Source organism: Pithys albifrons, chromosome 13, assembly GCF_047495875.1.
Source record: "Pithys albifrons albifrons isolate INPA30051 chromosome 13, PitAlb_v1, whole genome shotgun sequence".
Lineage (NCBI taxonomy): Eukaryota > Metazoa > Chordata > Aves > Passeriformes > Thamnophilidae > Pithys > Pithys albifrons.
The window spans coordinates 1979211-2121005 of record NC_092470.1 but is presented as its reverse complement, the minus strand read 5'-3'; the positions used below and the strand labels follow the sequence as shown (position 1 = coordinate 2121005).

At 50.6% G+C, this 141795-nt stretch overlaps 1 protein-coding gene and 1 long non-coding RNA gene across 3 annotated transcripts in view; one reads left to right on the top strand and one right to left on the bottom strand.

Annotated features, from left to right (window-relative positions):
* The first annotated feature begins 64466 nt into the window (after nucleotides 1–64466).
* Nucleotides 64467–127561, top strand: LINGO1 (leucine rich repeat and Ig domain containing 1). Of its 2 annotated transcripts, XM_071568718.1 has the most exons (3): nucleotides 64467–64577; nucleotides 69168–69253; nucleotides 125284–127561. In XM_071568718.1, exon 3 carries the CDS (start codon nucleotides 125296–125298, stop codon nucleotides 127135–127137), a length of 1842 nt encoding a protein of 613 aa, XP_071424819.1. In that variant the 5' UTR covers nucleotides 64467–64577; nucleotides 69168–69253; nucleotides 125284–125295; the 3' UTR covers nucleotides 127138–127561. The 2 variants fall into 2 exon arrangements, with proteins under 2 accessions (XP_071424819.1, XP_071424818.1); XM_071568717.1 differs by lacking the exons at nucleotides 64467–64577; nucleotides 69168–69253 and adding an exon at nucleotides 110728–111177.
* A 4471-nt stretch (nucleotides 127562–132032) lies between these two features.
* LOC139678138 (uncharacterized) overlaps nucleotides 132033–141795 on the bottom strand; it is a 12711-nt gene continuing 2948 nt past the window's right edge. Inside the window, exons 2-3 of the long non-coding RNA XR_011698967.1 lie at nucleotides 133197–133442; nucleotides 132033–132597 (exon numbers count right to left, since the gene is read on the bottom strand). This is a non-coding gene — a long non-coding RNA (uncharacterized lncRNA). The remainder of the gene's footprint in view (nucleotides 132598–133196; nucleotides 133443–141795) is intronic.

Sequence of the window (141795 nt, the reverse complement as noted above, 5' to 3'; positions counted from 1 at the left end):
AGGCCTGACAACTCCCTGTGCACTCTGCCAGGCTCTACCTAAATCAGGGCTGAGTGGGGAGGGCTGTAGTAACTGCTGCCTGCACAGGTCCCATCAGGGGGCACAGGGTGGGCAGTGGGGAACAGTCTTTTCCCCCTCATCACCCATTAAGTCTGCTCTGTGGTGCTTGGCATGGGGTCTGGCAAAGCTCAGACCTCCAAGGAGGGCTTGCAGGCAGACTTGTGATTTTCCTTAGGAGAATAAAGGGAACGCCATGACACAGGTTGGCAGGAGGACAGCAGTGTGGGAACAGCTTGGGATCAAAGCCCGGTGTAACCCTGCCTCTCTCCATTGGCTGTAGTGAATTTGGGGCTGTGCTGAACTGGGGGAAAGGCTCTTGGCCACATTCATGTGCCTTGTACAGGAATAGACTGACAGAGGCGACAGAATTGTCAGGTGAGTTGACTTGTCGCCATTCCAGTGCACCCAGGATGTCTGTTTCCATGCAGAGCAGGGTCCCAGGCTGGTGCTCCCTGTGGCACCTCCCTGCTGAAGGAACACTGCCACTTGGTACCACAAACCAGTGGGGTGCAGGAGGTGGTGATTCTTCCTTCTTCACCTCCTCAGTCAGGGCTGCAGGTGCTGAACTGCATCTCTCCAGCTGCCCGCCCTGCCCAATCTCAGTCCCCCTTCCTCCACACCCCATCTCCCTTTGGAAAACCAGCAGTAACTCTTAATCAGTGTGGTCTCATGCACCATTACTTTGGAAATTCCAGGGAGAAGGACACTTTCTCACAGTCCTTTGTGGCTGCTACGATCATATGCAGCCCATCGCCACCCCGGCACTGCTCACATAGAGGTCAGGGCCATCCCACCCTCTTCCTTACCACTCTTAAGATGCTCCCAGCATCCTAGTGCTTTTAATAGCCCGACTCCGTGCTTTCCAGCAGGCTCACCACCTGACCTGGATACGGCCATGCCGTGTCTGAGCTGAGCTGCCCTGCTCCCTCCTCATGTTGGGGTGGACTTGTCTGTGCTGAGGAGGGGGCCTGTTGCACCCCAAATTCTTCCTGCAAGGACAGCAGCATCCATCATCCTGCCCACTCTTGCACTGAGCATTTTCACTCCGGACTGGGTAATAGGGATTTCTGTGAGCATGCACCTCTGGATCTGTGCTCTGTGGGTGTGCCTTCTCTTTAGCAGGTCCTTTTCCTCCTAGATACTGTTCTGCAGAGAGGAAACAGGAACAAATTAGCATCCCTGGCATTTCTGGCTTCCCCCTGCTCTCTGCCTGCCTTCCTCCCCTCCTTTCTCTTTTTAAAGAGATTCAGGTCATGCCTGGAATTAGGGCTCCCTGAACTGCAGTGAAACAGCATTTAAACTGCTTACCATCGATTAGATGGAGTGGTTGGGGTTTGGTTTGTCCCCCACCCCTGCCTTCAGCTTCAGATGGGTGTTCACAGCACAGCACATTATTCCTTCTGTCAATGCCTTTGCCGTCATGGACTGCTCTTCCCTGAGCAGGTGGGTCTGGGGGTCCTGGGGGTCTGCTCTCCACTTTTCACCCCATTAGCAACAAGATGCTTTCAACACAGAGAGCTTGCAGGAAAGCATTTTATTTAGCCATCTTCGTTTATCACAGCGCTCTGGCTGAGATTAGACAGAGATAAGACAATCAATAAATCCTCCTCTTGGCTGAGATGTGCCGTGAATTTTTCAGGGAAGGGTAGTGAAAGGAGGGCACCCATTCAAAGGCAGCAAGACTGGCCGGAGGTGAGGAAGAGGACAGCCAGTGCTGTGAGGTGGTGGTACAGAATGGACCCTGCCATGATCCTGCTGCCAGTTTGTAAGAAGACATCTGTATGTGGTAGAGAAGAAACCCTGTGCTGGCGCTGCGGCTGGTGCCGACTGTGCTGTTGGAGAAAGTAGGTCAGGCTGTGCTGCAGAGCCCGGCATGAGCCCCCAGCACAGCAGGGCACCCACCTCTCCCCAAATCCCCCCTCAGCTGCTCTGCTCACAGCCAGGCGCAGCCAGCCCCATGCCAGAGGAAGCCACTGCAGGGCTGGGTTGGCATCAGCCCCCCTCCCTTGTGTCTGGGCTCTTTGCCTCTCTGGGTGAGGGTGGCAGTGTGGGATCCGTGAAGTGAGAGAGGCAGAGCTGGAGGGAGGACAGAGCAGGAGGAGATGCTATGCTGCACCTCCCCTGTCTGCTTCCTGCCTGCATCCCTCCACCGACCTCCTGGCTCAGGTGTGGATTTGGGTGCAGGAGGGATGCTCTAGGATGCAACTCCAGCATCCAGAGGAAGCAGCCATTTCTCCATCTTCCCAGAATTTTGGGGTCTCCCATTAGTCAGGGGTGGGCAAAGCTCAGGGACAGCCCACATGTGCCCCCCTCCTCCTTCTGGGAGTGTTTTCTGCATCACCAGGGTGATTTGGGGAGGAAGAAAAAATGGTTAAAGGCAGAGTTTAACACCTAAATCTACAGGGATTTTGGGTGCCTCACAGGGCTCTCAAAGCCTGCCTTAGAGAGGAAGCAGGGACAGTACAGGATGAATGATGGGAATCCTGTGGGTAGGACTCAGATGGCACTGGAGGAGGCCCCAGCTTGGCTCAGGAGGATGGCTCAGTCCATCGCCACTTCCAGGAAGGTTTCATGGCTGCTAGAAACAGGGGAAAACTAAGATATTCCTTCAAGATAGAGATGTTCTAAATGCAAGTCTGGAGTGTTTCCCCGGCACAGCACTTCGTTGTAACTGTAGGAACCTGTTGTGAGATGGAAGGAAACTTTGCAATGGTCTTTGCCACAGAACATGGCTGGGGTTCTGCTCCCAGCCATCATGTGGGGAAGGATGCCATGGGGCTGGGTCACAGATACAGGAGCATAGCTTGCTACAGCCAGGGCAAGGGACTGACAGCCTCAGGGAGGTGAGAATCCCATGCTAGTGGTGGCATCAGGGCCATAACCCAGAGTGTAGAGGTGGGTAGGGACACTGCGTCCTCCAGCAAGGACCTGGTCTGATCCAAGAGGGCTGGTGGTGAAGACGCAGTGAGCCAAGCAGGGAATAAATTTAGTGTGTACATCACAGGCAGGTCTGGGCTTTATTGATTTTCAATGAAAGGCTGTGTCATGAATTTTTCTCTCCCACTGTATTTGCTGCAAAGTTGCATCTCATCTCCAAGCTAACCACTAACTAGAGAGCTCATTTTTCCCCCTCAGGAGATGCCCTGAGGGGCAGGCAGGTTTGCACATGGTCTTTTTAAGTATGTGATAGATGCAGCAGCTTTACTAATCCAACACCAGAAGAGAAAGCTGGTATTAGCAGCAGAAAATGTTATGTCCAGCACTTCAAGTGACTTATCGGGAAGGGGATGCATGTGTGATGCATCTTATTTGATGGGCTGCTAAAGGATCCATCTGGGAATGGTGTCCTGCTGTCCCTGGTAGGACAGGGCATCAGCTAAGTGTTGTCACTGTATTTCCTGGTTTGCCTTTCCTTCCAACAAGGGGAAGACTCTAAAAGAGAGGGAACATAGTCTCTATAGCAAAACCCTTTTGGAGGCTGCTGAGATCCTGTTGCATCCTGCTATTAAACTGGTGTTCAGAATGTGAAGTGTTTTTTTAATCTTGAAATCATTGTTTTTAAACATTAAAGAACGTTTGGGAATGAGTATAGCACAAAATGTTTTAGGAGACATTTCCCCCCAATCTTCAGAAACTCTTACACATCCTTTTTTGCTTCCTGATGAATGTGTTGAGAATCTAGAGGAAAGCACTGAAAGCAGCTGAGGGTTTTAAAAACAGATAACCAATGGAGAAAGTTGGAAAGGCTTAGGATGGGTTTTTCTGGAAAAGAGGTAATGGAGATGAGATGTTTGGCTAGAAGAGAGGCAATGGAAAGATGTTTTATCCCTTTCTGGGTAACACTGTGCAGAGATGTGCAGCCACAGCAGCTTGTGTCATGAGAGGGAGAGGCTGGGAAGTCTTGCAGGGTTGGGAATTTGGTTGGGAATACCCTGGAAGGGTTAACTCTGGTGCCTGCATGTAGCTGGATGCACAGAAGCTGAAGTGGAGCAGTATGCAAATCTATCCACTTTCATAAACTGCTTAATTAGGCGAATGTTAATGAGACGTTAATTACTGTTGTGCCGGCGAATCCCACGGAACGGAGATTATGTTTCTCTTCAAACATCCAGTCTTAATTATAACTTGCGCTTAATTCCACTGTCTTTCTTGGGATGGAGTTGGGTAGAGAGGATGAGGCGCCAGCTCCCATGGCTGCCCGCTTGCAGTGCATCTCCCATCCTTGCCCACGCTGCAGTGGTGGTTGTGGATGTGGGGGAATGAAGCTGTGCTGGTGGCTTGGGAACAGTGGTGGTGGCTTGGGGACTGTGGCTGAGAATGCCTCCCTTGCAACCATCTCCTTGCACTTGGGTCCAGCCTCAAAGCAAACCCTCCAGGTGCATGTTGAGAGCAGGTCAGGGTGAAAAACGTCGTGGGTGAAAACTCCCATCCTTTTCCTTTGAGGGCTTGAGAAACCTTTGGGAGGTCCCTGTTGGTGCTCTGTGTGTACTCCAGGGATGCCACATTGCTCTGCTCCAGAAGTGCCTGCCCCAGTCTGGCCAGATTGGGGCAGGGGAGCCTTTGGGGATGCAAGCAATCCAGCATGTGCCCAGTCCTCTCTTTCCTTTCTTTCTGTTTCTACCTGCCTTGGCCTTCCCAGTTGGATTGCAAATGCATTCTGTTGCCTGTGATTTCCAGTTCCTGAATGAATTTTTATGGTGAATTGCCAGTGGTCTTTCTTCTACAGTGCTGGGTGCATGTGAATATTTTTAAAGTATGGCTTCAGCTTGGAGATCAGCACGAGATCAGTGCAGCGATGAGCAGAGAAATGGCATCCTGTTTCCCATTTGAACACCTATTATTATTTTTTTTTCCCATGGCTTTTATTAAAGTTCAGGATAATATAACGTTTTCAAATGAGGTAATAGTGAGGCATGTAATGTGCATCCTCAGGGTTTTTGGATGGTTTTCCTCCATGTATAGCTGGTGGCTGCTCGGGAACTGTGCGGTTTCCTGGGTGGTTGCTCATTGCTGCGAGCCAGGTGGCAGAGAAGACAGCATTGTAAGACTGAAACATGAGGTTTGGGCTCCATCGGGGCTTTTTTTGGTACCCATAGGGAAGATTGCTGTCGGTGGTCAGACTTTTTTTCCCCAGGGAGGTTTTTGCTCCACTACTGCTGGTGGCAGCATAGGCTGCCAGCTCCGCTCCTCCTGGCACGAGCTTGATGTCCTTCATGTCCCCAGCAAACAGGATTTTAATCACTCACGCTACATCTGCACGCCTCAGAGCTTGTTGCCAGGATCCTGCAGCTGAGAGCAGTGGCAGTCATCATCTCAGGCCCTCTCCTATGGCTGGCAGTGCCTGGGGAAGCTGCTCCAGGGTTGGAGTCATTTTGGATTTCCACTGCGTGCCTCTCAGCAGTGATTGTCCCCATTGGGGGTTTTCATTTACAAAGGGTGTCAGCTTAGGTTTTGTTTCCTGTGTTTCTTTCTTTTCTTCCCTCTGTTCCGATTCTCCTGTTTGATTTCCAGACAGGTTTGATATGTCCTCTCCCAGCAAGAGTGCAAGCCTTTGGGACCTCTGTGAGTGGCCTTTGATCACAGGCAAGGACCCTTTGCGAGGGGTGGGCTGAACTGGAGGACCAGGAGCAGGCAGGCTGGGGGCTGCACCCATGGCAGCACCCATGGGTGAGGCATCACTTGGGCTCCAGACAGCTCTACATGCCTCCTGCAAAATCGTCTGAACATGAATTTTTTAATCTCGTAAAAAGCTTTTCTAGCAGAAAAAAATGTGATTCTGCATCTCTCAGTGTTGAAGTCTCTGTTAATTAATTAAGAACTAATTCATTGCAATTCCTTTAATTTAAAAAAATGGCAGGATCCAGCCACGTAGCCCCTCACAGAGCTGCCTGCTGCTCCCTCATTCCCTCTTGCAAAACAAATCTCACAGAGCTCTGCTGCACAATCAACAGCTGCGTGGGAGGCAGACCCAGCTCTTTGCATACGATTCCAATCAAATGCAGCGTGTTGGGGAAACATGGGGGACACCAAAGCCAACACAAGGGGAACTGAGAGAGGGTATCTCCTGCTTGGACCCCCTGCTCCTGAGATGCTGTTGGTGGCTCCTGTGCTGCTTTTTGGAGCCCACAAATACTACAACCAGGTGCTGGCAGGACCAGGTGGTCCAGTGCAGCCCTGCTGGGCGCCAGCACCCGCAGCACCCAGGGTGGGCACCCAAGGGGATAAATGAGAAAGTTTCAGTTAACGAAGTGTAGTTGTCTTTCTTTAGGGGGAAATGAGTTCCCTTTACTGCCAGCCATTGGGCTTCTGCAGCTGGGACTGCTCTTGCTCTTCATGTGTTCTTTTTTATTAATGCCTGATAATTTGTTTCTTATTTACCTTGGATTGCCAGGTGAATGACACTGTACCTCTTGCCTGACGTGGATGTGGGGCTTCCTCACCAGTGCTAAGCGTGTACATGGGGATGCTGGTGGGGGACAGAGATGCTCTTGGGGAGGGACACTGTGCAGGGACACTGTGCAGAAGAGGATGCTTGGGGCTGTGGGAGCAAAGCCCTGCTCTGCCAGGAAAGGGAAGGGAAAGTGATTGCTCCCTGGCCATCAGCCAGAATTGAGAAAACAGGTCTTCAGCAGGAATCTGCAATATTAAATAGTCTTTTAATGAAAAATACATCTTCTGTTGAGCTGCTTTGCAGCCCGAGATGTGGGCATGCTTTTTGGTTTTGCAATGGTTGCTGCAGGACCTTTTATTTTACAATATTTGAAACAAAACTGGAATCTATTTTTAATCCTTTCCCCCTTTCAGTCTTCTTGTGTCACTTAGCTGTTGTGCTAATGTTGGAAAAGCTCAGTAATGATTTGGGAGAGGCCAAGGACCAGGCTGAGAGCCCAGCTTAGAGAAAGAGGGCTACCCATCCCTGTATGGTCCCCTTGCCCAGTGACCCTGGCTGAGGCCATCCTGCTCAGGGCTTTGCAAAGACAGACAGAGCTGTGGCTGGCTGCCATTTAGTAGCTTTAGCTTTTCAAGGAGGGAGAATTTTTTTTTCTGCCAGATTTGGGGAAGACCAAGCAGGATCTCCTCAGTCTGTCTTATGGCAATCCTGTCTGGAGGTAAAGGCTGGGTCACAACAGTTTGCTCTTTGCTAGTGCTTTTCACACTGGGATTTCTTAGCAATTTCCAGAGAAACTAGCCACTGAAAAGCCCATCCTGCTAGCAAGGAGGCGAAGGGGCTGGGTTTGTGGCCCCTGAGGTTCTGTGCAGGATATTTGCTGTGAAAATCTGCTGCTTAGTACATTTTAGCATTCCCAGAGGTGGAGTTTGTGTGTTTGGGCACTGCTGGCCCTGCCAGTGCCATGGGCAGCCTCCAGGAGCTGTCTTGCCTTTCCTGCCGACACAGAGGCCCCATTTATCCAAAGCAGTGAATGACCTTACAAAAATAACAATAAAGAAAGAGGTATGTGAGAAACATCTTTGAAATAATAATAAGATCCCAGGAATGGAACAGCTTTCATGTGGAAGCTCTTTGCTATCCGCAGGTTGTTCCTGTCCCTCGTTAGAGAGGGAGATGAGCAGCAATGCCCACTCAGATCTTTCTTTCCTTTCAAGATCCCCCCATAGCATCCCGCAGACCAGTGAGCCTGGCCCCTGCCAGCACATCCCTCCTGCTGCCTGCTACTGAGCTGGTTTTTAATCCCTCTAATCAGTCCCACATTCAAGCCTGGTGGCAGTGGGAGAGCTGGGCTCATCCAGGGCTGTTGTGCTTCACTGCCTCCTTACATCCCAAGTGAGAGATGTGGAAGGGCTGGGAGCTATGGAGTGTGGAAACCCTGTGTCTGGCCTAGCTTTGTAAGACTGAACTGCCAGCTTTGCAGCTGGTCACCTCCCAGCCAGTGTAGATACTGCTTTATGCTTGTGCCAGGTCTGGTCCTGACCCCTGGGGAACACTCAAGCAGTGCAAGTGCTGCCAGGCACTGCGAGCCTTTCTAGTTGGCTGGAAAATGTCCCTCAAAACATCATTTTCTGGGAAAAATCTGGTTTGGCCAAGCTAAACCAGACTCTATATTGGGACTCTATATTGGTGGGACTCTATATTGAAAACTGAGGAGGTTTTTGATCTCTCACATGTGGGCAAAGGAGTGTGAATCTCCAGGCTGGATTAGGGCAGAGTTGACCCTGTGAAGAGCCCCAGGGCAAGATAAAACATGAAGGGACCCCACTGGCATGTGCTGGGGAGCAGGAAGGAGGATGGGGGGCTCTGGACCCTTGGAAAGCCCAGTGCTGGCCATGCCTTGGGCAGGGCTGGTGTCTTTGGTTGAAATCCATGTTGCTCTGCCCTGCTCCGTCACCTGCCTGGCTGTTAACATGGTTATTTGCACATGGCTTGTAAGGGCTTTCTGCATTGTCCCTGGTTGGACTTCTCCTATAATAAAATAATTTTGCTGCTCTGGAAAGAGGCTCTTGTGCAAGCAAGGATTAAGGTGTATTTCAGTGTTTGCCTCTTGGTTCATGGCATGAAGGGAGGTGCTGTTGAAAGGTGCTGCATCTGATTTTGAGGCTGAGTAGTTAAAATGCCTCATGTTGAGCTCAGGAGAGGAGGGATTTATGCAGATTGCTGGAGCTAAAAAGTGGGGTTGTGGAGGTAGAACTGTGTCAGACCCAAGTTACATTGGTGAGGTGGGCCGTGTGTCTTGCAGGCTTGTCACCTTGGAGGTGAAGGAGGTGATGCATCTGAGAACATGATTGTACAAGAGTTAACATCCAGGTATGGATACACATGTTTACACTGCTGTACATGAGAGCAGGATGTGGCCCAGGGCCTCTGGTGGGGATGCAGGAGGCCAGAAGCAAAATGTTTAAAAGCTAATGAGGACCCCCTAGAAAGTGATTAGCTTTACAAGTAGCATTCCTGTGTGCTGGAAACAGGGATACTTTGAAGTTTGCACTAGGCCCTTGGAGATCTCTGGAGGAAGAGTGATCCATATTCCATGCAGTGACATTATTGGAAAGGGTGGTTTCACTGCCTATCATCTGTCTTTGTTGAGTTAGCTCTGTGGACCATCGCCAAACATGGTGCATCTTTTCCTTGGTCTCTGCCAACCCACCTGCTTGGAGTGGGTGATGATTTTTTTTGTCCCTCAGCTCAGCTGGAAAAAATGAGTGTCCTTGTGGGAGGCTGGGAAGAAAGAGCACTGCAGGGTGGTATCTCCTGAGGAAAAGAAGCAGATTGCTGGTCTTGGGTGTTCAGCTGGAGCAATGTTCAGGATCCCAGTGTCATCTCAATGTGGGCCCTCATACTGTTGGGCTTAGAGCATCACTGTCTATTTGGCTTGGTGAACTCCTACCCCCAGGCTCCCGAAGGAGCTGCAGGCAGTGGCAGAGAACCCTGCCTTCACTCTTGGGAGGTGTGGGGATGGTCCTTCTTGGCCTGAGCTCGGCCCAGAGCAGCCAGGCTCTCCTTGATGTGTTGCCACTTCTCTGAGGCTCATCCCAAGCCAGCTTTCCTGGCGCAGGTATGGCACAGAATGAGGTGTAGTTCCCTTCTTGGCTTCTGATGCTGTCAAGGCTAGGATTGCTTGCCATGCTCCTGGTTGGCATGGGAAGCATCCTTTGGACTTGGCACTGTATCTGTGCATCCATGCAGAGCTGTGCTGCTTGGGGAGTGGCTCCCCAGGGCTCTGACAGCAGCCGTGCTGGCAATGCCTGTGGCTGCCAACCTTCCTGCTGCTGCTTCAGCCACAGATTCCCCCTCTGTGCTGCTGCTAACATAAATCCCCAAGTCCCTTCCATGTCAGACATGAAATGGTTGCTTTGCAATGAGTCGTGTTGTTAGGGCTTTTCAAAGAAAAAAGCTGGAAAGCATCTCTTTGGCCCCAGAACTGCTGCCCAAAGAACAGGAGCAGGAAGGAGGGGAAGGTACCATGCAGGGAAAGAGGAAATATCAAACAGACACAAGGGATGGGAGAGGGGGAACATTGTCCTGGATGCCTCCCCTAGCAATGAGCATCTGTCCTCCTGTGCTGGCAGCCCTACCACTGCCAAGGCTAAAGAAGCTTTGCAGGGTGCAATGGTGCTGGGGATGCCCACCCTTGGCTGCCTTTCCCTGGCAGGAAAGCTGTGGAGGAACCAGAATTCTGATTCCTTGGGGACCTCTGTGAGGGCAGCAGCACTCCAGGTCAAGGATTAAATCCATTGCAGAGAAGCACTTGGGGGAAAGTCCTCGATGTGATGCACATGGAGGCTGATACATTAAAACCATTTCCTGTGGAGATCTCCCACTCGGCAGGCAGGGAGAAGGGTCAGGCTCATACCCACCCCTGGAGCTGCTCCAGTGCTAACGCTTGCCTTGCTGTCAAGCCGGGAGCAGCCTGGTCACCACGTGGTGCCAGCTGGAGAAAGAAACCCTTCAGCCCCCATCACCTTCAAGGCCCAAGGCAGCTGAGACTCTTCCCTTTGCCGTGCCATCAGGTTTTGTGGGGCTGAGCCTGGGGTCAAGCTGCTTCTCTGCTGGCAGGTTATCAAACCCGAGGTGATTTTTCCAAGCATTTCAGTTCCAGCTGTAAGTGTTTTGCAAGGCAAAAAACCCGCTTAGAGGGTTCCTGAGCAGCTCTAATAAATGAATGTGGGTCCCTGGAAGGTCACATTTTCCTGCTGCAGTCCAGCACCCAGCTGGGGTGACTGCCTGTACATGAGGTACAGGCAGGTACCAGCAGCCATGCTGTGCCACTTTCTTCCTAGGTGTTGCTAACAAATGACAGTATGCAAATAATGCTAAAAAGCTTGCTGATTAGTAGCCCGTTCCCAGAATGGGTGCTGGAGTTGAAGCAGCCATTCTGATTTGCTTTGAAAAACATGTATTTTTCACTCCTCATGTATTTTTCTCTTCTCTTCCCTTCCATCTTGTATCCCCACACACTTCCTTTCATTCCCCTCCTTCCTCCTCCTTTTCATGAGCTATTTTCAAATGCTAGGAAGGGTGAGATCTGAGGGGAGAAGGAGTAACCGAAAGAAAAAAAAAGTAAGGTGGTAAAATTATTTCACACATTTACGGGAAAAAAAAAAAAGAAAAAAGAACGCGTGGGTGTGGGGAAAGAGAACAGCTCCAATTCCCAGATGACAAAAAGCAACTTCATTCATTTCCTGATGTAATTTTATCAGGTAGGTAGGTTTGGTTACATTTCTGCAGCCTTACAGTTCCCAGTGATGGTCCCAGGGTACCCAAGTTGTCCCTCCTGCTGTGCTGCCCTGACCTGGCACAGGTTTGGTGTTGGGGCTTTGGTACCAGGAAGCTGGGGTAGGAGGATGCCAAGTGGAGGGAACCGTAAGGATGAGCTTCTGGAGAACACAGCTTTGGATTAAGCCAAACTTGGCCCTGGGAAGGGTAGAGAAGGTGTTGCAAATATCACCAGCTTCAGGGGAAGCATTTCTTCACACAAGGACAGTATATTGGATGGCTTCCCGTGTTTAATAAATAGGATTAAACCCAGCAACAACAGCGCTCACTAGGAGCTAGGAGTTTTGGTTGTGAGAAACTTTTTAGATGGTAAAATCTCTTTATGCTTAATTGGGTTTTCATTTCACTGGGAAAACTGGAAATAACTGCTTTGGCTTGTCTGAACCATTCTTTACACATGATTTGTTTGTCTCACTGACCACACTAACTCATAGCCACTGGAAAAGGGACAAAAACCCCAAATCCCCAAGGAAGCTTTCCTGAGTAGCTCACTGCTGTGATGCTGAAGGTAATGCTGGAGGACTGATGCTCTGGCTGTCCCACACTGAAGTCCTGTCCCTTTCATGCTATGGAGCTTTGGAGAAGACCCCCAACGGGAGGAGGTTAGGGACCTGGCAGCAGACATTAGCCTGCCTGTCTCCCTGTGGGTGAGGCCAGGATCTTGCAGCAGGCTGGCATTTCACACTTTGGCGAGGGTGACATTTTCTTTGCAGCTTTTCCATGTTTGAAAGCTGGCATTTCACCCCAAGAGGAAGCTGGTATTTATAAGGCAGGGCACTGGCATTTCATTCATTGTTACCATCCAGTGATTCAGACAAGGTCTCTTAGCCAGAAAGGTCAGCTGGGTCTCTGCTGTTCTTTGCTGCTTTTCTTTCTTTTTCCTTTTTTTTCCCCCCTAAGGGAAAGAGGGAAAAACAAAGCCAAGCCACATGCCAGAACTGCTGATTGCCATTTTTCTTGCCTTGAAAATTAAGGTCTGCTATGCTACATAAAAGCTAGGACTTTCCAAAGTCCATCTTGCAAGGTAAGGTCCTTATTTTGCTTTGAGTTCCCAAGGTACAACCCCGAGCACGGTGCTAGGGCAGTGTGGAGCAGCATTTGCCCCAGTACTGTGCCAGTGCTCACCATTGCTCTAGTAATACCACATCATGTTCTTTCTTGCAGCTGAAGCCCATGTGAGCCTTAATATGTTTCAAAGAGCCTAACACTGCATCTTTTCTGGCAAACACCAGGTTTTGTCCCCAGGGTTGCTCTGGGGCAGATGATGTTGCATTGCCCCTTCCAGGGACGAGGAGCAGGATGGGGAGGTGATGTGCAGGTTCCTCTCTGTGACTATGGGGCTCCTGTTGGACTGGGGCAATCTAGACACTGCCAGGGCCTGGGAAACATAAATAAAATCAATAAGAAGCTGTTAAATTGTGCCTGAATCTTGCAAGGAACAGCGTGGGGAGTGCTGGCTGCAGAGATGTATCTGCTGCCACTCCGCGGGCTGTGGCACATTCATTAAGCATCTTGAAGATAGATACACCCCCCAGTTCACCTCCTGCGAAAGCCTGGGAATTTATTTCCTCCTGAACCATGCCATCAATCACGGGTGGCAGCACCGCCTCGGCACCACGTGGCTCAGTTGCCGAACAGCTGGAGGGGCATGGGGCTGGCTGCCCTGCCACACTGGGAGGGCGCTGCCTCGGACCTCCGTGCCCTTGCTGTGGAGAGGGGGATCCCAGTCCCTTGCTCTTCGCAGAACCACTGAGAGAAAGGCTGTCTCATGCTGCAAATGCCTTCATACATCTTTTTTTGTGCTACTCAGAACCCCACTGCTTTGTGCCTGCCTGCTGCTGGTACCTGCTTCCCTTGGCCATCCAGGATTGCCTGTATCCATCTCTAATCCCCGTAGGGTGACAACGGGAGAAGATGGTTCCTCCTCTACCCTCTGTGCATCGCCCTGCGGTCCTGGCCCCTTCCTCAGCACCCTGGCTCTGCTCCTGGTTTGGGAGTGGATGCTGGGAGCTCCCAGGGTCCCACATTATGTGTGTCAATGTGAGAGCTTGAAGTCTTGGCAGAATTTTGCTGTGCCTGACTTGATGCTTTTAGCTTTTATTGGAGCATCTAGACAGCAGCAGGACAAACCCAGTGATCTGCGGCGGTATGGAGGATGTTGACTGATCTCTGAACTGCTTTGCTTCCCCTCTCTTCTTGGTGCCTCTCTTGATGATGCCCTGGACTGGAAAGATGTGACAGGTCCACTTAGCTAGAGGAAAGACTTGCTGGAGTCTGGAGGAGGCTGAGTGACCCTTCTACCCTGCACCCAGCACCCTTTGCCCAGCCCTGCCCAGACACTGCGGCCACCCCTTTCCCTCCCAGCATTGACATTTCACTCGCCATTGCCTTCCTCTGTCAGCCAAGCTGCACATTACTTCAATTTATGCAGAGACCTGAGTTTTACTTTTTTCTGTAATTTCTTCCAATGCATTTCCCCCCCCCCCCCCCCCATATTTTCTAGGAACCTACAGATTATTCAGTAAGAGCAGAATAAAGACTTGTCAACCTTTCTTACATGCTCCTTGAGATGAAAATAACTTCCTGAACCCCTTATAATGCTTTATTTTCAGCTACTTCTGCTACTCTAAGTATAATTTGACTGACTAAAGGATCTTGAAGCTAAGGAAAAAAAAGTAGACTAATAATAATAATGGTAAAAACTGCTCCCGTGAGGCTGATAAGGGCTTGGAGACTCACACACAGGCACCGCCTGTCAGGGCAGGTGTGAGCCCTGCTTTTGTTCCCCAGCTCCATAAGCCAGTGCAGGGAGTGGGGACAGCTGGTCTCTGCAAAAATGGGATGTTTTTCAAGAGAAGAAAGACATTGTGTCCCCTGTGATATGGAAATAAGCAGAGAGGTAAGGGCAGGGAGAGAGGATTTCTGATGGTAATGAGGCTTTACACCGGCTTTCTTGCCTTGCCTCCATCCCTCCCTTTCAGCTGTAGGATGGTGTTTCAAAGGCTGTTGTATTCTTTTCCTTGGATTATTTGTCATGTTTTTTTTTAACCTTGGCTGTTGTGGTTTTTAAAGATAAAAGGTGGGAGCTGCAACGAAGGGGAATTTTGTGAGGGCTGGGAGATGCTGCAGGGTTTATGGTTACTGATGTGATGATGCTGTGAGCTCTCACAGGCAGGTTAGATGGGTTTAGGAATGCTTTTCCTCCCCCACTTTACAAACCTCAGCACTGCTGGAGCAAAGGCTGGTGGTGGAGGCTGGTGCCATTCCAGAGCATCATGTTGCAGCTCTAGCACTGGTGGAAACCAGCCCCTCCACTTGTACTCCACTTGTAACTCTTGGATGTTGCTTGTGTACATCCTTGTGGCACCTTCTTTGGAGGAACAGCCTCTCTTCCCCTTGAGATAGCTGAAAGTTGAGTATTCCTCTTAACCCAGCAGCTTAAATAGTCCTTGTGACTGTCCAACAATTGGGCCTTATTTTAGTTTCAGTTTATCTAGGTTCAGCCTTCACCCACTAACTCTGGTCTAGCATTTATCTGCTGCCTTGAGGAATGCTCTGTATCCTAGACCCCTGTCTCATGTAGGAAGCTGTGCTTCTTTATGGAAAGGACTGGATGCAAATTCATTGTGCAAAGTTTCTGGTGGAAAAGTAAGGTTTGGGCCAAGCTTAATTTGTCATGTAAAATATGTGGTCTCTGCTGAAGAGGTGAACTTTCTCCTCTGGAAAGCCAGTGCTGTGAACTCACGGATGTAGCTGCCGGGGGGGAGGGAACAGCTTGGGTTGAGGGGACGAGGGGGCATGGAATGATCTGAGGGTGTTTTTGGGTAGTTTTAGGGTTACTGTTGCCTCTGTGTTGCAGATGGGCACTGAATTCCTGCAGGGCTGACAGTGCAGCGAGTGCCTTGGCAAGGAGGGCAGCCCAGGCTGAGCTCCACTGTCAGTGCTTTTCATCTGTTCTTGATCTTAGGAACTTGACTGAATCTCCCAGAGGAGCTGCGTGCCCCTCCTGCCCTGCAGCGAAGGACCACTGAAATGTGGCTGCTTGCACAAAGTGCTGATTCAAACTTAGCTGATGCTCTTCCGGGCTGCAATGGGTCTGGAGGGCTTGCAGGTCAAATCTGCTCTTCATGCAGGAGCTGTAAGCAAAGATGCCTTATGGTGAGCTTTGCTGGTGTTTATTCTGGAGCTCACTTTTTAGCTGAAGCCCTTGAGCCATGCTGGTGTTGCTCCACCTCTGCCCAGCAGACATTGCTGCTCAGCTGTTCGGTTTTATCCTTTCCTAATTTTACAAGAAGTGACAGTAAATCTATCCTGTATGCACAGGACTGTGTGGGGTGTTTAAACAATCATTTGCATCTAGCTGTGTTGGTAGCTTTGGGGTGTCTCTTGGCAGTGTGGGTTGGTACTGGATATATTACACCGTAAAAGTTAATGTTCAGAGACCAATCCAGAAGAGCAGGAGAGCATTTGGCAATGAGCTGTGCTTTGTGGGGCAGTCCCATCTCCCATGAGTGCTGGGAGGGTGCCCAAGGGGTGCTGGGGATGTCTCCTATCAGACCTTCCCAGAGACAGCACCACTGAAGGGATCCCAAGCCCAGCCAAGGGTACCTACGCAGTTTGTCTTCGCATCCAAAAAGACCATTAGCCTGGGATGAGGAGGAGTGGGAGCAAGGGCAGAGGAAAATAAGGCTGTGGAGTGGAGGATTTGTTGGAAGTTAATGGGCAGTAGATTGGCATTATGCCCCAGCAGGTTCTCATTTCCTTGTCTCTGTGCTGGCTCATCCCCACCCTAGTGTGGGGAAGGAGCATCCCCCTTTGCCACTGCTGCTCTGTGCTGTGCTGGGCAGGGTGGGCAGGCACTACCAGCTTCAGGGGTGCCTAGGGTGGGGGATGAACCCACAGATGGGGGCTGCCCCAGCACATCATGACCAAGGAGTGCAGGGAGCCAGAGTTTGTGGCCCTGAGACCTCGGGCACACATTGGTTGGCAAAAGGGATGAAACAGAGGAAAATGAGGTTGCTTCACTGCTGCCCTGCTGGTGATGCTGAGGGAGATGCTCCATTTTGAATCAAACCTGGATCAAAGTGGAGATGGATCCTCTGCTGCTTGGGGATGTATAAGGCTATGTCTGAACTCATAATATAAGGGCTACTTTTAGTACTTAAAGCCATCTCGTTGCTCTGCTTCACTCCTCAATGCTGTCAGAACAACCCAGTATTTGCTCTGCTTTATATTACAGTGGCTTGGAGGAGCTGGAGGGAGATTGCCATGGCTTCCCCTCTGGGCAGAAATGATGGCCAGCATTGGGCTGTGCCTGCTCTGAACTGGGAACGATGCTGACTCCATAGGAAAATTATTTTTGAGGCTTTCTTAGATGTGAGGTCTTCAAAGAAGTTGGCTACCCAGCAAATACCTAGCTCTGGGGCATGGTATTCCCCCCATCAGTTCAGCCTGCACCCTGAGGGCAAGTCCCTGAGGAGGAGTCAGGCTTCAGCAGGGCTGAGGGCTGGAGGCACAGTCCAGCCCAGTGGGAAACATTTTAGCTTTCCTTTCCATGGGGCAGAGAGAGACCATTGCCTCAGCCAAAGCAGAAATTTTCCAGTGTTGTTATTAGCTCTCCAACTCAGAGATAACAGCTCTTCTCCTGTGCCTGGAGAGCACTCGCAGCAGCAGCACCGTGACCGTTTAAGCCCTTCATTGTGCCCACTGTGTCCCTGCCATGCCACACTGGGGAGGGCTCAGTGCGCCAGGAATGTGACAGCAGTGCTTGGTATAGGGTCAGGAGCATCCTGATGGTGGCATGCTGAGTTTGGGTGAGGGATCAGCCCTGGAGATGTGACTGCAGCTGTTTTGGCCCTGGCATCTGCATTCACTGTTCTTCATGCCCCTGCTGTGCAAAGCTGAGACCTGCCTGGGGGTGGTCCCCAGAAGCAAGGGAACGTGGTGGGGTGGTCACCTGCAGGCCAGACCCTGCTTCGTCCAGCGGTTTCTGCAAGACCTTTTCCCTGCTCACGTTCCCTTGCTCAGGCCTGGATGGATGAAAGGGACTTTACAGCCCCAAATCCCTTAATCTCCAGTATCCACAGCAGTATTAGCCAGCCTGCAGGAGTCACACACAGTGAACTTTCACTCAGTGGACGACACGCTCACAATTTAATCCTGGAAGGAAATGTGTTACTCGTTTTCTCCTGTCTCCCACCCATCTCTGCAGAAGTACGTGGAAGCCATGATAGGGATATGTTAAACATGCAGAAAAATGTCATAGCTGAAATACAACATGCTCTCCAGGCAGCCTTGCAGGAGCTACGTGGGGTGAACTCTGATGAAAGTGGGGCCTAAAGCTCCAGCACATCTAGCCACTTTACAGTGCTCCCCTTGTTTTTACTAAGCATCCCTGCTTAATACATTTAGCAAAGCTTACAAAGCCTTTCAAAAAGCATGATCAGCTTCCATAATCGTATATACAAAATGATTACAAGCACCAAACCTAATAGACTTAAAGCTAGTACGATTACCACTGGGTGGAGCAGGTTATAAATTCCCGTGGCTGTAGATGACCACCCTAGGAGAGTTTCCCACCAGTGTTCTCCATCTCTTTCCTCTTTCAAACATGTACCATATTTTGCCACATTATGGCATACAGAGATTAGAATTTTTCCCATCAATTCATATACGTTTTACTAGTTTATGTAAGTCATCATGTTGTGATAATTTCCTTACCAGCATTAATTCCAGTCAAAGTAGGTAACAAGTCTTTAACTAGTGTATAATTAGCCTGTAACAACTGGTGGGATGTAACAGGAGCTGTATAATTAAAATCATACCCTATAATTCTAGTAAAGTTACAAATGCAAATATTTGAATGATTACTCGTATCTACAATAACATGACCTACAAATATAAAACCACAAAGAAAATACATCCTTTTCCAATATAGGTAAGTGCAGTTTTAGGGGTTTCATTGGCATGTGTTTCAAAATGACAAATAGTTCGCTCAGTGTCAAGGTATCTTAGGCTTTAATGGTGTTACTTTTACAAATGAATCCTTGTTGTTCCCATCAACATCAACTGTTGGCCATATGTGTCTGCTTTGTGTTATCCATGTTTTATGTTCTGTTGGAAAGAGTACAGTCCTGTTGTGATTTAGTGCAATGATTGGGTATATGGTGTATACTGAAGTATTGTGTTATTAACACAGAAACTGTGACCTTCTTGTTACAGAGTCACAACTGGCCAAATACCACCAGGACTGAAATTCTCTTTCAGACTGAGCTGTGTTGTCCCAAATTGCTTTTCAAACCTCTGTGGGTAAGGTGCCTTCTTCACCTACCCTCATAATTGCTGCCACTGGAGAGTGCATCCACAGTTGAGTGTGGATGCAGCAAAGAGTGGGTGAAAGATTGCCCTGGACCATTCCAAGTACCTCTACAATCAGCTGGTGGGCTCTCTTATTAGTTTTCTCCCACTGAGACAATGTATTAGATAAGAGCCATTGATTAGTCCGCAGTGCTAAGAGAGAGGATCGCAGTGGGTGTTTTAATTTGCTTAAATCACTTGTTGTTTTACTTAGTTTATTTATGAGTATTTCAACATCTATATCATTTAGGACTCCCAATCCTGTCCCTGTTAACGCCAGTTGCATCCTTTTTTGTTTGCTTTGAAGGGGGCAAAGCAGAAAAAGGGTAGTGAGTCCTGGGTCAACACTTCCACAATTGACATTAACTTGTACACTATTACTTCTTAAACTATTACCTGTCATCAAGCAACAACTGGTATTAACTGTTGAGCAACAACTGGTATTATTGAGGCAATGAGACCTGTCCCTACTGCTTACCTGTGTGAAGTCTAAATATAAATCTTATCTGATTGACAGCAGAAAGCGACAGCCTTCCTGTTGGTTGTTTCAGGAACTGCAAACCCTGTTGCTGTATAATCTAGGAAAACTGTCTTCGTTTTGGATTTTTTTAACTTTCCACTAATCCTGATCTATCCATCATTTTTATCCTTAGCCATGCTGTAGCAATAACAGAGTCAGTAATACCAAGAGTAGTGAAATGTCCCACTTCATTCTTGGTTGATGTGAGAGTTTTTCCAAGAGTCAGTCATTAATCAGCTGGTTGACCAGTTACCACCTGCTTGATGTGAGAACGGTATATCCACCTTTCTTTTCCTAAAATTTTAACAGCAAAACAGGAATGCAGTAACATGGTATTAAGCCCTTCCCACTTAGGTCCTAGTTTGAATTTTCATCAGAACACGTGAATTTAAAATTGCATCTCCAGGTTGCCTATCTGTATTTCCAGAGGTGTGGTCTGATACCATTGAGCATATTTCTCTTATTTTCAACTCCCTTCTGCATATATGAGATGTATTGGGTCAACCAATCATCAGATGAGACCAGCAGGTATCTTAACTGGATATTACCTCCTTAATAAGGCCCTGTGTCAACCTTTCTTGTTGTGGAGGCTTTTAGCCAGACTGATAACTGATGTATTATCACCAGGAAGTGTACTTGTTGCTGCTAAAGTATTTCCTTCTCTAATTTCTGTAGTGGGCTTGGTATGGACTGGACAAAGTATTACAGCAATTTCTTTGGGTAGCTGGGCTGATTCTAGTAGTTGTGTATTTCTTCTCCATTTGATACTTTTCCCCTCAATGACGTGAAAAATTCTTGTTCCTTCCATAGCATTGCCATTGTATGGCATACCCTGAGAGCATGCTGAGAGTTTTTTTGCTTGTGTCCCTTTTCCCAGACCTTCTGTACATGTTAGGGCTACCAGTTCACCCTGTCTTTGCTGGGAGTGTGCTGTGGTTTACGCTAAGTAATTAATATCCTTTATTTCTTTTCAAGATGAGGAGCCAGTCCCTCATCTTTACAGATGGGTGTTTTTATGTCCCATGTCTGGTGCTGCTCCTGTTTGCAGAGCTGATAACTGATGGCAGAGAAGACTTTACTGTCTGAGGAATATTATGCAAACAAGCACAATGGCTTAATAGGGAACACCCGGAGAAATCTCCAAAGAAAGCGCCATAAATTCCCCTTCATGTGGATTTATGGGGAGATTTTTCACAGATGTTTATGGTCTCCCAGGTGCGTTGTTGTGACTCCTTAGCACAGATTTGCATGGTGTGCTCCAGAGGAGAACACTGATGGGGCAGCCCTATGTTCATACCAGGATGGGAGCAGTGAATGGCTCCTTAATCCCGTGGTGAATTCCCACTGTGTGCAGCAGGTTGTGGCCCTACCAGTGCCAGCTGAGCACCTGGAGAGACCAGTGAGCAGAGCTAGGTGAATTTAGGCGACCCTGATCAATTGACATGGTCCTGATGCAATGCAACTGCAGGTCACTTCCTTCCCATTCACAGTGCCACAGCCCTGTCTGAGGGTGCTGCCATGGGGCAACCTGCCCCATCCCACCCCTACAGGGCTGGGCCCCACCAACACTCCCTGGTCACACTCCTAAACCACCCACTGCTGTCCACAACCAACCCTTTGAACCATATCTCTCTTTCTCCTCCTTTTCAGGTTCCTTGCCTTGCCAGCAGGTCCCTGTAAGATTTCAGCCCTGGTAAGTGCAACCACATTTTCTCCTTGCTGAGTGTGTGCCCCTCTGAAAGCCTTGTGTGGTGCTGGTGGAGCAGCCAGGCCAGGCACCATCACTGCTCCCCAGGCAGGTGTCAGAGCCTTGAGTGTGCCTTTCTTAAGGAGCCAGTTCCCAGTGCACTTCACTCCAGCATGAATTATTTTCCCACTTGGTAAAAATAGGCTAAAATACATTTATCACTGCCTTTCCGTAATCCACAAAGAGAAACTGTGTGGGCATCTTTAATCCTTCTTGGGTAAACTTTGTTGGATGGGAATTGAAAACTTCAATTGAGTGATTGGCATGATGATTGCAATGAAAGCTGGGAGGGCTCTGCCACTGGGTGGGACTTGAGGGACCTTTGGAACAATGAGAAGGTGAAGTGATGGGTGGAAGGAGAGCACAGCCTGCCCTGGGACCTTTCAGAGGAGGTAGGTTTAGAGGAGTGTTTAGGGCCTGGAAGAAATGTGAAAGTCAGAGGTTGCAGTCCTGGCTGCAAACTAATGTTGTTACCTGTAGTCTTTCCAGGAATGGGCTCCTCTCAGGCCACCTGCTCTGCCACCAGCAGTACATCCGACTTTCTCCTGGGGGACTCAGTGGGTTGAAAAATAAAATTTTTGGTCTTTCTCAGGCTTCAGTCCCCATGTCATTCAGTGTTTGGTGTTTTCACACTTCTAAGATCCCCATGGGTTTTCTATCCTTACCTTTAACCCTGCAGAAAGGGTCCTGCTTCTGTGCTGGGATAAATTAGTAGGACTGTCTTGCAATCAGCGCAGCTGCCATGTATTGTGTCATCTTCACCTTTGTCCTCTCTACGTGTTCTCTTTATAAAATATGTTTTTATCAAAAAAGCAGCTTTTCTGTTTGACACTACCTGTTGGATTGATAATTCAGTCCCATGAAAGGCATTGACAACTGTCATGTGCTCAAGGACTTGCTGCCACTGTCCCACATTGCATGGCCCTGTTGAACTTGAGGGATTTTCTTTTCTTTAACAGCAAATGGTTCACTAGCTGAGGCCTAAAATTCTCAGTGCGAGGGTTGTTATGGTGATCTCAGGGGTTTGGGTGCTTCTGGCATGACCTTGCTCTGAGACAGAGCTGTTCTGGGATTGGGGACATGACTGTATGGGGCATGTCTAGCCATGGCAAGGGACAAGTGCAGGTTTGTGAATCCTGGTGCCTGGAGAAATGCCCTGATGTCCTCTCCTTGTGCATCCATCTCACTGGAGGGCATCTGATGTGGCATTAGCTCACCACAAAAGCTATTCCTGACTCTAAAACTGTGCATAGATCCATGATGCTTTGCTCATGACCTTGGCAGCCTCAGCTGGAAACAGCTCAGGCCCTCAGGAGAATTGTGCCATGTAGAGCAAGCAGCACTGCTCTGTTGGGCGCTACTCCAGCACATGGAGAACCTTCAGCCAGTAGGTGGATGAACCAACCAAGTTTTTCTGTCAGGACCATGTTCCATTGAGAATTGAACGTACCTGTTTTCTCAGACACTTCCTGCAGGAGCTGTGGCCATGCTCCTGCCAGCAGCAAAGAGCAAGTGTCTGTGGCTGTAGAGTGGGGACAGGCAGAACAAGGCCTATCAGTCCTCAGAAAAGAGGAGAAAGTGGAAGATGACCTGGATGAGGGGGCAGCGGTGGGAGAAGTGGCTGTGGTGGTAGAATTGCCTCTCCTGAAGCACAGTAGTCGGCTCCTGGCTGCTTCTCCCCAATCCTCTTACACCCTTCCCATTGCACATCTCTCCCCAGATGCAGCCATGTGTGTGAGCAGAGATAAAAGCTCTCTTCCCACGCAGGCTCTTCTTCCCCAGCATGCTTAATCATGAGCCAGTGTGGCAAACAGCCTTCCTGAGAGATGCCCCAGGCTTGGCTCCTCACTCTCCCTCCCTGCCTCCTGCTTTTTGCCTCTGCTCCCAGTCTGCCCCATACCCGGGGGCTCCCTGCACAGCCCTGCAGCTTGAGCAGCCACCACGTGCGTCTGATAAATGAGTTTCATCTGCACCCAGAATTAATCACATTGTCATGCTGGCAGAGGATGAGGCAGCTGTGCCGAAATGCCCAAATCCCTGGCTAATTTATCACAGGGGCTGCATGCAGAGCTGCTCCACAGCTCCTGCCACATGGGGACATGCTCTGAAGAGGCAGATGGTAACGAGGAACTGCAAGGCCTGGGAGCAAATGCCTTGGGAGGAGGTATTCTTCTTCCCAAAGCTCAGCCATTGATTTTCAATGAGGAGAACCTGGTGGGAGCCTTGTGTCCATGTGGCTGATGCTGCTGGCGATAGCCTGGCTCCTCCGAGCCACGTTGGACTTGGGAGCTGATGTGTCCTCCTGCACTGGAGCATGCTCAGGAACTTGGAGCAGAAGACTAGCAAGGAAAATGAATATGAGGGAATTATTCCAGGATTTCCAAAATCATGGTGTTCGTGGACAGTGGAAGCAGGAAGCACCCAGCCAAGCTGATGTGTCTTGTTCACCTAATTACTCCATCACTGCTCATCAGAAACAAAATGTTCACTGTCTGTGTGCCCACAGCACATGTGCTTGCCTGCACCGGGCTGGGATCGTTGTGGAAGACCAGCTCCAGGGCCAGGGCCAGGGCCAGCTGTAAGCTGTGCCAGTGCTTGGTAGAGGACATCTGGGATGTGGACCAGTTGTGGTGTTCCCTCCTGGTGTTGTGCATCTTTTTGGGATCCACATCATCCTGGTTGCTTGTTGCCAGCTGCTCCTCTCCATTTCAGTATGGGTTTGCTGGGCACCCCCTCTTCTTCTAGGTCCATCCCTAGGACAGACACAAGTTTCTGCAATATATTCACTCCTGCTTGCCTTGTGGTAATTAATTGCTGATTCCAGACCAGACTGAGCTCATAAACTAATTGGATGCCTTCCAACAAATCCCAGCAGTCCATCCACAGTGGGAAAGCCATGTGTTCGTTCATCTGCTCCCTGGTTGCTTTGTCCCCCTGTAGTCCATGGGAGCACCTTGGTCTGCTGGGGCTGCTCTCATTGAACTTGCAAGGGGCTGCTGACAAAATGGTAGGTGTTTCCTGGGGATGCAAAATAATGGACAGCAAAGCAAAGCACAGCATAGATGCCCCATACAGTGACTGATGGCATCCTTCACTGTGCTCCCAGCTGGTTGGGGAGGCTGGAAACCTGCTCTGCCCGCTGGTCTCTGAGGGTTTCAGACCAACTGTCTTTGCAGATGTTGTCAGATGTGGGTTTTTGTCTTGTGGCTCATCAGAAATGCAGGAAAACTGTTGTCCTTTGCAGTCTGAGGCTCTGTGTTGACCATGTTTTGTGGTCCCATGTTTTTAGAGAGAAAAGTGTATTATCAATAAAAATTGAGTTCTGATGCTCCCAGCAGCTTGCCCAGACAAAAACAGTGAATTGCTTTTTTTAAAACTTAAAATTTTAATTCACAAGGGAATGGGCTCCCTTAGGTCTGCTGTAAGCTGATGTTCAGAAAAACATGGCATTTTGGGGAGGGAGAAAGGGTGTTTTGGTCTCCTTCAACATGTGCCTGTGAGGACACCTTGGGGTCTTTGGCCATCAGGCACCAGCAGTTGTGGGCAGCTGAGCAAGAGAGTATGGAAAGCTCAGTCTGAGCATCTTTGACCCTCCTCCTCAGACCCTGCAGTCTGCTGGACTGACCTGTGGGTTTTGCTCCCTCCTCACCCACATGTGTTAGAATGGATTTTGGGGCTGTGCGTGTGACTCCAAACTCTTGGGAGAGGCAGATTTGTGCATGACTGAGAGCGGGAAACATGCCTGACCTGATGTTCATCCTTATTTCAAGTCCCCCAAGGTCTGTGGGGTGTGATGCACCCTTCAGTCAACAAAAAAAAAAAAAAAGATTTACTGTTCTGTAGTCTGAGTTGCATGTTCAGAGCGAGCCGCTGCTGTGGAGGAAGGTGCTTCCATGGGTGCCACCCCTAACCCTGGTGATGGGTTCCAGTGGTCAGCATTGCTCAGCCTTGTTGAGGCTGCCTACTTCCCCAGCCTGCCTTATTCTTTTCCTATGCTCTTATTTTTTTTTTTTAGTCAGGGCTACAGCTGGGGCTTTGTATGAACCCCTTTGCCAAAACATGACTGGCTTATGCCCTCTGTTGAGTGGAGATGCCAGGGAGAAACTGGGGAGCAACTGAGTTATGATGTGGGAATTCAGAAGCGTGTGGTGATGTCAGTGCAAGAACTAATTCAACAGCCTGGGAAATAACAGCTCAGGTTGCCAAAGTGCCTGTTGAGAGGGCGGTAGGCAGCACTTCTTGGGAGTCTGGCAACAGAGAGCAGCAATGTTGGGTAACTCCAAGTGATGTCTTTGGCTTGGGTTATATGAGAAGGAGGAGGAGGAGGAGGAGTGAGGATCAGTCCTTGGTCTCACAGAGATGTCTGGGCTCCTGCTAGTGCTGGGACAGGGCAGCATTTACTGCCAGAGTCAGGCCTGGGCAGCTGTTGCTGGCTCTGCTCAGTATTTACAGCTGCTTGGCTGGGAGGGAGCCCAAGCACTGCTCCAGGAATGGGAGAGAGGTATCCACAGGAGCACATGGGATGCTCCAGGGATGCTGAGCCACCTCAGCAGAGGGAAATGCTTGTCTGCCCAATCCAAAGGCTATTCCAGTCTCCAGCCTCTGTCAGGAATTTGGGAAAGCCAGTTGTGGCTATTTTGAATCATAGAATCGATTGGGTTGGAAAAGACCTCCGAGATCATCAAGTCCAACCCTTGGTCCAACTCCAGTCCCTTTACCAGATCATGGCACTCAGCGCCACGTCCAATCTGTGTTTAAAAATCTCTAGGGATGGTGAATCCACCACCTCTCTGGGCAGCCCATTCCAATCCCTGAGCACTCTCTCTGTAAAGAATTTTTTTCTGATCTCCAACTTAAATTTCCCCTGGCAGAGCCTGAGCCCATCGTGCCCCCTTGTCCTATTGCTGAGTGCCTGGGAGAAGAGACCAGACCCCACCTGGCTATAACTTCTTTCAGGTAGTTCTAGACAGTGATGAGGTCACCTCTGAGCCTGCTCTTCTCCAGGCTAAACACCCCCAGCTCCCTCAGCCTCTCCCCATAGGGCTTGTGCTCCAGTCCCTTCTCCAGCCTTGTTGCTCTTCTCTGGACTCGCTCCAGCCCCTCAATATCCTTTCTGAACTGAGGGACCCAGAACTGAACACAGTACTCAAGGTGTGGCCTCTCCAAGGCAGAGTCCAGGGGAAGGGTCACTTCCCTGGTCCTGCTGGCCACGCTCTTTTTGATCCAGGCCAGGATCCCATTGGCCTTCTTGGCCACCTGGGCACAGTGTTGGCTCCTGTTGAGCTTCCTGTCAATTAGTACTCCAAGGTCCCTTTCTGCCTGGCTGCTCTCCAGCCACTCTGTGCCCAGCCTGGAGCGCTGCAGGGGGTTGTTGTGGCCAAAGTGCAGGACCCAGCACTTGGCCTTGTTGAACTTCATCCCATTGGAATCAGCCCATCTCTCAAGTCTCTCCAGATCCCTCTGCAGAGCCTTCCTGCCTTCCAGCAGGTCGACACTCCCTCCCAACTTGGTGTCATCAGCAAATTTGCTGATGATGGACTCAATCCCCTCATCTAAATCATCAATAAAGATGTTAAACAGGACTGGACCCAACACTGACCCCTGGGGACACCACTGGTGACCGGCCACCAGCTGGATGCAGCTCCATTCACCAGCACTCTCTGGGCCTGGCCCTCCAGCCACTCCTGACCCAGCAGAGGGTACACTTGTCCAGGCCATGGGCTACCAGCTTTTCCAGGAGTATATTATGGGAGACAGTGTCAAAGGCCTTGCTGAAGTCCAGACAGACACATCCACAGCCTTCCCCTCATCCACCAGGTGGGTCACCTGATCGTAAAAGAGATCAGTTTGGTCAGACAGGACCTGCCCCTCCTAAACCCCTGCTGGCTGGGTCTAATCCCTTGTCCACTCTGAAGGTGCTGTGTGATTGCACTCAGGATGAACTGCTCCATAACCCTGCCAGGCACGGAGGTCAGGCTGACAGGCCTGTAGTTGCCAGGGTCCTGCTTGCAGCCCTTTTTGTGGATTGGGGTGACATTCGCCAACTTCCAATCATCTGGGACCTCCCCAGAGAGCCAGGACTGTTGAAAGATGATGGAGAGTGGCTTGGCAAGCTCTTCCACCAGCTCCCTCATCACCCTGGGATGGATCCCGTCTGGTCCCATAGACTTGTGAGGATTCAGCTGGCTCAGTAAGTCAGTAACTATTTCCTTCTGGAATACAGGAGGGGTATTCAGCTCCCTCTCCCTGTCTACCAGCTCCAGAGGCCAGTTGTCTTGAGGGCCACCTGTCTTACTGGTGAAAACTGAGGCAAAGTAGGTGTTAAGTACCTCAGCCTTCTCCTCATCTTCCTTAACTATATTTCCCTCCAAGTCCAACAGAGAATGGAGGTTTTCCTTGCCCCTCCTTTTGTTATTAATGTATTTATAGAAGGACTTTTTGTTATCCCTAACTGAAATAGCCAAATTTACTTCAAATTCCACTTTTCTTTCCCTAAATTTTTTCCTGCATGACCTAGCTCTATCTGTAAATTCTTCATAAGTAGCCAGCCCTTTTTTTCCATAGTCTGTAAACTTTCTTTTTATCCCTGATTTCTTTCAGAATCTCCCTATTTAACCAAGCTGGCCATTCTTCCCCTCCGGCTGGCCTTTGGGCATACTGGGACAGCCTGTTGCTGTGCACTCAAAATTTCCTTCTTAAAACATGTCCATCCCTCCTGGACCCCCTTGCCTTTAAGGGTTGTTTCCCAGGGTATGCTCTGAATCAGTTTTTTAAATAGGCCAAAATCTGCTCTCTGGAAGTCCAAAGTAGAGGTTTTAATGGTGGCTCTCCTTACATCCCTGAGGACTGAAAATTCTATTATTTCATGGTCACTGTGCCCCATGCGGCCTCCAACCACTACATCTCCCACCAGCCCCTCTCTGTTTGTAAACAGTAGGTCTAGCAGGGCCTTACCCCTGGTAGGCTCATTTACCAGTTGATGAAGGAAATTGTCCTATATGCACTCCAGGAACCTCCTTGACTGCCTCTTCTCTGCAGTATGAAGCTCCCAGCAGATATCTGGTGGGTTAAAGTCACCCACAAGAGCAAGGGCTGGAGATTTTGAGACATCTGCCAGCTGCTTGTAGAACAATTCATCTCCTTCATCATCCTGGTTGGGCAGTCTGTAACAGACTCCCACAAGGGTGTCAGCCTTGTTGACCTTGCTCCTGATTCTGGCTCACAGGCACTCAACCTTGTCACTGCTGACCTCAAGTTCAACAAAGTCAAGAGACTCTCTAACATATAAAGCCACCCCTCCACCTCTCCTTCCCTGCCTGTCCTTTCTGAAGAGCTTGTAGCCACCCATAGCAGCACTCCAGTCATGTGAGTCATCCCAACATGTTTCTGTGAAAGCAACTATGTCATAGTTTTCCTGCTGCACTGTGGCTTCCAGCTCCTCTTGTTTGTTTCCCATACTGCGTGCATTGGTGTACATGCACTTCAGCTGGGCCATTGATTTCATTCTCAACTCGGGCTCTACACCCTTAGGCTTATCTCTGGAGAGCCCAGTTGCCATCCCTTCCCCCTTCAAACCTAGTTTAAAGCCCTCCTAACCAGCCCTGCCAACTTATGGGCTACAGTTCTTTTGCCCTCTTTTGCCCTTTGAAGCACATTGCTGTGAAGGTGCCCAAGTCTTTTGGGACTCAGAGTTCAGTTTCTGACGCCACTTGCTTCCTTCAGATTCAAATGAACTCTCTCTGCAGATCCCTGTGTACCAGAAGCCAGGACTTGTCATGGCAGGGCTGACACCGGTGAATTTGCTGCCTGCTTTTTCCTAGGTACAAATAACTGTGCCACAAATTACACCAGACTTCACCATTCATTAACAGACTCTGTTCTCTTCTCCTTCAATCTTTTATCAGTGCCAAGGAACTGAAAGTGTTTCTTTAGGGCTAGTCAGCCCCAGATTAGTAAATCGGGCATCTCTTGTCCCTCTGTCTCTTGCAGAATCCATATGGATGTAATAGATTTAGTGGCATGTTGCATTTTCCTCTGGCCAGGCACAAATAATAGTATTTCACCCTGGCACCCAGCAGTTCAAAATCCCTGCACCCATGTTTTGGAGAGGACTGTGCTGTGAAGCACCCATCTGTTCTCCTCTGAGGTCAGCCTTTGGGGGATTTGGCATGGTTTGAAAGGGGTTCAGCACGGTTTGTGGGGGGTTTTGGAATGGTTTGTGTTTGCTTGAGCCACTGTGCTTTCTGACAGAGCTGGGAACTTCAACCTCCCCCAGGGGGACTGGTCCTGACATGCTCCGAAGCCAGCTCCAGGGAGCTGAAGCAACCTGGTGTTACTCCATAAAGCCTGATTTTTAGTCCCTGTAAGTAAAACCCAGCTGTTCAGATCTTTCGTATGTATTCAAATTGAGATTTGACAGGCTTGGATAACAGGGAGCTTGCCTTGGTGACCAGGTATAGGGGTAGCCCCTTAGTCCCGGGCAGGGGTGCGCAGTGGGTGGTGGTCAGAAGAGCTCAGGCACAACAGACATCAGAAGGCTTGATCAGAAGGCTTATAAGACTTTATTCAAGATAGTTAACAGGTAGTTCCTCATAGCTCATAATAGTAGTAGAAGTAGTAGAAGAAGTACTTCCTAGAAGTTCCTATTATATCATCTAATCCTCATGTAGTAACATCCACACCTTTTATGCCCTTTCACATCCAACATGCCATGACATAATTGGTTAACCAATTCACCTTACATACACCACAGCCTCTCACTGGCTACAAGCCACCACACACACTCCAGGTAGCTCTGTTCTCTTTAAGGGAGAACTGTAACCTGCTTTCCTTAAGGGATGCACTCACTGTCACCCCCCACAACCAGGAAGATCTATTGTGTTCTTAAAGCCAACTCCATCTTGCCTTGTCCAGGATGGGCAGGGATCTGAGCATGCCAGAGATGCTTTTATGGGCTGAGCTGGTGAGATGGGGTGGGAAACTTTGCTGTGTTACTGCTGATACCCACCCATGGGCAGGGAAGTGGGAGCTTCCTTAGAGATCGGGTCTCCAGACACCAAAGGAGTGCCCATAGCCCCCTAAGGCACATAGGGACTACATTCTCTGCTGAAGTCTTGAAGGGAGAAGAGGGCTCAGCATCTGGAGATTTTCCAGGCAGTGCCTGAGGTGTGCCTAAATACAACCACCTCATCTCACTGGAGCTGGCAGGAGAACATGTTTGCCCTTCTGAACCAAACCCCTGAGTTCCACATTTGTCCATCACTAGTGATAATGTCCCGAAAAATAAATGTCACTTACAAAATTTATGGGAGAGCTGCTTTGCTAGTCTCCTTTTTAAGGTTATACTAAAAATTAAACCACAGTTTGCCCAAGGGGGTGCAGCAGGCTGTCACTGTAAAAAATGTCTCGTTGTGTCACACAGGGATCGAGGGGCAGGGCGGTGCAATCCGCGCTGCTCACGTGGCTGGTTAGCTGAGCAAAATCATTATTTTCATACAAATACTTTATATGGCAATTTCCTGGCTACATAAAAAAAATAAATCAGAGTTACACAAGCTCAGAACTGAGTTCCCAGTATAAAACCTGGTGTGTGACTTACTTATGCGACCAAAGCATAAACTCCTGGAGGATGTGGGCAGGCATGGCATGGCCTCCTGCTCCTTCTCAGGCAGAGCATCCCATCCTGGCAAGACACATGATTCCAGAGCCCCTTGGCATATGCCCCATCACTTGGCAGGAGGTGGTTTTCTGAGGTTAATCAAGGGATCAGATCAGTGAGGCTTTGAGGGATGTTGTCCCTCCCTGCTCCAAGCTGTGTGTCCAGCTCTCTCGACATGTCATGTGCCTGAATGGGGCTTTGTGGCTCAGGATGTTCGATGGCTCTGGCAGTGGAGCTAATACAACTAAGGGCTTTCCTCACCCTCTACTCAGTGCTTATTAACATTTTCCTTCTAAGGAGTTTATGAACATCACTTCATCTTGCTGCAGCTTTGGCTTGTGATGAGAGGAACATGCAGGCAGCAAGGCTCCCTGAGGGCTATGGGTGGTTGCCTGGCTGGCAATGGGGCCACAGAGGGAGGGCTTGCATCTGGAAGAGCTGCTGTGCCATGGCATGCAATGCTGTGCAGTGCCATGCAATTCCACCAGCTCCAACACCACCATCGGGAAGTCCTATTTGTACTGGGCATTGGGACCTGGGGGAGGCAGATGCCCTGGTTGAGGGAGGGTGAGGCTGCCTGTCTAAGTAGTCTGCAAACAGAGACCTACAAACAGCTTCTTTGTGGTGTCACAACCCCATCCTCTGTGTGGGCAGGGAGAGAACCCAATTTTGGAACACTCCTTCCCAGCTCCCACAATTCAGAACCAGGAGAGGTATTTTTATTTGATCTTACAAGTAGGCCTTGAGACATCTCTAAGCAGGTGCTTCATAGCTTGTGATAAAACCCTCCTATGTGCCACACAAAGCCCTTCACAGCAGCAAGCCCAAGGCTTTGCCTGCTGCCTCTTACCCTGTGCTCTTCTTTTGTCCGTGGCCCTGTCTGACTCTCCTGGGGACACCTGGTGCAGGCTGTCATGAATTCTGACCCCAGCCAAGCAAAGTTTGCTTGCTGAAGATGCTTCTAGATTTTCCACGATGGGTCCCAAATGTCTTTTTAGTCACCTGAAATGTGTCAGTCTGTGTTGAACCAAAGGAGAAAATGTCTTTGATGATTTTTTTTTCAGAATATTTTAATTCTTCCACCAAGAAAACCTGAATTTCCTATGGAAATTGTGTTTCCTGTTTGAAAACAGGTTGTTAACATGCCACTCAGCACTACAGAAGGCTGCTTTTCCAGGGGCTAATACCTGAAGATTGACTGATTTCAATATCTAGCACACTAGATCCTCTGATGCAGCCTTTTCCCTGCATCATGGGGGCTTTTGTGCTTTGCTTTTCTCCAGTGTGGGGCCTGTGGCACCTGGGCAGACCCAGGCTCCTGCTGCAGCCTGGCTCAGCCGAGCTGAGGAAGGCCTCTCTGCTCCATCCGCCTGCCTATTTCCATGACACCTCCAGGAATTTAATAACTTTGAGATTTCCAGCTGTCATTCACATGCTATTGAATTTGACTGCTGAGTTGGAGAGTAATTAGGAGAGACAGACAACACTTGGAGCACATGATGGCACAAGACTTGTTTTCTTAAGGAAACCATGGGAAAAAAAGGAAAGGAAAAAAATCTAAAAGTACCTCTTTTCAATTTTTTTGCTTGCTCTTCCTGCAGATAGCAGTTGACTGTTGGTGAGGGAGCAGAGGCTGCCCTTGGATGATGACACCCAGCACTGAATGCCCTATGGGCAGGATGGGTGCTCTTGTCCCTGCAGTCCATGAGGACACAAGGCTTAGAGCTTGGTGCAATGACTTTGGTCCTTTTGAGGTGACACTGGGTGTGAATTAAAGACATGGCATTGAGCATCTCCCAAAGTGTTGTGCGATTTCAGGGGAGACCCATCAACTCAGAGTCATCTTTTACAAATAAAGGAGATTTTATTAAAAATCACTGATCATTAACAGTCTATTATACTGTGCATTCTGCAAAATAGCAGAATATCCTTTAAAATACCTGTTAAAATACTCAGTGGTACTGCCATGAAGGGCCTTTGGCTGATTGCTGAAGGTGCTGCCTTCAGCCCAGGTCTGTGTCCTGCTCCAGGACACCTTGATGGTACAGGAGGTCTCGGCTGAAGCGGTGAATGTCAGGGTTGGAGGTGATGCCTGATAGTTTTGTGTAGCTGATGTGCCCCATCTTGCCCTTTAGAAGGGGAACATCAGTGTCAGTGGCAAAGAGCCGGCCGACACATGCCAAGGGAGCTACTGAGCCTGTTACTGTGTCAGAAGAAAGCATGAAAGACACTGTCTCAGCTATGTGGTGGAACCTCGTGCTTCAGGCAGAAGCAGGGAGGAGGAGGAGGAGGGCTGCTGATGAAGGCTGCAGCTTCGGGCTAACTCGCTGCCCTCCAGGATCCGGCTTGTGTCTGGGATGCTCAGAGAAACCTGTGTGATGCCTTACACAGCTGCCTGCCCATGCCAGCTTTTATTCCCTTTACACACTCCTCTCTCTGTGCTGGCGGGTGGCCCAGTGCCAGGCTTTTTATGCTTTTTCTTTTTGTCTTTTTCAGCAAGAATAAATCTTTTATCTGTTGACTGTGAGACTGTGCTGCAAACAAAGTCATACAGATCTTGTGGGGTTTTTATAGTTACCTCCATCTTCCAGGTTGACTGTTTGCAGCTCAGTCCATGCCCAGAGTTGGGACTGCTGGCTAGGATGGAGCTTAACCCCAACTGGTCCATGCTGGAGGCAGGGATGGGGACCTACCCTGCCACCCCCATGGCATGATGTTGTCTCCACTCGCCTTGTAGGAAAGGAGAAATGTGTGGCTGGGAGGAGGCAGACATGGAGCAAGGAAAACCAGTTCTTTTTGCTTAATTATGACTGACTGTGACAGCCCACATCTTTAGTTTGAAAAGAATCTGTGAGGTACAGGCTGCTTCTCTCAAACGGGTTAATTATGTTAATTAAAATGCTTTCTTTATAGCAGTTCTGATTAATAAAAACAGTTTCAGTGCTCTCTTTAAACACGCTAACCTTCTGTTGTGCAGGAAAACTGGCTTTTCTCAGCAATTTATGACTTTTAGAACAGATTACAGTGGGACAGCCTGCTGCTTTCACACAGTAACGCTTCCTCCCCGGGGGAGAAGAAGGCAGCCCACCACCGCAGTGCCCTGCTCGCGGGGAACAGACGGAGGAGAGCAGTCGGGCAGTGACGCCGGAGCAGGCAGCAACATGTGCCCATGTGGGAGCCATGGATGGGAGGCGTCAGGGAGCTCTGCAAGAGTGCCAGGGAATAAAAATACCACTTATTTCTCTAATTGCTGTTTATTTCCTCTGCAAAGTATTGGGATAATTAACAAGCTCCCAATTAAGAAAAAATTGTGTGTAGAGGAAAAACAGGTATGGATGCCAAGAGAGCTGAGTTTGTGCCAGAGCGTGGTCAGGGGCAGTGGTGGTCCCTCTTGCTGACCACATGTGGGGTGGGGCCCTTCAAGGACTTCAGGGCTCTTAAAGACATGGTGATTTCTTAGCTCCTCACCAGAGACCTTTACCAAGAAGATGGTTGTGCTTCTAGAGGTTTGAAAGGTTAGGAACTCATATGACCACTGGTGTTTGGTTGCCTGTGGTTTGTTTCTTGGCTGATTTGCTGGTTCCTGTAGGGGTTTACTTGCATGTGGAGGTGCAGACCCCCTGAGCACAGTCTGATGTGGGTTTGGAAAGGGCCTGAGCATTTACCACTCTCCTGTGAAGTGGTGGCAAGGGCTTGGTATCTCTGCAGGTAGCACTTGAAGATACAGTCAACAGGCAGCCTGGTGCATCACTTGCTGCTCCTTGAGGAGAATGGGAATGCCACACACTTGTCCCCAAATGCCAGTCCCCCCAGCAAAATGCATGTTCCCACTGTGACAAGGAGGTTTTGTGTCCTCCCCTCCCTCCATTTTCCTTTTTCCATGTTTTTCCCTTGGCTTGCCATCACTGCTGGAAGATGGTGACTTACACTGGGGCAGACGCTGGAGCAGCATGTGAAGTGGTTCTCAGGTCCCACTTAAACCTCCCAGGCCCAACAAGGGGCTCTTGCATAGGGGTAGTGATTTATAGCACGTCCCATCCCTTCCTCTATGCCCACAAAGGGACCAGCATCTCCAGCAGCCCATGCCCATGCTTGTGTATTGCTGCTGAGCTCTCTCCTTTGGCAAGTGCTTTGGGAAGGGTGGCACCATCATGACAGCTGGTCATAGGGGTTCAGAGGACTTTGGGTCTATCCTGTCCTGCTCTTGCAGAAGAGGAGAAAAGTGAGTGCTTGTCCCTGCCTCTGTGAAATAGTTCATGTGACAAACTGCCCTTGCCCAAAGAGGTGACAGCATTAGTTTGCCATCCAGCTGTGACTCCTGACATAGAGCAGGGCGGCTGGGTAACTTCACTGGGTTCGCTTCACCTGGCTGAGCTGCTGGCAAGCAGCCCTGCACCTCCTCTCTTGCCACGTTTGAAGTGTTCTGGGAAGTATTCACAGGGGAGAAGGAGAGTATAAACCCCTTCAGGCCAGTGGAGAGTGGTGAGGGGCCATGGGGGGTGAGGGTCCCACATGCATGCATCATGTCAGCTCTGTTCTCCTGTGTGGTTGCACCCTGCAGAGCTCAGCAAGCAGGGCAGTCACTCAGGGAAGCCATCCAGAGATTCCCCACAGGTTATCCCCCAACCTGGGGGGCCCCAGCCACCCTAGCATGGCTCCAGCCCCCTGGCACAGCCCTTTCCCTGCGCTGCAGGCTCCGCTGGGGCTGGCTCTTCTCCTCGTTGCCCTGTTTACCTCTGCTATATTTACATGTCTATTTTATGATTTCAATTTTTAATGCTTCTGCTCTTTGAAGATGCTTAATGCTTTGGAGTGGAACATTTTCTTCTGAGTCCTGAGTGCCAATTGAGGACAGACCAATAAATCAGCTAATAACTGGAACCTTATTTTCTGCTCCCATGGCTGCAAGTTAACCCTCCCTTGGGCTGCCTGGGTATCCCGGTGCTTCCCATCTCCTCAGGCAGGAGAACTGCCTGTGCCTGCTCTGACCATCCTTTTGCTGAGGAATGTCAGGCTTTGGGGTTCCTTTGCTGGGCTGTATATTCTGGATATATCTTAAGTGATGGTTTCCAGCTGCCACCTTCTTTCGCCTTCTGTCACCACTGGTCCCAGCATCCCGTTGGGTCAGCAGAGCTAGAGATTAGCTAGGCAGCCTGTAGAGAATTGGGGAGCATGGTGGATGGGTCTGGCAAAGCACCCAGTGAGAACCAGCCTCCCCAGGCTGGGACATCCAAGTGCTTTGTGGTTTTGTGATGCCGCAAAATCCAGGACCTCTAGTTGTGCTTTGCAGGAATGACATCTGGACAAAGCCCCTTCCCTGCTGCTTGCACAAGTGCTCTGGAACCTGACAGCTTGGGGAGGAACTGGAGGAACCCCTCAGGAAGGCATCCCATCTCCCTTTCACTGGCAGCTGGAGCTGATGAATTCCCAGCGCAGGAATTCGTGCTCTGCACTACGAGTCTAACAGAGAGTGGCAGATCTTAGGTAAATCTTCTTTCCAGCTATTCAGCCTAGCCCCAAAGGGCTGAGGACTTTCCACATTGCTGCCCTCATGAGTCCAACCGTATTTCTTGTTCTCATTCATCTCAATACCATCTAACCTGTTAAAGAAGCACCTGCTTTTACCCAGTCCTGCAGTGAGTTCTGCAAGGTTGCTTGCAGGGCATTGTGCTTTTCCTCTGCACATACCTACCTGGGAGTTTGAGGTTTCAGGTGCTCCCCTGCTCTAAAGATACCTTTCCTGAGACAGGCTGTTGGGCTTACCTTGCTCTAATACTTTTATTGCTTGTGGAATTATGAAAGTGCTGCTTGCATCATCTGGCAGATGGCCACCGAGCTGCCTCTCAGCTGCTCTTTAACTTCTGACTTGAAGATGTTGCATGCATTAGCCTCATCTGCTCTGCATCTGGAGGCAGGCAGTGTCCATGGGCTGCACTAACATGGGATTCCCAGTGCCCTGGGGAAGGCCTGGCCTTGCAGAAAGCAGCCAGCCCTGGTCTCTGCTCCCTGCGGGCAGCTGTGCTACTCTGCTGCTGTACGGTGGGCTGGGGTGCAGGCAGGCCAGGCAGGGGGATCCCTGGGCCAGCAGCACGTGGAGGCTGAACATGCCAGTGTCACGTGGTGAGCCCTGCAAGGCAGGAGGTCTTGGACCCCCATGCCCTGCTCCTCCACCAGTGGTGGCAGAAACACTCTGCACTCAGGCACCAGCCTGGTGCCCTTGGCACTTCTGCCCCAGAGGGGGAGTGGGGTTTCACAGGACTCCATGGCTGCCTAATGAATTGCTGAACCTTCATTAAATGCTCTGTGAGCCAGGCACATCTCCTGGTGCCCTTTCTCTGCCACAGAAACACAGGGCTGCATAGCAATAAGCCATAACCATGGCCATGCTATTTCCCACCTTTGCTGTTTAAACAGATGTTTTGCTGATGCTGTGGGTTTGATTCTGGGTGCTGGAGCTCCACAAATACATCTGCAGGGGCTGGGGCTGTGCTGCAGGTGCCTGATAAGAACCAGGAGTGGGCTCAGCCAGAGTTTGAATCCCGCTTTTGCTGTCAAAAGTGATTTGTCCCTAGGGAGCCCTCACAGTGCCTGCCTTGGCACAGCCTGGTCCCCAGCTTGGTTTTGGCAATCTAGGACTGCCCAGGGCTGGTTGGCAGAGCTGCTCCAGTGCACAGTTGATGGCTCAGGCTGGCCATTGCCATCTTCATCATTCCCATTGAGTGCTGGGAGAGGATGGAAAAGGGAACAGCAACCTTCTTCCAGCCTCATGCTCTGTTGCGCTACAATGGCCTGCCTTGTTTTCATCCATAATTATGTTATGGTGACATGGTTATGGTTTTCAAACCCATACACAAATTCTTAATGATCCATGGGAGTGCTTTTCCATTCTTTAAGGGACACAGGCTGGATCAAATTTCCCCTGGTCCTGCACAAGTCAAGTGTAGGGCAGCATTTCAAGGCTGGTCCCTCTCTACTGTGAACTTGCCTTGGAGGGACACCATCTCCATCCGCTGCATCATCCATCACATGCTCTGGAAATGGAGGCAGAGGGTATCAGGGATAAAATTTCCCATTGGAAAATACATTTTCTATCAGACTGTGTTATCAGAATCGGCATGTAGCCATGAAACCAACATTCAGGTGGGAGAGTATTGAAGCAAATCATTCTGGCTTCCATCTGTTGACAGTGTCCAGGAAATTCAAATGTGTCTCTTTGATTTGATGTGTTTTGACTTTTATGTTTTAATTTAATATCCAGGTTGTATTTAACATTTTATTATGGTTCGTGCTTCAGAAATTAAATACTTGTTCTCTTACTGCGGCAAAATTCCTGAATATTTCCCAGAAAAATGCAAGGGCTTGGGTTTTTCCTGAGTCCTGTTCTGCAGGTGATTTTGACTCACTGAGTTCAGTGCAAAACAAAATTTTTAATTTAGGAACTTGCACAGCCCAGATATTCCAGTTTCTGAAAATTCATGGCTTTTTGATTACATGTGTCCAGCAAGTGCCCCGCAGCAGGTTTGGCTGTCTGGGCAAGTAGCATGTCCTAGTTTGGTATTTGGAGGTGCTGCTGAGACAATAGAGATAGATTTATTTATGGCTTTGACCTGATCACAGAGGCATGGAGGTGTCTGTGGAGAGCCATGTTCTGTACTGGTGTGGGTCAGTTGCTGGGGACTGTGCTGGAGATGGCAGATCCCTCTGGTAGGATGCCATGTGGTCCATCCCTCTTGTCTGTTGTGGGGCAGTCAGACCGTTCTGCTGCTGCTTCAATCCTAACGGAGGTGGGGGTGCCACAAGTCAGAGTGACTTTTGCACCCCCAGTGAACTCTCACTTGAGCAGACAGAAAGTGGAGCTGCAGGCAGAGGTCAGGGCTGCGGGAACGCTGCTGCCACCAAGGCCTTTTGGGGACTTGCATGCACGTGAGCATGTCTGTGGGTGTTCGTGCATGCATGTAGGGATAAAGCCACTTTCCAGGCAGTTCTTTTAACATTCAAATAACAGCTTGTTTGCTGCTAGGATTGCGAGCCTGCCTGGCTGAGGCTCCACACAAGAACTTTGGAAGCTGCTGCTAGCAAATAGCCAAACACATTTGTACAGGATCAGTCGACAGCATGTTCCAGTCTCCAGCTCTGGCGGGGGTGAAAAAATCATCTCCCTGATATATGTGTTTCAACACCAATTATCCAAGCCTCATTTTCTCAGACTCACAAGACCATGTCCCATGACATCTATTAATTGCATTAAAGATCTCTCATTATCCTAATTCTCCCAGATGCAGAGCTGGAGTGGCTCAGGCCCAGGTTTTCAGGAGGGCACACGTGTATGAGCACGGGGGCCTCACATTCAAGGTGCATCACATTCAAGGCAGGCAGGGCATACACAGCCACCACTGGCAGTTGTGGTTTGTTCCTCCCAAGCCTCTGTCCATGTTTATTCACAGTTGGGTTGTGGCTGATCCCTGGGGCAGGATGTGACAGTTGGCTTGGAGCAGCTCAGTGGTGCCATTCTTGTGGCCCCTGCAGCGTCAGGCATCGTGATGGAAGTGATTCTGCCAGCACTCTGCACCATACGCTGCCAAGCACAAGCCCACTGACTCCTGTTTGCCAAATACTTATTGTTCCTTCTTTGAACTTCTGCAGAGCGAGTTTTGCCAAGGCTCCAATATGAATCACTAATTAATTACTTTTTCTTTGATGGTTGTGGGGTTTTCTTTTTAAATTGTTTTTTATTATTTTATTTTCCTCTGTGTGTGTGTTGTTTTGTTTTGATAATTTAAAACAAGGATGGGAAGGCACTGTTGGGCAGGAGAGCTGAGTTGCATTCGAAACCATTTCACCATTCACAGTCCGGAGGGTGCCATGGGTGCCCTGCTTGTTCTGGCTCCTGGGACTGGGCTATAGTTGCTGCCAGCAGCTGTGGCCACCCAGATTCCTGCCCCTCAGCCTTCATCCAGCCTCCTGAGCTCCATGCTAGGAAACATACCCACTTCTGGCTGTGAGCAACCCTCTCCCCTTACCCTCCTCCTGCACCCTGTGGCATGGTTGGGTCTCCTCTGGCATTCACAGTGCTGGGGTGCCCTTTGCCAAGACCTCTGCTGGATGCAGTAACCCTGAGGCTGAACAACAGTATGGAATTGCATTGCTTCCTTTGGAAATGTCATTCCCTGGTGAGGTCTCTGGAAGCGCTGGTGGAGGCAGAAAGCTCAGCAGGGAACCAAGGAAAGGCTTGGAAAGGAAAAGGCAAGTAAAAAGGACAGAAAGGTTTCATTAAAAGAGAAGAATACATTTTCATTTACTGGGGCAGCCTTAGGATTGCAGGAGGAGCAGAGTGGGCAGGAAGATCTGCCTAAAGGCTGACAACCCAACTTCTTGTACACTGTGTACTCCAGTCCCTGACCATCCCTTGGGCTCCTTGCTGCAGTATTCCAGTGCCTTGTTGGACTGGGGAGCCCCAGGTGGGTTCATCCCATGGTGCAGAAGAGAGGGATCAGCCTTAGCCATAGCCACAGAGGGAGGACTGGAGCTGCAAGCCCCGTCCCTGTACCCCAGAGCTCAGGGACTGCAGGAACGGGCTGTGTTTGCAGTAATGCCCAGGCCCTTGAGCCTGCATGAGCTCTTGCCATTTCCACCCTCTTTCTGATTTAATAACTTGTTCTTATTGACATTTTTATTTCGAACACAGGGAAAATGCCAACATGTTAATTGCAGTACATGTAAAGCAAGACACTGTGCCATATCCTCCAGATAATTTCCTTCCCCCTTTCCCCAGTTTATAAGGCCCAGGTGGAAGTAAGCAGTGGCTTGTCTGGAGGGTGGGATACAGGGACCCACATGTGCCATGGAGCTGCCACCATCAGGAGGGTGGGACACAGGTGCCATCCCCTCCCTTGCAGTGACTCGTGGGGCATGGCAGGGCTGTGAATAACACTAGATTTAAGTGATCTACTGACAGCTAGACCTACTGCCTCCAGAACACTTATATCTGCAGATATCTTGTGGTTTCTAATATGACCAGAAATCCCTCTTGGTCTCGTGTTTACCTGCAAACAATTGCAACTCCTTGATGTTTGCATAACAGCCTTACATCTCCTGGTTCCCCACAAAAAGTGACAGAGCTATAACAATCTGGAAGGAGGCAAACAAGAAGCAAAACCCCAGTGGGATCCAGGGCAAAATTTGTGTCCTGCAGGATTTACATCAAAAATAGGAGTGCTCTACCCTTCCTCCATTCCAAAAGCATTTGGTAAGCACATAATGTAGAAAATACAGACTTTTGCAAAGCCAGGGTAGCCACCTTTTTTCGTGCAGTGAGCCAGAAAATGTTTACTGCATGAACAGAGCAGAAGCTGTAATGTTGTAAAATGATAGTGCTGGGGAGCCACCTGCTTATTGACTGCAGTCTGGAGCACAGGCTTTCTGCTACTGTGTCTTACAGAGATGGGTGTGCACACACGTGTGGCAGGGATGCACACTGAATGTATGCTGCCAGCACGATTACTTATGGCCAGGGGTTGGTTATTCACACTTAGAGAGTCCTTGGGGTGTTGTTGGGTTATGTCAGGATGGGCCATGGCATGGTGGCTGGAGATGACAGGCACTGGGAGTGCAGGAGGAGGGTCTCCTCCCCTCCCACCCTGGAACTCACAGCCCTGGTTTGCAAAGCAGGTGATAGAAAAGCAAACATGAGGCAAACAAGCAGCCCCATGAGCTTAGGGGCTCTCAGAATGGCTTTGGAGAGGGATTTCACTGCCACAGCACCAACAAGGTGCACATCAGAGGGCTCAGCACAGACCTTCCATGAACTCGTATCCGATGAGGCCCACGTGCATCCTGGGCTCCCTCCGAGCCACGCCACCACATGGTCGCCTGTAGTTAAGTCGGGGATTATTCATGTATGAACAGTTGGCATTGAACTCCTAAACTCTGGAAATGAGATTGTGCCCTGCAGAATGGTCAGGGGGATTTGTGGCTTCCTGTAAGAGAGCCAAATCTTTTCTTTCCAGCTGAAGGTTGTGCCACAGTGCCCTCACCATCTGGCTAATCCAGCCGGTGCCCTTCATCCACACACAGACCTGCACATCTCCGGTGCCCTCTGAGGCCGTGGTGACTCCACCTTGGTATCCAGCCCACATGGGAGCAGCAGGGACCTGCTGGACACCCATCAGTGTGACAGCCTGGCTATGAGAATCAGTCTGCAAGTCTCCAGGGCAGCAAATTTGGTCTGTAGCATTGTTTTGATGACAGCAGTGGTGAAATAACACCCAGGGGACAGAAGGGATACCAAAATTATGATATTGCCCTTTGGAGTTATTTCATGGTCAATGTAGCTTTCCTGTCCTCGTGATGATATTTTACTCAGCCATTGCTCAGAGGACCTGTGTTTTATATTAATCCCTTCCTCTTGATGCATGGAATGAAATGCTATATTCCCCCCAGCCCTCCTTGCTGTGCACTTTGTTTCCAGGCAGCAAGCTGCCACTGCTTGGGCAGCAGGGCCTGCCTGCTGCTGGGAATTCTGATCCGTAGAGCAGGAATGGGGTACAGATTCATTCAGCTGCCTGCTCTCTCCCAAGCTGCTCTTGTATTATTGATAACTCGGGGCTGAGTGATTATTACATTTATAAATTTATTTTAATTCCTTATGGTTGCTGCTGTGATTAAAGGGTGTGCCAGGTTATATGTAGTCTGGTAGTGATTAGGCATTACAAGCCATGGCAGAGGTAACACAGGGTCTAGCTCAGTCAGGCTGATAGATGAGACAGGACAGGTTTTCCCATGCAGGTCTTTGTCCCAGACATACAGAGGGATTTTGGTGCCTGCATTTCCTTGGTTCCTGTTATGCTGTGTCTGAGTCCTGGCCTTGAGCTCAATGCCCCCATGCCCCGGGATTGTTTGCTCCAGGCCAGGTGGCTTTGTGTGGGCATCCAGAAACAGAATCAAACTTGACTTTGCTTATTTTTTCCAACCTGTCCATTTTTTTAGAATTAAGGACTCTGGGCTAGAGTTATAAAGGTATCATAGATCATCACAAGTATCCTGAGTTGGAAGGGATCTCCAAGTGTCATTGAATCCAATTATCTTAGGTACTTTGACACCTAAAGATGGAGAGAGAAGCAGAGGAAGGTGAGGTGTCTACACCCTCTTCACTTGCTTCATAGACACCCACCTGCATTTTAAATGTCACAGTATTGGCCATTAGGGCCAAGTAAAGCTAATTGTGTGAGTAATTCTGTTGTCTTAGTTATTCCTGTAAACATTGACAGAATCAGCCCTCCTATTCCTCAACAGAAAACACTTCCCAGCAGAAAATGCAAACAAATTGCTCTTCATATTATAACATTTCAAAATAAAAATATCAATAAGGAGCTAAGTCAAAACTGCATTTTAGATTCAACAGATTATTCAGCAGAAAATGCGAAAACAATGAAGCTCCTCTGAGGACGATAATCATCAGCACACACAGATATATTGCTTTCAAGTCAAAAAATCTCAATACCCAAGATCAGTAGAAAACTAAGTAGAAAATGCTTTTTATAGGATTCAAATTCCAATTAAATTAGAGCAGATTATTCAATAAGGAAGCCTACAAAATGAAGCCTCAGTTTATGTATTGGAAAGCAAAATGCAAATATGTTACTTTCCAGCTTGCAGGGTTTCAAACCAAAAGATAAACTTACTTTAAGTAAAAATTATTTCATTCAGATTCTGAGGGAATCGACTCAAGTAACTGATCCTCAACGGAATTATTCAGCTTTTTTATCAACAGACTTATTTCTTCCCTCTTTAGTCTTAATTTGCCTATTCATAAATCCCATTGCTTTGTCAGTCATAAGAAATACCTTCCAGTGGTTTTGACAAAGCAAAAATTAGCAGGGAAGAGAACTGGCACATAAACGCCTCACTGCAGAATACTTCCTTGCAGCGTAAGGCATTTTTCTCTTCCTGGAGCTCTACTGCCAGCAGAAATCAATGCTGTGTCTCAGCTCCCCCTCCTGCACGGTGCTCACCCCAGGCCTTGGCCCAGGCTCTGTGCTGGCCCCACTGGCCCCAGCAGCTGGGCTGGGGATCCCCATGCTGCTCTTCTACCCAGGGTCTCTGCAGAATCTAAGGGCTTTGTTTTCAGCAACTCTGCATTGGACTGAAAGATCCTGTGGGGCAGATCATGCTCTTCAGTCAACAGCTCTGTTACTCAATGTCCTTTGCTCTTAACAAATGGTCTCTTTTTTCCACCCTAGAATTGCCTGGCTTTGTCTTAAAGTCACTGGATCTCATTATGTGAGCTTGTGAGGGTCATGGGTGTTTCTAGGGGAAACACTGGTGATCATAAATCTTTCCTTTTGATCTGCAATCATCAATCTGCTGATCTGAAGAAGGTTACAGGAAGAGTTTGAGTCATAGCAGTAGAACTAGATGAAAATCTTAGTTCTGTAATTTTACTAGGGATTGAGAAATATTTTAACAGGGAGATTAAATGTATCTTTAAATACAGAACTTGAAAAGAAGAAAGGAATTCGTTCAACTGATGCATCGGAGAAGTTTCTAAGGTTCTAAGGACCTTAGAAACTTTCTATTTGTAAAACCTCATTAGATAGAAGAAGGCTCTGCAAATCCATCCAGCTTTCCAAGAACTTCAAACTTCCCTTCTTCCTCTGGTCTGCAGTGATTTGCTGCTGTGTCCATAGAGCAGTAACCTGCCTGTGAGCCACTGTGAGCCATCGAGCCTCATCCTGGGACCCTGGGGATGTGATGTGGGATATAAAGTCAGTCAGAGTCCCTCCTTGTAATTACTTCTGATTCTCCCAGTTTCCCCAGGAAATGGGGTCACTGTGAGGCTCATGTTATGGAAGGATTGGGAAGAGCAGTGAAGGCCTTAGGTCAGAGGTGGGACTGGGAATGAGATGTGATCTTCCTTCTGCTCTGGAAACATTACCTCGTGTCTCTGCTGCAAAGTGGCTTCTTGTCCTTATCTCCTTGTTTTGAGGTGCCACAGAAGAGCCACTGTGATACTGTTGCTGTTTTACCCTCTCTCTTGAGCAAGCTGGGAGAGGACACCACGGGACTGCAGGGATTGGGGGCAGTTGCCGGAGAAACACTAATGGGATGACAGCCTGGATGCAGCATTCTTGCACCCTGCTAGTGGGAACATGCCACCCAGCCCTATCCAGTCCCACTCCAAACACTTGGTGTGCTGCAGGTTTTTGTCTCCTGGATATGAGAAGGACAGTGGAGATTTGGAAGCGGCTCAGAGAGCAGCCAGGGTTTCTGGCACCTGGGAAGCTATTGAAGATGGCTTGCATATTTTAGAGGCATTTGGATATGCTGGTGCTGAAAAAGGGATGTCCCTTCCCTTTTCCTCTCCAGGTCCAGGGCTCTCCTGGTGGTTTCCCAGCGGGCTGGCTTGGCTCCTCTCATGGAGCAAGGAGACCCTGTAGCTAATGCTGCTGCTTAACACTGTCTTTATGCTGCCCAAACTTTCTTCTGTCTGATGGTAGAGGATGGAGATTTTATCACCCTCTTTCCAGATTTCAATGTCCACCTGGCACACAGAGAGTGGCAGCAGAATGAAACCACAGCCTGCATCCTCTTCGCCATGTGACTTCTGCCTTGTCCCTAGGAGGGAAGAGCTGAAGAGCTGTTATGGGTGCCACATAGCAGGGGGGCTGGGATTCTTCCAGGATGGAGCTTTATCAAACCCTCAGCACTGCTCAGCTGGAAGCTTTGGTCCTGCCTTGGGCACAACTAGGAGGCAGTTCAACTTTTGCTGGAGAAAGGGACAAAACAGAGGACAGGGACTGCCCATGCTCTGGGGAAACTGGAGAGAGAGGGAGGGAGAACGAAAGGGAGGAGAGATAAAAGGAGGGGATTGAGAGTGGCAGAGAGTTCCTTTCTTCATCTCGTTGCCCATTAGTGTGGATGGAAGAGCCCACAGTGTCCCCTCCCTGCAGAGGGTTTTCTGCAGAACATTTCACTCCACTAGGAGGGAATGAGAAAGCAATGTCAAATATATGTTTGAAATGTCAACAGAAGGGCCCTGCAAGATTGACTGCAGTCTTGTGAAATATTTAATTCTTTCTCTCCGTATGAAGAGAGATGTTATTCTGGTTGAAAGATTTATGCAGGGGGAGCAGTGCAAGGGAGGAGTGGGAGAGAGAGAGGGGAAAGAAACATGCAGGGAAAGGGAGGGATGGGCTGGCTCCCTCTTTCACCCTAATAGGGTGCCTGTTTGATCTGGCTGTCTATTACTCATCGCAGGAAATGGCTGTTGCTTCATTATCTCAGCTTCCTTTATTTCCATCAGCCTATTTTCCCTTTCTGCTGCCTTTATCTCTGTACAGATGTCTATTGCAAAGCAACTGCCCACCTGCAGAGCCCACCGCAAAGCAAAGCGACACCACTGGTGGCCCAAGGCCCTTAGTGGGACAGCCACGAGGAAGCCATTCATGCCAAATGGTGACAGAGGGATGACATATTGACCAGGATACCCTTTTTCCAGGCCTGTATGTGGGGATACCAGTGTCTGATGCTGCAGATCTGGGGGGACACAGCACCTAACCAGGCTGAGTGGGACAGGGAGAGCAAGGAAGCAATTCCCCTTATCAGCTCCCTTCTCAGCCCCATCACCTCCTCTGCTTCCAAAGGCTTGCTGCCTGTCCATCTGCCTGCTGCATGGGGAGTATGGGAACAGCCAGTGCTCCATGGGACCTTCCTCGTGGAGCCTGCCTGTGGCTCTAACCGGCATCCTGCCCTGCGTTGTGCCATCCGCATGTTCCAATGGTGCCACCTGATCCGGTGGGTCTTCCTCGCTCCCCCACTGTGGCAGGGCTGGCACTCAAAACAGGAGAGGTCTGATGTCTGCAGAGAGGCTCACCCAGAGCCTTCTGGGCAGCGGAGCTTAGCAGAGGCCTTTGGCATGTGTGGTAATGGCAGTAACAGCAATAATCCATCTGAGGTCCTGTGAGAGAGACGAGACTGGCTCAGAAAGCATCTCCCTGTCACTGTGTCTTGGGTTGAGCTGCCAAAATACCAACTGCTCAACACAGAGAGAAAGGGTCTTTCTCCCAAAACCAAGGGGAAAGGAGGAAGAGAAAAACCCCCTAAAACCCGAAGTAGCAAGCTTCTTATATTACACAAAAGAAAATTAAAAATAGAATATGATATAATACATATATATACAAATGTGAGAAAAGAAAACCAGACTAACAACAATAACTACTGTTACCCAACTAAATTCAGATTCTAACCACCTAAACCCCACAAAACTTCTCAACACCTCTTCCACAGAAAAGTCCCAGCAAGAGAGGAGAAAAATTAGCAAGAAAATGTTCCCTTCCTTAGATAACAACAGTGAGGATGGCAGCAAGGCCTAATCTTGGCAGAGGCAGCCAGTGTGTCTTTACAGGTCCAAGGCGAAGGGCAAAAGAGAGAGAAGCTCTTTCTCTCTCTCTTTTTATACTTCTTCACACTTCTTGATGATGTCAGATGATATGAAATACCTCTTTGGTTGCTTAAGTCAGGTGATGCTTGTCCCTTCTGACCTATGTCACATCCTTTGGGACTGCTAAATGTAGGCCTAGCTGAGGCCTACAGCCAAAACTACCACACACTGCAATTCCTAAGGTAAAAAAGAAGTAAGTTCCTGCCAGCAACAGGAATAAAGATGTAAAATTCCACAGCAGTAAAAGAAAAAAAAATCTCAAAAAACTGCCTTTTGTTTGCACCGAATAAGGTTTTCTTCTATATTTTCATTTTGATAGTTGCTTTTCATTTCTAGTTCTTTTTTTGCAGAGTATAAATGACCTTATATTTATTAACCTAAAAATTGATTTTCTTTCATTTCAAATGTGTCAAAAATGGGACATTTGGACCTTCTGAGCCTTTTTCCAGGATTTTTGTGAAGTGGGTAGTTTGTCACAGTGGATATCCTTTTGTGGGAGTCTTTGAGTTTCAACAAACTGGTATTTACTGCTGAAAACACAGTGAGCTGACAAACTCCCAAACCAGCTCTATTCAGGCTGTGTTTGTGATTTCAGGTTTCCAGAGCAGAATAGTGCAAGATTTTGTTACATGACAAGGAGCTTTCACACCCTGGGTGGGGTCACATGCCGAGAACTGGCACCTCTTGGACTTTCTCAGCTCTCTGTGCAGAGATCTGGAGCTGGAAAGGGTGCCAGTGTCCCCTGCCCTGAGTTCCCTGGGTCACCCATGTGCCCACTGTGCTCTGCACCAGACAGGGCACCTTCCCACTCAAACCACAGGTACTGGCATCACTGGCATCTGTGCTGTTGGCCTCATTGCAGAGTTAAACCTTGATAAGTGCATTTAATATCTAATTGGTCTTTAGAAAACATAAATAGGCAGAATATTAAATGCAGCTCATCAGGCAGAATAAGGTGAGTACTGTATGTTACCCAGTGACTGGTGGCATTTGCAAAATGCATTTAGTGGGGTTTGAAACCAAGGTTTGGGAGATATTTCTTACTCTTGTTTCTCAGACAGAGTTTATATGTGCTCAAACATAGGATTTTCATTTTGGAAATGACATGTGGGCCCTTGTTACATACCCTCCACTGCATCTGCTAACGAGGTCATCAGAGGTTCTCCTGCTCCAGTTGCTGCTGGTGCCTTCACCCAAGAAGGGCCTGGGAGTTCCAGCCATTGAAAGCTGCTTCCTGAGAGTCCAGCAGTTTTTGTTCCATTACAGTAGTAGAGAGGGGCAAAAAGCACTGGGAAGTTCAAATGGGAATAAGGCTATGGAGCCACATTAGGGGTCTGAGGGCAGTTCCTCCAGCCACAGTGCACCAGTACGAAATTGCATCTGCACAGGATTTTGCAGAATTTGCCCACAAATTCCCACCTCCAGCTGTGCCAGGTTTTTAAGCAACTGCAGCTCCAGCACCACATGTCCTGGAGTCAGTCTGTGCCAATTCTGCTGCCCCACTGAGACACAAGATCACGATCCAGAGCTTGGGCCTGGCTATGAGCAAGTTATGGACTCTGAAGCAGGTATATGGGCAGATAATCCTTGGGAAAACTAAAACAAACAAAACCCCCCTCTACTCAAATATCCTTTGAAGTTCACAGGAAGTAGAACTGGTGTGCTGAGGGAAAATTTAGGGTTTTGGGTAAGCTGGGGTTCAGTCATTCCCCCTAACCATTCCTCCCTCCTCACAGGGGAGGTAGCAGTGATGTGAAGAGCATCCTCCTGTCATCTCCAGCACACTTGTCCAACTCCTCCAGTGTCGCCAGCACGAGTGGTGGGTGAACCTCCACATGTTTACAGGCTGATTTTTCAATCAGAGGAGCACTTAAACTGCCCAGAGTTCAGGTACTTGTCTCTCCAATGCTACTCCAGCATGAACAAGTGGGCTGGAGATCCCAAGGGAAGAAGCTTTGCTATGGAGTCGCTAGCGCCTGAGGCTTGTGGGCTGGGGTGGCACAAAAATAGCCACTCTTCCAGCTCGCCTCCCTGTTGTTCACCCACAGCAGTGTCTGAGCCACGATCAGCTGCTTCTAAATATGGAGAAATGCTGCAGGCCTTCGGCAGCAACGCCGGGGAACTGCCGCTAAATGCTCTGGAATAATGATCCTGCTGCTAGGAGGCCCTGGAAGAGCAGAGGCAAGAGGAGGGAGCGGAAGCAGCACCACCAGCAATAATAACCAAGGAACAATCCAGCGGGTAAGGGTTTCAATCTGAGGGCTGGGTGACAGGTCTGCTGGGGCTTTTCCTGTGCAGATTGAGAGAGGGACCTGGATTTGTTGGGGGAAGTAAGAGGCAGGAGCTACACCTCAGTCACATGGCATCCTGCAGCCATGTTCCGTGAGCAGCGCAGACATCCCTGCAACGGCAAAGCCTTCTGCTCTTCTTCTCTCTAGATGAACCAGGTGGGAGTGGCTGCAAGTCTGGATCAGCCAGATCTCTCAGCCATGCCATGTCCTGCAGGCAGTCCTTTCCTCCCCTCTCTCCATGCTGCCTGCCTGGGATCAAGCTGGCTGCCACCCTGCACTAAGCACCAGAGCATCATTTCCCACCCAGGAAACACACACTGGTCCTTCCTCTCTCATGAAGCTCCTCAAAACCCACCCAAAGCAAGATGGAAGAATGCACCATACTCCTGCAGGAGCTGGAAGCATGTGACTCTCTTTTCCTTTCTCCTTTTTTCACTCCTTCTTTCACTTTTATTCTCCCTCCTCTGCAGAACCAAAACATTTTGGAGACTCTGCACTCTGTGCTAGCCCATTATCCATAGAACCTCCTATCTCCCTGCTTCAGGATGCTGCCTGGATCCGACCAATTACCAGCTCCCTTGATGTATAACACCATAAAACCCTTAACCTCATTATAGAAAATTTCTTTTGAATGGCCTTTAAAAACCATCTCATTACACAGGAAGAACTGTAATTACCTTTAACGAGACTGAGATATTGTGTGAGCAAGTGCGTTTGGGCTGTCAAAACAGGAGCTGTGGGAGATCATCTCCAGCCAGTTTTGCCACAAGGGCAAACACTTTGTAATTCCCTCCCCTGTGTTGCTCCTCATTCCAGCCCTCCTCCTGCCTTTCACTCCTCCCTGCTCCACACCTTCACTGGGCAAACACAGCTCCTCATGTGGCTCTGCTCATCTCCCCCAGGACTCATCTCTGATGCTCCTGGTCTCTGCAGTCTGAGCAAATCTCTTGCAGAGCCCAGCCCTGCATAGATAACATGTGGTGGATGTTGCTTGAGGGTCACTGAGTCCCTGCACTGAGGGCTGGGTTTGGCCAAGTGGAGCCAGGGAGGTGATGATGTGGTTCCTGGGACATGCCACTGCCACAGCTGTGGGGTGACACCTTTCCCAAGCAAAGCCATCTGATGTAACAGGAAAGTCTGAATGCCAGTTTGCCTGCACTGCCTTCCAGTGAGGAATTAAACCACCCTTTTTATAGGGCAAACCCCTGTCCCTGCTCCTTCCAGTTGTGGCCTCTGCTGACCAGAAGGGCAGGGGTCCATCCCTACAGTCTGCCAGGATTTGTCTCTTTGCTGCTGTGGTACAGCTCCTCCCTTAAGGGGACCTGCAGGGTTAAATTTTTTCCTTTCTGCATGCACGTGACTCATATGAAATTTTTTTTTTCCAAACGAAAATTTTTGCATCCCATCTGTCACTAATGTCAAGGCACTCCTTTGCACATATCCAGTTTTTTTAAAGAAAAAAATAAAAATCTTACATTATTTTAGAAAAATCTGAGTCTGTGTAGCTGGAGCTGTGTTGAAGTGTTAACCTTGGTGTTCATCCTGAGGGGCTCCCTCACCCTTGCCCTACCAGGTGGCTCTGCCCCTTCCCTCCTGCTCTCTCCTGGGGCGTTTCTGGCCGTTGCTTCTTTATTTCTGATTTGTTTTTTGTTTCTGGCTCTGCGTTGAGGTCTTTTTTGGATGTGTTTTCCTATTGACAAAGAAGCTCAGGAAAGAGGGTGGACACTGGGGCCCAGCTGCCTTGAGCCAAACTAATTGGTTATAGTCTTTATTGCCCTAATCACCAGCACCTGCCCGCAACCTTCCCACCACTGCTCAGAGCCATGTTTAAGCTCAGGGCTGGTCCCTTCCTTCTTTTTTTTCTGAGCTCTGGCATGGATGTTTCCTCATGCTCCAGCCTGTGGACTTCTGGACCTGATTTGTTGCTGTGGATGGACCTGGCTGCAATACCCACCTCTTCCAGCTCTTTTTGGAGCCATGGCTGTGTGCCCCATCAGGGCAGGTACCTTCTCCTTCTGGCCTGCCTTCCTTGAAAGGGCAGTGGGCCATCACTGCACCCTTGTGGGCCAGGAGATGTGTTTCTAAAGCCACCCAGTGAGTTTTGCTGCCATAGTAAGAGAGCTTCTGGTATTGAAACCTGTGTTTGGGAGACAGGTTATTTCCTGGGGCTCCCCATGCCTTGCTGTGCTCTGGAGCAAGCAGAGGGAGTGCCAGCATTATAAGGAGTGGGAGTCATGCTTTATTTCATGTAAGATGGCTTGGCCAGCTTGGAGTTGTTGAAAAGGCTGTGCTTTCCCTGCTCCTGCATGCTGTGCTTTCCTGTCTGCTCTGCAGCCTGCTAGCAGGGCTGAATTTTCCTTTCAACCCCTGGATGGCTCAGGGGAGGTCTGGACTCAGTCTACTCTGCTCCTGTTAGATCTACTAAAGATAGTGATAATCACCTTGGGTAGTTGTCTTCTCTATCCCAGTGCACCAGATAATCTGGAAAATTTTCTTGGTCCTCTCCCCTACCTGAGTAGCAGCCTCAGAGCTCTCTTGGACACCAGTAAGGGCCATTTCTGCAGCCTCCTCTCTGCCCTGGCTTCTGTGGTGTAGGAGCACAGCCTTGGCTTGTCCTTTCTTGGGATGTGGAGTTTTTATTGCAGGATCTATAGCAGGGCGGGCAGCACCAGCTAGTCTCTTTGGGAGCAAGAATGGCTGTGGTGCAGGACTCTGTTGGAAGTTGTCCCTGGGAGCAGGTCCTGGTCTGCAGCCTGTGTTGGCTGAGGAATGTTCCCACCCAGCTTTAACCACCCTCTGGAGAGGGCTCTGCTCAGCCTCAACGTCTCTGACCTTTTCAGTGTTGTGCGACAGCATTGGCTGCAGAGCTGCTGTCAGAGCTGCTCACTGTCTAATGAGCCTGTGGGGACTGAGGGGAAATGGGCAGCCAATAAAAATATGGAATATTGAAAAGGTCACAGCTGTTTGGTGGGACACTAACTTACAAAACTTCTCGGGCAATGCATCTCTGGCTGCCAGACCCTGTGTATGTGCCCAGGTGCAGGCACTGTGGGCTTGCAGTTTGGTGATGACTGGATTGCACGTGCTCTCGAGGCAGGGGTGAGCTTTGCAGGTGTGCCAATACCTCTGTGGTTTGGCACAGTCATGTTGGAGAAATCCCTCTCCAGAAGGAGCCTTCAGAACATGGGTTTGCTTTCATCTGTGTGGAGAGAGAGATGAGTCTGTGGTCAGGCATTGCTAGCAGGTTCCTGCCAGGATCCCAGCAGCAGGGAGCTGGGCCAGTAGGGATCCAGCTGAGATTGCTTGTGTCTTGCTCTGGATCTGTCCCCCAGGTGTCACAGCAGTGACAGGCAGGGACAACAGACCTTCTGGGGCGTACTTGGTCCTGCTTGAGTCCAAGGGCTCTGGTGCCTCCATAATTGCCAGGAGCTGGGGCTGCACTCCAAGTCAGATGTTAGCAAGCAGGAAAGGCACAGAAAAGCCTCAAGGCCAAAGCCGTCATGCAAAGCTATGCTGATTTATTAAACCTGTCCCTTATGGGGGCAGGGGGAAACCTGCATCCAAAAGTTCCCAAACTAACTCTGTTTCTCCACTGTTAGCACAGAGGGAAGAGACACCACCCCTCCCCCCTTCTAGTTCTCATGTCTGTCCCAGCACATCTGTCAGCTCACCTGTCACAGGCCACCAGCTGGTGGGGATCTCACCTCTCCAGACGAGGTGCATCTTTGCATCTGCACCTTTGTGGCGGCAGAGCAGGGCCCAGTGATCTCACCATATGCCTGGCTATGGAAGCATGCTGTAGGCCTGCCAGGTGCTGGGAGCAGAGGGAGAAGAAGGTCTTTTAGAACCCATCACACCATTTCACCCCATGAAAACGGTCATGACAGTGTACCACTGAAAGGTCCATGACAGCTCTGCTGGTTATTGGGAAACATCAAACAGCACTTTGTGCAGCTGCCTTTCCTGTGGGCAGGAGACATTTGGAAATAACAATTTATTGAGCTTAACAGTGAAAATTTGAGTTCTGGAAACAAAACCAGAGGAACAGGGGTGGAGGGGGGTCATTGTGCATGTTGGTGCCAGGTGGGCAGCAGTCAGGGCTGTGCACTGGCACAGCAGCAGGTCTTACCCTGGACACTCTGTTCCTCATCTGGATTCTGATTGTGCTGCAAACTCTGTGCTCAGCAATTGGGCTTTGCTCAAGTTTCTGGAATGAGAAACAGTGCTTCATGCTGCTTCCTTTGGTTGAATGTCATGGTTGGATTATTCTGTGGGTTCTCCACAGCTGTGTTCCCGTGTGCCCAGCTCTGGCGTGTGCCCTGACCACAGCTGTGGGCACTGTGGATGTCCACGTGGCCTGGTGCTTTTTACAGCCCATGCCTTTGCTATTTCAAGTGTTCATGTGGTGTCCTGGGGACAGTCTATGTGACGTGTAGTTCTGTAAATATGTAATGGGGTGGTTTAGGGCTTTACTGCTTTTATACAGCACTAATGTAATGCTATTCAAAGAGCTCTGGCATGCCTGTCAGCAGCTGAAATAGAGCAAAGGAAGGATGTTCTTCTCCAAGCCTCCATCATCTTCCCCCAGTTGATGCTCTCAGTCATGATATAGTGGTCTAAAGGAGAGAACTTGTCTTTCTTAGCGCTCAGTGAAAAACAAGTAATGGGATCATTAGAAGTAACTGTGGATTGGCCCTGTTTTAAAAGGGAGCAAAAATATTTGGCCAAAGTCCCATTGGAGTATTTTGAGCTTTTGTGAAAACTTTTTGTTAGACAATTAGTTTCCACAGCTTCTGCCAGGATCAGGCTCTTGGGTTTGGCGTCACCTCTGTGAGGAGATGCAGGTGGTCTTTTGGGCTTTAGCCAGTCTAGGAGGTGTCATCAGGCCTTAGTGGTATGTTGGATGGAGTTGGAAAGACTCTCTTGTCTGGCAGTCCCCTAATTCAGGGCAGGACTTGTCTCATGTTCCTACCTGTGGCCAAATCTGCTTCTTCCAGGCTGTTCTGGGCAGGGGTACCACCCTGAGAGCAGAGCCTGTTCTGTGGTGAGCCCTGGGCCCTTGTCACACATGACAGCACTGAGGTGCTTGAGCTTGCATGTGAATGGGTCCTCCTTGCTGGTTGTTGAGCTGCTGTTATTCTGAATTGGCTCCTCAGCACCATGAGTTGGGCCCCTGGCACTTAACTGGAATACCTAATTTTAGTGTAATTCAATCTGCTGCTCCCAGAACATGTGACCATAAATTAATATTATACAGCAAAAGTCAAGTTTCTGGTGTGAGATCAATAGATCATAATGTAGTGATATTTGAAAATACATCTTATTAGCAGTTCATATTTTAGCACTTTCCATAGATTCCCATGAGCCCCGCTCTGTGCTGCCCCAGGGAGCTGCTGTGCATGTGGTTTCTGACAATATCAAAAGTCCTGTGAGAGAACATTGCCTGTGCTGGATGTTACTTTGTGGCTCTGTCCTGTGGGAAATTAATGCCCTGATAGACAAAGGTTGGAGTGCTGTTGATGGGGCAGGGCCAGGAGCTTTTACCATCTTGCAGTTCTGATGAGCAGGGCTTCTTTCTGAGCTGACTCAGGGTGTCCAAGCAGGCAGACACCACAGAGGTGATGTTGTGTGATGCTGTTGTGACAAAAGTGAAATAGGGGAGGGCAAAGAGAGTCAACAGCTGCTCTCTTGTCCTGGATGAGGACAGAGGTTCACTGGAAGGACAGAGCATAGCTGTGTGACCTGAGCTGTGCTTCTGTGTAGATGAGTAGAGCTTTGAGCTTTCAGGGTTGAGACAGCACCTTTTACCAGCATTGATGAAGAAAAGTAATGGGAGCCCCTTCCCCAGCAGGGCATGGCTTTGGCTCACTGCAATCCTTCTCAGTCCCAGTGTATGGAAATCTTTGCACAGGCCCTTGGTTAAACTCAGCTTAAAGCAACTTCCTTGGGGACAGGACTCGAGGTAAAGGCTGTGTGTTTTGTCTCTGGACTGGGGACTCCAGTTACTCTTGTGCTTATCTCCTCCCCATGTGTGGTGGATGGTGCTGGGTTGATTCGTCTGTGTGAGTCAGACTCTTTGGCAAGGAGTTGAGAGCTGAGTTTTGCAGCCAACTGTAATAATATCTCCCCAGGGCATGTGCACACACCTCTTCCCTCACATGTCTTGTTCTGCTTTCTCCTCCTTGCAAGGAAGCTCATCTCCTCTGCAGCCCTCACCCATCAGAGCAGATAAGAGCAGCTCCCAGCTCCTCCAGTGCCGTACAGGAATTGCCAGGATCAGAGGTTTGGATCCTAGCTGTGGGGGATCATCCCTCTTTTTGTAAGCCTGGATGAGAAAGGTGGTGTGCGGTCATTCTGCATTGGTGGAGTGTGCTGGAGAAATTCGCTTTCCTCTGGTCCCCAGAGCCAATGGAGCTGTGCTGAGTTTTGTTCAAATGGAAGACGCTCGTGTACACTTCTGTAAGCAATGAAGTGACTCAGGTTGCCCACTCTTTCCACAGACTGTTCCCGAAGTCCCTCCGGATGTGTCTGAAGCATCCTAAATAAGACCTGTGTGTGCTGTGCTCCATGGTGGAGGCTGTACTGAGCTGCTCAAAAAAAATAGGCCATTGCTTTCCTCACGCAGGAGGCATTTAAAGAGCCTGTGCGGGAGGAGTGTGGGCATGTGGCTAAATCAGAAGTGAGGAGCCATCCCCTCCTTTGGCACCTCACCTGCCTTCTATGAAGTGGGGATGTTGGGAAGCCAGGCTACAGGCTGCCTGGCTTTTCTTGGTAACTTGCTTGGTGGCACTGGCTTTGTGTGCTTATCCTACCACCCATCAAAAGTCACTAGGGAGAAGCAGCTCACTTTTTGCTCTGCCTTTCTAGCTAAGGTTTCCGAAATGGCTCAGGTTTTTGCCTCTTGATCCAGACAAGTCAACAAAGCAAAACCTGCTTGCTTGAAGTGGAATTAGGCAATTGCCCTCACAGGAATCCCTGCCTTGCTCCCCTGATCCTTTCTCCAGCCAGATGGCCAGGCAAAGCATCCATCTCTGTCTACCAACCTGAGATTCTGTCTCTTCACTAAGTAAATGAGGAATGTCGTCTCTTTATAATTGTCAGTTGATTTCAAATTAAAAAGGTACCTACAGGACAAAAGAGAACCTTATCCTCCCTCTGGGGACCACCTTCCTTTTTATTTAAGGGTTTTTTGCAGACTGATAATTCCATCTGAAGGTCTCCTGTGATATTGCAGTAACCCTTGGATGCTATTCAAGTGCATCCTGGCCCCCAGCATGTGCTCATTGCCTCTTAATTGCTCTAAATAAGTTGGGAATGATGAAATTAAAGTGCCATTGATATCAGTCAGCCCTGGCATACTGCAGTTACAGGCATGTGAGGGAAGTGGACAGATGGGGAGATGTTAGGATAATAGGTATTAAATGCAGATTTTACCCTGCTTGGGATCCCCATCTAAGCACAGTTCAAATTCTTGGTGCTGCAAGTTTGGCAGTTCCTGTGCTGGTGCCTCAGCTGAGCATTTGGCACAGATTGGTGATGTGCAGGACATAAAACTGTATGACCTCCCTCAGTTGCTTGGAGGTTTTGGATAAGGGACTCTCCAGAGACAAGGACATGCAGAATAATGCTGAGTCCACACAAGGTCCTCAGTCTGTAAATCCAGGGTTGCCAGTCCTTGGGTTGATGTGGTCAAACTGCAGCAAGTAGGTGTGGGCTTGCTGGGTTTGTTCTGGTTCATCAAACAGGGCTTGACCTTCTCACTCCCTTAATCTATAATTTTGGGGTTGAGTTCAGGTTTCAAATCTGAAACAGCTGCGTTTGGGATTTGGGTTTTGAATCTAGAAGAGAAGGGTGTTTTTCTGCCCTGGCATGCAGGAAAGTTGAGCTGAGATCCCAGTGTGCCTGGGAGCACCATCCCATGCTCCTGGTCTTGCATTGGTTGGGGATGTGGGGTTGGGATTTGTCCTGTGCAGAGGCTGGAATATGGTTGGTGTCATTAAGTAGTTGCTCTTGTGCTCTGCTCACCTGGAAATGGTGCTGCCTTTAGTGTCCTTTGCTTTGAAAGAAAATAGAATATTTTTGGTGCATGTGGTCCAAGGGGAAGAGTGATACCTTTCTGGCTGGTGGTGTTACTGTGTCCCATCAGAGCAGATGGGTCTGGATAGGACCTGACTCCAGAACTTCAGCAAAGGCGGTTTTGTGACGATCTGTTCCCAGCCAAAATAGTCATCACATCACCCACAGAGTGAAAGTCATCCCAGTCCAGCAATTCAACACTCATCCCCAACCCTTATTCTGCAGTGAGAGCTGTCTGGGCATGCAAGAAGAGCATCTTGGTCAAAGCACTCCATTTTTAGAGCCTGCAGGGGTGGCTGGTCCCAGAGTAGCAGGTGAGGATGAGCTTTATCAGTCTGCAAGCAGTTGTTTAGCCTTACAGGTATGTTTGGTGATTGTGCAGTTAATAGTATTCTAAGGATGGATGGCAGGTACAGCACAGGAGTTGGCTTTCCAAAAAAATGCCAATCATTCTAATCACTTGCCTAAGATTTGGGTCAAGTCCAGCCACCTGGCTTTGGATAATAATTCTCCCAAGCCTTCTTGAGCTAGTCTTGTGAAGCATTGGTGTTCTCAGGACAGTTGAAATGGATGGGAGGTGCTCTGACATGGCAGCCAGCTGGCCTCTGAGATGGATGGCTGATTGCAAAGTGATGGAAAGTTACATTTGCTCAGTCTGAGCCAATTCTAATCGTGTAACTGGCATTGGCTGTGACTTTGGCTTTCCTGTGGCTCAGCAGATCCTCACCCTGTGAAGTGCTCACCTGGAGGCTTTGGGTTGACATGGCAGGATTCCTTCCTCTGGGCAGCCCTCCAGGCTCAGGGCTGATCCATCAGGGAAGTTCAAGACCTGTGAGTTCCACCTGTTCCATGTTTAAAGGCCAAAAGAGTAGATTTATGATTCACTGCTCTGACCTGCTCTGCAGCAGAGGGCAGAACTCGTCCTTGCCTGATTATTTTGTCAAGTGCAGCAACTCTGGATGCACTCAGATGTGTAGCTCCCAAAGACATGGGTGCTGAGGGTCTTAGCTCGGCTGGCAGGCAGTAGAGGTCTCTACAAGGCTCCCATCTGTTCCTAGCTGGGATGTTTGAAGCAATCCTTTGAGTAAGGGTGCCCCTGGAGTGCCTGGGTCTGTGTGGGGTGTCACATGTGGTGTCTCTTTGCATGAGGTATCATGAACACTGCATGGGCTGGTCCCAGTGACTGAATGTTCGGACCTCTCTAACACATGGTAGCTCCAGGCAAACAGGAGGTAGTTATAATGGCTGTAAATTCCTCCAGACAGGAAACACACTGGGTTCAGTGGGAATTAGGTATAAATTCACTGAGTTAACTTTCTTAAAAGGATCTCTGAGCTTCAGGGATGTCTGCATGTTATGCTTTCCAGTGGGCTGGTCTCCCTGGAGCCCAGAACCCTGCAGTACTGTTGTCATGTTCAGGGGTGCACTCCCACTCGTTGCTGCTTCTCCCTCTGCTTGGGTAGAAGCATACTCCCAGTCACAGCTCCTGCACAGCTGAGCTCACAATGCATCACATGGAATTCTTGACTCAAGCCAAGGTGTGTCCTGGTTGGCACAGTGTGTTGTGACCTTGAGATCCACTCCCAGTGCACTCTCCTGGAGTAGAGTTAATGCTTTCCTTATCTCGCCTTCATGTTAGTTGAAGCATCTGTGCTGTCACCTTGTCTTCCTCTGCTTCATCCTGAGTTCATCCTGAGTGCAATCACACAGCACCTTCAGGATGGACAAGGGATTAGACCCAGCCAGCAGGGGTTTAGGAGGGGCAGGTCCTGTCTGACCAACCTGATCTCTTTTTACGATCAGGTGCCCACCTGGTGGATGAGGGGAAGGCTCTGGATGTGTCTATCTGGACTTCAGCAAGGCCTTTGACACTGTCTCCCATAATATACTCCTGGAAAAGCTGGTAGCCCATGGCCTGGACAAGTGTACCCTCTCCTGGATTAAGAGCTGGCTGGAGGGTCGGGCCCAGAGAGTGCTGGTGAACGGAGCTGCATCCAGCTGGTGGCCGGTCACCAGTGGTGTTCCCCGGGGTCTGTGTTGGGTCCAGTCCTGTTTAACATCTTTATTGATGATTTAGATGAGGGGATTGAGTCCATCATCAGCAAATTTGCTGATGACCCCAAGCTGGGAGGGAGTGTTGATCTGCTGGAAGGCAGGAGGGCTCTGCAGAGGGATCTGGATAGACTTGAGAGATGGGCTGATTCCAATGGGATGAGGTTTAACAAGGCCAAGTGCAGGTCCTGCCCTTTGGCCACAACAACCCCCTGCAGTGCTACAGGCTGGGCACAGAGTGGCTGGAGAACAGCCAGGCAGAAAGGGACCTTGGGGTACTAATTGACAGGAAGCTCAACATGAGCCAACAGTGTGCCCAGGTGGCCAAGAAGGCCAATGGGATCCTGGCCTGGATCAAAAAGAGCGTGGCCAGCAGGCCCAGGGCAGTGACCCTTCCCCTGGACTCTGCCTTGGTGAGGCCACACCTTGAGTGCTGTGTTCAGTTCTGGGCCCCTCAGTTCAGAAAGGATATTGAGGGGCTGGAGCGGGGCCAGAGAAGAGCAACAAGGCTGGAGAAGGGACTGGAGCACAAGCCCTATGGGGAGAGGCTGAGGGAGCTGGGGGTTGTTTAGCCTGGAGAAGAGGAGGCTCAGAGGTGACCTCATCACTGTCTATAACTACCTGAAGGGAAGTTATAGCCAGGTGGGGGTTGGTCTCTTCTCCCAGGCACTCAGCAGTAGGACAAGGGGGCACGATGGGCTCAAGCTCTGCCAGGGGAAATTTAAGTTGGATATCAGAAAAAAATTCTTTCCAGGGAGAGTGCTCAGGCATTGGAATGGGCTGCCCAGAGAGGGGGGGGATTCACCATCCCTAGAGATTTTTAAACGCAGATTGGACGTGGTGCTGAGTGCCATGATCTGGTAAAGGGACTGGAGTTGGACCAAGGGTTGGACTCGATGATCTTGGAGGTCTTTTCCAACCCAATCGATTCTATGATTCTGTGATTCTGGTTCCCTTGGCCACTTTCAGGAGGTGACTGCCTTGGGCGCTGTGCCTTGGGTAGGCATAGGTCTGTGCCAGCTTCTAGCAAGAACCATTCCCTTCCCTGCATGGCTGAGCACAGTACAGTACATCCCTGGACCTGCAATGAAAAGCTGGTGACTTCCATCAGGAAACAAGCTGGGCACTGCCATAGAACTGGGGAAGTGGGGGAAGCACGGGGCAGGGCTGGCTGATCCTGTGTAGGCATGCTGGGTTTTGGCCTGTGCTGAAATTGGCTGTTCCTGCTGAGCATGGAGAAGGAGGAGGAAGGAACAATGCTGGGTGTAAAGCTGTGGTGAGCTGGGCTTGGCATGGGAGTGGAAGGAGGAAGGGAGCAGTGCTGGCTGATCCTAGGAGGAGCCACCTGAGCTGTCTATATGTTACCCCTTTTTTGGCAGCTGCAGCCTGCTTGGTGAAGTTCAGCAAAAAAGGCCAAGCAGGCACCAAGGCTTGTTTTGCCACCAGGAACTGCTTGATGCTGTAGACAACTGCTTTATTGGTCTGTGTCATGCAGAGTCTGGGCAAGGTTTGGTCTGGGGGAGCTTTGTTTTTGGGGAGCAGATCCCTTGAAGTGCTGTCCTGGATGAGGTGATGCAGTTTGTTGCCTGAAGGCTTCAGTATCTTGTGGGATTTGCATCACCTCCAAACACAGCAGTCTCAGACCCTGGATGGTACTGAGTGGAGGGGGCTGCTACTGGTCCCCACTTGCCCCAGGCGTCCAGAGATGTCCTGGCAGGGCAGTGGGTGGAAGGAAGGACTTGTTTCCCTATCTTGATCCCTTATATCTGAGATTTCTTTCACAGAGCCTTTCGCCTAGAGGTGAAGTCACTCACCATGGCCACCTTTAGAAGCTGCTTCTCTGCATTGTGGGTTGTAAATGTCCCCTTAATTTAGTGCCTGCAGTGCACTAAAGCAGCAACCTTAGCACAGCCTCTGCATAATAACTGGAGAGGCTCTACATCCTGAGCTCTGACACACAGCCACTCTCCTTGACTGCTGTAGTCCTGGTGGCTGATGTCTCCTTTATCCTAGGTGCCTCAGCCTTCTCCCCTCTTGCTTTTGAAAGATAGCTCCCTGTAAAATAGAATGATTTAGTCTAGTCCAGCTGGGCAAGTCAGTCCAGGCAGTAATGCACTCACATTCTAAATGTTTCAATTCTTTTGGCTAAACTTCCTGGTGAAAGGTGGTTTTGTTTCTCCTTCAGAGAACAGAAGAACAGCTCTGACCTTGAGGAGAGAAATTATGAGGGTTTAGAGTTCTGCTTCCCTTTTTGTTACTATTTCTCTTACAAAAAATTCCAGTCGAGAGGGATTTTTTGCTTAAACAATTTATACTGAGTGGATAGATTTATTCTGCTCAGCTGCCAGCCACAAGAAAGCCCTGTGGCATGGCTTTTTTTCCCCTCAATACTCATACTCCTTCCTAAATCTGAGTTTCTACTACTTGCAAACATGAGGGACCAGGTACTCCTGACCTGTTTCTGATGCTGGAGGAATCATCACTTGCCTCCTTTGCTGCCCTGACCTCAGGTAACTTGAGTGGTGCTCAGGACCTGTTCTTAAATATCCCTCTGTCTCCCCATGCCTGTTCCCATTCTGCTCCCTTGTTATTTCCATCTCTCATGGATAAAGGATGTGTACAAAATTGCTTTTTTGAATGTCCTGGAACCAAGAGGTGCGTTGGAAGCAGCACTTCCAATTCCCACCTGGCTGCTACTTCTCATGCCTCTGCTCCCAGCCAACACCCTGCTGTCCTGGTTTTTAGAAGGAACTGGGCAAAAAAATTGATGTCCTTGTTTAGCTATCTGGTTTAGTGTCATTCCTTCAAGGAAGAAGGTGAAAATGTGGAGACCTGGTTTGAAATTATTTGGGTGAATGGTGGCAGAAATGCAAGGTGAGCATTTGGTCTTGACAGCAGAGTTGGTTTAGACTGGGGATAAAAAAGAAATGAGGAGACTCTTAAAATGAAAAGTGGGCTTGGAGGAGAAAAAGGAAATGTTTATTTTAAATACATAAAAACTGACTGCTTTGCTGCTGTCTGATCACGTAATACTCTTTTATGAAGCACTGTTCCATGTGACAAGGCCACTTTGCCAGGGTGGGGTCACTACTGGTGAGTTTTAGGCTGTGGTAGCTCCTCACTGCCCTGGCTTGCCTCAGTTTCCCTTCATAGAATCACAGAATGTTTGGTGTTGGAAGGGACTTTGAAGACCATCTTGTTCCAACCCCCTGCCATGAGGGATGGAACTTCCCCTAGACCAGGTTGCCCCAAACCCTGTCTAAACTGGCCTTGAACACTTCCAGAGATGGGGCAGCCACAACTTCTCTGTGCAGCCTGTGCCAGGGCCTCACCATCTGCACAGCGAAGAATTTATTCCCAATGTGTAATCTGATCTTCCCTTGTCTGCAGTTTATCCGTGAGTTTTGGGACTCTCCAGCTGCCTCATCTCACCCTTTACCAGGATGGGCTAGTGCAGGGGACCCATGGGCTGCAGCACCTTCCTGCTCAAGAGGGTTAGTAGAGGTCTGGGCCGAGATCTCCAAACTCATTGCAGTGGTGAGTCTGAGTCAGAGCATCCCTCCACTGACAGGCAGCTCTGTCTCTTTATGCTTTTAATTTCTTTGGAGCTTAGATTCTCAGCATCCTCACCTCTCTGCTAGTGCTCTTTTAGGAACAGATGGGCTTAATTTCCGATTGCCGCCCCCTGAACTTGGGAGGAGGTTTGAGTTTGGAGCCAGTCTGCCTCTTGTTCCATGTGAGTCCATCCGGCAGGCTCCTGCCTGCCCTACCCCTGCAGACACTGAGCCAAGGACCTGGCAAATACCCCTCTCCATGAAGGTCCTTGGAAGTAAGATTTTCTCTCAGTGGATAAATCTATTTCCACGTTACCTTAGCAGTGGAAATGGCTGAGCATCTTCTTATGGGTTGATACTGTTGAGATGCTTAGTCTAAGCTTCATCTAATCCTCTTTCAGTGAGCAATCAGGCTAGTGATCTCACACAAACAGGTTTTCTGACACCAGCCTCAGCATTTTGTGGTTTGTGATCATGCTGGAATGGTCATGGTCCTGTTGCTCTGTGACATCTCTGTACTGCTGCCCCTGAGCTGAATCAGAGGTGAAAAGGAAAAGAAAATGAACCCGGAACACTGTGCCTGACGGGTGGATTTTGGGTCTAGGTGTCAACTCTTGCTATCACAGGGCTCTGTGGCATATGATTTTCTTGCCCAGCTTTCTATGAAGCATAAACCAGATTTTTATAACTGTGATTTTGTGTTAGATTTAAATTTTGGAGTGTTTTTTTGAGAGCACCCTCCTGAATCTGGCCTGCTTTTCTTCTGCCAGAGTGGTCTGGGAATCCTGTCACTCTTTGGGAAGCAATAGCAAATATAAACCACATTTAAAATATTTCCCTTCCTGTATATTGAGGTCTCAAATTCAAGGCAGAATTTAGAGCTGCTGGACTTTGCTTGTACTTGAAAACTCTTAGACTGTGAACTTGGAAATCAAAACCTGATTCCTGCTTGCTGAAAGTGGGAGCCTTGTGTTTGTAGTTCAGCAGGCTTGTTGCCCTCCAGCATTACATTGTCCCCTTGCCCACCTGTGTGTAGGGATGGAGTTACCTGGCAGTGGTCCTGTCACAAGGCAGTGGTGGGGAGGAGCACCCAGGATCCCTCTCCTCAGGCCATTAGAAAGGCTGTGGGATTTGCTGTCGGTAAGATCTGATCAGCTCCAAACTGGTTCCCAGCTGGTGGTAAGATCTTATCCCTGTGATCTGGTTTTGACCAGCTCTGGGATGAACATCCCCCCTCCTGGAGCAAGAGGGGCCAGATAGGCAAAGCCTTCGTGGATGGCTGCTGGTTCATTCTGCCACGAGGTGGGCTGGTTGTAGTGATGGATGGCCATGGGTAAGAGTGAGCAATCACTTCTAGAAATGCTCTCCAGTGGGGCAAGTCCCTCAGGACCTCTTCACACTGTCTCCTTTCTCCTGTCTTGCAGGGCTGTGTGTCTGGGGTTGAGCCAGGTGCCCTCCTGCTCTGTGCCGGGTCCCATGAGACAGGCAGGACCACCCTGTCCTTCCCACTTGGGGCCACAGCACCCTCCTCTGCCCCCTCTGCCCGGGACACCTCTCCAGCACCCAGGACAAAGCTGCAGAGCTCTGCTGCCACGGTGAGTCCTTTGCCTTTCACTTTCCTTTTCCAAAACACTTCTTCAAAGAAGGGCATGCTCCAAGTCTGTGTTCCCATTAGCTCCACCTGCGTCCCTAGCTGCAGTGGGGTCACAGCACGGGGTCCATACGCGGGCTTGGAGGGAACAGCTTCTGCACCAAAAAACTCAGGTTTCAGTCAACAGACTCTGCTCACGAATTCAGGTTGTATTTAGCAAGTGGCTTTGGTTGGGAAAAAAAAAAGTGAAACACTGAAAAGTTTGATTTTTTGACATTTTCAAAATGAAACCTTTCAGCCATCTGTTTCAAGATGACATTTCATTTTGAATTTTTTCTAGGTTTTTTTTTTTTTCAGTGTGGGGGGGAGAAGCCACCTACAAACAAAATTAAAGCTTCACTTCAGCCCAAACAAAATGTTTCATTCAGCCCCAGATTATTACTGGGGCTTTAAATTTTGGCAAAGAAAAAAGGACTTTGGTCACCCTGAATTACTTTCTCAGTTTGGCCACCAAAAAAAAAAAAGACAAAAAAAGACAAGCATGAAAGAGAGTGGAGCTGTGGGGCACATACTACAGTGTTGGGGGGTTTTGAGTGGAAACTTAGGAAGAGCCTGCAGTGGCAGAACGTGTTTGTACCAGTAAGTTTGGTGATGGCAGGCGACTGTGGGAGCTAATTTTAGCTATGGCAGAAAGCTTGTGCTGGAGAGGAGAGCAGAGCATGCTGTGCTGAGCCCACTCAAGAGCCAGCATCTTTCCAGGGCTGTGCTCACGACCACTGGTGTCTAGACTGTGTTGGATGCTGCTGGGTGCCAGAGGTACATGGCAGGTCCCACCCAGTGCCATCTTCTCCCTGCAGAGCAGCATCTGAGCCTGTTACCTGTTTTCTCTATATGGTATTTGAGAAAGTCCATCTTGAGGAGATAAATATGATACTGAAGGGACCTTCTGGTGTGCCCAGAAGGTTTTTCCATCTCTCCTTGCACAGGAGAAACCACTCTGGGGAGGGAGGAGAGCAGGAAAGGACTAGGGGAGCAAGGGACAAGGGTGGCTGGTTTATGTGGCCTGAGCATGAAGAGTTCAAATGTGTCAACTTGGTTTGGGGTCAGATATAGTGAAGTGATGGGAATGAGGGAGAACCCCATCTCCCTGAGCACCACAACTTGCAGAAGAGTCACAGTGAGGCACTGTGAGGACCACAAGCTGCCAGTGTGAACAAGACCCTCCCCTGGGACTGCAGAAGAAACTGCATAGGCTTGTCTTGGCCCCGTAATTGGCAAAGAGGAGATGATCTGACCATACCTGCCACTGCCACTTGCCATCTTGCCACTGTGAGCACCTGGGTAACCCTTCCACCACCCAGCTCAGCTGAAACTACCTAATTAGAGAAAGAAGCTGTGCTTTTCATTTCCTACACCCTCTTCACCTCTAGTCTATCCCAGATGTCACACAGGACTGCTAGATGTGGCTGCATGTGTTGGAAGGGAGGTGGGCTTGGTGGGGGCTACTGGACTCCTGGGCATGGAGAGTGGTGACCTGCTCTGTGATGCTTCATGCCCTTTGTCAGGAAGGAGGAATGAGGGCTGAATCATAGTAGGAGAGCCCCAAAATCATGCTATAACCAATCTGTGTGGCAAGACAGGGTGCTGCAGGAAGGCATCCTCCACTAATTTGCAAGGAGGAGCATGCTGCTGGCACATCCTGGCTCCCTGCAGCATGGGCGTGCAGGACTCCCACTTTAGCAGGAAGGCTTCAAACACAGTGTTCCAGGCAGGTGTCTGGGAGCGTGGTGGGACAGCAGGTGTTTGCTGTCTGTTCTCCTGTGCTCCCATGCTTCTGTCAGCACTAGCTCCCTGCTGAAGCGTCGTAGGGCTGCTGCCTTTGTTGCAGAGGGAGAGGGAAAAATTGGCTGTTTAGAAATACATGAGATTAGAAGAGATCAGGGGTTGCTGCAGATCTGAAATCAGTCTCTGCCTTTGTTTGGAGGGGAGCTGGTTGTGCCCAAACCTCTGTTGCCTGTTTTACAAGTGGCCATGACTGGCAATGCTGGAGAGTGTGGTGAGACCTTGTCCCTGTGGTTTTATCCCACAGGGAATCCCTCCAGCCTGGTGTGGGAGGGTCTTTTCCCAGGCCCTTACTGGAAGCCCCCCAAACCTCCTGAATTGTGTGCCTCTGGGTTTGCATTTAGTATTCCCATCTTCCATTCTCTTTCTGTTTTCATTTCTCCCTCTGTGCCCCTCCCTCCATCTTTATCAGTAGCTAATGAAACAGGCAGGGAGAAACCCAATTCATACAGTAATTAAATTTACTTAGTGGGTATTCAGCTGAAGTAATGAGAAGTTTAATTCAATGATTAGTTTTTTCTTTCATTAATTAGAAATGGAACAACGGTGCAGTTACATTGGGCTGCATTGATCCTCCTCATAGAAAGCTGCTGATGGAGGAGGTGGAAGGAAAGCTTCTCATATTATCTTCCCTAGGTGCTCTCCCCATACACAGATGCCTGTATTGTCCCCTGTTCCCAGGTGACCCCTTGCAGGTGCCCCTGATTGACTCTAGGTAAGAGGTGCTTGTGGCAATGAGGGAGGAGAGAGGTGGCAGAGCCCTCCTCCCACAGGTCATCTCCCTGATCTGTCTCCAGCAGCAGCCTTTCAGTTTAAAAAGGGATTTGAAATACTTGCTGTGGGTGGAAGATTGAAAAGCAGGTCCCAGCCCACAAGAAGTTTGGGGTGGGAGAATTGTTTTCCTTCCTTGCTGAACAGATTTTGATCCATTTAAATATCTTAAACTCATAAACATGTTTTTAGTCTTTTAAAATAAGTGATGTGTGGAAGGAAAAAGTAAACCGAGTAAGTAATTTCCCATTTTTCCAATGCTTTCTGCAGGCTCTTGAGTTTTGTTAGGACTTCAGGTGTCCTTTGAAGCATGATTAGGCAGATTCTGTTCCCTCAAAACAGGCATTGGTGTGCTCCAAATTTTGATAACTTTATTTTGTTGACTTTGGGGATCATTGTAAGATTTGCTAATGTATGAGTTTATAAGGAGTTGTAGTCAGCAATAGGAATAAACCCCCCCAAAAATGCATTCAACCATTAATTGGTGTTATAGATCCTGTCTGTGCAAGAGCTACATGCAGGAGGGGGTGAGCACTGCATCCCTCCTTACCTGTGCCTTCTCTGTCTCATGTGTCTGCCAAGTCATAGGCTTCTCTGCTGCAGATGTGGGTACCCTGTGATGGTGAGAATTAGCCAAAGCCTGGGACAGAGAGCCTCTGGATTTGAAGCCAATGAGTGCCAAGGGCACTCTGGAAGTGAGTTGCTTTTGCTTCTCTGGGGTTATCTTGGATAACTGCTTCAGGAAAGCTAGTGGTGGGTAGGCAAGAGGCTCCTGGCCAGTCCAAAGCTGTGTCCCTGTTCTGGGAAAGGACAGACAGAGTCCCATGTGGAACTGGAGGTCCTCCAGCAGTATCCCTGCCTCCTGAGGCACCTCTGTGCCCCTGGTTTGTGGACCTGCTCAGGATTCAGAGAAATTACTTTTTATTCCCAGAAAGGAGGAATACAAGCCCCTGCTTTGACCTTATCTTCTGGAACAGCAAAAATTGTGTTGGAAAATGGGTTCTAGCAGGAGAAGATGTGAATGTGGCACACTTCTTTCCACACCTGGCAGGAGAGTTGCAGCTGTGGTACATGTGTTCCTCCCTTTCCAGCATGTACTTGTGCTGTGGCAGCAGTGGGGAGGTGAGCCTGAGGTCAGGATGTGGTCAGTTTGGGCACTCCAGTGCTGGCAGTCTGTTCATCCCTTGACTGGACTGGAGCTCCTGGAATCTCTCAGAATCCAGCCTGTTGGCCCCATGGAGTTATGACAGTGCTTTGCTCCAAGCAGAGTTTTGGCCTGGCTATGCTGTAGCACAGAATCTCCAAATCTCAATACATCTGTGGGAGGACCCTCAAAACTCCTGGGTCAGTGGGATGCAGTGTCCCCCAGTCAGAGCCTCGTGCCTCATTGCTGGGGTCCTGGAGCTGTGAGACCCTTTTGCAGCTCTGTGTTTTGGTGATGTTTTGCACTTCAGTCCTGTGCAAAGCATTTGATGGGGACACAGGGATGCAGCCAGGACCGAGCTGCTTGGGGAGGCTTGTGGAAGGCAGTGCAAGCCTCTGTGGCCAGTGAGGGCTATATGACCTCGTAGGCAGCTACAGCATTCTTAAAACAGTGCTTTTCCAATGGGTTTTGCATGCATGTGCTTCTTGAGAGATGACTGCAAACAATTCCCAGGTGCTCTGGCCCAAATCTGTCCTGGTAGCTGTCAGCAGATCAGTGCTCTACTAAGTACAGACCTGCTCTATTTCTGTGGGAAAATGGCTCTGTTAAACAGTTCATTTTGGGCCTTTCAGCAGCAGGGTCACTAAATTTTAGTAGTTATGTTTTTCTGTCTCTTGCAACCTGATTTTAAATATCAGCTTGGATGAAGATTAAGCTTGCCTGAGCTCAGTTTTGGGAGGGAGAGGGGAAAAGCATTCACAGCTTTTTAATTTCTCTTCTGCTTGTATCTCAAATGCCTGGTTTAAAGCCCTAATTTTAGTATAATTTCTCCCACAGTGCATGAGTGGAAAGCAGAGGAGACGCCAAAGCCCAGTGTGCCTCTGGCATCCAATCCCCCAACATCCTGCCTTCATCTGACCCAGGTAGGTGGCACACACGCTCAGTGTGTTGGTGTATTACTGAGCATGACACGCACATGTCTCTGTAGTGCTGAGTCCAGGACTGGACTGGTTTCCATAGTTGTAAGTGTGGCAGGTATGCCTTTTCCCTCCACTTTAGTCCAAGGCTGCCTCCCAGGTCTCCTGGGGGTAAGGCAATGCAGGTTCCAGCTAGTATTTGAGGCATGTAAGAAAAGTTCAATCCATCATGCCCACGCAGGGGAGTGTTTTACTGGGGGGAGAGGCATCTAAAATTAATATTTGGATGGGGATACTTTTGAGAAGTGGCTTTGTGATGGGATCATGTGGCTCTGCTTAGGTAGGTTTGCTCCAACTTGTTTTACATCAGCAAGGGGCAAACACTGCCCTCATGGAGTGCTCCAGTGTGGATAGCCAGACGCTGCAGCTTGGGAATGCCGGCCAGGAGTGGTTTCATCTTCCAGGGGAGGGCAGGTCAGAGGATCCTCAAAAAGTAATGTTTTTTGAGATGTCTCTATTACTGTTGCACAGCTCCCACGCACTCTCCACCAGCTCAGCCTCCTCCCAGTGCTCTCGCCAGGACAGTTAAAAGAGACAGGAGCGGGTTTCAGCTTGTGCTGTACATCCGCATCCTCAGCTGAAATCTGTGAGTTGTCAGCTTGATGCAGCTGACACATGAGACAGCAAACATCAGAGCTGACTGGGTTGAGGCAATTTCCTGGGGTGTCAGTCCTCGAGAGAGAATGAAGAGAATCTCTCAGTGAAGAGCAGAATTTGGTTTCCTAATGGAAAAAAATATTAGGATGATTCAAACATTTTTTTGTCTGTGGGAGCTGGGAGAGTAATTGTTGAAACTGGATGTTGTCCAAGGTAGGAGATGGAGGAGTGTGCTCGGATCTCTGCTCAGCAGGAGTGGTGCCACTGGGAAGAACACCTCTACCTGAGGGAGGGTGCAGGGGCTCACCTGGGATGGCCTAGAGGCAGTGTCCCACACCTGGTTCAGAGAAAAGGGAATCAAAACAGTGAGGCAGAATAGTCTTTCACACTCAGATGTGTAATTTCCCTTTTTATGTTGTGTTCTTTGCACAAAGCAAAGAGCAGGCTGCATAGGCTCAAGCTGATGCATGCAAAAAAGGGACCTGTCCTCACCTTGCCTCACACTCCTGCGTGAGAGGAGCCGGTGGGGAGGCATTTCCAGCTTCGCAGAGAGGTACTTCTAGCTTCTTGTTGCCATTTCCCATCTTATAGTAAGCAGGAATGAGCCCAGACATCTGTCTCTTCCTACTCCCACAGGTGCTCTGTGTGGATGGGACTCTGGGAAAATCTGTGTGTGAAGGATGCTCAGTCAGAAGAGCTCCCAGGTCTGACAGAGCAAGTGGAGAGACCATGGAAATAGCAGTTTCCTGTCAAAACACCTTCTCAACAGCAAGCCCCTAAGTGCATTTATTCTTAGTGATCTTCTATTAAACAAAAATTCTGCTGGGAACAATCCTTCTGGTTAAAGTCCTCCCTGAAAATACAAGGATTGAGAGCCATCTGGTCTGTGTTTGGATTCGGATATTTTTTCCCACTATGCTATTTGCAAAACTGAAGATTTTTCCTAAGAACAGTATTTAGAAAATGAGGTGGTTTTGTTTTTTCTTCACCTTTTTCCTTTGAGAAAAGGAAAGAAGTTATTTCCTAAGGAATTTGGGATAATGGAGGGAAGTGTAGCCAGTTTCTAAGTAATGCAAGACAGGGCAGCCAGGCACAACTGGGATCCCAAACACCGCAAGGTCAGTGCAAAGACCCTTGCCCTGCCCAAAAGCTTGGAGGGGGAAGCATGCTGTGGTGCTGGGGGCAGGGATCTCAGCCTGAGCATCCAGTAGGCACATAAACCCTCTCCCAGAGGAGCCTGCAAACCTTGGGGCTGGATGATGTGGTTAGAGGCTTTATTTAGTTCTGAGGCAGGGCTGAGCCTAAGTGGATTTTTAGTGCATGAATTTTTAGTGTTTAAACCGAGCAGATCTTTGAACTGCTGTGGTTTCCGAGGGATGTTTCTCTTCCTCTCTGAATGTGTATGGCATAAATGCTCCAAAAAAAATCTTCCCTGTCCTCTCCAGTGTTGCTAGCTCTGGTGATGTGGCCACAAGCTTGCAGTAGGGTTTCCACTAAGACCCTGTGAAGTGTCTTGGATTTTCACAATTGAAAAGCAAGTTTTCACTGCCAAGGTTACTTCAGAAACCTGGTACTCCTGGCAGGGGAGGTCCTATGCAGGAGTGTCAGCAGTGTTGAGACTGTGCCCAGGAAAGGTGCAAGGGACAGCGGGGACTCTTGTCTTCAGCTGACCCAAATGCTGTGGTTAAACAGGGTGGCTGGAACAGCTGAGAAAGAACCAGGTTGGAGGAAGGAGTGTCAGAGAGGGAGAGGTGTCTGTGACCTCCTTTGGAAGGTCTGTTCCTTCACCTCAGCATTGCCAAGAAAAGCCCTGAATTTTTTTTCCATGCCTTACCTGGTTTCTCCCTGGTGCTCTGGATTAAACCAGATTTCTTTACAAGCATCTCAATCTGAGGGCTGATAAAACTATTAAGATATTTTTGTTATTAAAAATAATTATTAATTGTGCAAAAGACTGCTAAGCCAGGCAGGGAGCTGGGTCTGCAGCCCAAGGATGGCACCATGAGTGCATCTGCTGGCCTGGGGGGCAAATCTGGGTTGCCACCACCATGAACCAGCAGCTCTGCAGAGCCCTGTGGTGGGATCTCATGCAGGGTGCCTTGATGCTCTAGGCTTTCCAGTACCTGTGAGCTTTGGCGGGGACCATCGGGGGGACTATTTGTGACAGGAATCTGGGTACTGTGTGAGTGAGACTCAGAGGCTTTTGAGGTTTTCTAGCAGTTGAGCTGGCTCTTCCCTGTCTTGGGATGGGAGATTGTACCATGCACACACAGCTTTAGGATGTCACATTAGTGTTAACCACAGGGAAGAAGCGAGAGCAGAGCTGGATGCACATGGCTGTTTGTTTCTTAAGGTTTATGCACTGATACTTTCTGCTTAATTGCACCCTGACATGCACCAAGGGGCAGGGAGGGGTTTTAAAAGAGCTTTTTTAAAAAATACCATCCATGAAATACTCGGGATGGGCTGACTGCTTTTTAAAGATTGTTATAATTACTTGTGCAAGGCTTTCAGTTCTCCTGGTCTCATTGCACTGGGAGAGGCAGCAGGAGTGTTTGTCCTGGTTAGCACACAGGGGCTGGGAGGGTTTGTACTCACTGCAGAGGGATGATCACTGCACTGATCCTTGGAGATGGGGGAGTTGGGAGCCAGGGGGCTGGCTTGTTCCCATGAATATTTGCTGGTGATGAATTGAGGGATTGGAAGAGAGTGGAGGCAATTTAATGATGAATTTAATGGGTGTACTTGGAACAACAATGTCCTTGGTGCACCCTACGGCTCCCTCCTGACTGTGTCCTGCCTTCTGTGGCTGTGGGGAATCCAGTGGTGGGTCAGGGCCCTGAGGAGTGCATGTCTTGCTTGTAGAGAGGGGCTGTTCCAGGAAGCTGTTGGGCTAAGTGTGATCCAAAATTAGCATCTCATTCACTCACTCTTAGCTCTGTTAGCTCTGCGAGGCTAATAGGGCTTAAAAAAAGGTCTCTTGTCACTAAAATCAGCCGCTCTGACTCAGAACGTGCTGAGGGAGCAGACTTGCTGAAGGCAATGTTGATGTTGTAAGCACTCGCCTGGCCACAGCAGGGCCGTGGGACTTGCCCAGGAATCCCTGTCAGAGCCTGGGAGGGGTCCTTGGTTCCCATCTTGGTGCCTAGACCACCGGGTGAGGAGGATGAAGGCGTGAGCATCAAACCAAGCCAAAATGTGGAACGTTCCCAATGCTGTGCCATGTTCCACAATTAATCACTTCCACCCACATTACACATTTTCCCTCCCTTAAATCCTCCCTCGCCTGGTTCTGGAGTGGGAAATGGAGGCAGCTCCAGTTTTATGAATCAATCAAAGACAATGCCTGCTTTGGAAACCTGCTGATTTAGAGAGCCCTTTGCAAGCATGTGTGCAGTATGATTTCTTACAGGAACACAGCTCTGGATGAGCCTGCCAAGAGGAGCCGTTCCAGCTCCTGGCCACATCCTGGAGAGACGGCCTGAGTGGTTCTTTCATCTACAAATAAAACAAACAGGAACAAAGAAGGCAATAATATTGACTTTCATCATTGATATTTCCATTTATCTCAGTAATAATTAGCATTTCTGTAGCTGGAAGGGTGTAGCTCATAATCTCACTGTTTCAGAGGAGCCTATTTATGTCACCACCAAAACCAGCCAGGCATAAAGCACTGGACAAGTGCCGAGGAGGGCAAGAGGGATGGAGGGATGGGAATGGAGCAGGGCTGAACCTGGAGGAAAGGCAAGAGTTTGTGAAGGGAAGTGTATGGATATTGCAGAGAGCACTGGGGCAGCAGAGCTGGGGAGGGGAGACCATGGGCAGTACTTGAGTCAGCACAGACCTGCTATGCCAGTGGTGGAGTGGGAGAGCCATATGGGCTTGGTGATGGGAGCTGGAGCTCTTGGGTCCACCATCAGCCAGCCTTTTGCTGCATCCTCCAGCACAGCTGGAGCACATTCTGCTTGTCAGTGTTTGGGAGGGAAGGGCGAGACTGGATTTGCATGCAGGTGGCCTAGGGGTGGATGATGTGCTGAGATGCAGTCCCAGTGCCTTTCCTGCAGCCTCCAAGCTGTGGCAGCAAATCCCACCTTGTCACCAGCACACCAAGATACATGGAAAACCAGGGCTCTGTCCTTGCCTGCCCCAGGGTACCTGTGTTGTTCATGTGTGAGGTTCCCAAGCACCCGGGCTTGTTGCTCTCTGGTGCTTTATTAGGCATGCCCCCTTCTCTTTAAATGCCCTCATGGTGCTCTCTGCAGGTGCCTTATGCCTAGCCTGAGTCTCCCCTGGGATCCCAGAGGAGGTGGGACACTGAGGTTTCAGCACTGGTACTGCTGCTCTCCTGTGTGAAGGCTTTGACTCGCAGTTGCTCTGTGAATTATCCTGGGTCAGTCTGGAGGTCCATTTCCTGCATCTGTGTTTTCAGTTGTCCTATTAAGTGTGTGTCCAGACCCCTCCTGTGAGGGATGGTTTCCGGTGTACAGCATCCCAAGCATTATCAATTCCACAGGAACTGCTGTCACAGCAGCTGCAGGGACCAGCGAGCAACAAATGCAAATGCAGGGCGGTGCTTTTATTAGGATTTAAATGAGTTTAAGACTGTTCAGAATTACAACGTGATTTGAGCCAGAAGGGGCTTATAAAACTGGTATGAGTTCATATATTATACAGTTAATGTGCCAAAGCCCATGGCTCCTGCTGAGCACCCTCCTCACTGAGGTAGGGAGAGGAGCAGGTGACTGTTGCGGCTCGGCCCTGTTGTCACATGTTCCCACGGGGAAAGGCTTTTTGGGGTTGAAGGAGGGCTGGAGTCATGAAGGTAGTTATGCAGGGAAGCTGGTCTGTATTCACAAATCTGAATCTTTGGTGTAGTACAGGCTGGCAGGTGTGGTCTCTGGCTGAAAGGTAGAAGTGCAGGGGGTGTTTATGGGTGTGTGGTGGCCGGGCTGCACTATTTCATCATTCATCCTCCCTGTATAGCTCCACTGTGTGAAGGTGGCAGGGATGCTCCAGCACTGGAGGATGCTGCACACCAGAGAAGCAGCACAGCTGCACCTTCTTCCTTCCTATGCAGTGACCTAGGGCTTCTCTGGGTGCTGGTGCAGCACATGGTGACCCTTCCTTGGGCCAGACCCCACTCCAGGTTTCTGGGAGCAGGAAGCTTTCTCTAGTTGGTCCAGGATGTGCCAACCCCATCTTACACCTCTCTGGAGACCTTACAGCATCTGGATCACCTGCTGGTTGTACAGGCATCACTCATAAAGGCTTTAATGACCATTAATGTAATCTCTGGCAGTGCAGGGCTCTGTGCAGGGATGGGCGATGTGACAGAGCTCTACCTGTGTGCACAGGGATCCTGGGTCTGTGACACCTGGGAGCCAGCGTGGTGGGGGTGATGGATTTCTCGTCTGCTTCCTCAGAACAGGAATGAAAGGGAAGTTTGAGCTATTGGCTTGGGATGTTCATGTTTTGCCTTGTTTCAGTGCTGTGCTTTTGATCTCTGAAGGATACAGCTGAATATTTGAATGAGAAATATGTGGTTGTGTTGAAATACTAAACAAAATGCCTTTTGTGCCTCCCTGTCTGATTATTTGCATAAGAGAGTGTTTTGCTGGAGAAACAAGAGAAGGAGCTCGAGGGAGAGGAGGGAAGGTGGAGCTAAGAGAGTTGGGGAGTTTGCAGTATAATTTCAGGACACTTAAGACCCTCTTCTTGTCAGTAGTGAGATAGCGACATTGGAGGCAGTTCAGGCAATTGTCTGAGACAAATTGCTTCATTTGATGGTTTGTCAGTACTGCATTGGTTAAGTTCCTGGGTTATATATTTATCATTATATACAAAGCACAGGAGAATTCCAGAAATACATACATCCACAGTTATCTCCCATAAATGACCTTGCAGGCATGAAATAATGTCAACAGCCTGCGTGGTGCTTCTGAGCAGCTGGATGTTTGCTCTGTAGGTCTGGGGAGTGAGAGAGCCAGGCCACCTTTGGGGCTCCTCACACTGGGAGTGGGACTGGCAGTGTTTGCCACAGGAGGGAGCATTCCCCTAATTCCCAAAAAGAAATGTTTCACTCACTACAGGAGGTGCTGAGGGAAGAGCCTTTGACAGGTAACATGCTACTAAAGAAAGCTGCTTTCCCCAGAGAGGGAAAATAGCTGCTGGTGCCTGTGGGAGAGGTGAAAGTGGAGGTGTGACAGAGAGCAGCTCCACTGCTTTGTCCTGCTTGGAGGAGAGATGACAAGGCAGGATGTAAAGGTACCCTGATAAAAAGACTCACGGGTGGCATTTGGATGGTGCTGGAGAGGCTCAGCTCTCCACACAGGGCTTTGGGCAGCCCTGCTGTGCCATCCCCATGCCACGGATGCAGGAGTGGGGCAGCCAGGCTGGTAGATGTGTGCTGCATCAAGCAGCCCAGATCAAAGGGACCTCAGCCTGTGAAAGCTTTTAATGCCTGGCCCTGGACTGGGGGAGATTTACTCAAGAGACTCATTTCTTTGCCTGAACATAAAAAAAACTGTGTCAACTTGACATTCAGAAAACTTATTTAATACCTTTTTATTCGTTTAACAGTTCAGTTAATTTAAATGTGGTTTTGTTATTTTTATATACTTATTTTTAATTCATTCCAACGTTGTCCTTATATACTCTCTGTTCTTTAAAGCCATTTCATTATGGGTATTTATTGCCTGTGCTGGTTCTCTGGGTGGATGGGGGAAGGAGGAGGGGTACCCCAGCTGTACCCATGTGCCAAAGCTGTCATCAGTAGCTCTGGTGATGCCAGGTGGTCTCAGCAGATCAAGACAAGATATAAAATTGTTTAGGCTGGAAAATACCTCTAAGGTCATTGAGTTCAACCACTAACCTGCCACTGCCAAGCCTACCACTACACCATGTCACCAAGTGCCATATCTACGTGTCTTTTAAATAACTCCAAGCCTGGTGACTCCACCAGTTCCCTGGGCAGCCTGACAGCCAGCTGAAGAAAAATTCCCTTATTTCCAATCTAAACATCCCCTGGTGCAGCTTGAGGCCACTTCCTCTAACTCTGACCTGTCCATAGCCTCCTGTCAGGTAATTGCAGAGAGAATAAGGTCCTGCCTGAGCCTCCTTTTCTCCAGGTTGAGTCCCCCCAGCTCCATAAGGTGCTTCTCATCAGACTCATGCTTCAAACCCTTTGCCAGTTCTGTTGCCCTTCTCTGGACATGTTCCTGTTCCAGCACCTCAATGTCTTTTTTGTAGTGAGGGGCCCAAAACTGAACCCAGGATTCTAGATGTGGCCTTACCAGTGGCAAGTACAGGGGCAGAGTCATCGCCCTGGTCCTGCTGCCCACAGTAGTGCAGAATCTGCTTGTTGTTCTGGTGGCTCTTACTGAGAAAAGTGCCCCTTCACCACCAGGGAGGATTTGCAGACTTGCCTGTGTCCTGCTGAATTGTATGTTTGAAAAACACCAAAAAGGAAAATGTCCCAGGGTTTCATTGTGCTGTTTTCTCTGTAAAGTATTTGCTACTTTCCTTTAGAAAGAAATCTCTGGTCAGAAAGTTTTTATTTTAAAGAACTGGGTAAATCCTTAGAAATGTCCAGGTGTAAGGTGAAATGTCATTGTGCTTGTCTATGTTTTAGATTCACCAATGTTTAACAGATAATGTTTTCTTCTGTTAAGCTGATTTTTATTGAATTGTCAAAAATAAGAAAAAACAATAATTGCAATAATAATTACACTAATGATGAAAGCCTTGGCTTTCACCACAGCTAATTGTGCTCTTCCATTCCTCCTGTTCTGTGTCTCAGCTGTCTTCTCTTCACTTAGGCCTGTCCCCTGACATGGTGGGTTGCTACACAGCCCACCATATGTGACCTCCTTGGATACAAACACAGCAGCCCTGGCTGGCCTTGTTGTGTACTGAAGTCACCAAATCTTCCTTGAGCTGCCTGTGCCTGGTATTATCCAGGCAGATGAGCTGGAGTTTAAGCTCCCCTTTGTGTTGGGAGCCCTATGGCATTGATACCCCATAGCCTTTGATGCCATGAATGACCCTTCCCCCCAAAAACAGGACTCTGAGCACGTTAGTGTAGGGTAAGATAAAAAGTAAAGGTCCTTTAATACCACAGGGCCTACAGCCCACAGGAATACAGGATGTCATCCATGTGTCCCAGTTCTTGTTTCCATGGCTTTTATAATAAGATCCCTCCAATCATTGCTTTACACATTTCTCAGTCCAGCCCCAGTCCCACCCCTGGTCCAACCCCTGGAATTGGATCTGGGGTCGTCAAGACCCTCTGTCTTCATCAGCTCTTCTTCCTCAGGCACACAGAGGTCTCTTGGAGTTCATCAAGTTCTGGCTTTTGGGTCACTCTGGCCTATGTTTATGTTTCATCCTGTAGGCCTTCTGATATCCTTCAGCTCTTTACCTTGGAAAGGAGTCTAAACAAGATTAATTAACTAAAGGAATTTGAGCTCCCTGTTCTGGGACAGGGGTAGTGATAGAAAGGCATTAAACTTAAACTGTTAGAAATATTAACCCTCTAAAAATCTGCAACTACTGTGTTCCTAAAATCTACAAAATGTGAAAATCAAAACAAAAACTCCTTTGGCATCACTTTAACACTGGCCCAGCTGAGCACCAGGTTCAAAATAGGCTTCTTATCATGTTCCTGATCAGGGCACACTCTGCCTGTCTCCCTGTGGGTTGTCGTTCCACTGCCCAAATTGATGCTTTTAGGGCCAGAGCAGTTTGCACTCCCTGTGCAATCTCTGCTTGCCCTGTACATGAGCACCAGCAAGGAGCAGAGCTGGGTAAAGATGTCAAGAAGCTGTTACAGCCTGTATGTGAGCTTATATAAAAGGATCCATTTTCATTCTTCTGCTTGTCTGCTTCAGTCAAAATACAATGCCACAGCTAAGGATGTGTTGTGTCATAGCCGACCACAGAGAGCTAATGCATGGCTGCTGTGGTTGGTGCTCCATCTCCCTGGACCACAGCTGTCCTGAGCCCCCACCGCAGCCCCTGGGCTGCCTTCATCCCTGGCCCCTGGGAGCCTGCAGCTCGCCCTGCTGTGAATCATGGCTCCTGCTGAATTTAATCTCCCAGGACTGCAGACCACAGTCCTACTAGTCTCATCTCCCAGCCAGAGGAACAGCTCTCTGGTGTTCTGTCTTCCCTCTGTGAGCAGGAGCAGCTCTGGGAGCTCGCTGCAACCTACCGTGGAAGCCCTGGGAGCAGCACTTAGTCATGGCAGTCATCTCTTTCTGTTCAGTGATGTGTGTGTACATGTGGACATACATATACTAGTGTGCCCTTGAGGTGTCTGGCACCCAGTGTCTTCGTTATTTAGTGGTTGTGAAGAGCATCTCTTTCCCTGTCACTCTGGGCATGTTGCAGGGCCACAGGGGATGACTGGGTGGCTGGGCATGGCAGGGCCCTGGAGGTGGTGCCTTAGAGCAGAACGGATAGTGGATGTTTGTGTGCTCAGACCACCTTAGCCAGGGCAGGGTGACAGCAGTGGAGCTGAACCTGTGCTGTGGGCCCTCAGAGATGTGGTATGGGGAGGTGAGCAGTGTGTAGGGACCTGTGCTTCCTTTCCTCTTCTCCAGCATACCGTCACCCATTTCTGGGCAGTGCTTACCTCATCTGGACCCCATCCTGTTGAGATGGACCCTTCATCCTGAGGACACTTGGCTTTTCTCTGCTGGTGTGTTGGGTAGCAGACGTGCTCTGTGTAGCATGGAGAGGGTAATGTGTATACCCATCTGGTTGGACCTGGCAGAGGCTCACAGATGGTTTGGACAAGCCTTTGCTATTGTATTTTTCCCCTTCTCCCTTAAATGTCTGTTGCATCTCCTCTGGCAATCTGTGATGAGGCTGTGTGCTTGGGACCTGTGGAGAGCAGTGGATGCCCTGACTTACAGCAGTTTCTCTAGAAGTTGGATGTGTACAGCTCTGTCCTCCAGCAGCACTGCTCCATGATAAGGCACTGTGAGGAGTCATCCTCTGGCCAAGGCACCATGTCTTTGTTCTCTGTCTGCAAATTGCTCCTTCCTGAGGGCTTGGATCCATGGCAGAGCCTAGTGCAGGAACAGGCAATATGAATCCCAAAACCTCAATGCACTGAGCAATTTTCATCAGAGGTTTTCACACCTTGCCCTTCTCCTTTCTCTTACTCCTCTCATTTCTCCTCCCTTAGAAAGACATGGCAGCAGGTCTCTGGGCTTTTCTGGTGAGCTCACCACCACCCCTTGCTTCTCATTGGTGTGGACAGAGCAGCTTATGGGACTGTGAGGGTGCAGCAGCAGCAGAGCTGCAAAGCTCTTGCCAGTGCCAGCTGGACTGAGGCAGAGGGCACCAGCCACCTCCCTCCCCATCCCCCCCAGATGTCACTTGCTTTTAAATGCACTGGTAATTTAAAATAAGAAGAACCTGCTCTGGGGCCTCTTAAACCATGGAATTAAATATGGTTCTGGTCTCTAGGCAGAGTCTGACTCTTCAATTCTAAATCTGCTCAGCCAAGCGAAATATTGCAGGGGGAAAGAAATCAATATTTCTCATGCCCAGTACAGAGAGGAAGCTCTCTGTGTGTGGCTGCAGGTGTGCAGCTGCAGATGTGCACACACATGGGCACATGGGGCTGGGCTGGGAGAGTGCAAGAGATAATATGGGGAGGAGGACACAGCGTGTGTGGTGCCAGAGCTGTATGTGCTGTCCCAGGAGAGGTGTGGAGGTGAGTCCATCCCCCTCAGGTGTGTGACACCATGGTTCTCTCCATGGGGTTCCCAGCACAGTCTTTTAGAGAACAAAACACAGCTTTTTCAGTTTCAAGATATGTAATTTAATGGCCAGCAAGAGCCTATGAGCTTGTTACAGAGCAGATGTGCTGTGGCTGTCCTGGTTTCTGGTACCTGGTGTGTGAAGCTGAGTTGTGCAGGAGATGGGAACAATCAGGGATTCTAGTTGACTGAATGACTTTCCCTGTGACCCAGAGGCCACATCATTTGGAGGATGCCCTGGGCATGGCTGCCCTTGTCCACAGTCTTTCTCTTGCCCAGAGGACACAGGACACATGGGGGATGGCCCCTGGTATCTGCTCCAGGGGCACTGCTGAAGATCCCCTCCTTCCCAGCAGAGGGGATGGGCTATGGCTTGGGATTGTAGTTCAAGGGCAGGTGAAGCTGTTATTGCCAGGTCTAAGTTCTCGAGGTAGTTTCTGTTCAGCCCCTTTCCCTGCTGTCCCTGCCTTGCAGACTCCTCTCTAATGTCCTCCCTTTCTGATACTGCATGTCCTCTGTGGTGTGTGGTGCTGGGAGAAGGGATCTGTGCTGCTGTGTTGGGATCAAGGGCACAGAAAGATCTCCATCTGCAGCGAGAAGGACAAATGTTATTGACCTGCTCTGGCATCTGACCAAACCACAGACATTCACCCCTCCCAAAAAGCCTCTCTGATAGCTTAATTTCTTAGTTGCTGTCTGTGATCAGGATGTCATCTCTGGCTCTCCTCCAAGATATGTCACTTCTAGCAGTCTGGTGCTCTCTAGCACCTTGCTTGGTCACTATTTTCAGCTCACCTGCATACCTGGCTGAAGAACTTCCCATCTCCATGTAGGCCACCTCTACTGCCCTTAGGGCAAGTACTGAGGGAGTTCAAACTATTGAGGAGTGCCTGTTCAGGGCCACAGTTCCAAGGCTGTCTTGTGCCTTGGCCAAAAAGTGAGGGTTGAAGCCAAACTGTGTGTTCTGAGGTCCCAAGTAGAGTCCAGCACAGCACCTGGAGGTGGTGAAGTCCTCCGATGCCTGCTGCTGGGCTCAGACTGGAGAACTGGAGAGCATGATGGAATGCCTGGGGGTGATGGGACCCAAGGGAGAGCTGCCCTCTGTGGAGTCTGGCACTGGGCTCATGGGAATTCCCAGTAGCTCCAGCCATCCAGATAAGGCAGTGCTGTGAACATGTGCAGCAGGAGCTTACAAGCTGCAGCACAGCAAGGCTCTGTGTCTCAATAATCAGCACTCCAAGGCAGACCTGAAAATAAATATTTGAAGAGGAAATAGTAATCTGCCTTCTATTGTCTCTCCTTTCCCCCCTCTCTCTCTCTTTTTCTCTCTCTCTCTCTGTCTTCCTCTCTCTCTCTTTCTCCTCTCTCTTTTCCTGTCTTTTACATCTGACTGAACACAAGAGTTCATTGTTAAAGGGGGTTTATTTTCTTGTGCTTTTTTTTCCCCTTTGTTTTTTTCCCTTTCTCTACTCTCCTAAGGAGGAAACTATGTGGTTAACACTCCTCTACAGCAACAAGGGCTGTCTTCGTGCCAAGCTTGTCCATGCCTAGGATGCTGGGTGCTTGTTTGTCTTTCTCTGTTCTTGGTTTGTTTGCTGTGATAAAACACAAGTAGACGGCTCTTCCTTCTCCAGGGAACAAATATGATGGGATCAAGCTGCCTGAAGCCTGTAAATGTGGTTCAGCCCAAGCCTGCAATAGGTTGCCTCGTTCTTTGCAGATCATGGTGCCATGAAGGGGTACTGTTTCTGGTCCCTGTTCTTGGTGGGAAAGATAAAAATTGGGCCAGGAGGAGGCAGCTGGCTTTGCAGCTTCCTGGAAAAAAGAGTAAGGGATGGTTAAGCCGTGGATAGATATGCAAGTGGTGGCTTGTGGAACTGCCTGTCCTCCATGTCAGACAGAGGTCAGCTACTGAGGCAGTGGATTTTCACACAGGAGTGGAAAAATCAGCCTCTTGCCTGGCATGGGCTGCTAGCTGGGTCACCAAAGAGAGGGTCACCCATACAGACATGGTGTGCACCCCACGTGTGGGGAAGCTGTCAGCAAGGGCCCCCCCATGGACAAGAGCTGGTGAGAGTAGGGGTGTTGCCTGCAGAAGTTCGTCCTGGAGAAGCAAATGCAGAGTCAGCCCACAGGCTCTGTGATCTCCCTCTCTGCATCTGGGGATCTGTGGGCTGGGAAAGGAGCATTGGCATCATCTAGAGCCCTCCTCTGAGTGTGAAGGGAAGTGTTTGGAGAAATCAACTGTAAAAGTAGAGGTGAAGAGTGGTAGTGAGAAAGGAACAGGGAAGGGAAAGACTCCAAAGAGGAAATGGGACTGAAGAATGCAGAGGTAGTTTAAGGATATCTGAGACGTCACAGGCAAGGGAGATGGGCTGGGGAAGGTGTAACTTTGGGAGAAATCTTCTCAGACTAGCTGAAAATGTTTGCTAAGCTTCCTGGCTATATTTAGCAGGCTCTGTGCCCTTTGGAGAGTTCTCCAGGCAGATGGCAGAGAAGCAGTTTGCCAAATGGTGGAAACCGTGTCAGAAGGGGGTGCCCAGCATTCAGGGAACAAAGCTTAATGTCAGCTTCGCCCTTTCTGCAGCAAAGCCAAACAGTTTGCTTTGCTGCCTGCTGGACAGGACTGCCAGATGGCTAAATATTTGCTTGTAAATTAGCAGTGAGGAAAAGGCAATGTAGAGCCCCAAACTGAAGAAACACAGGGCTTGGATTGGACTCTTCTTCCTGCAGAAGGTGGTCTCTGCAGAGCAGCGTTGGGTAGGTCTGCTTCGGGGGCAGCACAAGGAGATCTCAAAGCCAGTGATCCTGGGGCACTGTGTTGCCATCTCTCCCCTTTTCACTGGTGTGGTCACAGGCCATTACTCAGGCATGTGCAGCCTCTGGCTGTGTTTGCTTTAAACCAATATGCAGAGAAAAACAGCTTTTCTCTCTAGGAAAAAATCCTGCTTGGTCTGTATCTGTGCAGTATCTCACTGAATGGGATATGACTGGAATGAAATTTCCAGGCACTAATGCAATAGAAGTACTTATAATTTGTGTGCACTTGTGTGGGGATAGGCAGTGCACCAATCCCGTGGCACTGGACAGCACTCCATGTGGTCCTGCCTTGCTTGAGCATGAGCTCACCTGTGAAATGGCTTCATGGCTCACTTGAGGTGTCTCTGCAGCACACCTGAGCTGGGGCTCCATGCCAGTGGAGAATTAAAGCCTGAGACATGCCAAAATAATTTTGCAGGGGTGAGGACAGGGAAAACAGGGATGTGCACTGAGACTCTCACCAAAGTAGTGCTAATGCTGCCTCATATGACTTCTTCCAAATTATGGGGCTGTCCAATTCCCTGCTCTCTGCACACCTCCACTCCAGAGACATTAGGTTATTTTCAAAACAAGTAAATATTAAAATATAAGTTTCCTTTCATTTGCTGCCTGGAGTGGGAGTCTGATGTTTCTATGCTCTCCAGCAGTCCTGGCTGTGCTGGCCTCTCTCCTTTTCCCTTTGTTTCTAATGAAAGCCAAGATTCCTGTGTCTTTACTTGACTCCAAGGGCTCAGGCTTGGAGAAGCTCTACCTCTGTAATGCTAGCAATAAAATCATACGCTGCTGTAAAACTTTTATTGCTGTGGGAAGAGGAACAGTACATCCTCCCTCTCTCCCTTCTCCCCTACCCTGCAGCTCCCTAACTCTCACTCCACTCTGAGGGCTCTGAGACTTTGTGCCAGGCAGCACGGAGTGCATCCCATTTCCCTCTGCTCCTGTTCCCCTTGATCCCCTCCCCATTCTGCATCCCTGGAACTGGTCTGCCATCGCTCTGGCCTTGCCATGCCCCACTGGCAGGTCTGCTCCTGCCTCCATTCTTTTCTTAGGATTCCACGTGTCTGCTCAGCTGTGTATCAGCTCTGTTTGTGGCGTGATCCAAAGGAGAAGAGCTGTAATAGCTCCCTGTGTGGCTAGGCCATCCATGCATTTTGCATTTCATGGGACTGGGAGCGTTGTCTGCCTTCCCACACCATCCCTTACGTATTTATAGATCACAGCGGCATTATCTGTGTGGATGCAGATCGTGCATGATGGTTTTCTATAAATACAAATGCTCTGTAATTATCGTTAGAACTATTTAGCCCAATTCAAAGGTAGATTAAATAATGAATATGTGTGTGATATGCCTGTCGACATCAACAAATGGAAGGAGACATCTCTGGATGCATATCTGGAGGTTTCCCTGGTGGAGGAGTTGGGGGAGGAGAGCGGGGAGGGAGCTGAGCTGTGTTGCTGGAATTGCCTCTTTCTGAGAGGCTCAGACAGTGTGGTGGGGACCAATGGCACTCAGCTCCACAGTGACACTTGAGACCCTTGGACACTGTGCCAAGGGATGGACTAGGAGGGTTGGCACATGCAGAAGTCATTGGTACTTACAGCTACCCATGGCTGTGCATCTTTCCCCTCAACTTGCACTGCTCTCAGGAGCAGTGGGAGGTAATTTCAGACTAGACTGCTGATAGAGAGCCATGGAAGGCACGCGATCAGGCTCCCCAGAGCCTCTGCTTCTGGTTTCCTGTAGTCATTGATTCCTTCTGAGGCCATGCATGTCCTGGCATGTTTCACTTCCTGCTGCCCTCAGCAGAGCCCTTTGGGGATAGCAGCTCCCTCTCCTACCATCCCTTGGGAAAAGGAAGTGGGAGAGGGGGAAGAAGAGGCTGGGTAGGGAAAGCTTTAGAACACGAGTCTGGGAATAGTCCCCTGGGCAGTTCTTGCTGAGGATGGATGTGACTTTGTTAGCATTCAAAAGGGTTGCAGCAGGGCAGGACTGAATGCTTGGGAAGAGCAGTGGCACTGGCATTCAAGGAAAGGATGGATGTGTGGGAATCCTTAATCACTGGGTTTGCACGGGGAGGGGAGTTTGCAAAGCTGCTGGAAGGATGAGATAGAGTCACCACTGCCTTTAATACAGGAATCGCTGTTTCCCTGCCTTTTCCCTCTCCCAGATGCAGTGAAGGCTCCACTCACAGGTCACAGCTCCATTAGGTCTTGTATGGCTGTCCCTGGTTCCCTGTCACACTTGTGGGCTGCTCCCCTACCCTGGGGACAACCAGCATCAGGAGCATCGAGGGAAGCAGGGCTGGGAGAAAGGGCTCCATCACAGTAACTAATAACTGTGTGCTGACAAATTGAATTATACCTTTTCCAGTTGCCTGCACTATTGATCAGAGAAAAGGGTTGCATTTTTGTTAGGTTGGTTTTCTTTCTTTTTTTAAGTTACAGTTGCAATGTCCTGGGGGCTTATAATGAACTAAACAAGGTCAGGTTAGCAGAAGAATCAAATACGCTCTGGCAGGAGAAGCATGTTTTTTTTCCTGGTGACTCTTCAGTGGAGAGGAAAGCAGCAGCAGCTCCTCCTTCTCCATGTCCTGGTGCATGAGAGTGTCCTGCCACAGCCTGATGCTTCCTGGAGACTGCTTGGAAAAGGGGTGGTGCAGGTGGGCTGTGCCAGTGGGATTGTGCTTGGCCTGAGCCTGAGCAGTGTGGCAGAAGCTGGGGGGGACCTGAGACCCAGCAGGTTTATCTGTCACCTGCCCCAGCTTGTGCCAAACTGCACTGCCTGGGCAGCTTGAGTGGCTCCTGCCCTGCTGGGAGGCTGCCAAGGCAGGCAGGAGATTCACAGTGGGATGCAATGATGTGACCAGGCACAGCACTTCCCTGGTATCTCTCTGTGGGGTCCCTGCCTGGGGAAGCTGATGGTGTTTGGTTCTTTGCTCCAGTACTGAGATCCTGCTGTGAACTCAATTAAAACAGTGTTGGGGAAAGAGGGAATAAATTACCCAGATGAAAAGGATGAGTAAAAAAACCATGTACAGAGAAATGCCAGCCCACCTTTGAAAGGCTTTATTGAACGCAGACACGTGTCACCTTGGCAGCAGAAGCTGCAGGGAAAGGGGAGCACTCCCTTGTGTCCCCTTTGATGTCCCCACTCCTGGGCTGGGACTGGAGTGAGACAGGGCTGTTGCAGAAGCAGAGAGTTGAGGTAGCCTGTCAGTGACAAGACAGAGGTGAGACTGGAAGCTGCGCTCAGGTGAAAGTTTGCAGAGGTAGCAGTGTCTGCTTAAAAGGTGAGGGCAGCTGCAAGTCCAGTAAGTGGCTCCATCCAGCACCTTGTGTCTCCCATTCTCTGTTTCACCTGCTGCTTGCAAAGGGGAGTCCAAGGCATGTGTAATGCTGTGGGCAACTCCACGGTTGTGGGGCAGTGCTCAGGCTTGGCCTCAGGTCAGCTCTCTGTGAGCAGTAGAGGCAGGGACAGTCACATCTTGTTTTTGTGTAACTGTTTACAAAGACCTTGATGGAAATCACGGCTGCCCTGGGGTGGATCTGGATGCTCTCCAGAGCTGTCTGTGTGCTGGCAGAGCCACCACACTCCACACTGCGGGTTTTCCAACTCTGCACACAAATCCTGTCCCTGGTTACCCAGGAGCCCCAGGCTTTGCAAGTGAAGGCTCTGCCAGGGCCAGTTCCCAGGCTACCCTGTGTCCTCCTGCTTTACTGGAGCTCACTTCTCTTCTGAACTTCACAGTACAAAATTCACCAATTACAGGCAAGGACCAACAAGTTGTCACCACTTGTATTAGGTCTCGGTGGAGAAAGAGATTTGGGTCCCATCCTGCCCAGTGTGTCCCAGAATCTACCAAGGTGTGACCAGCACCCGGGGACAGCTTGGGCACAGACCTGATGTCTCTGCTCTTAATGGCAGCCTTCCTTCACCCACACTGCCCTGCTTGAGAGTCCGGCCACATCATGTACCGGATTAACATTCCTGGCACAGTGTAACTCCATCACCATTTCTATTAAACTCATTTGCTATCTAAAGGAATTAATTTTCCACTTTGTTTGCCCATGAGAAAAAAAAAAAAGAGCCCTCTGAGCTGAGGCCCCAGTGGTTGAGAAGGAGGAGCAGATTTGGGTGCCAGCATCCCCTCCTTGAGCTAGGAGGAGGGATGGCATTCCTACCAACCATGCAAGATGCCCAATCTCTCTTACCACCATGCTCTTGGAAGGAGGAGTTGCCCATTGCTGGCACCAAGGCTAGTGCTTCCTTTCTGAAGGAAATGACACTAGACTTCAGGAAGCTGGACCCCCTTCCAAAAATTGGGTTTCATTGGGGTCTATAGCGAGTTCAGGGAAGGTAGAGCCAAGCTGTCTTCTCTCGGCCTGTTTCCCCATGTCCTTGTGTATCATGTCCTTCAGTCAGTCACTTTGCAACAGGTGCACAAGGGAGGAGGAAAACAAGACCTTAAAGTGCAGCTCCATTAAGGGTCATGGCAGCTTTCAGCCCAGAGCCCTCCTCACCTGCCCCACAGGTAAAGCTCTGCTGTCCCTGTCTTTTCCCATGGGATCAGCCCTGTCCCCACAGTATATCCTGCTTCATCTGAAGATAAACTAGTTTCCCTCCTACAAATCCTTTCTCAGTGGCTGGTACTAATCAAGCCACTTTAACCCCCTTGCTCCCTGTGCCTCTCACTGCAAAGCTTGTTAATGAGCCAGCTCAGGTTGTGCTAATTACTGTAACCCTGGCAGGCCAGGTGAGGACACCAGGAGTTAACTAGCACTCAGTTAACCCCTGGTTGCTTGCACTGCTTTCCACTGTTCCCAGCAGCTGTCATAAAGTCAACATGGAAACAATGACAGGCAGGAGGCAGATAGGGCTCTGTGCAACTGGGGGTGTGACAAGTTTCCTGTCTGCCATGGGAGCCAGGAAGCCTATCCAGATGAGGGACCCCAGCCCACACTGCTGAGCTCTTTAGCTGCTCTTGCCTGATGGCTTGGGGCCCTTTTTTTAAGTCAGGAGTGTTAAGTCCCACCTGTCTCTCCATTCCTTGATGTCCCTATCCCTGGAAACACCCAGCTAGATGGATGCAGGAAACATCCCTGTGCAAGAGACCTGAGCAGGTGGGACGGAGAAACCAGAAGGGTTTGAGATGGTTGGGATAGTCCTTCACCAAGAGCACAGCCCACATCCCGTGGGTCTCAGGTAGCTTTTGACCGTGGTGTATCTCATGCCAGCAAACCTGCTGGCTCACGAGGCACCATGGCTGCAGGGCACTGGGATGTGTGAGGTTGGGGCCACCCCAGTCTCCTGCACCTCACAGGGTGGGAGCCCCACAGACTGTGCAGAGTGTCTCGGGCGGCCCTGACCATATGCTGAGCTACTGCCCAGAATTTGTCCTGCAGTTGCTATGGTGACATTGCTGGTTCTTACCTCACTGGGGGGAAAAAAGCCTCCAAACATTTAATTCTGCAGCCCACCTGGGAGCCTTTTAAACTCCCCATTCGGTGTTTGACATGTAATAATTTTTCTGCTTTTAAGATTATCCTAAAATGCTCATTCTCTTTCTCTCTCTTGAAATCTCAGCAGTGGAGCCTCAGAAAGAAATCAGCATAAAAAATACCAATACAAGTTTCAAATGCCAATTTGTCACTGTCACCAGGAACAGGCAGTGACAGGCACCAGGGAAGGAGGCACAGCAGCACGAGTCAGGGCTGACAGCACTGGCACAGTGCAGCCACTGCTGATCGGCTCCCATGGGAGATGCCATAGGGTGGAGAGCTGAGCCCAGGGATGAGAGGGGAGAGGAAGTGATGAGTGGAAGCAAGGAGTTTGGGGAGGAGAGCTGCTCCTGGTTGGTAGCAGGAAGGGCATTGATCTCCTGCCCCACATGCATAGTGATGCCAGTGCTCAGAAGACTCATCAGTGCAGCAGTCATCAATGCAAAAATGAAAATAAGATAAAACCTCCCTTAAGAAACAGAACTAAGACTTGGCTCAATTCTTTGGGTCTGCCTTGTGCTCCCCAGGTGAGCTGGGATCCCCCCAGGTTTCCTGGATGGTGCAGGGGAACACAGCCCAGCCCTGCCAGGCTCCCAACCTTGCCAAGCAAATAAATATAGTCAAAACTGTCAGGTGCCAGGTACCACGGTGCCAAGAGGCACTTGGGTACCACCAGTGGGACCCCATCATATGGCTGTTCATGCTTGGGTATCCACACACCTTCCCAAGCAGATGGTCTGCTCCACAGCACTGGGATCCAGCAAGCCTGTGGAGCAATTTAATCTCCAGAAAAAATTTAATATGGCTGCCTCCAGAGTACACTGTTTTGGGTTTTTTTTCCCCTGACCAGCCATAGAATAATTTAATCCTGCTTTCTGTGTGAAGGTCTATTTTGAGTTTGCCACCTGCAGAGTGTTTTAATCCCACAACTCACAAAGTAATTTAATCCTCTCCCTTGGCGAGTAATTTAATCCTCTAATTCCAGGGTAATTTAATCCCCTCCCTGGGGAATAATGGAATAATTTGATCCTCCATTTCCAGAGTAATATGATCCTCTACCTGAGAAGCTCAATACTTTCAGCCAGCCACCTGCCATTCCTGCCAAATGCTCCCTGCCTGGCAGGGATCTGGTTATTCTTCCAGTAAACCCATTCCCACGGTGGCTGGGGTAATCCATGCAGGTCCAGAATGGGCAAAACTATTTGGCACTGCCTGGCCTTGGGGCATTTGAACCTGGATGTGTGTGATTGCATCTGTTAAATTCCTCCTCAACCAATTAATTCATTTGCTGCTGAATTAGTTTTGATCTGGTCAGTGCCATGGTTGTTAAAGCAGGACAGCCTTTGCCCCAGCTCTTGGGGGCTGCTGGTGTGAGGGAAGGCTCTTGTGGGCCTCTTCCAGCCCTAGTGCTCAATTCTACCTATAAATAGATAAATACATATACATAGATATCTTCCCATCTACCTGGAAGGGCGGTGCTGTGTCCCCTCATCCAGCAGGACTGGCCATTGAAGTGTTTTAACCCCAGGTGCCATTGGGCCAGGACCCCATTTCACTGGGGTTCTGCAAGCAAGGTGCCAGCACTCAATTCACCCCCCCCAAGGACCTGGGACCACATCAGGGCCATGGAAACCACCTGCTCTTGGACCTGAGCAACCCTGCCCTGCCACAGCATCCTGGACACATTCGTAGCCTCTGTCGGCATTGTCACCTCTCATGGGGCCTTTGGGCATGTCACATGCCACCTCCCAGCATGGAATTCAACCTTGAATGCAACAGAGACTCCCTATGGGATGGCATGGAAGAGAGATTCCCAGTAGGAGTCCTGCTGGTTTACACCTCTTCCCCTTAATTTCAGCTCTGGCAAAGGCTCACAGTTAATAGAAGAGTTCCCTTAGCTGAGATGTTAAAAAGAGAAGTACCAATAATGATAGTGTCCGTTTCCGTGCAGAGGAGGATCTGTGAAATATGCAGAACAGAAATATTTCCCTATCCCTCTAAAGACTGCAACAATTTGTACTCAGGAGAGGGATTAGCATACTCCAAAGGAAATAATACTCTGGAAAAAAAAGCTTGTGGAAGAGGAGAGAGGGAGTGAGGTGAGGCAGTGGGGCAGGAGGAGGGACTTGGCAAAGAGGGGGAGGCATTGAAGGGCCACGTCGGCCCCAGGTTTGGGTTGCCAAGACACAGATGGGGTGATGCCAAAGCATAGATGGGAAGGTGCCCCAGCATGCCAGGGCAGAGGGGGATGGGTTGGAGCCCATCCACTGCTCCCAGGGAGCCCCAAGACCAGACAGCCCCATCACACACTGTGCAGCCCTTTTGCACAGGGTAGTCTGCCCTGTATCACCCACCACATCCCCAGAGAAAAGTGGTGAGGTTGAGGCTGTGATTATTCTTGTTGGTTAATCCCACTGTCAAGCTAGTGCTTAAGTCTTGGAAGCCAAAAGAAAGGCAAGTGTTTTGGAGGACCAGAACAAACTTCCATCACTCCCTGCCTGTAACTCCCACCTGCACTGCGTTGGAATTAACTCCCTGTTTCCCCCACCCTGCTGCAACCTCCTGGGACCACCCCATCATCCACCACAGCCCTCTGCAACCTCCCTCTGGGGCTGTGCTGGGCTCACAGGTGACAATGATAATTGTTTTTCCTAGGGACAGAGAATGCAAACAAAAATCCTTGCCTGGACTAAACAGAAATCAGTACTCGTTCCACCACATGCTTTTTATGCCCCAGAGCCCCCTGGGACTGCTAAAATTCTGCTTTTAAGACTCTGCTTTATACAAAAGTCTGTCCTGGATATGTCATCTCACATTCTAACGTGATATATTAGACAAATAATTCTTTATGTGCAAAGCGTTCCTAAGTACCTGCAGGCTGGAGGGAAGAGCGAGAGGGGCCTGAATACCTTTAAAAATCCTATTCTAAATGTTTCCACTTCAGTCTCTTCTGCAGATTCTCCTCCATGCCACATCTTGTGCCCAAAAGTCAGCTCTGCTGGTGCTTTCTGGGTCATGCTGATGCCCCATGGCTGTGCCCTGTGGGGCAATGGTGGGCGTGCGCTGGTTGTGCTGTGTCTCTCAGATGTTGTAGCCTTGTATCAGGGTTGGAGAAGAGAGCGGGGGGAGGTCTTCCCCTTTACTCCTTGAAAGCCACTCTCTTTAACCAGTCTTGGTGTTCACTCACCTCTCTTCCTTTCTAATAAGTTGGCTTTTGTTCTGCTGTGTCATGTCTGGATGCACATTGCGGGATATTGATGGACAGGACCCAATCTCTGAAAGCTATCAACGGAGCCACTGTGAAATCACACATCCAAATATGTTCATCTTCCCTGGTTTTTGAGCCCGAGTGCTCTCGGCCATGGATTTCTGTACTTCAAGGAAAAGAGCAAATTTCCTTCAAAATGTCAGCATAGAAATGAGAGATAAAAGGGAAGACACAGGAGCTGCTTAAACTTTGCATTCACAGCAAAGCACAGCAGTGGGGCTCAGAAGGAAGGAACTGGAGCTTAGCTATGGGCAGGCCTCACTTCAGGGGGATCTGAATCACTTCTTAGGGATCTGGATGCTGCCCTGTGATGGGTGCAGCTCCCATGGTGACTTCCAGCCAGCATTCCACCTGCTCTTCTCAGCCTGTTTTTCCCCGGAGACATCCCAGCAGTTTGGCATTTGGGTGTCTTCTCCCACTATGGCCTGAATCCCCCATTGTTTGCCATATGGGAGTTCCTGGATTCACATCACCATGTCCACCCCATCACTGGGAGAGGTCTCCATGCACCTTGTGTTGCTGCAATACATGAGGAAGCAGCTGTGGCTGCTGCTGAGCCACTTTGTTCTGCCAGTACTGGGGCAAGGCTGCAGCCCTCTGGGGCTGAGTGGCAGGCAGTGGCCCCACGACAAAGGGCTCTTGTCTGTGCTGGTACACCCTGCCTGCCCTTGGCATGGCTTTTGAGTGCTCTCTGAGTAATTCTGGAGTGCAGGAATCATTCTCCACACAAGCACCTCTCTCTTGCACAGTAGCAGCACATGTTAGATGTTCCTTCTCAGTCCCTCCCTGAGCTGTGGGTATGGGAGGACAATGGGGTCAGCTGCAGCCAGGGAGCTGGGAAGATTTCCCTAACCAGCCAGGAGCACAGAGAACATTCTTGCCACCTGGGCACAGCCATCCTCCCCTGACCAGACCCTAGTGGGGCTGCCCATGGCCACCACAAGACTTTTCAGAGCAAGCACAAGCCCTCCTCTGCTGCAGACAGAGCAGCTGCAGTGTGCTCCCTGCACGCTGCTGATTGACAGCAAAGACACACGACCGCACATCTTGTTTTCAGTGATCTGGGTGTTCGTGTTGGCAGAGCCTGGCTCACGCTAACAACAGGAGCTGCCTCTCACTGTCAGCAGTGGTTCTGCTGTCACTGAGCCTTTGCACACCCACCTCTTCCTCAGAGTTGCCAGCAGCTCTGACAGCCTCTGCTCCTGGCACTGCTCACATGGGCCACCCGCGACCACAGTCCTGGCAGGCACCCACTCTCTGCCCTCTTGCAAGCAAAAGTTTTGCCCCTCACTGTCTCCTGGCCGCCATCCCTCTCCCACTTTCCTGGGGGTGCTCCTCACACACTGGGACCAAGGCTTAGTCTGCTTCTAACTGCACTCCTGAAGTTGTCTGCTTTAAATACCGACAGCATGTGAAGTGAGGAACCTTGTAGGTTTGCTGCACAACTCCTGGGGGATGACGTGTTTTGTGCTAAGCAAGAGCTGGGAGTATAGGCTGAGAGTGATCCCTTTGGGCTTTCTCATCACTGTCTCCAGTTTCCTTTTCTTGAGGAGTTCTGTGGGATGAGGATGAGCTACTATAGCAGGCCATGGTGGGATATGAGTGGCAGCAGGGCCGGCATGCCAGGGCTCTGCTTAGAGCAGCACTGCCCAGCCCATCAGCTGCTGCCTGTCAATGCTTCTCACACTCCCAGAAACTCTCCAGGAGCTCAGAGGCTGCATCAACTGTGGCTGCAACCCATGGGATGGAGCTGCCTGACTGAGCTCCTTGCTGCCTTTCTGTCTGGGCCCCATTTAGCTATTTCCAGTGTGGAATGCAGATGCTGGATATGAGCTGGACCACTGAGCTGCAGTAACTGTCCCACTCTGTGTAAATAGTGCAGGTTCCCAGTCCTGCCTTGGCTCCTGGCTATGCAACCCCATGTCCATCCCTCGTGGTGCCCTGTCCTCCTGTTGCAGTCACCAGGGGACTCCCACCATGGGCCAGAGAGCCCTCAGACTGCCAAGAGGATTCAGCTTTGCCCACTGCTGCCATGCAGGGACCTGACAGCAGCACAGTGTGAGAGGCTTGTGCCTCTGCCTTGGGATGACAGATGCTGCCATGCCACGGCGTAGCTCTCAGAGTGGTCAGGAGCAGAAGGAGCTCTTTTGGCATTGCCAGAGAAGGAAGGTGTAGAGAAAGAGGAGGGCAGGCTGAAGCACGGGTGCATGTGGGGACATGAGCTCAGGAGCAGGGCTGGGGGAAGGGGGAGCCAGGGCTGCATGCTGCAGTGAGCCCGTGCGGCGCAGGGGAGGAACTTGGGCTTGTGTGTGTGTGTGCAAAGGTCATGCGTTCATTGCATTCACCTGACTACATGTCCATATAACAGTGAATCACCTCTGAGGACCTCAGAATCACCCTCCCACTCCAGGGCCAGAAGATAATAATGAGATATCTGTAGATGCTAAATGACTCAAATGAGAGCTTGGTTGCCAGCCTACTCCTCTCCTCCTTTCCCCTAAGCACTAAAAAAGTCTGAAGGGAGTTTTGCAGCTCCAAATCCAGATATTGGTCCATTCTCAGCCTGCCAGCAGAGTATTAGTTTGGGGCTCTTGGTCTCCAAAGGCCAGGCTGCAGGAGGAAACTTTGAGCCATGCCTGGGGCCTCTCAGTAGCCTTGATGCACCTTTTGGTTCTGTTTTCAGAAATCCACGCAAAAAGTGCCCCTTTTTGATGGAGAAATATAAACAGAAGTAGAATTTCAGCAGTGTTTCTGCAGAAGTGAGGACAAGCCACATTTCATCCCACTCCCACCCTCCCTGGAGCCCTGGAAGCCTCTTGTGCTGCCAGAGCAGCCCTTGGAGAGTGCCTCTTGGGAAGTGTGTACCCACCTGTCTAGCAAATGAATTTACCACAATGTGAAGCACAAACTTGTCTTCACCATGTGTGACTCCAGGGTATACTGTAGATTAAAAGATTTGTCTTTCTCCTTTATCCAGCAGGTGGGTCTCTGGTGGTTGTTTCAATACCATTCCTTGCATGGGCTCTGGGACATCTGTGCTGAGGTTCTCAGTAAACTCAATTACACCACAGTAATAGCATGGTATTGACTCAGGAGCCTCAGCAGCACAGGACTCTTGCCGTTTATTAGTTGTTTAATTATATGGCATATCAGGCCAAAATAATGTCATTAGCTAATTAGCCAATGTTGGGGGTATTTGTAATTTTTGTTAAATGAATGTTAACATCAGTGAAAGGTGCCATCTGGTAGCCCAGGAGTCGGGGTTTCTTTAGTGCATAGAGCAAGTTGAGGCTGACCCCAGCCTAGATGTTCCTTCACACTGCCCCCTGGGCACAGGTCCCCTGCCACCTTTAGGGACAAGATGTCCCTCCGCAGCTTCTTCAAGGGTTTGGGTGAGCTACTAATAACAGCATCTACTCACAACACAGCTGGGACCCCCAGCACCCTCCAAAGAGCTTCCTGTGGACATAGCTGGACCATGCCCGTGTCCAGGGTTTATTCAATAGCAGTGATTTCAGGATTGAAGGAGTAGTACTGTGGTATTAGAAAGGCACAGCTCAGCAGGACTGTCATGCAGCTCAGCCTGGACAGTGACCATGTGCTGCCAAAGCCACTGTAAGTGACCTGGCCCCGTGTTTGACACCGGTGCAGTTACGCACCACTGAACACACAGAGAAAGGAAAAATAAGTGTTTGAATGCCAGTGACGTGTACTGCAGTCATAACCCACCAGAGGGGGTGACAGCAGCACAGCTGTAGGGCTGAACCTTCTTGTTGCACACCTGGCACTGCTCCCACTGCCTCTTCGGTCCAGGAATTCACCCAGTTGTTCAGTGATGCTTTATTTTCCTCTCTGCAAGGGGCCGGGGAGGCAAAGCCCATGTGTCCCATGCAAGAGGCACTGCCAGGACTGCCTTGGCTGCCAGCACACACACCATACCCATGCCTGTGTACAGACAGCACTGCCTGCCTTCCCAGACTCCAGGAGTCTTCTATGGAAGCTTCTGGACTGGGACTGTGGACTAGTGATCAGTCTGCAACAGGATCTTCTCCTCATTTTGCCATGGTAATGCACAAAACAGCAACTTCACAGTGGCTCACCCTGCTGTGGATGCAGGCTGCTGGCATCGGGATGGGGTGTGTAAATCCTGGAGGATAAAGCTTGTGGGATTAGATCTACAAGTCAGCTCAAGGTTTTGGTGGCTTTTCTCAGGAGGAGGCAGCATTGCCATGTGGGAGCACTCTGGCCAGGATGCTGCAGGATGTTGTTATAATTAGCACGTCTTGCCTGCTCTATCCTACCAGAACCAAAGATTTTCAGTGTGATGGCTCCTGACTTATGTTGGTCCTTCAACTGGCTGCTTTGGGCCTGCAATTCCTGGTGTTGTGTTGGCCCCACAAGTTTCTTACTATTGTTTAACCCAAGCTGGTTGGCTCCAGGCTTTAAAAATAATTTGGTGCTCCTAAAGATTTCTTAAAGTTTTTCAGTCTGGCTGGGCCCATTCCAACTGTTGAAAAATTGCAGGCCTCTGCAGATGCTTTTGTGTCCTTGAAGACAAGTTCTGCCAACTGGAGAACCTCCCTGGGGAGCCCACACACTTCTGTGAGGTTCAAGAGTCCATAGCAAATAACTCTTAAAATTAACCATGTTGTCCTCCCCCAAGTCCTCAAAGGCACAAGTTCAGATGAATAAAATAAATTTGGAGTTAATAGACCACACTGAATTTGAAATACGACATTCCAAAAAGGGGAGGAGGAATAGAAGAATTGTCCAATAGTTAGGAACTTTCCCTTTTTCAAACCTCCTTATCTCTCCAGTGCCTTAGCTGCTTAGATGGACATTCTCTCGAATAGTTATATTCCAGAATAGAGAATTCTTAGATGGAAAGATTTTTTTTTTTAAGAGACATTAGGGAGAAACAAAATTAGGCTTGTAAGGAGAATGAGTTACATCCTTCTGCTGGCCATTGCTGGTGTGGTTTCACAGGACTGCTGTGAGATAATCACCCATTCTCCCATGCTCTGCCGCTCACCTTAATAACTCTCCCAGGATTTGATGTAATGGTTTACATAACCTTTCTAAAGCATCCTGAATACTGATGCATCCAGCACTTAAATGTGACATTGAGTCAACTCCAAAGTACTTTACAGCTGGGTGATGCTGCTTGGGGCTGTTGGAGACGATGAATGGAGTTTCACTTACCAAGCTGAAGTGGGTAGAACTTTTTACCAGCTGAGCCATGTAGCTGGAAGAAATCTCATGGACTCAAATCCTGAGCTTGGAGATGGGTTTCTTTCCATGTACCACCTGTGAATGTCAGTAGCACTAGGGTTGATCCAGAGCAGCGACTATGGACTTGGATTCATGCCACCTGTCTGCATGTGGCCCCTCTATAGGTACCTGCCATGGAGCCCACTGGCTGGATGACATTTATAGTCAGCAGGGAGAAAAAAGGCATGTCCAGGCAAAATTCATCTGACCTTTCTGAGGCAGCCACCTTACAAGGAGATTAGTCCTACCCCTGAGAGGCCCTTTCTCTCCATTAGCCATACAGCAGTTCATCCAGCTTGTCCAGGGATTGGAGGCTGCCTTCAGGCAGATGCATCCCTCCTGGCTCCCAGCTGGGCTGTTGGATTTGGGTACCTGTATGCCCTGTGCTTATCAGGGAGGATGCTTTGCTCCTTCCTGGGGCACTGTGCAGAGTGCAGATGTGGGAGACAGGTAGCCCTGCTTCGCCCCAGCACCTTCCAGCAGCCTCCCCAGATGGCACTCTGGCACGTGGCATTCACCAGCCCAATCAGAGGCACAGGCTCAGAGGGTAGAGATAAAGATAGCTGTTTTCTGGTATCTGGGGCTGATTCGGCTGCCTTAAAATCCCGCAGTAATTACTGGTGTTGATTATAGATGTAAATCTGTATCTGTAATAGTCTCTCTCTCATATATGTCTGTGTGTGTATATATATCTATATATCTATGCACGCACACGTAGATGTGTGTATATCTAACATATGTGCTCTCAGCCCACACAACATATGGGGCTCTGAAAGCCACAGGAGCATGCGCATTCCTCCCCTGGCTTGCATGCCACCCACAGAGTGGAGCAAGGTGATGTGCCTGCCTGTGCCAGCCTCATCCCAACGTGGCATCGCCCTCCCAATCCTTCCAGATGGGATTTTCACCCTGCACAATATGAACATAATCCCAGCTATGACCACTGTCCACCCAGAAGGTGTATGAGGTGGTGAGACCCTCCTGTCCTCCCCAAGTTTTCAGGGCTTTTGTTAGGGAGGTCAAGGCTTGAGAGGAGCCTTGCACAGCTCAGTTGGCCCAGTGCAGATGGGGTGTGATGGGATGTACCAGACTCCTGGTGCTTCACTGTGGCTCATTCATTAGTTTGTGTGTCTGAATAAATCAGTCTGACCCCCTGCCAGCAGGCATTAAACTCAGGCTGGGTTGCAGTGGAATGGGAAAGAGCCAGTGGAAGGCACGGCTGTGCCCCAGTCACACACAGGAACCCACTCTCCAGCTCTTGGGGCTTGTGCTACTCCAGATTCTGGGCCAAAATCACTCAGAGAAGGGGATTTGGGCTGTCCCTTTCACCCTGGTGTGAGACATGGCTGCAGAGCATCCCCAGGGCAGCATCCAGCACCAGCGCAAGTATCCATGACATGGTGCTCCAGGTCTGTAGGGAGAACAGGCTTTCCAGGGTGCTAGTGGCTGTCCAACACTCAAATCCCACAGCAGTTGGAGGTGCTGCCTGATGCTTTTTCCCATCTCTAGAAAGGTCTTCATGTCTTCCAGCTCCTTCTGTTTGTCAGTGTGAGTACGTGGAGTGCAGCCCCGACACTGTGATGCACTAGCATGGCCAGTCACAGTGAAGCAACTTGATTCAGCTTTGTGTTTTCCAACCATGGCATGTTCAGAGTAAGGCCAGAGGAGCAGAGCTGAGGGCGGCATGGGTCTGAAGAAGCACAGGGATGGGGATGGAGAGTGTGCCCAGCTGGGGGTGCTCTCTGTACTGGCTGTGAGCTGAGCATGTCCTGCCAAAGCACAAGAAGCAGAGCGGGTAGGGAAGGAGAGGGCAGGTGGAAGGAAATTCAGGTGTGCATCTCAAAAAGAGCCTTTCCTAAGAGAGCTGTTGGTGTCAACGATGTTAGCAGTGTCACTGATGGAGAAATTCAATCACTTTCAATGAGAGAAATATAATTGTCTTTTGAGGTACAGTAGGTTGTTGTCATTTTCCTATGACACACTCCATCAACTTTCAATTTCCAGTACAAAAGCCCTTCGTTCTTGCTCAGGCCTCTATAATCTGTTGTGGTGAGGACTCATGGCAGATGTGGCATGGGCTGGGAGAGCCATCTGGGAACAGAAATGCCCTAATTGTACCAAACTGAGAGAAATAGCCAGACCCTGTGGGGTGCAGGGGGTGCCAGAGGGAGGAAACCAACTTGGGTAGCAGTCAGTGAAGTATCTCATCCCGCTGAGCCCTGGGTTCTGTAAAACAAGAAAAACAAGAATGGTAAGGTTCTTTCATAGCTTGGGTGGAGGGGTGTGGGATGACCCTTGGCACTGGCCTTCCAGGCAGTTTGGGCACAGGAAAGCTCTAACCCTCTGGAGCTGGAGGATGCAGGTTCAATGCCATTGTCCACTGTGGTGTTGGTGGTAGCAGAGAGTGGAGGAAGGGGAGATTGTGTGGCAGTGACATGGAGCAGAGGTGTGTGTGTGTGTGAGAGCCAGAGCTCAGCAACAAGCACTGCTCTGCCACTAGGTGAAATAAGAGGTGATTAGCAACATATCCTGCCATCCCAGCCATGGAGCCTTCTCCTCAGGCATTGGAAGAGGAAATATGTATTTCAAGCTGCTGCTCTAACAGAGAGAGGTAATGATGTGTTTCAAGGCAGAGATGGTATCATTCATAAAGCCTGTGCTGCTTAATTACATCAGCCCCATTTAGGAGAGAAGTGATTTTCTGGTGAGTTTCTGTTTTGTTTTCCCTCTGTCCCACTGTATCTCACCATGGCTCCATCTGTTTGTCAGGCTCTTTGGGATCTCTGTCTCCAGCCATAGCTGGAGGGTAGCTGCCAGCCCTGAGGACTGCAGTGTCACTGTCACCAAGTGCCAGCCACCCAGAGAGGCCCCCAGAGGCTCAGGACAGGCAGAACTGAGGTGATACCATCCTACCGTGACCCCCGATGTGGTAGCAGGAGTAGTTCCTTGTTCTTCTGGGGCAATAGTGAAGAGTAGTTGACCCTATTTTCTTGCTGTCCTTGGCCACTAACTCTACATCCAGTATTCCCATGCACTAGGGAGGACCTGCTGCCATGTGAGATGGCAGATATTGTCTCTGTTAGGCACACAGCCCTACTATCTTTCCTGGGGACTCCTTGGAGACTCCAGTATTTTCCTAGCAGGCTCTGGCACACTGCTGTCTGCTGGTCCCTGTGCCTGCTGCCAGACCTGCTGCCCTGTGGCCCCACAAGCTGGGCTCTTCCTCCAGAGAAAAGCTTTTTATGCTGCTTTTAAGCAGCCTTACCCCATGGTGCTTTCCTTTTGCCTGTCAGCTCTAGCCTGACGTTATTTGGGTAGAAGCAAATGGGTGGGAGTTTAGAGAGGCAGAATTGTGGGGTTTTTTATTTCTTGCATTCATAAGACATTTTAAGTGACACACAGAGACAATAATGTATCACTCAGCCTGAGTACAGCTTGAATGGTTTAAAAATACGCTCCTGAACTTTCCACCCCTATTCATGCACAGGGACCATCCCTTTGGGGCCTGCACTTTGGCAAGAACAAGCAAGGAGTTAAGCAGCTTGGAGAGACAAGCTATTTATGGATTTTGCAAGCTCCCTGCTCTGCTCCCATACCCCATTCATTCCTCTAATTATCTGCAGTTGCTTCATGCTGTGTCTCACCGCACATTCTCTGGGGGAAACCACTGGGGCTTTGCCAGTTGATAAGGAGGGGGTGAGAAGTGGGAACGCTGTGCCACATGCACGGATGCAGCCTGGCAAAACAAAGGATGCTGTTAGGTTGCTTGTCTCTGGATTGTGGGAGACCAGGGCATGGCCACAGGACCTTCTGGACAAGGAAGTAGAGCTTATTAGAGCAACACCCCCAGTGGAAGTTACCAGTGGAGGTAGCAACAGAAGGTGTGGAGAGACTTCCCCCGTCACTGAGTTCAGTCCTCTGTGTCCCCAAGTCCTCTCCATGAAATGCAGCCCAGAACATGTTCTGGAACATGTTCTGGAACATGTTCTGGAGCAAAGCCAGTATGTGAGAGGGCAGAAGGCAGGAGGGACTGTAGGGCTTGCCAGCCCTTGACACTGCTGCCTGTGAAGATGCTGCTCCAGCATCATAAGAATTTTAGTTAATCCATTAATAGTCTTTGAATAAGTCAACCAAACAAGAGAAGAAATGAGAATAATCTCCAGTGCCTGGAACTGTGTAGCTGTTTCATTAAACCAGCTCTGGGAGCATCCTCGGTGTTTCACATTCCCAAGACCCACTCTCAGCACCTTTTCTGGCCTGTATGAACAGTAATAAAGTGGTCTGGGGGAGGTCAGCCAGGACTAGCATCCTGTATCCCCTTCATGCTGCACAATGAATGGGCACTGGGAGGACTGGAGGGGGCAAGAATCCCCCTACCCACCCAGAGGCTAGGCAGTGCCAGGGTGAATCTGTACAGATCCTTTTAGGTTGGCATCTGCAGTTGGTGCTGTTGGACTGGTAAGAGCCAGGCACAGTTGTTGGTTGCACTGGTCTCAGATAAGTTGCTCATGGGAACTGAGATGCCCAGATTCAGGTTTTGCATGGACCTACCAGTCATGCAGGGCTGTTACCTTCCCTGCCTTTATATACCTGTGTCTCTCCCTCCTCCAGTCCTCCACCTTGCACTTCTCTGGCTTGAAGAGCCAGCACTGGTGATCGTGGGTCTCCTGCGTCCTTCTTCCCATGCAAGATGTAGCCCAGATCAGTGCAGGAACACCAGAGAGAGCAGAAATGTCTTCTCTTGCCTTTGCTCTCCCCAGGCTGGATCAAGGGTCATCTACCCTGAGGGTATCCCACACATTGCACCCCTTGTAATGGCACCCAGACCCAAGAGCTTTTACAGACACACACACCCCTATGTGGATGAATTACCTGACCTGTTCCTCTCCTGTCCTCAGCCTTTGCAGCCACCCACCATATGCCCAGCCTGATCCCAAGCCTATCAGCAGGGCAGTTTGTGGCCAAACTCCTGTGTGGTCCCAGCAGATAGCACAGGCAGCACACATCCACCTCCATCTGCCACAGCATCCAGAGGCAGACACCACACACTAGGGCTCAGGAAGCCAGCCTGTGCTTTCCATCTTCTCTGTCTGTGGGGAGTGGGGCTGAGATTCCAGTACCCCTGCAGCACCTCAGTTCAGCTCTGAGTAAAGGCAGGGCCCTAGCAGCCCCTGCCCATGGAGGTTTCGTGCAGCAGGATTTTGGAGTTCAGCCCCCATGAGAGGAAGGGGGCTCAGTTTTTGTGGGTGCTGATGGGATGCTGGGGGGCCTTTGCCATGGGGCCCTCGCTGTGGCATGGGGAGGACTGCCTGGAGCCAGAGGCTCCCCCTCCTTTCCAGCTCCACTCTGCACACATTTGCTGTATTCTCACCAGATTAGTGGATTTGAAATACAGCCTTTGGCTTTAAGACCCAAAATAGATGTCAGGTTGTCTTTACTCCACCAGAGGCTCCTTAGTATGTAAATCCCTCCCTAAAATGGTGTAGTACCGTGCTTCCAAAGGGATGGAACCTCTGGGATCCCAGCTTTCTGGGGGATCCCCACCCTGGCTCTGCATCAGCAGTATCCTGCTGAGCAGGGACAGCCACACTCTCCTTCACTGGGTTTCCCCAGGCCCTGCTTGCAGCTGTGGCGCAGGGGTACAGTGGGGGACCTGCACAGCTCCCCAGTGACATGCTTGTGTTAAGGACAGTGCTTTGCTGGGGAGAGCAGCATCCCTTCTCCACTCGCCCCTTCCTTCTGCTCTGCTACTCGGAACCCAGCAGGTTTCTCGGGAGGTATTGGGGCCAGCGGGCAATGACATTTGTTTTGGCACTTACACTGTCGTCACCAAAAAAACCTAAAAAATAGCTGCCTCCAGGGAAGAGCTGGGCCCAGTGACATTCGCTTCATCTTACAGCAACTAATGCATCCGGCAGCATCCCCAGGAACCGTGTGCTCTGCCAGGATAAACGAGCTCTGTGCTGCCAGCAGAGCTGTGGCAGCAGAGCTGCCTCCCAGGCCATGCTGGTGCTGCTGGACCACTGCAGTGGGGACCAGCTGGGCTCAGGGCAGGACCTCTCTGGGAATCAGGGACACCACGTGCTACAACAGCCACCCAGGAGCCATCAGCTCTGCAGAGGGCATAGAGCAGGTGTTCATTAAGTGACACTAATTGCTTGATACTTTTGCAGCATTCCCTACCTTGTAAAGATTGAGTCAAAAACCAGCGCCCGAGGAACCTCCTCTGTTAAACTGACGTTCATTAGAGCTGATTTGGCGCTACCTCATTAAGCTGCTGTAATTGAAGGAGTTAATTGATTATCAATAGTTTGAGTTCCTCTCCCCATGCCCGCAAGGCCCTGCTGGGTCTTCTTCAGGGGCCAACATTCATCATGTGGCTCAGACGTGCCTCACGGCTGGCAGTTGCAGCTTTGGTTGCTCCGTGCATTCCCATCTCTGTGCTGTGCCCGTCGGGTTGCTGGCACTGCTGGCAACGTTTTTTGCGTGGGTCCTTTGCATTGCAGCTTATTCACCCAGATTTGGCACTAGCTCAAAACTGTTTAAAATACTTCTGATGGCTCCTCTTTCTGTAGCTGTTCTTTAATGCATATGTATTATATTTGAAGAGGGTGTGTGTGGGGCGGTTCAGTGGCTCTCTCCTGGGTGTGAAAGCAAAAGCAGAGCCTCCGAACCAGCTGCTCCCCAGGCAGCTCCATCCCGCAGTGCAGGGGTGTGGGGCACAGCCTGGCGAGGGGGTGCGGCTGCCCAGCGAGGGCTGAGTGGGTGGCTCGCACTCTGGTTTTCCTGTGTGTGGGTGCTCAGGCTGACTCCCTTGCTCAGACACGTGCTGCCTGACTCAGTCACACCTCTGCTGTTTTTAGAGGTGGCCTCTAACACCCTGCCTCGCTCAGCAAAAAACAGGGAGATGCTGTGCTTCCCCCAGCCAGCATGAAAACTGCATCCCCTACACTCAGGAGCAGCCATTGGGCTGCACAGCCTGGCCCTGGGCTGCTGGAAATGGGACAGACATGCGATAGGAGGACCCTCCTGGCAGAGATTGGTCCGTACTCAACCCTCTGCCCTTGAGTTCATGTTCATGCTTGCCCTTCTTCCAGCAGTAGAGTGCCGAGAGAATCCTCAGGGTGCCCCCAGGAGCTGATGTCCCTTTTCTGCACCCAGAGGACCACAGGTGACATGAAGGTGGTAACAGTGCTGGGAATGGAGCCAAAGATCCTCTCCGCCCCTCCATCCTCACCCCTCAGCCACCATGGAGGGCACAAGCAGGTCTCAGAAAACCAGAGGGTCGGGGTGCCACAGGCTATCTATCCGCTGCCAGATCTTTTTAGGCAAATGCCACTGTGCTGCCCCAGCTCAGGCTCTGAGCTGCATCACAAGTGACAGCAGAGACTGCGAGAGGGGAGACAGACAAGCCAGGAGGAAACTGTTGCTCCCCACCTTCGTTAGTTTTAACTAATGAGCTGTTTATAGGAGTGACATGACACCTGCTTTCCTCTTTATAAATTCAATAATTTATGAAAGGTATTAAAGGCAAAACAGCCTCCCGGATAAAGCCTGTGATGCGTGCATGCTGGGTATTAGCCAGACGGGACAATGAGCTACACTTGAATGACACATGAAGATATTTACCCTCTCCCTCTATAAATTATTAAGGGACTTTCTTTGCACATAATTACATGAGCTTTTATGTTTCTCACTCCCTGCTTTTAATCCTTTTTGGAAAGGTGCCAGTGACTTAAAACAGGAGCTGAGCAAACAGCAAATGTTATGGCTGGTTTTGGGGTTGGGTTTGGGGTCACTGCAGATGACAGAGCTGCAGGAGAGGGCACAGGTGTGAACCCATGGCACTTGGCATGTGCCACAGCTGGGCTCTGCCCACACACCGCCACAGGGCGGGACTGGGCCAAGGTTTGGCCCTGGAATGAGGGTCTTTTCCTCCAGCCTGGGTTTGGGGAGGTGGCCGTGGGAAAGAGCAAAGCAGGCTCCAGTGTTTTAAATGCTTTCCAACTGTGCATGTAAATCAATTATATGCAGATGTAATTGGGCGTGCAAATGTCACCAGGAGGCTGTTTACATGTACAGTGTACATTAGGGGAGCACGTATGTGTGCAAAGAATCACTGAGGATATTAGTAATAATTACACCCTGAGCCTGCGTGGGTGCTTGGTCTGCTGCCTCCGCTTCTCTGGCTCTGGCCTTCAGGGAGAAGAGCTCCCTCCTTGCCCTGCCCCATGCTAGGCCTCCCCTTCCCTGACTGATGTGATTGTTCCCCAGTCCCTGCCCAGCCTCCAGTGTGGCTCAGCTCCCTTCCCTGCTCCTCTTCATCGCCCTTCCCTGTGTTGCTTGCAGGGCTGGCTGCAGCCCTGGCTAAGTCATGCCCGTCTTTGCCTGCCACATTAGGCAGAGGTCAAACTTCTTTTAAACATTCAGGTGAAGAGCCCGTTTTGTCCCCTCCAGGCACCCTGACCCTTTTCTGTTAGTTGCCAAGCATCTGTGAGTCAGCCCCAGCGGGATGGCTCCCACACCACCTTCACATCCTCCATGCCCAACACAGCCTTTGCTTTTTCAGTGTGGGCATTTGACGCGACTCCTGTGTCCTCCACGCTCACGGTGCTCACCAAGCCCTCTCTCCTTTGTGCCAAGATCTTTAATCATCGCTCTTTGTCCTGTTGTGCAGCTCCTATTCTTACACCAAGCTGTTAAAAAGCTGTCACTGTCATAACTTCCTTGGCCCAGAAATTATCTTTCATCTCCTGGACATGGGCTACAATAGACACTGAGGTGCTTGATATTATTAATACCTTCTGTATATGTGTCAATGAGCTTCAGAACTTAATGGAGCCTTTTCCGTCAGCCCTTCCTGCCACATGTTTGGGCTGCTTGACAGAGCAGTCGAGCTATCAGCACTTGTATCAAGCTGACACAAGGACATGTGGCCTCTCTCCATGGCAGAATATTGCTTAGAAAGGCTTAATTTCCACACCCAGAACTCAAACAGGTCATTCAAACAGTGCCCTGGCAGAGACCTGGGTGAGCTGAGCTAGGGCAACCCCTGTCCACCAACAGCTCATCCCAACCTTCAGCAGCACCTGCTTGAGGGGTGCTTACAGAAAGGACTCAGCTACATGGCTGCAGCCTCCAGCAAGTGAGGCTGTAGTGGAGACAGTGGTGGGACCCCCTCTGTGGCCTGCACAGCCTCAGCCCATGTCAAGGGTGACATTGTGTGGCTCCTGCTACAGCTGTCCCAAATGGACAGCTGGTGGTCACAGGATTTTTGGATCATTCTGCTCCAAATCAATCAGCTGACCAGGGCAGGGAAAAGTACAAGACAGTAGAGAGAGAAACCATTATGATAATACTTGATAACAATCCTCAGTTTCACTGAGGAGCAGCCGTACAATGCAGAATTTGGACTCCCTCCAGCTGATAATGAGAAGCCACTGGACTGACTCAGCCTGCTGTGAGGAGGCATCAGAACACATCCAGATGGCCATGTGGATGGGGGAGCAGGAATATCCTGCCTTGCCTCATCGTCCCACTCTCCTCACACATCCCGAAATGTCACCACCTCCAAGGAAGAACGTGATCTGGGAGCACATTTCTCCCTGACTGCATCCCCAAGGGCCCAGTGGAACAGCCATCGTCAGGAACAGGTTCTGATGCCAGCAGTGCTGAAGAGGGCAGGGGAGGTCTGTATCAATGTGTTGTGCAAGGCCCGTGCCTGTCCCAGGCAGCCAGAAGGTTACACTGCCCTCTCCAAGAACTGGTTAATACTGGGCAGGATTGGAGAGCTGCTTGCTGGTCAAGCCTAAAGTAAATGTGGGGTACCCTCCTCTCCAGATGTGCAGGGGAAGAGCGGGCACAGACCCTCCCCCTGTCCTTGCTGCCCAAAGGAGGAGGCTGGAGGGGCAAACAGCCAATTTGGTGTTCCCAGAGCCAGTGCTGGCAGTACTTCAAAGTGTGGTACATCTTATCTCTGCCTGGCATTTGCACGTATTTTCTCAGTTCAGCTTGTTACAACAAAAGTGTGAAAATCTGGAAGAAAAAGAATGATAATAATAATGGGAGTAATTAAAATCCACCTCCTTCCTGCCAGCTCAGCCCTTTCTGGACCTTTTGTGGAATTCCTGGACACGTGCACTGAAAGCAAGGGAGATGAGGATGTCCCAGCTTGCCCCATTAAGGGGCAGGTCTGTTCACCACTGCCCAGGTGGGAGGCTCAGTCCTTCATACAGTGTGCAGGTGCCACCTCTCCAGGAGGGAGCTGAGAGCAGGGATAAACTCCTGCCTCCTGCCAACAGAAGGGAACCATCTGCCACAGCCTGTTTTCATCTGAGGATGGCAGTGGCAAAGAGCTGGAGCATCTGTCTGAGGGACGAGCCCCCGCAGATGGACACCCAAATGTTCTTGCCGTTCCCTGCAGGTTTTAAAGAGGAACATGTTCAATGTGGGCTTGTGAGCTGAGCTGCTCTACAATGTCCTCTGTATCCTGGGGCTGCACAGAGGTCAGCATGGGATAGTTGCACCTGGAGACCCAGGGCACTTTTAGTCGCTTCATGCTGCAAAAAGGAGGTTGACTCAGCTGAGGGTTTGACACACAGCAGCTGGAGTTGAACTGCACAGCACGGGTGAGGCCAGTAAAGGTGATGGGAAAGGGAAAAAACGCACATCTGCTGCAAAGCCGGCACCTTTACATAGCTACAGGCTGTTGTGGGGACAGGAGGGACTGGTATTCCCAGTGAGGTTTGGCTGTGTGCTTCTGGCTGTCCCCAGTGCTCTGTTGCCCATGCTACAACACATCAGAGACCTTAACCATAAGCTCACTGGTCATGACAGGTTGGTAAATGCAGAAACATAGGAGACTTTGGGACTTCTGAGCAGGGGCCAGTGCAGAGATCAACAGGGTTCATTGCTTCCAAGATCTGCCTTTGTCCAAGGTGATCGTGGGGCTTGTTGGGGTGAGGAAGTTGTTGTCTGTGAGGTAGGGTGAGAGTTTAAGACAGAAAAGTCCAAATGACAGTGCTGCTTCTCAGGAAGGCTGGTTGTACTGGCTTCTCTTACACTCTGTCACTGTGGGTAAGGGCCTTGGTGTTCCAGTGAGAAGAGCGGCTATTAAGTGGTGCTTTCTTCTCGCTGCATTCTCCATCCTCCCCATCTCCTCACCCCACTGCTGGCCCCCCACTGCTGACCACAATGCACACTGTATCTGTCAGAGCAAACCGGGGCTGTTCTCTAGCAGAGATGTGCATGTATGCCATCTTAGCCCAGAAGCGCATCCCTGCCTCTGCACACCCAGTCGTCCCCCATCGGAGCTGAAGTGGGAAAGATGGTCTTGGAAGGCCCCCTGCTTCCAGGCAGTGCATAGCATCACTCTCACATGCCACCAGTGCTGCATGCATGGCGTACTTGCCGTGTCTCTGTGGAAGGGCTGAGGTGAAATTTTCCCTCTCTCACACCAGACAATGCCAGGAATTAATCCAGAGTGTTATTATTGAATACATGGAGCCCTGCACTTTAGTGTGGCTTTAACACTGGGGGAGAAGCATTAAAAACAGCATTCAGAGCTCTTAGCATGTCTTTTGTCCTCTGGTTTTTCCTGGCTGAATTCAGATTGCTGGTTTTGTCTGTATTTGTGAAGTGCTATTAACAGGGATGGCATCACCGCCATAGCCATAATAATAAGAGGCATCGATCCACACTGAGTAAAGGTCTGAGGACCACAGAGAGGGGCCAGGTTGAGTTTCCTTGATGGCAGGAGCAGAGCGTGTGCACATACACACACATTCTCACACGCCTGTGTGTCTTGCCATGAGGATTCTGTGCCCAAGCCCATGCAGGGCTACACACCTGATGGGCACCCACTCTCCCAGCCGAGCCACGGTCTGCACCTATGGGAGCCTAGGAGTGGGCAGGAGTGGGAGCAGAGAGCTGGAGTGATTCAGCCCTCAGCTGGCAAGCTCACCATGCCCACCCTTTGTTTATTCCTGCTCTGCTCTGAAGCTTGCCTGTGTTACGCAGGAGGATAACAGGGCTCCAGGGAGGCAGCAGCCTCTGCCTGAAGCCCAGGAGGGGCTCATGCTGCCTGGAGCTTGCTCGTAGCCCAGTGCAAGGACATGAGCTTAGGGTGGCCATGCCTGTGCTCCATGGCAGGCACATGGGGCATTTGGCTCAGCTTGGCATGCTGCCCACTGGCCTCCCCACAGGCTAAGGAAAGGCCGCTGCACAGGAGAGGCCTGGGGCAAGCACTCTGCTCTGCTTTCACAGGAGAGAAGAAGGGAGGCCTGCCCAGAGGGATGCTCTGCATGGGAATCTCCACTCCTGGGCATGATAAAAAGGCTGCTGGAGGAAGGCCAAGTCATTGTCTTTCTCAAAAGCTCCCACTGGCTGAAAGAGCTGTCCAAGGGAAGGCACATGGGATCCAGCATATGGGATCCAATGAAGGAACTCCTGGCCCCAGCCCTGCCAGTGCAGAGGGTCCTGGTGCCCCCTTGGGTCCACCTCGGCCAGCAGCCAGGGACAGCTGGGTAGAAGCAGGACAGAGCAGGAAGCAGCCCAGGAAAGCCCTGCCGAGAGGAAGCAGGAGGAGAAAGGGCACATTAGAAGCAAAGTTTTTGTCCATTACTGATAAAGAATCAATCTCAGCTGGAAGAGCCAGCGCTGGACAATTCTAATGCCGCTCATTAAAAAGTGACCATTATGGAAGAAAGGAAGTGGTGGGCAGTGCTCGGGAAGTCGAGCACGTAGTCCTGAATGAGATGCAACCAGCTCGGCTAGTGCCGAGCCTCCGAGGGGGCCCCTGGGATCACCAGGTCACAGATCAGTCCTCAAAGGTGTTCCCCCACTCCGTATCGCCTTTTCTCTCCCATGTGCCGGGGTGAGAGGTAATAGTGAAAAGAGAGGAGCAAAACGCAGTGCTGGGCAGCTGCTGTAGGACAGACCGTCCGGAATCCCCAGGAGAGCCTGGCATCGGCTTTCGGCGGGCGCGGGCAGGGCTGGGCACCGACGCGCCGGTCCGTGCTCTGCGGGCAGCGAGGCTGCACCGGCGGCGGGGCGGGGGCTGCGGTGGCCACCAGCCACCGAGCGGCTCCGGATCGCGGTGGGGCGAGCCTCGCTCCCCCGCCCGCAGCCCCGGGGGCCGCACCCCCCGCGCGGAGCGGGGGCGGCGGCGGAGGAGGGACCGGCCGCGGCCGCCGCTGCCGTGCCCGCCGCTCCGCGCACCGCCCCGCGCCCGCCGGCGGCTCCTCCCGGAGGGGAGGCGGGGGCCGGCGGCGCCCAGCCCGGCCCCGCCGCGGCAGACCCGGCCGGCGGAGCGGCCGTGCGGAGTCCGGGCCGAGCCAGCCGCCCGCTGGGGCGATGCCGCCGCCCCGCAGCGCCGCCGGCCGCCCGGGCGCGGAGGGCAGGCAGCCGCCGGTCCTAGGGCGGCCCTAGGGCGGCCCCGGCGGGGCCCCGAGCCCGGCCCGGCCCGGCCCTCCCTCCCCCGGGCGCGGGGCTTGGGGGGCGGCCCGGCCCCGGGAGCGCCGCCGCCGCCTCTCGTGCTGTCGCTGCGGAGAGGGGGAGCTGCGCTACTGCAGGTGGAGGTTTGGCGGGGGGGCCGGGGGAGATGCCATTTCTGACCGAAGGAGATCGCCGGCGAGGATGAGATGCGGGTAAGTGGCGCGGGGGACCGGAGCGGGGCACCGAGGCTGGCGCGATCGGCGGGGCGGGCAGCTGGGGGGGCTCCGCGGCTCCGGGACGGCGGTGACCCAGGGCCGGACCCGTGTCCGTGCGGGGGGCGCGGGGCGGGGAGGGCGGTGCGTGTCCCTGGGGGTGCGGGGGAGGCCGTGTGTGCGGGACTGTGCCGCCCTCCAGCCCCGCCGGTGCGGATCCTGCCGCCGCCCCGCGCTGCTCGGGCGCTTCCCTCTGGCCGCCTCTTCCCGCACCGTTTCTGCAGCCGCGGCGCAGCCCCCACGGGAGCTACGAGCCAGGCGGGGCCGGAGTGCGGGGCTGAGGTCCCAGCGAGGGTCTGGGGCTACATCCTGATGGGGAGCAGCCTCCTTCTATGCCGGTAGTTCCCTGGTGAATTGGGCGACCTGGAACAGATGCCATGTTCAGGTAGGGTAGGGTATCGATAGCCGGGACAGTGCTGGGCACTAGGGACCAGCCTCCAGCTGGCTGTGCCCAGCTCCCTGCCAACAGGGGTTAACTCAAGAGGAGGAATCGTCCCTCTGCCCATCCCCAAGACTAACGATTAAAGACGGGCAGAGAGAGCTTCTCCAGCCCTGAGCGACCCGCGAGCTGAAGGCAGGAGCCATGGCGGGAGGAGGGTGGGTGTTTTTTCAGGGCAGGGTCTCACCTCGCCATCACCATCCCCCCCCATCCTGGCAGGGAGTCGTGGCCGTGGGGAGTTGCTGCCGGATGGCTCTGGCGCCACTGAAAGTCCCCCTGCCTGGGCTCAGCCCCACGCCCCGGAGCCAGGAGCCAGCCCAGAGAATTGGAGATGCTGGGCAGGGTCAGGCTGCCGGCGCGGGCTCAGCCCTCGGTTCCTGTCTGGCAGAAAAAAGAAGGGGTTAACAGTAAACGGCCTTCATAAGGCAAGTGGGGATTTCGGGGGTGACCAGGAGCCTGCTGGCAGAAGGGCTGTCTGTGGGAGCGCTCCCCGGCAGTGCCAGAGCTTGTTGCTCTCCGATAACTGTGTGTAGGTTGTTGGTTTTTTCACCTTGCGCCTTGGGTGTATAAATAGCCCAAGGGTAGCGGCACGGCTTGCTCCAGGTGCTGGAGGTGCCACCTCTGAGAAGGAATGGGAGTGTTGGCTCGGTGAAAGTGGTTTTCATGAGGAGGGAGGGATAGTGGGTGAGCGTGGGCACTGATCTGCTCGGGTCTGCTTGGGTTGGGTTGCGTCGCTGAGGCTCTGCTGCCTCTCTCCGCCTGTCCCTACCCCGGCTGCCGCCCCAGCAATCGCCGTCCACGGTCCTTCCCGGCAAACGCCCTTTCGTGGAAGCGACTCTCGGCGCGGGACTGCAGCAGGGCATCGGTGCGATAGCTCCGCTGCTCTCCGGGGGCGCGGCTCGCAGCGGGAGCGTGGGGCACAGCAGTTCAGACATTCCAGCAACAGCCCCACTCCTTGGATGTACTTCTTCCTCCATCTACCCTTCCTGTGAACCACCTTCCGGAGCCCGGCTCTGGCTCTGCAATGGTATCCCTTCCACCGCCGCACCTCAGCCCTCCTGCCAGCCTTAACCCTCTCCTTGCTGCTCTGCCACTTGCAGCAGCCCATTCGTGACCTTCACGCCTGCCGGAGATGGCTGTGGAAACAGTGGTGTGGCCATGCCTCCAGCCATCCCCGTGGGCACAGGGGCTGCGTGGACTACTGGGGCTGCCCAGCTCATCCCCACCCCACAGCAGTTATCCCAGGCCATCCCCAGCCCAAAATCAGCTATGCCAGCCTATCCCTAGTCCATCGGCAGATATCCCAGCCCCGCGCCAACATCACTGCCCAAACCTTCCTTGCACCCCCTTCCTCCCCGTCCATTCCCTGGTCCCCTGGCTCCTGCTGAGGCTCCACTCAGCTCTGCCCACCCCAGCAGAGTGGGCTGGAACTCAGGGAGTTGAGATGTCTGGGTTGGCCATGCCTTCTCACCTACTGCTCCTGCCTCCTTCCTGAATCACGTGTGCTCAGCCACCGAATGCCATGGAGGAGAGGGGGTCTCAGCTGATGGGTAAGGCTGAGAGAGAAATGTGCCCCTGGGCTAAAGCCTCCACGTCTTCTTACAGATACCTGCCCACACCAGTGCTCAGGCAGCCCCAGCTCTCACTGGGTCTCACAGGATGAGCAGGAAGTGAGTGGAGGAGGTAGTGGAGCTGAATTTACGGCTCCTGGGGAAGAGTCAGGTTTTCCAGACCTTTTTGTGGAGGGTTTAATTACTAAACAAATGGCTGTACTGCTGTAACATTGTAATGTGCTGCAGTTACTCTACACCTGTAACGTAATTACTCTCTGATACCTCTAATTACCACTGTTCCCTATCACTGGAAGGTTAACAGCACCATAGAAGGACTTCTGGTTCCTTTAGTGCCCTTCCTAACACAGCCACTGTAGTGCTGCTGAAGTTTGTGCTGCTCCATGTATGTTCCAAGTATAAAGTCCTCCAAGTTGAGGTTTGATTTCAGGAGTTGATAAATCGCTTTCTAATAACACCGTGATTATTGTGTAATTACAGTTGTTGAACTGCAAAACTGGAACCTGTTGGATGAGGTGTGTTGGGTGCTGCTGTGACAGCTGGAAGGGGACATCAGTGTTAGGGCTGGGGGTGGGAGCCCATCCCCTCAAGGCAGGGTTGGAAATCGGCGCATCTCTGTCAATGTCTGTGTGGGAAACATAACTGTACCAACTCTGTTGCGATGCTTCAGGTGTCAAAACTGCTGGAAAGACACTTTTCCGTGTCACCTCAGCTGAGTCCCACCAGCCCTTGGCCTTGTGGCCCCTTGAGCTGTGTGCTGGGGCAGTGCTGGCACTGATACAGATGTCAATGGTGTTGCTGGCTCATGTGGACTCTCCTTCCCTGGTACAGGCTAATGTGACCTCAGTGTCCCTGCACTCACCACTGGCCACTGTGCCAGTGGTTGGTTGGAGGGCACAGCTGGTGGTGCAGGTTGAGACATGACTTGGTGAGGGCAAGTGTTTGCCCATCTCTCCAGCACACTCCATGCCCTGAGTCAGCAGCTCTCCTCCATTCTCTGCTGAACCCCAGGCAGAGTTCATCCTAGCATGAGCAGAAATGGCTTTTGGTGGGAAAAGAGCCAAAAGAGCTTTTCAGGTAGCAAGAAGGGCTGGGATGAGAGAGAAAAGGGCTACAAATGCTTAAATCAAAAGCAATGGGAGAAAGCAGTAGAAGGCTGCAGCCTCAATTTCCTACTGAATCATTTTTCCCCCCTTTCTCCATCTTGGGGAGTAAAAACTGGAGCTTACAGCAGGGAATGGCTGCGGGGAGGGAGATCCCTGTGCCTCTGTGATGTGTCCAGCTCCCTGTGACCCTGCCTGGCTACATGCCTTACTCAGCCAGTGTTGGTGGCTGTTGGAACCTCCAGCCTGTTGGACAGTGTCAGTCAGGGCATGTGTGATGCGGAGAGAGAGGGGTGTCCAGGGATGGGGATGGCTTGGGGAAGGGGACAAACACCAGCTGTAGTCCTCCCTTCCCAGTGCTTTCCCAGCCCCTGTCAGAAGTGTGGTGTGGCCTCTGCTCTCTTGTCACTGTGAGCCAGGAGAAAGCCAGGTCACAGAGGTGGTGTGTTTGAGCAGCGTTAATTGTCACTTTGACCTGGGCAATTAAATAAATGGTGATAAATGCCACCAAGAGCCTCCTCTCTTGTTTGGTTTAGGTGGCTCCCTCTACCCCTGAGGGCAGCAGGTCACTCCATCTGGCTTGGGAAGGGAGGACAGCGGGGGGGTGCCCTACATAAGCCCAGCAGCCAGTGTGCTGGGGCAAGACCGGTGTGATTCCCACCTTTCAGGAGCAGCAGTCAGGAGTAACTAACGGGAACCTTCTGGGCACTGGGATGCATGGAGTGTATTGGTGCACTGACAGCAGCATGACCATGTTGGAGGGAGCCCTGCCATGAGCCCCACCAGTGGCTCAGTCTTCCCTCTGGGCTCACCAGCATCCCTCTATGGCCTGCACCACATCCAAACAGTATCTCCTGTCTTAGCATGGAGCAGGCAGGGCAGCAGGTCAGCATCCCTGTTGCAGGAGCTGGGGACCTTGGCTTGGTTTTGATCATTCTCATGGTTAAGCACAGAAATGGTTCTGTTTAACCAGCCTGCATGTTCTTTTCCATAATTTTATTCACATGTCTCTGTAAGCCAGTCAGATGATCAGTGCCTGAGCATCCTGCAATGGACATGTGTCCACATAGGGACGTGCCTCACCTGGGCTCCAGAGGAGTGTCCTGGGCAGAGGCTTTGCCCACAAAGCACTCATGACCTTTGTCTCAGGGCTGGGGTCTGTGTCCTGAGCTCGGGACAGTCCTGTGTGTGAACCAGAGGCTCCCCACAGGGAGCAGGGATGGGGTCAGGAGGTGCAGGACTGGGCTGCATCTCCTGGGACGTGGTTCCTGTGGTCCAACACTGTCCAAGGGATGCTCAAATAGCAAAATACCTGTGGACAGCCATCAGGCTGTGCTGACCCCTGCTCAGGGAGACAGGCTGACCCTGGCTCCCTGAGGGATGTGCCCGTGAGCACCCAGCCTTGTCCTTGGGGCTGTGGGGTCCATAGGGTGACTGCCCATGACACAGCCCAGCCCCTACCACCCCACACAGCCCTTGCTCCCCTGGCAACCCTTTCCCTCCCCACCCTAAATTGCTTTTAGTTATCTCAGTAGGACCCACAATCATTGATTTTTTTTTGTCATTTCCATTCTGTTTCTTCATCAGAATGCAAAACATTAAATATCACTCTGGTAATTATGGTTAATTTCATAACCAGCACCTTAATTGAATTGGTCTCTGATGGGGAATTCTTGTAGGAGGGAGAAGCTGAAATATTTTGATGTGATCTATTCTTTCAGCTCTTTGTTTGGATTTGAGATGTCAAGTGTGAAATGGAAAACAACTGATTTAGACTTCAGAGGCAACCTGGGGGTGGCGAGCAAAACCTGAGAAGTCAGGAGGCACTTCTTACCTTTGAGCAGCTGAACCTCTCCCTCCCATGCCCGAACTCAGCTTTTCTCCACCCCTCCTTTGGATTGGGAGGAGTCATAGAGAGCCAGACTGATCTGGTCTACCCAAAATGTGAGCCTGAGGAGCCGTGGGATCATTACAGCGAATGCTGCCCTGGCAGTTTGTACCTGCCCTGGCTCCCCTGGCCAGTGATTGGTGTGCTGTACCACAGAGCAAGGCACAGCACTCTACAGGCTCTCAGTGGGTCCAAGGACCTCAGGGATGTGAGGGACACCTACAGGGACACCTCTTTTCTTCTGGGAATCAGGCACGCAACAGGCCATGTGCATCCCCAAGGCTGGAGAGGGACACCAGGCCCTATTGTACCTTGGTGAACCAGGCTACTTCAGTGCTGCTGGTCAGGGCAGCCAGTCCTGGGGGACCCTCGGGGACCCCCAGCACTTGTCTGGGGCTGTGCTATGTGGTGGCCACCCCACAGAGCCAGCATGCTGGCATTGACCTGCTGCTTAGGGCTGAGCTACGATTTGCTCTGGGAAACATGGAATTGTGCTGCCATTAGGTGCTGCCATTAAACTGATTTGTGCTCAGTCTGTTTATCCTTTTCAATGGGAAGCGATACAGAGCTGGAGGGAAATGGAAACCCTGGCCTTGCATTTCCGATTGCATTCCGATGCACTGCATTTCCCTGTGATTACTTTTGTTCTCAGAGTGCTGGCTCCGTGTTATTAGCCACAGCACTGGGGGAGGAGGAAGGGGCAGAAAGAACTGGTTTCCACTCAAGCAAAACACAGCAACCCCACCCCAAAGCTGCCCTCTGTCTAGGGCAGCAGGGAGAGCCACTCCATCCCCACAGTGTCCCTCTGTTTTTTTCCATGCCCACGGGCTCAGCAGGTGCTGGGAGATAGAAAAGGCTGAGGCATGGCTGAGTCTGCCAGTGTGTTGACACCCCTTCTCATGGGCATTAAACTGACTGTGCTTTGCCAAGGGTTTGTATCAGCAGGGCAGGCAGCACCTGGAGCCCAAATCCTGCTCAGGCCATCCCAACAGTGCCTCCCTCCCCGCAGGGGTGTGGGCTGGGAAGGGCTGGCAGTCCCTCGCCGACTCTGCCGCGTTCCGTGGTTTCAGCTGCAGCTCAGCACAGTTTGGTTTTATCTAATTCATTTTATTGTTGAATGAAACAATAACAGCAAATACAGGCCCTGAAGACAAGCCATAAATAATGCAAAAATCAAACAAGTGAGAAAGGGGGAAAGAAAAAGGGATTATACTTGTAGAACCAGCCCAGAGAAAGCCAGGCTGGGAAGAGGAATCTTCTCTCCATGTTTGCCATTGCTCTTGCTTTCTTTGCCTCCCTTTTTTCGCCACTTCTCTCTCGCTCTGGAAATTCTTGCCATGCTAAAGTTGTGATTATGTGAACAAAACTTAACTGGGAGGGGGAGAGTCCTGGCTTGTGGGAGTGAGTGGATGGGGAGAACTGGGGCTTCCATCTCTCACAGTACCTCGAAACACAGCGGCACTCCTGTCTGAGCCTGGCACCCCTCTCTGCCCTGTGTCCCCATAGGATATGGAGCAAGGGCAGCCCTGCCAGTGCCACCGTTGGCCCAGGCAGCATGGTACACACAAAGCCTCATGGCCTGGTGCCGCTTGTCCCACCGCTGGGTGATCCCACAGCAGTCTCCACTGGGCTGGGCTGGCTTTCCCAAAGGCTTCCAAGGCCACTTATTTTAGGTAGCAGTATAAAAATATCAAGGCCAGTCCTAAAGGGAGGTAAATCAGCTGGTTTCCCTGAGGTCAGCGAAGCTGACAGCGTTGTGTCTTTGAAGTTGTCTTGCTGCTATCCCAAAGGTTTCCAGGGGAAGACACAGTGCTCTGGAGCAGCCCTTGTGCTTGGTATCCTGTGCTGCTTGTATGGGCATTCAGGGGATGTGGCCTGGGAACCAAAGCTGTGCTGTAAGTAAGCTTAAGTTAAACTTAAGGAATGTGACCAGTCCTTGGACTTGCTGTTCCCCTGACTTTGGGACTTTGATCTGGGGTTTCCACCTTTAAGCAGTGGGCAGTGATGCAGTAGGGACACAGGAGCTTGGACTGGTGGCAATTAGCCTCAGCACTGTCCCTGGATGGCTCATGGGACATTTGTTGTACTGCTGAGACAGCCCTGGGTAAAGGAGGGCAGGAGGCACTAGGGGGGTTCCCTCATCTCTGCTTCTGGTCCTAGGTTTCTGCTGCTGGAGTTGATGGTGCCCCAGCCCTGCTCTGGGCACTGAACAAAACTCTGGGGAGCTGCAGAGCCTTGGGATGCCTTTGGGCAGAGTCTGGTGGCTGGAGGGGAAGGGATGTTCCCAGGCAGGGAGCAGTGGGAGGGAGCAGTTTGCTCTTCCTGGTGCCCCCAGTTGTGGTGTGTGGGTGGGCAGAGCTGGGACACTGGCACTGGCCACAGCATAGGAACTGTCCTAGGGGCCTGGAGCCTGGCTTTGGAGGAGCAGGAAGCCCCTGTCACCAGACCAGCCATCAAGGCAAGCCCATACAGCCATGCCATCTGCTCTTGACCTGGAGAAGAGGCACTCTGGCAGTGCAGTGACTTTGTACCAGCCGCTTTTGTGCCATGTCAGGTGGTGTCCTGCCCTGACACTGGCTCAGGGTCCAGCACAGGCTCTGTACAGCTGGGCTCTGCCTGATTCAGCAGCACCATGGCAGCATGGGGCATGCAGAGCTGCTGGGTAGGATGGCCACCTGCCTGGGCTGTGCCAGCCCCAAACCCACCACTGCTGCCCAGGCAGAGCCCTCTGCAGGGCCCTCACCGCTGCTGGGGCTGCTCAGGGTACTTCAGGGGAGCTCAAGGAAACACAGGAGTCATTTGGGCCATGGGCACATCAAGGCAGAGCCTTTGCAATGTCATTGTGACCAGGTGGCTCTCGTTGGACTTTTCTTTCTTCTCTTTGATGCAAGTGTTTCCATAGCCCTAAGAAGAGCATGGGGGTTTTTCCATCCCCCTTTGCCAGCTACAGAGCGGGAAGAAGAACCATCTGCAGAGACCCTCATGCTATACTGGAACCTCCTGTACCCAGTGCTTACTGATCAGAGTGCTTGCTGAGCTGGGTGCCTTCAGTAAGCACCTAAAACATCCTGGTGACCCAGCCCACATCCACAGAGATGGGAATCTCAAGGAAATTTGTTAAAATAAAGAAAAAGAAGATACCACATTCAACTAGCTGGTGCATGTCCTTTCTAGTGCCCACCAGTCTCCAGCTCTCTCCTGCTGATCCAGCCCTAAAAATCTCTGGTGCTGGAGTCCCAAGGCCAACTCATGAGAGCTATCCTCCTGGCAAACAAACATCTCCTGCTCTTTGGCTCACAAGCAGAAAAAAATGAGCCTCCTCCAGGCTCACTTGACCTGGGAAGCACTGAACCACCCCCCAGCAGTGGCTGTGACAGCAGTGGCCAATCCATGTCCTGGCCACCTCTGCCCAGGAATAGGGGAGCATGGCTGGCCTTAAGCCCCTGCTCCACATTGTGTTGCACCCTCACCCTCCGCATGTATCTCTTGCTGGCTCAGGGTTTTACTCCCCCAGCATCCACAGCTGCCTTCACGATTACTTATTGATCCCTTGTCGGGATGTTTTCTTTGCTGATGAGTCGCTGAAGCATGTGCTGAAAAAGAGAGAAAATACGTTCAAAAGGAATGAGCAAAGGTGTGAGCAACTCTTGCACAGATGTGATCACAGCAAGAAACAGCCTCAACAAAAACTGTCCTTAGCTTCAGCATCCTGCAGAGATGACTGGGATCTCCTTCCCATTGCCCTGCTCCAATAACCTGCCTGCTGAGCCTGAAAACCACTATCCAGGTTGGCTCTGGGCCACTGGTCCCTCCGCTGTACATAGCAGTCCCTGCATCAGCTCAGGCAGATCCACAGCCCAGAGCTAAACCACTGGACAGCTGGGCCATAGACTCGCCTTTATAGCATCCTGGCATCTCAGCCCACGTTAGACCCTTTCTCTTTCCCTGGGCATCGCCCTTCTCTTTTTTCTGCTCTTTTTGCCCTTTGGCTTGGTGCTGCCATGAGTTACTGTGGTGCTGGGGACATCATGTTTTGGATGGCAGAGCCTGTTTCCATGAGGAAATGCCTTTGCAGGGCAGTCCAGTCCCATGGGCCAGCCATGGCTGGGATCTGGTGCCAGCTGGGCGGTGTCAGTGCCGGAAGGGGATTTGCATCTTCAATATTTCTTCATGCTCTTTTCCAGCCTTAAAACAACTGCCAGAGCAGATCAGGTTGCAGCACACCTATTCCAGGCTTCTGCCTCAGAGCAGATGAAAGCAGATACTTGAGGAGGCTGAGCAAGAGCTCCCAGCTGGAGAGTTATGCCTTCCCATGGGCGAGGGGATTGCTAACTCTGGGCAGCTGATGGAACTGGGGCTGGTCTCCTCTCTGGCTGACCTGCCATGGTTCTCTGCTTTTCACAACTTGCTTGTGTGTTCCCACCACCCTGAGAAGTCCTTCTCATCTTCTACCTGTTTTTCCCCCATTTTTTCACCCTACTGTACTGCTTCTGGAGGATTTGGGGCCATGCCAGGATATGGGACAGCCCTCTGCACTGTGGCAGTGTTTTCATGCCCCCACCAGCCAGTCGTGTGCCCACCAGCCAGCCCTGGCAGTGTTCAGGGGTCACTTTATGCTCTCCCTTTTTGTTTTCCTCTTAACCCTGTGGAGCAGAGTAATCCCAGGAGGGAAATCACCTCCTCTGCCTGATGCTCTCACCCATCACTGCCCACACCTGGGCAGTAGGGAGAAGGGCAGCTACTGCCAGTGCCTGCACTCTGGGGACTGGGTGGGAAAAGAGAAGGAGGCAGGAGCAGATGGAGTGAGGAGGAGGGAGAGACAAAGCAAAAGGGCCCACAAATGCATGCTGGGCGCAGGGGAATGATGGAGAGAGGAGGAAATGGGCACAAACGTGTTTGGCAAATTAAAGCTGCTCCCTTTGTTTTGCTGCTTTGCAGATAGCTACAGGAACACTTAGTGCAGAGTCCAGGGTCTGGATAAGAAACTCTTCTAGCAGCAGAAAAGGTTGTTAAATATTTATTTGTAAACCTGGAGTCTTTATCTCTAAAATACAGTAAAGTTCAATAAAATTTGATTTAGCTGGAGAAGCTTAGAGGAGATGAGAGCATGGACTCCAAGAGCTGTCTCCTTGGCTTTGTATGAAGCCATCAGGGCAGAGATGGGGGTGAGCCCACAGTTGAACTTGTATCCACACCGTAGCCCAGTGAGGATGTCCAGCAGTGCTGTGGTCTGGCTCACTCCTGTGCAGAGCTGGGAGCACCAGATCAACTCCTTCAGGAACAGACAGAGTGGGGATACTGAGCCCCCAGAACACTGCGGGCTTCCCCCTCCCTTCTGGGATATGGCTTGCTTTGTCCTAAATTGCCTGTTGTCACTCGATGCTCTCAGAAGCATCTGGTTCAAGGGTGAACGTCTCCTGCACGGTAATTTATGGCTGCCAGGTGGGCTTAAAGCTGACTCGGGCATTTTTGCCGCTCCCTTGCTATCAGTGCAGCAGATCTCTCAGTTCTGAGGAGCACCAGCCCTGCTCTGAGGTCAGTGAACAGGACACAGCCCAGGGACAGTGGTGACAGTGGTGGGCATGGCCAGGCAGCTGCCCACCCCTTGGGGCATCCTCAGGAGCACACCTAAGGGCAAAGCCTGGGCTCTCTTTTGGGTCATCACTTGGTTTTGGTTTTCTCAGGGCTGTTCCTCCCATGCCAGGGCAGCCTGTGCCTGTCACAACAGTGAACCCCATGCATGTCAGTGGTCCAGCCCAGCCTCGGGCTGCATTTCCAGGCACAGACCCAGAATAGTATCTTTCCTCCTAGTGCGGAGCCCAGCCAGAGACACTCGGCAGATCCTACTGTATTTAGCACCAAGGCACTGCACTCCAGTGCTTCCATCTGTGCCTCTTTGGCTGAGTCCGGCACCTTCCTGGGGCAAGGAACTGTATTTTGGAGCCGTCAGCCCTGGGCAGCAGGTGGTGAGGACGGGGGTCAGTGGCTGCCATGGCTCTGAGCATGAGTGTTTTGCTGGGTTTGCTCATTGCCTGAAGGCAGTGAGTCTGGCAGCTGCTGCTTTTTTTATCGATTCTTTTTGTGTGTGAGGAAGGAGAGCCACACTCGTGCCAGAGGGCTGCAGCTCTCTCGGGCTGGGCTGTGCATCACGGTCACAGCCTGATCCTGCCTGGCAGCTCGTGCTGGGGCCGTGGCTGGCACCCTGGGGGGATGCTTGGACGTGTTTCAGAGTAAATTTGGGTGGAGTTTGTGGGAAGCACTTCTTGCAGGTGGCAGTTGCAAGGGGTCACTACCATCTCTCCCCCAGTGACATCAAGCCCTGTTCCCACAGTCACCCAAGCCCTTGAAGGCAGCTGCAGCCCCTTGCCCAGCCACCACTCACAGTCCAAACACAGGGGGCTGTAAAGGCTGCTGTTGACCCACAGTTCACACTAAAATCACAATTTGAGTGATTTTTAGAAGGGCATCTCTTAATATCCACCTCACCTTGAGGCACAACTATTCCTCTCCAAATCAGGCAGACATAAATGGAACCAGAAGTGATTTAAAGCTCATCTTAGCACAGAATTTTCCAGCTTATTTATTGTCTTTCTCCCAAAGCTCTTCTGTGACTCTGGCTATTAAGATTACGGATGCTTTTGTCAGGGATTGTATTTATCACAGATTTAAATTTAGCTGAGAACTAATAACATGTGAGGTGAGTCTAGACTTTAATTCTATGCAGGCAGGCTGTGCTTGTCGGTAACGCTGCACAGATTTCTGCTTCATTCATTTATTGCCTCTTTCCTTGTATTTTGCTCATCAACACTGAACAGCTTTGTCTCTGCTGAGGCCGGGACAGGGACAGCAACAAGCCAAAGGTGTTGGAGGTGCAGTCCCCTTCCTGCTGGTGGAGAGACAGGGAAGGTTGGGATGCAGGAGCCATGCGTGGGGTCCTGTGGCAGAATTTGGCTCTCCCCTCTCCCCATGCCCAGCGGGCACGAGCACATAGTGGCCCGCATAGGCAGAGAGGGGGTTTTGGCCCAGCACACAGCCAAATAAGGCCAGTGCCTGGCACTCTAATGAGCTGAGTGGTTTCAGCCATGCTATAATTAAGCCCCTCAGACTGTTTTTTGTTTTGCACACAGTGTTTTGCTGTCTTTGATGGCTTTTGTACCAAGCTGAGAGGAACAGGAATTGGTTTCTGAGAAACACAGGCTGATGGAGGCTGCAGGAGCTGGTGCATGTTGACAAAGGAGAGGGAAAGCAGTGCCCCAGGAAGGTCCCGGCCACAGGGAGAGGTGGCACAGGGACCCCTGGCAGCTCAGCCCCCACCCAGGGCTGCAGCACAAGAAGCCTAGGGAGCAAATCTATGTGCCAGCCCGGGTGCCATCCTGGCTCCACGGCACCTGCACACTCCTCTGACAGGCCCTGGCCCCAACCCCACCCCAGTGGCATCACAACACTAGCAGCAGCCCTCCTTACCTCTGTACAGCTGCCCAACACCAGGGGAGGTGATGACATGGAAGATGATGGATTGTAAATACACAACAAATGGCTCTTTGCAGCCTGGCCCAGGCTGAAAATGTTTCTGCTGGAGGGAACTGGGCACCACTGCCAGGAGAGCTGGTGAGATCAGCTCCTGTCCCTGCACCTCTCTGATTTGCGGGTGTGGTCCCCAGCGAGCAGCCCCACTGCAGAGGGAGCAGGGAAAAGGGATGGAGTAGGACAGTGAACTGGAAGAAAACCACAGAGGGTTTCTGGGGTAACTCCAGGCCCTCATATCCCATTTCCAGCTATACCAAGGGCAGTGGTTTCCGAGATGGTGCTGGCGGATATTTTTATGGCCAGTCCATCATTTTCCATCCTTGCATCCTGCAAAGAAATTTTGAATATTTTGGGAGGGAACAAAAGTTATCTTTGGGTCATATATCTGTATGAAATGATAAATATGAGCAAATGCAGTAATAGGAATGCACAGAACATGTACCAGCCCCATAAATAGTGCTGAGCAGGGAGAGTAATGTACAGGATATACATTGATGAATACAAAGGGAGCCAGTGGAAATAATGTATTGGGTGTGTTCAGTGATAGCCATAAATAGCATTAGTGGGAGCAGTGCAGAGAGTAACATAACAATAGATACAAACATGTGCTGGAGTAGCCTTAGATCTAATATGCAATATTAATATGATCTGATTCCTCACAACTGCTTGAACAGGGAAATAAATGCAACAGAGGCAGTGTGACAGAGTGTCTGGTTCTGCCTGCCAGCGGGCTGGGAGGGCTCTGGGCTGGGGCACAAGCCAGACCATGAACTCCCAATCCTCCCCAGGGATGGCAACAGGAGGCTTGGTCTTTCCCAGCTGAGACCAGGCAGCCTCCCTGCACCCTGTAGTCCCCCTGGACCTGAATTCAGGCTCCAGCCCACTCTGTAGACAGTGTCTGACCAGTTGCTGTGTCTCCGGGGGGAATGGTGTGGGTCAACCCTTGCAAGGGTCTCCTGCCTTGACAGAGGTAGGAGGCAAGGGACTGGCCCTGAGGGGGACACACCCGTGGGCTGCTCTGCCCATGGGGAAGTGCAGAGGAAGGGGGCTAGTTCCACTGAGCTATTGCCATCACTGACCCCAGGAGGGGTTCCCCCAGATGCTCGATCCCATGCTCAGCTCCTCAGTGTTTGCTAAGCAGCCTTTATATTCAGGCTCCATCTACAGGGAACAGAATAATTTCATGAGCTTAAAATAGGATGTAGATAGATGTGTTTCGTATTAAATTATTTTTTTAAGAAGCCGAGGAAGCTGTCTGACACAGATTCCTCAAGGCTTTCCTCTCAAAAGTCTGTGCACGTTCAATCACCAAGTGGAAAAAGTCGGGGGGTGGGGAGGAGGGATGGTCTTACAGCCAAAGGGCTGTATTTCAACTGGAAAATTAGAACCTCTGCTCTGCATTGGCCACGTCTTTCACTTTAATGTTATCTCTGCCAGGACAGTAGAACCTTTGGCTGTGGCCATGCCCATTGTTTGCTCATGTCCGCCTTGCCATTTCTCTCCCCACTGTTACTGCAGGTGAGCGATAGGATGGTAGCTGGGGAGGCGAGTATGCGCAGCCCAATCCTGGCCTGCTGGCAGCCGATTCTCCTCCTGATGCTGGGGTCCATCCTGTCCGGCTCTGCCACGGGCTGCCCGCCGCGCTGCGAGTGCTCTGCCCAGGAGCGCGCTGTCCTGTGCCACCGCAAGCGATTCATGATCGTGCCAGAAGGGATCCCGACCGAGACCAGGCTGCTGGACTTGGGCAAGAACCGCATCAAGACGCTCAACCAGGATGAATTTGCCAACTACCCTCACCTGGAGGAGCTGGAGCTAAACGAGAACATTATCAGTGCCATTGAACCTGGGGCTTTCAACAACCTCTTCAACCTCAGGACGCTGGGGCTCAGGAGTAACAGACTCAAGCTGATCCCCTTGGGGGTGTTTACTGGACTCAGCAACCTTACCAAGCTAGACATTAGTGAGAACAAAATTGTGATCCTTCTAGACTACATGTTCCAGGACTTGTACAACCTGAAGTCTTTGGAGGTGGGGGACAACGACCTTGTCTACATCTCCCACCGGGCCTTCAGTGGCCTCAACAGCCTGGAGCAGCTTACCCTGGAGAAATGCAACCTGACCTCTATCCCCACAGAGGCTCTGTCTCACCTCCATGGCTTGATCATGCTGCGGCTGCGCCATCTGAACATCAACACCATCCGGGATTACTCATTCAAGAGGCTGTACCGGCTGAAGGTCCTCGAGATCTCACACTGGCCCTACCTGGATACTATGACATCCAACTGCCTCTATGGGTTGAACCTGACCTCCTTGTCCATCACTCACTGCAACCTGACGTCCATCCCGTATGTGTCAGTGAGGCACTTGGTTTACCTCCGATTCCTGAACCTGTCCTACAACCCCATCGTCACCATCGAGGGCTCAATGCTCCATGACCTGCTCAGGCTCCAGGAGATCCAGCTGGTGGGAGGGCAGCTCACCACAGTTGAGCCCTTCGCCTTCCGTGGCCTCAATTACCTGCGCATCCTGAACGTGTCAGGGAACCTGCTGACCACCCTGGAGGAGTCAGCTTTCCATTCAGTGGGCAACCTCGAGACGCTCATCCTCGATAACAACCCCTTAGCCTGCGACTGCCGGCTGCTCTGGGTGTTCCGGCGGCGATGGAGGTTGAACTTCAACAAGCAGCAGCCCACCTGCTCCACCCCTGAGTTTGTCCAGGGCAAGGAGTTCAAAGACTTCCCTGATGTCCTCCTGCCCAACTATTTCACCTGCCGCCGAGCACGGATACGGGACCGCAAACCTCAGCAGATCTTCGTGGACGAAGGCCACACAGTCCACTTTGTGTGCCGGGCAGACGGGGACCCGCCGCCCACCATCATGTGGCTCTCTCCCCGGAAGCACCTCATCTCTACCAAAACCAACGGGCGGCTCACTGTCTTCCCTGACGGCACACTGGAGGTGCGCTACGCCCAGATCCAGGACAATGGCACCTACCTATGCATCGCCAGCAACGCAGGTGGCAACGACACCATGCTGGCCCACCTGCACGTGCGCAGCTACTCCCCAGACTGGCCCCACCAGCCCAACAAGACCTTCGCGTTCATCTCCAACCAGCCCAACGAGAGCGATGCCAACAGCACGCGCGCCACCGTGCCTTTCCCCTTTGACATCAAGACTCTCATCATCGCCACCACCATGGGCTTCATCTCCTTCCTGGGCGTCGTGCTCTTCTGTCTGGTGCTCCTCTTCTTGTGGAGCCGGGGGAAAGGCAACACCAAGCACAATATTGAAATTGAGTACGTGCCACGGAAGTCTGACGCGGGCATCAGCTCTGCTGACGCGCCACGCAAGTTCAATATGAAAATGATTTAACCAGGCAACAATTTGCAAATAATAATGGTGTTGTTTTGTTTTTTTTAAGAACAAATGAACAAATAAAATTAATTAACAGTGCTACAAACATACCGACCTCTCTCCTTCCACCATGCCCTCCCGCCCCTGTCTAAACCCACTGCACCCGCACTGTCACCACCTCTTTCTCCTCCTCTTCTTCTTTATACCAGGAAACCATTCAGCTGATGTCTTCAGGACTCCTGTGTTTGTAAGGACTTTGTCTGATGGACTTTAGTGTCAGATACAACTCCTGAGAGGGGAAAAATAACAGAGGGGGGAAAGAAAAAGAAAGAAAAAAGAAATAAAATCAATAAAAAGTTACGAACTTTCTTCTGTAACTTTAATTTCAATAATTATGGATTTTTATGAAAACTTGAAATAATAAAAAACCCTATTTCCTATAGATAGTTGGAATGCAAAATCTTGACTTCTTGATCTGTCCAGTTCTGTACCTGGCAAGCACTCTCTTTCTCGCTACAGAGGCATTTCCCAGACACCTTGCCAAGAGCACCCCCAGGCCAGGGTGAGTCTCCTCGTAACACCAGAGGCACCTCCTGTGGTGTCCTGGGCCCTGCACAGCACCAAGAGGAGTTTGACTTTTTTTCCCTCAGGACTGGTTGTGGTTTTATGAGCAGTTCCCTTGCCCATCCCCAGAGCCTGGGGAGGGGGGCTGTGACAGTGATGTCAGCAAGCAGCATGGAGCAAGGCTGTGTTTTCCTGCCCTTTGTGTGGGGAGGAGGATGCAGAGCCCATGGAAGGGCAGGTGACAGCTGGCTGTGCCCGTGGCCTGCACGCTGAGAGCCGGCGGGGCCAGGCTTTTTCCCAGGCAGGGCTGGGGATCCTACTCCTGCTTTCATAGGGAGAGGATTTCTTGCTGGCCTTTACCGGCAGCGCCGTGGTGTCTCCTCTTTGATAGGGGACAAGTTGGCTCTTGTGCTCTGGACAGCTGTCCCCATGGGCAAGAATGGAGCACTTCCATTGGCAGCACCCACCTGGGGGTCCCCGCTACCTGGTACCCCACGGCCAGAGCAGCTCCAGTGCTGCTCCCCATCTGCCTGTGGTGACTCTCATGGCAGCTTTGGGACCTGATCGCTGGCATCCAGACTCTAAAGCACCCTCAGGCATGTGCATGGGATTTCAGCTTCCAGGCTCACAGGATACTTTGAAAAAAATAAAATTGCATAGGTCTATAAACACATTCACAGGCTGAGCCAGAGAACAGGCTCAGGCTGTAACACACTGCCCTGGTCTAGCTTCAATGTGCCCATCACCTTGGGGTCTGGTCGTCAGCAGCAACCTACCTTTGCTCAGCAATGGCACCTGGATCAGGAGATCTGGAAGGTCTGTGCTGTCTCATAGAGTGGGTTGGGTTGGAAGGGGCCACCACAAAGAAGTTGCAGAAATGGGGGTTAAATTGGCCACTGGGCTTCCACAGGTGGAAGCACAAAACATCCCTGCAAATGGTGGGTTTATGTGCAGTAAAGGCTTTTACAAGCCTTACTGTGTGAGCAGCTTCCCATCCTTCCTAGGAGGGTGGCACCACACTGAGCAGCAGCACCCTGGCTCACTGAGCCCTGGGGGTGTCTCTGAGACAGATGAGCCAAGATTTGCATACCTGATTTGTAAAGCACCTAAAGAGTCTTCAGGAATCAAAGTCACTAAAAGATGATAAAATGTAAGCAACAGGAACCAGAAGCCCCAACAGGGAAAAGAATGATTTTGCTTTTCTTCCAGCAATGTGCTAATCTAGAAGAACCCACCTGAAGCATCTGTCCTGGTGGGGAAGGGGAATTTTTGCTGGTTTCAGCTCTCTGTTCATCTTCAAACAAAACATCTTGTGTTTCTTCTTCCACAGCAGGTTTCACAAGCTTTGATTTGTTCTTTTCTCATCTCTAACCCATCTTTCCTTTATAATTCTGAAACGAAAACAGTTTTTAAAAGCCTTTTGCTTTTGTTTTGCTTTTTAAAAGAGCCAAAGCAAAATGCTCTTTATGGGCTTCTCCTCCCACCAGTGTTTAACCAACATTTTCAGCGAGGTAAACACGAAACCACAAACAACTGAAGCTGAAGGCAGGCACACTGCAGGGACTGCAGATCCTGCTCCAGGGGCTCAGAACAGGAACAGTGCTCCCCCAGGAGAGGCAGGGAGGCACAGAGGCCTCAGCCCTTGGAGGACGATGCCAAACTTAGCAAGAACATCAGGCACAGAAATCTCAGTCTGAGCCTGACTTTCATGACTGACAGTAACTCAACCTGTGGTTCAGCAGACAGAGAGATGAAGGGGAGGTCTCCATGATCCTGGACACTGGCCATCCAAAAGACCTGCTTGCTTAGTTGGCTCTAGTTATCCCGTTTACTGTAATGAAAGGAGTTAATTCAACACATAGATTTAAAAGGATACTAATAATCAAGTCCAGTGAGGTATTTGCATCATAATACAGGACATCAGCAATCAAAGAGGGAAATCAAGTCTTTCACTGCCAAAGAAAAGCTTAAACAAGGAGAGAGAAAATTACTTCTTTTCCATGGAACATCTCAGGATTTTTCTGAGCCCAGCCTTGCCACACAGCCCCACACATGGCCCTGCCCCCAGCACCTCTGCTGCCCCAAACCCTCCTGGGCAAGGCCATGCTGCTGCCCTACATCCAAGCTGCCCCTCAAATCCCTCATTAGTGAGTGTGCCCAACACTCTGTGGCACTCCTGCCTGCTACACACTTTGTTACCCACACTGATTTTTTTTAATCTTTGATGCTTTGTGAACTGGATCATTATTTTTTTCTGGTCGCCATGTGATTGAAGCAGAGGGGTGGAGCAGAAGAAAAGCACCTCAGAGTGGCCAGCAACTCAGCTCAGCCATTTTCATGGCTAATAAAGATGAGAAAAAACCCAAATCCAAAGAATAAACTCTTTCTCTCCTTTGCTGAGATTTATAGTCTGGTTCTGTTGCCGTTTAATCAGGGGTGAGAGAGCAGAGGCTGAGGTCCAGCACTGTTCTTCAGGGAACCATGGCCCATGTGTCAGAGCCAGACAGCACTTTCACTTCTTTCTTTCGAATAAGGATAAATACAAAGCACTTTACAAAAAAAGCTTAAAAGAGGTAGCAAAAACCCCAGGAAGGGATGTGCTTAGGGCATGGAGGACAAACATCCCTTACCTCCTCTGCTTCCCAGACTGGGAGCCCCATGGGAATCTCCATGACCAGCAGTATGTGTGGGGCTGCAGGAGGGAGGGGGATGAGGGATTAATCAGCACTTCCAACCGAGGAACGTTATCTGCCCCAGGCCCTTACCTCCCCACCAGCTCCACATGTCCCTCGACTGCCACAGCCCATGGCTGGCATGCGTCAGCTCACCCCTCTGCCTCTGAGGCAGGAGCAGAGTTATCAGCACCCTGTGGGACAGACATTTACACCCACCAACTCCCTGACCGACTCCATCAACCTCTATGCCCTCTCAGCTCCTCTCCATGCATCACCAGAGGCACATAGAGCAGCACAAAAGCCCAGGGTGGGACTGACACCTTTGCCTACACAGGAGTGAGGGTGGCCAGAGGAGAGGGGATTGGGCTAGCCCATTGCCTCCCTCAGCCCCTCAGCCCCTCAGCTTCCTGCCTGTGGCCCCTGGCTTCTCTGCCTGCATCTCCTCAGCTCTCTGCCTGGGCTTGCTGACTTCCCCTGCTTCTATCAGGCCTTATCACACTTAATTTTACTCCTTCTCTCACTAACTGCCCTCTGTCTCTTATCTCTCCTTCAGAGCCAATATTTTACTCTCTCCCTTTTTTCTTTCTTATCGCTCTCTACTTTTTTTTTTAATACTTTCTGCCTTCTGTGCTTTTCCCTTGCTCTCCTGCCATTTTCTCTGTCAAGAGCTCTTCTCTCTCCACTATGGCTGTGCTTCCTGCAGTCCTCTGCACACACGTTTCTCCCCCATGTCTCTGCCTCTCTCGTCCCCTGGCAGGGTCTCATCCTGCTCCTACCACAACGAGCAGCTCAGTGGCATGTGGGGGAGAGACCTTTGGGCTTTGATTCCTTTTCTCCTTTCTCTCCTTCCTCTCCTTCTTTTGCCACCTCCCCCTTCCTCACTCCTCACATGCTCTCCAGCCCTGCCCAGCCCATTTGCCATGAGACAGGGCAGGGACTTTGCAGTGCAGCTCCTTCTGCCACGTTTTTGCAGAACATGGTAGAGGAGTAGGGATTTGAGATAAAGGGATTCAATGCCTGAAAGGAGATGGCTTGGGCAGCAGCCCTCTTCCCCCTCTCCATGGCCCTGCCAAGGTACATACAGCTCCTGCAGGAAGAAGCAGGCCTATTACTTTCCTCTCTTTTTCCTGCGTCTGTGTCTGCATGCTTATGGTAGATTTACTGTGATTCTATCAGTTTATGATTAAACACCATAAATTTTACTAGGCCTTTTTTCTTAATTTGCATAATCCCCAGGATTTAAGGCAATCAAATTTTAACTGGATAGTTTGGGCTGTACAGTTAGGTCCCAGTGAAATGGGATGTGCTTCATTTCCCAATCCAGCCCCACTGCTGGTGGCACTAAAGAAATACTTTCTCATGAAAGAGATTTTTCCTCAAGTCCCTTTAAAACAACAACCTTACCTGAGCAAAGGAGCAGAGCAACAATACAAATCTTGATGGAAAAACAGTGTCGCCCACCACTGTGTTTTGTTCCTGTCCTGAGGTTTCTAAGCAGAATTTCCCTGTGGATTTGGGTAGGTGCTGAGGGTCTCAGAGTGACCAGCCCAGGGTGAACAGAGTGGCAGGTGTGGGCCTCTGTCAGCTGCCCCATCTCAGCTCCCATCACCAGGTCCCTCCAGAGGTTTCATCATGTGTCTGTTATGATCCAGATAATAAGACATTTCATTTAAATGAGCAAATTTATTCCAGTGGCAGTTTAATAACAAAATCAATAAAATTACACTTTCCAGCAGGGCTTTATCATATGCTAAAACTGCAGCATATTGCCAGGATATACTAAATTCTCTCCCTGAAATAAAGTGCAAAGTCTAGAAGACAGATGACACCATTTGCAGCACTGGTAGAATAATATCCTAATAAATCCATGGCCATCTGGGCACTTCAGAGTTGTCACACACTGCTCTTGGTGGCCACTGGGAAATTCCCAATGACAGCAAGATCTGGAATGAGCTCCTGGGGCTCTCAGTGCAGGTGTAGGGAGCGTGAGCTCTGAAGCACAACCCTGTGCCATCAGAGCAATGGAGATCCACACACACAGATCAGACAGCAGAATGTCTGCATGGGAACATCGTGGGTCTGCTCATCAGTGCAGGTGACCTTATATATGGTGGCTTCCTCCAAAAGAAGCAGTTCTGATCAGATGGAACACTGAGCATCCAGCTTGGGGACCAGCCACTCCATGTGATGGGGGCCAGGCTGGCCTCTCCTGACAAAGCTCCTTGGTGCCACCACTAAGCTAGAAAAGAGATGGGACAGTCAGGAAGGGAAGGGCAACTGCCCAAGGATGCATCCATGCAAGGGGACAGTTGCTGCCCTTCCCAGTGCTGTGCACCCCTCCATGCAGATCTCATCCCCTGTGCCCTGCACTGGGCTCTGTGACTGCTTTCCCATGGGCCATCCCCCCTCGCTCCCTCCCCACCTGCATCCTCCTCAGTTACCACCTACTGCTTCATTGCTGTTTCCTGTGTTGTTATGCTCCAGCACCTTGCCTGACATGAGACTATGGCTCTTGCCTCCTCCATCATCCTCCCAGACCATCCTCCATCAGCTCTCCAAACCCTACCCTGTTCCCAGCCATTCCCATCTGCCAGTCAGCCATTTCCCACCAGCATTCTTCTCCTCCTCATCCCTTCAGCTTGTGCTTTGCAAGCCTATCAGTGTTCCCCAGCCTTGAGTGCTGCGAAAGTAATTAGCTCACTACAAAGACTGAGGAATAATTAGGGACTCCACTGAAGGCACAAAACTAGGGCATCTCGCCTTAAATAAACGCGAGCAGTGTCTCTGCGCTCTGCTGACAGCCTGCGATTGCTTCAGGCAGATCATTACACGACTCACCGTCCCTCTGCTCCCATTCCAGGCGTGTTCACCAGAGGTGCTTCTGCCTTCATCTTGCCCTTTGGACAGGTGCTTTCTGGGGTTTTTGGCTCGTGTTTCTGCACTGAAAGGCAGCTCCTCCCCAGAGCTCCACAGCTTGCCAGGTACCAAAGTAGGCAGGCAGCATTCCTGGAGGTGCTGGTCCTGCAGGTTTGGGTGCTGCCTTCTCGATGGTGCACCATCTCCGTATCTCTCTGGGGAAGAAAGCTAGAACCAAGCATGGAAACTAGCAAGAAAAACATTGTTTTTCCAATTGCCTCTGCTGAGTAAAAGAGAGGCTAAAACAGCCTTTCCCCTGAACAGTTCCTCTGTGATGGGTAGGAGTTTGCCTTGCCCCATACTGAAGTCCCTAAAAACCAGTGATACAAGAGGAAGATTTGGGGGCTGCACAGGTCCTTCTTCCTCACTCACAGACCGTGCTGGGCACTCCCCCCTTAGGCATGTGGAAGTCCCTGGTGACACACTGGGGTTCCCTGTAAACCTGTGCCTGAGATGGAGGAAATCCCCTCCCCTCCTACCGCCACCAAGTAATGAGCAGGAGATGGAGTCAGAGGCAGCACAGAATGAGGTGTCTCTGACCTTTACCACTCACTTATCTCCCGGCACTGTGAGCAGTCCCTCCTCCAGCCATTGTCCATGCCTGAAGAGTTCTGCACAGTTTTGACACTTACTAATGATATTTAATAACAACCTGACACTCAGCCCCTGCATCTCACCCAGAGACCTGAGACAGCCTGGCAATGTCCTCGGCCATTTGTGGAGGAGCAGTGCCTGCTGCCTCCCAGGGAAGATGTGACGGGGCATGGGGAGACAAGCCTTACTTTAGGTACTTCAGAAGAGCCTCTAAAGCTCCTGTTCCCTCTGAGCCAAGGCTGCCTCCAGCCCACCCCTGTGGTGAAGAATGCTGTGGCCACAGTGGGAAAGAACAGGTTCTCACCTTAGGGACCAACTGACAAAGGACCTCCTGGACACGATGGCACTCCACACAAACCCTCAACCCCTTTCATCAGAGGCCTTATGGCCTTGTAGGTTTGTTTAGTTCTTCTTAGGATTTTTTATTGCCTCAGATCTCCAGCCAGAGAAGGGGCAGGGAAGGAGAGGTGGGAAGGGGGTCCTAATGTGACAGCCTGCACCAAACTAACCCTCATCTAGCCACAACTGCTCCTCAGTGGTCCAAAGAGGTGAGGCATCAGTGCCCATCACCCACAGGAGGTTGTGTTGCCATACCTAAGGACACAGGCTTGCAGAGGCTGAAAATCTTCAGCTTTTTGTATGAGGGTTTGGGATCTGGGGAATGTCCATACCCTGAGAAGGGCCATGCTGAGGCAGCCCCAGGGCTGTGGATCCATGGGATGTTTATGGCAGAGAGAAAGGCCAGGTGAGTACAGAGTAACCCCAGTACCCCTCATTCTGTGCAATTCCTCCCAGTCTTAGGCAATCTGGGGTTATGGAGCTTCTGAGCCAGGCAGTGTCTGCACCGTTATTGGGGTTTTTTTAGTCCTTACAAATCTTTCTTCCTCAAAGTCATCTGATTTCATTTTGTAATGTACTCATGGCCCTTGCCTGCATCAGGAATTGTGGCAGTGAGAGCCACCCCTGGATGCTGCTCACTGCCACTAGCAAGGTGCATTTGCTCAGCATACCCTGCACTGCACACATGAAGTTACACTGCAAATACAGCTCCCTTTTTCCAGCTCTGAAGGGTTAAGGATGTAGAGAGAGCAGGTGAAGCTAGGCAGAACAGGCCAGGCTGGATCTGCACCCACAAATGGACTGGAGCAGCTGCTTCCTTCTCCTAGGTGGCCACTTAAAGGGACAATGCAAGGATGATTAGATCCAAGCCCGGACCTGCCTTTTCTTTCTCTTTTCTTTCTTCTGGGGTTCACAAGTGTTGACAATTCAAACAGATGAGAATTCAGGACAAAAAGCCAGAGTGAGATCTTCAAACACCTTCATCTAACAACCCCTCCCAGGTAGACTGGCAAGGCAGCTTAACATTGCCTGCTCCATGACAGCTCGATGACAGGGGAGAAGACTCAAAGCTTTTTTAGTTCCTGTGTTTCTCTCTGAGCATGGTTTTCACACTTGCTGAGTCTGCTCACAGCATGTAAATCCCCTGTGGCAGAGTCATTTTCAGGATAAAACCTCCACCTGTGCCATCTTGCATTAGGTTAAGAACAGAAGCAGGCCCAGGCTGTTTCTCTGTAACAAACCTCCTTGGTTGTGCACCAAGGACCAGAGAGCAGAGGAGTTCCTTGGGCATTGCTCCAGCCTGGCAGAGGGCTGCCAGCAGTCAGCAAGCTGCAGGAGTGAATGGGGAACAGGCTTCAGGCTCTCCAGCCCACCCCTCAGAACAAGCCCCTCTGATGGGATGGTCTTGAAGCAAAACTGCTGGTGTCTCTACATTCCTGGTGGCTCCAGGTCTGGGCACAGCTATCAGCAAGGCTGCGTTTTCAGAGCTCCAGCAACAGCACCAAAGCTGACACTATTCTCCAAAAGCAGAATTATGATGAGGAAGAAGAAACAAAATCATCTCAGACAAACGATCTTGCCCAGTTACAAGCAGGTCCTGCTCTGGCATCTTCCAAGAAGGATGAGAAGTGCTCTGAAAGTCTGACATGGTTTGGGATCTGTGTGGAACTGGAGGTTCCTTCCAACACAAGGCCCTCCCTCACAAATGGATGCTCAAGGCAGCAAACAGACAGACATCTTTATCCTGCAGTACAAATGGAGCTGTTCCTGCCTTTCAAACAGCCACCTAATCAGTTTTAAGATCTCTGCCTCAGAACTGTCTTTTTGATAAAACTAATCACAGACTTAAATTACAGATAAATACCCAATATTAAAAGAACACTTTGAAAAGGAGGAAAGGGTTAGTTTAACAGTGCTCATTTTCTCTGCTTTTCTATAGCACATATCTTGGGCTATTTAACTGTAGAGCTTATGGATCTTCATTCTGACAGCTCTCCTTTCTTTCAGATGTGGCTTCCACAAATGTTTCCCCTGGTTTCTTTCCCCGCTCTGCCTCCATTAACTGAATTATTGCAGCAGTCACTATCTCCAGCTGAGCGTAAGAAGCAGCCATGCTAAGAGCTGTATGAACACACACAAAGGAATCCAGCTAGTGCTTAGAAGGCTGGACCCAAAGGCATCTACACGGGAGAATAAGGGACTCACAGGTGCTTGTGAAGAATCTGGGCTATAATACCTCAACAAAGAAGAGGAGCGAAAAAAAAAATAAAAATCAGAGCTGCAAGTGGCTCAAGAGACCCTCTGAGGACAGAGGTTTGTGCCCATAGCACTGCTGGCCCTTGTGCTTCCAGCCAGAGGGATGGAGCTACTGTTGGGCTGGTGCTTTTAAGCACCACACAATCCAGGCTCATGCTGGCTTCTTGTGCTCTGCAGGGAACAATGGCTTTGATCAACTGAAGATTGCTAAGTTAATTGTAATGATATTCTAATAAAGCTAGGGAGATTAATTACGGCTCTTTATCAGTGCTGGCCCTCTGCCAAGGGTTTGCAAAATTGTTTTCCTCTGTTTCTTGTCATTTGAATTTAGGAGAAGAAAGAAGGAAGTTGGGCACCTTGTTTTCCTGCAGCAATCAGGAGTGTGGCCTCGTGCCCTGCTCACGCTCACAGCTCAGTGTGCTGATGGAGGGCAGCAGGGTGGGCACAAGGAAAGCAAATGGAGAGCGACAGAGCAAACCAATTAGACATGATGCAGCACAATTGTGCTTCTAGTCAATAAATGTGCTGGTGCAGAGAAGCACAAAGAGCAAGGTGGTGGCAGACGACCACAGACGTTGCTCCACAGTGGGTAAACCTGAGGCATGTGGCACCTGTCCAGGCTGGGGAAGGCAAGGCACACACAGTGGTTGCCATAAGGGCTGACATGGGGCACAAAAGTCCCGTGGCCTTCATTCTTTCCTGTACCCCACCAGCACAGGAAAGTGAGTGTCCAGAGAGCAGCCAGAGCCCTGCTAAGTGGCACTGGGGAACATGAGACTAAAGCCTTGCTATTTCACTTGACAAATTGCTGTTCCTTCCAGGGAAGATTTAGCAGTGCCCAGGCAGGTGAGAGACAGACCTGCAAAGGAATGATCTGAGCTGGAAGGCAGCAGATCAATCAGCCTGACTGGCTCATGGAGAAGGGTGAAGAGGCCCTTCCTGCAGCCAGCCAGCGTACAGTGTGGTGGTGGAACAGGCTGTGAGTGGAAGCAGGGAAGGAAACATGGTCCTCACACAAACCAAAGAGAAAGATGAGAAATTAAATAAAACCACTTGTTTTTCAGCAGGCAATACCAGAAACTTCCTACTGATCAGTTAGGGCTTGTGGCTTTGAGGAAGAAATATGCCACTATCTAACCCATGCCTTTAGACTTCCATGGGCACCCACAGGACACACAACTGATCCAGTGGCATTTCCCTGAATGGCTCTAGGCAGATGACACATTGCTACTGCTCATGAACCATGAAGACAGACTGGAAGTCTAGATTAAGATTTTAAGTATTATTCCTGTCAAATGGAACATATCTCAGGTTTTATGCACCTGAGGCATGCTCAGGCAGGACCAGCCCCACAGGGCCCCTGCTCTGTCTGTGGCAGCGGGGCTGGCATGTGACATGGTACATTCCCAAAGGTGTTCATGCAGGATGAACATTTGGCAAGAGTAAGCAGGGAGCACCAACCTCCACATGCAGCACGGCCACTGACAACCTTCAATTGCCTTTCCAAAGTGCACCGAGCACTTTTTGCCTGCGGAAAGACCAGGACATGACACCAACATCCTCTCTGTGTTAAACCAGAGGACTAAGAGCAAGGTCACAACAGGATAAGAGCAGGGTCTGTGTTTGGTACCATCAACCCTGATAACAATCCATATAATTCTTTAGGGTTTTCAGTGACCCATAAAACTATCTCACACCCAAAATGTTTGCTCCAACTGAGAGGAAAAATTGCTGATCTGAATACTTTTCTCCTGGAACATGACAGAAACATTTATTAATTTAGGCCTGTGTAAAGACTATTGAGTTTGGCAAAATGTCACTCCAGGGGAAAAATAACCAGAAAAAAAAGTTTCAAAAACATTTAAAAGCCCTAATTTTTTTTAGATAAGAAAACTCCATTTTTCACGTTTCAGAACAAATCCTTACACTGAATCTGAATTTATCTAAATACAAAGAAACAAACAAAACATTAAGAGAACAATGACCAGGATGAACAACACCGGAAAGCAAAGCGTTGCAGAACTTTCCATCAAATTCTTCCATTCCAAGAAAATTTGTCCTTTTATACAGATTCTGGGTGACAAAAGTATTTCAGCAGCTTAAGATATTCCTTAAGAAGAAAATCTAATTTCCAGCTGCCAGGAGCCATTATCCCTGCCTGCGACAGTTCTGGTGCTGGTCCCTCTCAGAGGGCCAGGGACAGCACCCCCTGCTCTGGCACACACTACCCAAGATTCCCTATAAATAAAATTATCAGCATCGGCTCTCATGTTCATTTCACAGGCGACTGCTCTGCTGACAGGTTTCACACGGTGCTACTGTGTCTTGTCAGCTTTAAACTCTCAGGCCAACACCAGCTCACCAGCTCTGATGTATATACATAAAAATAAACGACTCAGAAACCCCAATAAAGTGACAGATAACATATTGGGACCTGGCTTCAGAAAATAAGCTTCTTTATGGAACCTCTGTGCCTGCAGATTTGATTTATGCCATGCGGGCTCCCTCTCGGCGACGGTTTGGGGAGGAGGCTGTGCTCGGGCTCACTGCCTGCAGGCAGTGAGGGCACAGGTGCTGGTTAACTGCTGGCTGTAGGGCTCCTGCCCTGAGACTGGCAGCATCAGTGTCAGGAGCAGAGAGCAGAACTTCCCGCAGCATTTGGTTGATGTGATCCTCCTTCAGCTCCTACGGCTGCTCAGTGTTTTCCCTGGTGGCCACCCCAGACAGCTCCAGCACCTGCCCCTTCTGCCCACCTCGGGGAAGCTCTTCTCATGTTCTCTGACCCTCATAACTCCCTCCTTGTGCTTTCTGGCTTTGCCCACGCTGTCTGCAACATGGAGGTAGCTGCAAAGACCTCAAGGATTCATCAGCTGACAGAGCATATGAAGTTAAACCAGACAGTGCCTAAAGGAGACCATGTGAGCTTCAGAGGGGAGTGCCCTTGATGGCATGAGCAGGTTTTCCTGGTAGCCTCTTTGCTCTGGGCTGCAGATGGTCCTTATTCAATCTCTTTCCAGAAGAGCTTCCTTGCAAACAGGGATAATCCTTCATTTGATGTTTGCTCCCTTGGATATCACTGTTCACAGCAAGCACTGCAATTTGTGTTTATTCTTGCCAAGCCATGTTTATTCTTGAGCCGCTTTGATTGTTACAGTGAAGGCTGGGATGGCTCTTTCAGTCAAAGTGCCTGTTTCCAGGGGGCTAATAATGAGAGATTGTCAGTCTGGAGGCACAAGGGAAAAGATCAGAGCCCCTCCTCTCTCAGCAAACAATCTGCTGCTGCCAGACCCCACGCTTTGCTCTTCTCAGTCTTTGATATGCAGCTGGGAGATCTTTGCTCCACCATCACGTAGTGGTGCCAGTGGGATGCCAGCCCCAGTGCCATTCCTGCAGAGGGGTGCAGAGGCTCCTGGAAAAGCCTCACAGATGCATTGCATAAATGCCATGGGAGCCGGGGGTTCAGGCAGCCCTGTGCCAGGTACGGGAGAGATGCCTGGTAAGGGGGGAGCCCAGCAGAGCCTGTGTGGTTGAGCTGGGCTGCTGGGACGGATGCACCAGAGCTCCTGATCCAGCAAAGTGTTTCAGAACAACCCATGAGCACAGAGTTCCTGCCTGCTGCAGGTGACAGGTCATTCACTGCCATGTCCTACCCCATGACTGGTGCACCCTTCAGCTCCTGTCCCGCTCTCAGACTCCCAGGTGCAGAGCAAACCCCTGGCTAACTGCTGCCAAGCATGAACCTCATCTGGAGAGGAAGTATTCACCTGCAAGAGACAAGATCACACACACAGACCTGCTGCAGCACAGCAAGAGGACCTCTGGCTCAGACAGCAACCACGTGGCTCCCCATCCCTTGTTCCAATCTCCAGGCCTTCATCCCATTCAGATTTTAATCAAACCTTACATTATCCTGTCATTTGTCTGAGCTTAGTACTAAGGAGGGCTGTGGGGGAGGTTCCTCTCAAATTAAATAATTAAAATGTTTTTCTCAGGCTAAATAATTTTAATTCCCTCCCCCTCAGCAGACCAGTGGCAATAAATATTTAATACATTCTTTGCTTCACTGCATCCAGCATGTTGCCATTTTAGAAATCATTTTATTGTGTGTATTTTTCTTCTTTTAATTACAGTCACCCAGTATCAAACCACTAGGGAGAGACAGGGCAGCCAGGATGCTTCGGGGGAGGCATGTGGTGCTGCCTGCATGGATGGGGAGGGATGCAGGGGTGGGATGCATCCCATGCTGGCAGCAACCATCACTCCTGCTTGGTGCTGACAGCTGACCGTCACCTTAGCACTGCAATCACAGCAGCAGATTTGGTTACCAAAATGACAACCCTGGAAAGGACACAGTGCTTATCCAGCTCCAGTGCCATCCTGCCAATGCTCTCTCTGGCAGGGGCCAGCAGCAAATGCCAGGGGATGGGTGTGAAAGTGTGCACTGTTACATCCCAAGGACGCTCCTCCAGTCACCAATAATCTGCAGCTGAAGGACTTCCTGAGTCAGGTATCCTGTATCTCTTTTGAAAGCCCTCAAGGTATTCAGTTTTATTTTCCTCCAGGAATTTCTCTAATTACAAGGATAGCCTGAGCACTTCTTAACTGTTCTCTGTCCAAGTCAGCTGCTGATTTTCAGGTAGAGGTGCCCACTGTGCCTGCAGTGATGCTGCTGGTGATGCTGGTGCAGCAAGGGGGGATATGTGGGAGCAGAGGTCAGAAACTGCCCTCCATGCTGCTGGAAGGTGGAAAGCTGGTAGCTCCAGTCCTTCTCTGCATGGCCAGATGCTGCCATGCCCACAGCCACCAGGCTCACAGCCCCAGTGGCCTAGCAGGGAGAGGGTTAGCAGCTCCCGCAGTTGCCACCAGAGCCAGCCTGGTGAATGGCATTAGAAAAAATGAATAGAAATACTACATGAAGCTAATAGGATCTGAGGGGAGCTCCTTAGACAAGCTGATTTCCAAATTGGACTGACTTTAACTTCACATAAATAAAAATGAATGGTTATAAAATATGGTGGAAAAATCCGTAAGGGCAGATGAAGGCACTGATGTGTTTTTCTCTCCCTCCTGCACTTGCAGTGCAGGGTGGCTCCGCCTGCTGCTCAGGATCACCTCAATCCTGTCCTGCTCCAGATTAGTCCAGGCAGGTTGTGTCTGGAGCCAGACTTGGTCTGCAACAGCAAATACTGCCCTGGGGTGTCCAGACAAGTTTCAGGGCCAGGGAAGTTGACCTGGGCCAGCTCCAGGAATGACAGAGCAGGCAGCAAGCAAGATGGGGCAGGGGCTCAGTCTGTCCCCCATCAGAACTGAGCTGTACAAACCCAGTGCAAAG